Source organism: Danio aesculapii, chromosome 1 (assembly GCF_903798145.1).
Source record: "Danio aesculapii chromosome 1, fDanAes4.1, whole genome shotgun sequence".
Classification (NCBI taxonomy): domain Eukaryota; kingdom Metazoa; phylum Chordata; class Actinopteri; order Cypriniformes; family Danionidae; genus Danio; species Danio aesculapii.
Genome location: NC_079435.1, coordinates 26,052,887 through 26,197,065, shown reverse-complemented (window position 1 = coordinate 26,197,065; position 144,179 = coordinate 26,052,887). Strand labels below are relative to the sequence as shown.

Sequence of the window (144,179 nt, the reverse complement as noted above, 5' to 3'; positions counted from 1 at the left end):
TTATATATTATTATATAATATACTCTATACTCCTGGTGATAGGGGTGGTTCTTTTTTCTCAAAAAGTGGACCTTTTTGCAGTTATATGCTTCATTTTCTATTAAATTATGAGATTTAAATACTCCATTTTTGTGACATTTGAGCACTATTTTTTTTGGTTGAGTTAGCTTGCCAGATGGTCATCATAACCAAATTTCCTAAAGATTTAGAATAAAGAAATGTGAAAAAAAAATATTAATTTTAAATTACAATTTTATTACATTTATATATCATTAGAAAAAAATTAGAAATCTGTTGTCTATTGTCATTTAAGCCTATTGTCATTTATTAGACAAATAACAAACTGGCCAGCACATTCAATTTTCCTCAGTCGGAATTTGGCCATTTGAATAAAAAATAATTAAAACATAATAATAATAATAATAATAATAATAATAATAATAATAATAATAATAATAATGTAGAGCTTCACAATTTCCTAGCCTCTCTTGAAAAAATAAAAGTATATTTGAAAATTCATGGATAACAACACCCAAACTAGTATTCCAATTATATATGGTGCTTCACAACTTTTTACCTTTTTATAGGTCTTTTTTTGTTTTGTTTGAAGAACAAGGTAAAAGATTTAGATTAGAATTAGAAAAGTTTCTTGTAAAAAAAAATATGTATTTAAAAATAATACAGTAACGATAGATGACTTATGTTACGTCAGATTGTATGGTTTCCTGCACAGCTTGATTTTGGACTTAGGAAAAATATTTGTTAGCATTGGCCAAAAGTAATTAGCTGAAGTCACACTGAAGCAACGGCCAACAGAGGATTCCGCTTGGTCTTAAAGCCCTTTTAGATAGGTTATTTTTACTATTTATGATGGCGTAACAGTCAAAACAGGATAAATGAGCTCATGTATGGGATAAATTCTGGACCTTTGTCAGTGAGGGTGGGTCTTCCGAACCACCCATACTCCCCCAACCTTCCCTGCCTCCCGGCTACTGGCCTGATATACTATATCTAATACCATATATTATTACCAATGTGAAAATATAACATTTAAAAGTGTATAATTAAAGGGAGGGGTGTAATAAATGAGGCCCTGTCCCATTACTGTAAATTCAATATTGTACACATTTTAAATCTAGAGAGTATTACAATCATCCTACAGATTTGCATAATTTATAGAATAAATTTTATTAACTATCAAGAAGAATCATTAAGTTTGTAGAACACCTGAATATACAGAAGTGCATGGAGATTTTCATGGTGAATATTTCAACTATATGCCCTTTTTTACAAAATGTAAAATACATTTCTGATGTCCATAGAGTGTGTATGTGAAGTTTCAGTCAAATACCCATAGTATCCGGATGCAGCCTTGATTATGCGAGCTGAAACTGCAAGTCTTGGACTTGCAATGCCAAACAAAATGCACTCAATAGAGCTAGTGGCATTACTTTGTGATGGGTAGGGTTAGGGGTAAGGTTAGGTTTGTGCATTAAAAAGCATTTTCAGGCAGCACCAGTTCTGCATCAAGACCCCTCTCCAAAATATCCCACAAATAATGTTTATAACTCTTTGAAACTGCATATTTTAGGCTTTGATCCTAATTGTGCCATTTTGGTGACTGTCGCTTTAAATTCAAATGAGATTTTGCTCCCATGGATACAAATGCCTGTGTCAGCTTTCATTCATTCATTCATTTATTCATTCATTCATTCATTCATTTTATTTTCGACTTAGTCCTTTTATTAATCTGGGGTTGCCACAGTGGAATGAACCGCCAACTTGTCCAGCATATGTTTTACGCAGCGGATGCCCTTCCAGCTGCAACCAATCACTGGCAAACAACCCTATACACTCATTCACAAACATACACTTCAGACAATTTAGCTTACCCAATTCACCTATAGCGCATGTACACAGGGAGAACATGCAAACTCCACACAGAAATGTCAGCTGACCCAGCCAGAGCTCGAACCAGCAACCTTCTTGCTGTGAGGCGATTGTGCTACCCACTGTGCCACCGTGTTTTCCCTGTGTCAGCAATGGGGCAGATTTTTAAAAGACTAACGTCCTATGCTAATAACAGAGAGATTGTCACTGATGGGCGGGGCTTTCCCCCTCTGATGTACAAAAGAAGAACGTCAAATTGTCCAAAATAAAAAATTTAATTAATATTTTTAACAAATAGAAACATTTGTGATTACTACCAATATAAATTTTCTATAATAATACAATATAAAATAATCAATCTAAATAGATAGAGAGAGATGCACTAACAAACTATTTCATATTACAAATGAGGAGAAATGTTGTTCATTTATCAAGAATCCATTACCTTTTACATTTTTGAAGGCACCATGGAACTCTCACAGATTGTGGAGGGTTTTACTGTCCTCCTCATCAATTCCAAATTGTAGTTTTTAAATGATTTGATCAGAGTCCGCATATCAGAGTTTAAGTAAACACACTAGCATTCTTAGCAAGCTAAAGTAGACCTAATAATCTTCTGCGCATCCACTGGCACAGAAATATATCCCTTCCTTATCCTAAAATGTGTGTTTTCGATTGTAATTTTTGGGTTTCTAAAGCCACTGGATGTAATGAGCTAAACTAGAAACATGCGAAGAAAATTTGTTTACAGTTTGGAGAAGCAATGAGGTCGACCGCATCATATTAGAGGTGATGTTTCTCCAGCTCAAACCCTTACACTTACTTATGCTGAGTAAACAAATATATTTTCACAAAAAGTCTACCAGAAGTGAACTGTAGTGAATGTTGGTTTGGCAGTGCAGGCTAGCGTGAGAGACCTTTTTTCTGTTAAACAAACATCTAATCAGAGCCAGCACTGCGATTCACAAGGTTGACATTATCAGTTTTTATATATATATATTTTTTTTTCTTTTGTTTTCTTTAAGGGATCATTTATATTGTTTTCAGCTACATAATAGATTCAAACTTTGGTTGAAGTCCTGATTTTGTTGAAGTCCACCCCTGAATTGCCTCCTCTATATGCTGTCAAACCTTAGGGTGGTGTGTGCATGCGTGTGTTTTCGCTTCTTTTGTCCCTGCCCACTGACTGGTGGTCTATTTCACCTGGAGCTGCCCAGCTGTTCTGGCTAGTACAGGAACAGCAGTGCAGTTCCCTGAACACTGCAGCTTTGTCCTGATCTACTGGCCAGCAGACATGTGAGAAGAGGGAGTGATGAGGAAAGGATGGTGAGCAGCCAGATGTGTTAGTCCAGCCAAGGGCACATTTCATTCTTGTTAACACACATCTTAAAACCTCTACTACCATCCAGACCCACACCCATTACAAGGTTCAGCAAATATTTGATGACAAGGTCAAAACTGTTTGAGTCAGAACTAACAAAAAAGGTACGTTTATTGCCTTTTAAAAATTGATAATGGTTGCTTGAATGAAGATTTACTGCAGGTCCTGTTTCCACCTTGCTTTGACATAATACAACATAGTGAATACCTTGTTTTGGTATGCTTTCTTTCTAAAAGCCACCTTGATTTCAAAATGACGTCAAAAACATGTCAAAAATGCTAATTGACACACTAAAATGTGATTCCTTGGATTAGCTGTTTTTAAGTTAAGTGGTTGTAAACAATTTATTTGGGCTGAATTTAAACAAACAAATTAAGTTCAACATTACCTAATTTAATTTGTTTGTTTAAAATCAACACATATAAATTGTTTTCATCAACTTTTGCAGGAATCTTTTTTTTTTTCAGACAAAACAACATCAAATTAACATGACTGACATGTTTTTTTATGGGTTTTTAGATGCTAATCCTAGATGTCAATTTGATGTTTTGACCATTGTAGGAATACAAAATCCAGAGTAAAGTTTTCATTTGGAACTGAAGCTTTTAGATGAACAACACATTTCTTATATTATGGCACTACTATTTGTGTCATTATTTTGGTGGTTGGGCGACGCGTTGGTGCCGTGGGTAGCACGATCGCCTCACAACAAGAAGGTTGCTGGTTCAAGCCTTGGCTGGGTCAGTTGGCATTTCTGTGTGGACAGATGAATTGGGTAAGCTAAAATTGGCCATGGTGTATGTGTGTGATTGAGTGTGTATAGGTGTTTCCCAGTGATGGGTAGCAGCTGGAAGGGCATCGGCTGCGTAAAAAACATATGCTGGATAAGTTAGCGGTTCATTCCGCTGTGGCGACCCCAGATTAATAAAGAGACTAAGCCAAAAAAGAAAAAGAGTGAATGAATTTTGGTGGTCAAAAGGGCATCAATATGTAGATGTCAAATGGACTTGCATTTTTCATTCAATATGATTTTTTTTTACATAAAAGTGCTGTTTAAATGGATTCTACCTTATTAGAAAAGAAAATTTGATTAAATGGATTTTCAACTACCTATGAAAGTGGTCAAGATGGACAATTGCAAAATGTATTGAGTCTTCTTACACCAGAATTAAGCATTGTCCACTTGTGTTAAGACTGACAAAACTAACCTCAAAGCGATAGTTCAGCTAAAAATGAAAATTTACCAGCCTGATCTCACGAGGAAATGTAACTACAGTATTTTAGATTTTCTCTGTTAAGTGGCTAATTCAGTTGTATGAAAATGTACGATTTTTAAAAGGAGGCATGGCACCCAACCCCACCCCTAAACCCAAACTGTCACTGGGGGATGAGGAAATCGCACCAAGTTGTACAAATGAGATTGTACAAATTCATATGAATTAGCCACTAAATCAAAAAGTTCCAAACTGTTGTGAGATTGTTGAAATGGACACATTATTTACCACGCTCAGGAGGTTTCTTTTGTGTTAACAAAAGAAACAAACTCAAGCTGGTTACAAACACACTATGCAGCCTGTTTACCAAAAAGCCTAAATGGTGTTACACATCCTCATGTTCTACTCTACAATGCCAACTGCCAACCATTAAGGTTTTTTTTTTTTTACTATTTAGGTAAGAATAAAACTGTCCGTTATTCACTTTAGTCAACACTTTTCCCTATAAGACATTTTCCCTATATATATATATATATATATATATATATATATATATATATATATATATATATATATATATATATATATATATATATATATGACATTATCATTTTGAGCTGTAAAGTTTCAGCTCAAAATACCCATCAGATACTTTATTATATAATAATGTAGCTGTTTTCGTATTTAAGACACATAAGATTCAGACTACTAAGTTTCAGGCTGATAAAAATGTCAATAAAAGTCACTTTGTTAAACTGTAGATTTAAGCCTAAATGGTGTTACACATCCTCATGTTCTACTCTACAATGCCAACTGCCAACCATTAAGTGTTTTTTTTTGTCCCTTATTCACTTTAGTCAACACTTTTCCCTATAAGACATTTTCCCTATATATATATAAAAAAAATAATATATATATATTATTTATATATATATATATATATATATATATATATATATATATATATATATATATATATATATATATATATATATATATATATATACTACTACAGACTACTAAGTTTCAGGCTACTAAAAATGTCAATAAAAGTCACTTTGTTAAACTGCAGATTTAAAATTTCAACATCAAAATTTGTCAGAGCATAGAATAAGTTCTCATCATGCATTTCAAAAATGTAAATAAACATAAAACATTCGTAAATGACAAAATACAGGAAAATTTTCATTTCACTTTTACTGGAGCTGGGCTATTAAAGAAAATGTATTAATTCGACTTAGTCTCTATTTTAGAGGTTGCCACAGCAGAATGAACTGCCAACTATTCCAGCATATGTTTTACTCAGCGGATGCCCTTCCAGCCAAATGCCAGTACTTGGAAACACTCATACACACTCATTCAAGCACACACACACAATGGCCAATTTCATTCATTCGTTCATTTTCCTTCAGTTTAGTCCCTTTATTCATCAGAGGTTGCCACAGTGAAATGAACAGCCAACTTGTCCAGTTTATGTTTTACGCAGCAGAGGCCCTTCCAGCCACAACCCAGTATTGGGAAACACCCATACACTACGGCTAATTTAGTTTATCCAATTCACCTGTAGCACAGGTCTTTGGACTGTGGGGAAAACCAGAGCACCCAGAGGAAACCCACGCGAACACTGGGAGAACATGCAAACACACACAGAAATGCCAACTGACCCAGCTGGAACCCGAAACAGCGACCTTCTTGCTGTGAGGTGCAGTGCTAATCACTGAGCCAGCCAATTAGCTTAGAAACCTGCTATTATCAAACTGTAGATGCACCCATATCTAATAGCATGCATTTAGCAGTGTGCTTATTGGCACATGCGCACTTGAAAGATTCAACCTGTTCCAGTGCACACGCTATTTCTCTTCAAAGGTTTCCCTTCCTATGATTGATAAAAATGTCTTTATACTCTTTTAAAACAACAGTTGCTCAAATCTTTTGATTTCCACACACATGCACATATTAAAGCATACCCGAATATACTTTAACCTTAAATCCAACATTGATTATAACTGATTTGTCTTTATATATGGTGCTAACAGACACTCAGTGTGAATTCCATATAAAAATGATCAACTTTATTATATTTAAATCAAATGTTACTGTAGGTTTTAGATTGGTATTTAATTCTTTTAAGCATACCATATTATACACTATTACAATGTGTTGATTGCTGTTGCCAATAAATCAGACCACATACAATAGGTTTTGAAACAGAGCTATGGTGATACTTGTACGGTATTAGCAAGCGCAGCTAATTAGCTTGTCCTAGCCATCAGCTTTCAGTGCAATAACTTCAAATCTCTATTGAACATTGTACTGTAGAAGTGGTAGGGTCATTATGTGTGTGTGCATGTATGTATGTGTGAAAATGTGTGTTACCAGCAAGACCAAAGGAGGGTGACAGAGTGAGAGGTTGCTATGGTGATGCCTCGTGTTGTCAGAGGGGTGCGAACAAAATGATGTGTCAGATGGAGAAGAGTTCACATACATGCCAACCGATCAACTTCCAATACCTCTAAGAAGAAAAACACTTTGATAACGTTTGAAATCTCGCTCTTGTGATTCTCCATACAGGCAGTGAGGGACTTTGATGGGACTAGGTTGAGTCCGGTGAGGCAGAAGCATTCAGGTTGGGATGAAGCAGCGGAAGGCAGTCGGCAGTCTGCTCATCATAGCGTCGCGAGGGCAGTTCTGCAGAGATGTCAGTGGTTGAGTTGAGGAATTGTATAGCATGGGCTGCATGTCAGAGTGCATACTGTATGAGTCATTGAAGCTTCGCTGTTGTCAGTTGGTGAATGGTCAATGCATATAATGAGGGCCCAATGGAACAATGAGTCAGTATGCTAATGAAGCAAAACTGTAGCTCCAAGTCAAGAGTTCAGCGTAAGATTTAAAAAAAAAAAAACATAAATTACTCTCTCGCCGATTAATCCAAACCTAAATGATAAAATTTTTTTACTGTTAGTGGTGCTTTTAAGCTTTATTATTAAAGTAGTACATGTGAGTTGTCCATTGAAAATGGTCACCCAAACCATAATAAGGTGTTCACTAATAATATTTCCCTACAATAGACTGTTAATTGATTACAGTGAATAAGTCGTTAGCTATGTTTCCATCCAAAGATGCAAATTAGACATGCAGAAAACAATATAACACAAACTATTTGTGAAAAAAGAAAATTATGCATTAAGTCAGTGTTGCTTCACATGTCCAAGACTGTGATAAAAGGTTAAAAAACTCCAGTCCACAATTACTTTTTATATTAAAAATATACATTTTGTGTGGGTTTTTTAACCAAATCAGTGACATCATTTATGAATTTGTCAATTAAATAGTTAAAATCCTGTAATTTTTAAAGACATTGAGTAGTTTTGATCAGAACTGAGGTTGATTAACATATTTATGCAAAAAAAAAAATTGAAAAAAATATTTATCTGATGCATTTTTACAGCAGTTTATTTAATGGATGTTTTACTGGACATAACAAAAGGGTAGTAAATTTGCCCAGAGTCTATTGTTGAGTTTTCAAAAATTCTAAGCATTTTCTCAAAATATGTGTAAAAATACGATTTGTCACTAAAATCTGTCTGCTAGCTGAAACACAGAAAAAGTTATGGCCAAATTAATACTTAAAATCAGCCCACAGTAAATAAACAAGGGTTAAATGTGCATAAAAGTAGGTGGTTGGAAACAGCTATTGAGTTAATCTCAAAAACTATTTAGGTGTGATTAATGAATTAAATAATTCTACTAAATTTGGGCAGTGGACCTAATGATTTACTAAAAAAAAATTACTAAATCTGTCAATTACTAAATTACATTTGGTTTCTTTCTTTGGTTTCTGAATCATATTCACCGCTTTTATGAACATTCTATGGAAGCTTGAAAGCTATGTTCATATGAAGTGCTGCAGAAATGAGTTTTAAAACCTGAAAATGGCTTAGCATCATTATTATTTTATTTGGTGCAATTGCTAATGGATTTTTAAATAGTTTTTATGATGTTTCTCTACAGTGGACTGGTCATCGCTGCTGTCAAGTCAGTGAGTTGAACTTAACCCTAACCCATTAAAGTGATTCTTGAATTAATCAATCCAAATTTTGGGGACTGGATCAAATTCGTCAATGAGAAGATATGACGTTCATGATTTTAACATTGCTAACAATTACAAAATTAGGTTTGGATTTACATACAAGCCATCATACGGCTTCAGATAAATCACACAAGAAAGTTACATGTGAACTTCACATGAACTTCTCATGTGCAAACATGTTAAATATGTGGAACATGTGAAATACATAAACATAGAACAAATGTGAAGACTTGGTTTCTAACACAAAGCATATCTAACACACATGGCTTGAAAAGACACTCACTGGCCACTTTATTAGGTACACTTTACTTGTACTAGTTGGATCCTTTTGCCTTCAGAACTGCCTTAATTCTCTGTGGCTTAGATTCAAGGTTCTGGAAATATTCATCAGAGATTTTGGTCCAAATTGACATAATAGCCTCACGTAGTTGCTTCCCATTTGTGAGCTGCACTTCCATGATGCACCACATCCCAAAAGTGCTCTATTGGATTGAGATTTGGTGACCATTGATGCCATTTGAGTACAGTGAACTCGTCATGTTCAAGAAATCAGTCTGAGATGATTCACGCTTTAAGGCATGGTGTGTTATCCTGCTGGAAGTTGCCATCATAAGATGGGTACACTGTGGTCATAAATGGAGACATGGTCAGCAACAATACTCAGGTAGGCTGTGGCGTTGACACAGTGCTCAATTGGTACTAATGGGCCCATAGTGTGCCAAGGAAATCTCCCCCACACCATTACACCACCAGCCTGAACCATTAATACAAGGCAAAATGGATCCATACTTTCATGTTGTTGATGCCAAAAATCTGACACCTACCATCCAAATGTTGCAGCAGAAATGGAGACTCATCAGACCAGTCAACATTTTTTTCAATCTTCTATTGTCCAATTTTGGTGAGCTTGTGTGAGTTGTAGCCTTAGTTTGCTGTTTTTAGCTGACAGTAGTGGCACCCAGTGTGGTCTTCTGCTGCTGTAGCCCATCTGCCTCAAGGTTGTATGTGTTGTGCATTCAGAGATGCTCTTCTGCATACCTTGGTTGCAACAAGTGGTTATTTGAGTTACTGTTGCCTTTCTACCAGCTCAAACCAGTCTGGCTATCAACCTGACCTCTGGCATCAACAAGGCATATGCGTTCACAGAACTGCTGCTTACTGGATTTTTCTCTTTTTCTGACCATTGGTTGTGTGTGAAAATCCCAGTAGATCAGCAGTTTCTGAAATACTCAGACCAGCCTGTCTGGCACCAGCCATCATGCCACGTTCAAAGTCACTTAAATCACCTTTCTTCCCCATTATGATGCTTGGTTTGAACAGCAGCAGATGGTCTTGATCATACCTACATGCCTAAATGTATTCAGTTGCTGCCATTTGATTGGCTGATGTGTAATTCAAATTCGTGAAGGTGACATTTGTGAAACTTACTTTTGAATCTTAAATCTCAGTTCCTAGTTTATTTATTTATTTATTTATTTATTTATTTATTTATTTATTTATTTATTTATTTATTTTTAAGTCACAAAAATACATTGAACACGAGAACCATACCAAATTTAAGTCGGGTTTGTGAATAAATCAGTTAAAATAGTTTTGAAATCATGGATCACTTGGGTCACTGAAAACAATGATTGCATAGTTCATTATTTTTACAATAATCATATTGGACTTGTTTTCCACTCAAAACTATTATTTTATGTGATTTTAACAGGTGAAGCTCTTGTGAACTGTGGTTGTTTTGACTTAATTTGGTACATATCCATGTATCACATTTATGAAAATACTACATTATGACTGGATCAAATGAATCAATGGATCAATTTCTGCAGTATTAAAACCTGAAAGTTGGTAAAATGTTAATGATGACAAAATATTGGCCACCAAAATGGCATGAGCAATTACAAATGCTCATTTTTAGTGATTTAATTGTTAGCGGTCTGATAATATAATAAATTATCAGGCAATAAATTATGGATCATTTCTCTCGATTGAGCCACTTCAGATCCTTGCTGGTCAGACAGTAAAAGTCAGTATGCCAAATAGATTGTTTGATTGGTAGAAAATTCTGTCATCATTTTCTCACCTTTTTAGACCTTTTTGAGTTTATTCCTTCAGTTGAACACAAAGGAAGACATACTGAAGAAAAACTATAATATTTTACCCTATAGATGTCATTGACTGGCTTATTTTCCAACATTCTTCAGAATATCTTGGGGGTTTTTTTTCCAACAAAAGAAAGAAATTCATAACCATTTCATGATTTGTTTTTGTTTGTTTGTTTCAGATCTCTTCAAAGTCACCTGACCATGATGTGGTTTGTTTATATTTTAAGTTTAGCCTTTATTTAAATGATTGTAAGTTTCAAATTTGATAAAACTTTGTGATCAGCAGCACTTTTTTCTGTTATAAACCAAAAGACTGCAATTTGGAACCAGGGTGGCCTAGAAAACAAAACAAAACAAAAAAATCTGCCATCCTTCCATCACAATTACAAGTGCATGGAAAGCTCAACTAATACACACTTCAAAATTCTTCTCTTTGCGTTCCATGGAAGAAAGTCGGTCATTGCAGGTTTAAAGCATATGAGGAGTGAGCAAATGTTGACAGAATTTCCATTTTTGGCTGAACTATTCCTTTAAGGGTTAAGTGGCTTTGAGAGGGAAAGTGTGTTGAGGAAGGCTGAGGTTGAATTGAGAGGGAGCGCGAGGATGAGAGTGTTTGTTGTAAGTTGGGGAAAGAGGAAAGAGACCGAGAGAGATGTAGGTTGGTCTGAGCGAATGTGTGTGTGTGCGCTGGAATGCTGAGGTTGGAGTCTGTGCTCATGTTTCCCTCTGGCTTTGAAAATCAGGGAGCCCTGAGCCCATTAGGAGACAGACTCAGAGTTAAGCCAGGGCCTCCAGACCTTGCCAACCACCCTTCTTTCTCCCTCTCTCTCTCTCTATCGCTCTCGCCCCCTCTCTTTTGTCGTCCTACTGAGGCACTCACTTCAAAATAACCTCTTATTTATGCTCTCTCTCACTCATCCTTTACTTCTTCGCAGACACTCTATCATTTTCACTTCTTTGTCACATTGTTGGCTTCTCTCGCCCTTTTAGTCTCTTCCCCCCTCCTGTCCTCCCCTTTTAGTCTTCTTCTTTCTCTCTAGTCCTCATTTGTATCCTCAACTTGTCCCTAAGTCCAACTTTTGAAAACATTCCGTTATGAATTTTATCGGCGCAAGTTCTGTTGATCACAAGACGTTTCCCGTAAGGTTGTTTCCTGTGATGCAATGCAACAGGCATCACGGCCCGGTGCCATATGGGTCTAGTTTGTGTGCACCCCTAGTAAATGAGTCAGACAAATGTTTATAGTCGTATTCACATTCTGTACTGATGTTTAAAGAGGTAGTTCACCAAAAATGCTGTCATTGTTTCCTCCCCTTCACATCGATTCGAACGTAAATGGCTTTTTCGTCTAACAGAGAAGAATACTTCATTTTTCCCCCTCTCCAATTTCAAGAATAAACAGTTAAACATCCTTCAGAATTGTCCTATTTAGCATTCCATAGTAGATGGAGAGAAATGCAGGTTTGGAATGACCTAAGGGTGAGTAATTGATGACAGAACTGCCATTTTTGGAGAAATTACAGCATCGCTATTTAAGGATTAGGTCACCAAAAATGAAAACTCCATCATCGCTGACTCATCTACACATCATTCCAAGATTAAGACTTTTTCTTCTGGAAAAATATTTAAAAAAAAATTTCTGTCCCCTCACTGAAAGTAAACCTAATGATCAAACCATATTATCCATTTGTATAAAGCTCTTTAAGTCTTTGAAAGATCACTTTGTATGATGACATGGTAGAATATAAACATATAAAATATATGAAAACTTTGGCTTTAATTCACATAAATATGTGTGATGACCAGTGATTATATGTGAAATGAGGCCTACGTTCAGTGCCTGAAAAGCCTAACATCTGCTCATCTTACACCTTAAAGTGATTGTGTCTCTTTGACCTTGCTAGACTAGACCATGTGTTTTCAAACTGGGGTATGGGACCTTTAGGGGGTCCCAAGGGATGCATAATTTAAATATTAAATTAACAAAAGCTTTAAAAATAAATGATCAAACATTCTAAGATAAATATATATAATATATAACACATATTTATTATATATACACTGTAAAAGTCAAAAAGTTATGGTAACTTAAACCATTTGAGGAAACTAATTGCGACAAACCATTTAAGTTCAAAAACTAATCCTAATGAATACTGTGAACTTAATCCATTTCACTAATTGAAGCAACTTGAGCACAGTAAATCCCAATAAATGCAGAAAACTCAAACCAACTGAGTACTGTAAAACCTAATAATGCAACTGAAACCGTTTGAAGAATCCAATTGCAACAAACCATTTAAGTTAAAAACTAATCTATATGAGTACTGTGAACTTACTCCATTTAATTTGAAGGAATGAGGTATTTAAATAACTCATTACCTTCAACACTGAGTTCAAAACTACTTTCAAATGAATTAACTTTCATTAAAATTTGAGTTAACTACACATTTAATTTAATAAAGTTGATGGGTTTTTCAGCGTATACATAAATATACAGTATAACACATAAAAGAAACATGATAAAAATAATTTAATGATGTGAAATAAGAAAAAAATATGATTCAAATAAATAGATTATGCTACACTTGAGTGCTTTAATAAAACATTTAAATAAATACATCAATAACTATATTAAAACAGAAAATATGACTGATAATTTCAGTTAAATATGTCATTTAATATGATTTCACAGTATTAATTTGTAAGTTTATTCAAGTATTTAAAACGTATGCCCATAGGTTTTACTGTATCAGAATGTTAGATAACAAACTGATTATATGATCACATTCACAATTCTCCAGACACAAGATCTTATATGTCTTGTATGTCCTCTCTGTTTCTGTTTAACAGAGAGAAGATTTTTTCAACACATTTCTAAACATAATAGATTTAATAACTAATTTATAATAACTGATTTATTTTATCTTTGCCATGATGACAGAAAATAATATTTTACTAGATAATTTTCAGGACACTTCTATACAGCTTAAAGTGACATTTAAAGGCTTAACTAGGTTAGGGTAATTAGGCAAGTTATTGTATAACGATGGTTTGTTTTGTAGACTGTCAAAAAATATATAGCTTAAAGGGGCTAATAATTTTGACCCTAAAATGGCTTTTAAATAATTAAAAACTACTTTTATTCTAGTTGAAATAAAACAAATAAGACTTTCTACAGAAGACAAAATATTATCAGACATACTGTGAAAATTTCCTTGCTCTGTCATAGATTATTTGGTAAATATTTAAAAAAGAAAAAAGAAATTCAAAGGGGGGCTAATAATTCTGACTAAAACTGTAGGAAGGACAATCAAAGCTATGTGCTTGTCACTCTTTTCTATATTTACTGTTACTTTATATGTCATTCCTTCACCTTCGTGACATGTTTTGCTGCCATAATACTGTATAAAGCAAAGGGACTACGCTGAAAAGAAAATGAATGAATGAATACTGTATAAAGCATGCAAGATCAGGTTGGTAAAGTTTGCTCGCTCTCACTGACTTTTGTGGCTTTCCAATCCAAAAGCAAGCAGCCAAAGCAAGATTTGTAAATATAAAAAAAAATAAGAGAGATTCCGACTTGATCAGAAATAAAATAATCAAAAACAGTATTTTGTCCAATACTCCCAATGTTCAAGTCTCCTAATCTTTGAATTTTACAAAAAGTGTGTTACTTACAAACCATTGTTATTAAATTATTTAGTATTTAAAAAGGGCATTTATACCCTATAAACAGCAGCAAATTGGCGGGTAAAAAAGTAGTGAACACGTTAACATTTAAAAAAAAAATTGCTGAAGGTACTCATTTATTCATTCATTTTCCATCGGCTTAGTCTCTATTTTAGAAGTCACCACAACGGAATGAACCGCCAACTATTCCAGCATATGTTTTACGCAGCAGATGCCCTTCCAGCCACAACCCAGTATTGGGAAACACCCATACACACTTCACACTCATGCGGCCAATTTAATTAATACAATTCACCTATAGCGCATGTCTTTGGACTGTAGGGGAAACCGGAACACCCAGATGAAACCCAGGTGAACACGGGGAGAACATGCAAACTCGATACAAAAATGCCAACATGCCCAGCTGGGATTCAAAACAGCGACCTTCTTGCTGTGAGGCAACAGTGCTAACCACTTAGCCACCGTGCTGCCCTCCTGAATAGTAACAACTAAAATAACCCATACATAGAAGGAAAGCAAAAGTAATTTGTATAGAAATTAAGTTATGTGTAATCAAATGAAATGACACAATGAAAATGTACTGAACAAATGAAGGAGGGGAGGTTTAAACAGGCATGGAATGCCCAGACAGCAGCTGAAATCTCTTAGTAGTTAGACAGGAAATCTGCCCATTGTCAAACTGCACACAGAAATGCCAACCGGCCCAGTTGGGTCTCGAACCAGCAACCTTCTTACTGTGAAGCAACAGTGCTAACCACTGAGCTACCGTGCTGCCCTCCTGAATAGTAACAACTAAAATGACCTATACGTAGAAAGAAAGCAAAACTACTTTGTATAGAAATTAAGTTATGTGTAATCAAATGAAATGACATAAGGAAAAATGTATTGAACACATGAAGGAAGGGAGGTTTATAAAGGCATGGAAAGCCCAGACAGCAGCTGAAATTTCAGTCTTAACACCAATATTACCAGATGATGAAGATTCCAAGCAAGGATATTGGTTTCAAATAAGAAAATAAAGCTGGTTGAATAGACTTGAATCCAATAGAAAATAAGAACTAACAATAAGATTTCATGGAAGGGATTCACAGAACCGTCAAGTGTTTTTTAAGAAGGCAAAATATGGACGACAAACAGGCATTAGAGACACTAAATGGCATGGGAGATGATGAATCTGATGATATATTGATATATCAGAGGTGAGCGATGCATCCTGGGTAGACTTAGTATCACTGTACACAAAATTCTAGATTTTGGATGAACTTTCTTCAGGCTTCCTGACAATCTAAGTGCCATTCCAGCATATGAAACACACAGTGCGACCATGAAATCGATTCCTCGTCTAGTTTAACACGGACTGATCTAGACGAAAGACCCTTGAAATGTGAACACGGTTGTAAAACAAACTATTTTTCCTCTGAATCATGACATGTTGGGCTCTCTCTCTCTCTCTTTCTCTCTCTCATTCTCCTTTCCTTTCACTCTCTTTTTCCACAGGCCAGTCAGCAGCTCCCCCTCCTTATTGACTTCTCTCCACTACATGTTCTCATCGTCCGAGCATTCCCTCCACCACGCCGAAAAGCTGTCTCTCATTTTCCCACTGCGCTCTGGTCGGCACTGGGGGCTGTAAGAGGGGGGCCGGTGGGGAGCAGACCCCAAACGACGTGGCAGAGTGTGTGCGTCTTTGTACCGACCAGCATAACCACACACACCCTATGAGGACGGTCAAATGAATAGGACGGGATTGGTTCAAGCACATTTCCCATAAATGATTTCTGTCCACTACGGTCTCTGGAATGAATTACCAGGGCTGGCAGTAATTCATCAACAGCTACATCAGTTTAGAGAGGAATTTCACTGATACCAACCATGCAATTTCAATAACCATCGGCAGGGTTACAGGGGGATAAACTAACAGACAGACAAGGAAGGAATGGGGAGAAAGGCCGTTCCATATACACACAGGATAAAGTCATACGATTATGATGGTGTATGTGTTTCTGCTTGTATACTTGTGTGGGTCAGACACATTGAACACAACAGGAAAATGGAGGCTGTGGGAAGGAAGTATTTTCCTGTAACACACATTTACATGCACACACACATTCCGACATTCACACACATATAAACTCCCGGCCCCCTGCAGACTGTGTGGGGGGTGGTCAGTAGGGTTGATTTTGGCAGTGAGAGTCTGAAGGAGTCATGCAGCACTGAGAAATACATTATCTAGGGTTTAAAAAAAATGCACCAGACTTTAGTCTGTGGGGTGGGGGGGTGTACATGTATATTGATGGCAAAACCACAATGAAAGTTTAAAGTGAACATACTGTAATACTGAAGAGAACAAGATGTCCAAGGTTATGCTTCTCAGTTTTATAGATTAAAAAAAATCTATGTCTGAATCATGGCATTGAGGTGTATTGAAGGAAGCTGTAACCAATGACTTCCATGGTTTTTGTTTTTCTGATATATTATCAGTAGTGTAAAGTAACACATTACAAATACTCAAATTACTGTAATTGTGTAGTTTTTCTTCGAAATTATAATTTACTAAGTAGTTTTGAAAATGTGTACTTTTACTTTCCCTTGAGTACATTTTTAGTTGGTACTTTTACTCCAGTACTTTAACCTGCAGTCACAACTTTATTTTTTCTTGTCTGTGGGGTTTAGCAAAACCCATCCAATCAAATGGCACATAGAAGGTAAATCATATCATGATGAACTAACTCAAGATGTACGCTTTATAATTGCAGCAAACTGTTTGGAAGCATTAAAAGTGTCCTAGAAGATGTCCAAAATCTTTACACACATTGACCCAGAGAATGTCACTGATAAGATGATAACGGATGTTAACTGTATAATGGCCTTAAACACCCAGCAGGCACAAGACGTCAACATGACGTTATTGACATTGTACCTCAACATCGTGGGGACATTGCTTTTTGTTTGGAAATGAAATCGGGTTGACATCAGAACCCAACGTCAGGCCAACATCAATGTCCAACATCCAACCTAAAATCAACCAAATATCAGTGTCTAATGTTGTTACAGCTTGACATTGTGTGGATGTTACCAATATGACATCTATCAGATGTTGGATTTTGGTTGCCATACTCACGAATAAATGTCAGTATTTGACAGTAATATGATGTTGGTTTAAGATGTTGGCTCGACATTTATTTTGGTCCCTTTCCAACACAACCTAAAATCAACCAAATATCAACATCTTTTGTCATCGTTATTGGACATCAAGATAACGTTGTCCTTAGATGCTGGCTAGACATTGAATTTTGGTCACCCGACATCACGACTTAAATCAAACCTAATATTAACGTCTTATGACGTTGTGTGCCTGCTGGGCAATAACTAAATGCACTACAGAATGTTACGTTTACACAAATCCACAAGTTACATGTAAATGCATTAGCTTTTGTATAGCATATTAATCTACTATTTTACTCATGTCTTGAGTAAAATTTACAAAAGATACTTTTACTCTACTTGCACTGCATTTTTAAGCAAGCAATGGTACTTTTACTTAAGTATGATTTTTCTGTACTTTTTCCACCACTGTATATTATAAGGGACATTCTACCAGAAATGTACATTATCTGCCCCTATAATGAAAACATAAATACAGTGAAGAAAACGTATTCCATCCCAAAAAAAGTTCTAAAATGGACTGATGATTGATTTCTTTGAGTTGTTCTGTAAAGGAATATGTAGTTCATTTGGTTCCCAGATTTTTTTCTTTATTAAAAACACTTTACAAACGTACAAATCCTGTCATTGTCCTTGTCTTCAGTCCAACTGAACCGACAGTTCTAAAAACAGATAAAAACAGTTATTTAGAAAAAAATACTAATAGCAAAGTTAAAGTTGTTATCATTCACATTGGTTGATTAAAAACATGAAATTATAAATAAATTCTACAAATAAATACTAGAAATATATAATAGAAATAATTTTTTTTATTTTATTTTTTTGCAATAATAACAATGCATTACAACAAATACAGATAGAGAACTAAATATAATAGAAATAAATGTACAATTGTCCCCATGTTTCTGTCAGTCACATTTGCATTGAATTGAACACAAAATGTGTGTAATACACCTTTAAGGCTATGTCTCTGAAGTGACATAATTTGATGGAGAAGCTGAAAGTGATCAAGGATGCATTCTGTGATTGAATTGTATGAGTTTAGGCTTGTTTTTGTAAGATTTTTTTGAGTATGACAAGCTTAAAGGTAGGCCTTGTCACTTTTTTTGTGAAAATCTATGTTTCTGGTAGAATGTCCCATAAATATTCAGTTTTTCAATGGTTAACGGATTTCAGCTTTCTTCAAAATATCTTATTTTGTGTTTGTTCAACAGAATAAAGTTTTGGAATAACTTGAGGTTGAGTAAATAGGCAGCACATCTTTAGTTTGGGGTAAATGGTGCACTTTAGTGAGGGTTAAACAGCTTGATTTAATTGAACTAATCAAGATTTTACAAATTTTTTGAGGCATCAAGGTTTTGGTGGAATAGATTTTCAAATGGGGAACAGAAGTCTCGAAGGTTTCATTAAAAGCGAAGATGAATGAAACCCAAAAATCTACATGTACTGTACAGTATATGGATGGAAAAACTCACAATGAAACCTTAAAGTGAACATATATTGGAAGACTGTGAGGAACCCGATGTTCAAGTTTCTGCTTCTTGGTTTTATAGATTTATTTTGTCTGAACTGAGGCATTGAGGTGTATTGAAGAAAGCTGTAACCAATGACTTCCATGGTATTAGTTTATTTCTGATGTATTATAAATATTCAGTTTTTAAATGGTTACCGGATTTACCGAATCACCTGAGGTTGAGTAAATAGGGAGCACATTTTCGGTTTTGGGTAAGTGGTGCATTTTAGTGAGAGTTAAACAGCTTGATTTGGTTGAATTAATCAAGTTTTTACCAACTTTTTGAGGCATCAAGGGAGTCTCGAACAAAAGTCTCGAAGGTTTCATTAAAAGCATTTTGATTTTGTGTTTTGAAGATGAATGTAACCCAAAGGTCTACATGTAAAATGGAAAAACCCATAATGAATCCTTAAAGTAAACATATACAGTAAGACTGTGGGGAACAAGATGTTCAAGGTTATGCTTCTTGGTTTTATAGGTTTTCTTTTTGTCTGAATTGAGGCATTGAGGTGTATTGAAGGAAGCTGTCACCAATGACTTCCATGGTATTTGTTTTTTTCTGATATATTATAATTATGAAGAGTGTAGATGCAGAAACCTCTAAATGCCATCTGCAATTTTCCTCTAAAATGAGTATTTTTATCAAGCTCCTGTGTGTATGTTCAGTAATATCCTTCTTATGGCAAAGAATAATTCCCTTTCCTGGTCTTTAAAGTAAAATATCTCAACATAAACAAAGGAGGCTGAGAAAAATGCCCATTTTCGATTTAAATTTCAGACGGCACTTAGAGGTTTTTGCTACTGAACTCTTCATATTCATTTTTTTCAATGGTTACAGGATTTCAGCTTTCTTCAAAATATCTTATTTTGTGTTTGTTCAACAGATTAAAGGTTTGAAATCACTTGAGGTTGAGTAAATAGGGAGCACATCTTCAGTTTGGGGTAAATTGAGCATTTTAGTAAGGCTTAAACAGCTTGATTCGATTGAATTAATCAAGTTTTTACTTATTGAGGTAGAAGGTTTTGGTGGAATGGATTTTTTAAAAGTTTTAAGTCACGAAGGTTTCATTAAAAGTATTTTGAAGATGAATGAAACCCAAAGGTCTATATGTACTGTATATGGATGAAACCTTAAAGTAAACATATACAGTAAGACTGTGGGGAACAAGATGTTCAAGGTTATGCTTCTCAGTTTTAAGGTAAACCAAAGTTCAGACTGAATCTTAGGCATTAAGAGCTATTGATTTTGCTATGGGCGACTTGATTCATGAATCACATTAATGTCACAATTTGTTAGATTTGAAAATGTCAATATTACACACAGTGTCCAGTGCAATTAGTTACCAATAATGCAGGACAACATGTGCACGTTGTTTGTTTTTGTGAGCGTTGGTGGTAAAATAGATAAGTGTCAACCTGGGGGGTTTGAGCTTCAGAAACAAACAGCATGTTGAGGACACTGAGGGAAAATTTCAACAAATCATTCTATTCAGAGACCCGTTTCTTCATCTGTCTCTGATTTAGCTCACCAATGATTTTACAATTATTGTCATTGTTTAATCTGTGTTGCTGTTGTTGTTGATACCTAAGTGCAACATTTTCTTTGAAAATAAAATCCCCAAATTTGAATATTCTTGGGACCACTATCCAAAAAGATTTTTATACAAATCTAAAATATTGAAAATATGAATAATACTTTCTATATTATAGATAGATGGACGGACGGACGGACAAACAGATAGATAGATAGATAGATAGATAGATAGATAGATAGATAGATAGATAGATAGATAGATAGATAGATAGATAGATAGATAGATAGATAGATAGATAGATAGATAGATAGATAGATAGATAGACAGATTTTTATATTAATTTCTATTTATTTATTATACATTTATTATAATTATATTCGTTTTAAACTCTTATTTTTCTCTCACAGTCTGGTCCAGCGTACTTGATTTAATATTCCTGGGCCCTTCAGCTGAAACAATATAAAAGTTTGTTTAGGTATGCGTGAGTGCATGTGCGCATGTGTGTGTGTGTGTGTGCGTCTTTGTGTATTGGTTGTCAGGTTCATTTCATGCCAACTACTTTACTGTCATGCTTTACAGCAAGGTCTGAACCAGTCAATGTCAAGCTATGTCATAATTACCACCATTTCAAGATGACAAGACATCATGTTTTATTCTGAGCTGTCCGTGTTCCCAGACTAGAAAATGTACTTTTATATGGGAACACTATTAACACCTAAATGAATCTGCAATGATCTCCCTCAAAAACAAAAAGAGCATCCTCGTTGAACTCTTAATTACAATTTACACATTTTACTTTAATTAATTTTAATTAAGTCATGACATAAAAATCCCTAAATACACACTGCACATCACTTTTGTGTTTTTGGATCAAGTGCAGTTCAGTAAATCTGATTTTTAAGAGTTACTGTGACTCATGGTTTGTCTTCAAAGACCACACAGGCCCTTTTTACACCTAGTGTAAAATGAATTTTAGATTAATTTAAGATGCATTTCAGTATATACCATGTATTTGAGGATTTCAATCCATCTGTTGTTTATTTTCAACCACTTTTATGATTTCTTTGTGGCCTTTTTCTGATGTTCCAATTTAATATTGTGAAATAAGTTCACATAATTTACACAAAAATGTACAATTAGACAAGAGGAAACAATATGCAGAGCAGCAGTTTTTGTTTATTCTTTAAATACTGCAAAATGAAGCAGTCACTCTGGATTTGTGTAGGAAACTGGGCTGATAAGAAGACGTGCTTTTTAAGTTTTTCTCAGAATTGAGACAGCTTAACCCACATCTGGCTGGTGCACTTTAATAACACATCCTGTGAGGCAGTCTTTAGTGAACTCTCAGAAATAAACTATTACTGGGGCGGAACCTTTTCAAAGGGTACACGTTTGAACCTATCGGCCCCAAAGTGGTCCCTTAAAGGTACATATTACAGTAGTACCTACAGTGTACATACCTAAACTACAAAGGTGATACCGCCCCAGTGACAGCCTTTGTACATTCTTTTTCTAAGAATGTGGCTGTTTGAACATAATCATTCATTTTCTTTTCGGCTTAGTCTCTTTATTAATCAGAGGTCGCCACAGCGGAATGAATCGCCAACTTATCCAGCATTTGTTTTACGCAGCGGATGCTCTTCTAGCCGCAACCCATTACTGGGAAACACCCATACACTCTTGCATTCATACACATACACTATGGACAATTTAGTTTATTCAATTCACCTATAGCGAATATCTTTGGACTGTGGGGGAAACCCACAGAATAAAAGAAATCTGTGGCCCAGAATTGGGTCAGTTCTGGTTCATTTGGATGGATTCTGGCTGATATGTGGTATTGCTATGGTTTTTTTGTGGTCCAGATCTGACAAACAGGAGCGGACCGCCCAAGTGCTCTCATTCCATTCAGTAAGTGGTCCTGATTTAAGTGTCTGGTGTGGGCCGTATCTGGGCCAGAATAAAAGCAAACTGTGGCCCAGAATAAGCTCAGTTTTGGTTCATTTGGTTGAATTCTGGCTGATATGTGGTATTGCTATGGTTTTTTTGTGATCCAGATCTGAAAAACAGGAGCGGACCGCCCAAGTGTTCAGTATGTGGGCCGGATGTAAGTGTCTGGTGTGGGCTGGATTTGAGAATTTTTCTAGCTGGGATTTTTTTTTCATTTGGGTAATCATCTACACTACCAAAGCAATCAGATCTAATGTATTTTTGACTTACTCTGGAAGTGGTAGAAAGCTCTTTTGTGTTCAGATACACTGTAAAAAGTATGACCTAGATCTAACTTATAAAAAGTGAGGCAAGTGGCTGCATCGGACGTTTTAGATTGAATCAATTTCCAGCCTTTTTTAAGTATATTAAACACTAAAACATTGCTTAAAACAAATGCAACAAAATTAAGCTGAGCCAACTAATATTTCTAAAATTACTCAAGTCAGATAAACTTACTTTTTTTGTTAAACCTAACTCATTTATACATTGCTATATGTTGCCTGTACTTATTTTAATTGGGTATCAAGAACTTTAGGATCTAAATCAAATTAACCAAAACAAAATCCAAGTGTAAACAGAGCCATAGTTACTGATTAAGATCATCTCCTCTAATCAATTTTAATGATCTCAGGTATTCACACCTTAGCTATAGGCTGTTAGGGCATTTTCTTCTTTACTATATTTGTGTATCCGAGGTGAAGGCAGGTGTAAGAGCAGTCAGGCGTACACTTGCCTTGGGCTTCACATTAGCGTCATGCTCCACTGGCTTTTCTAGCAACCTGGCTAGCGCTTCACCCACACAGCAACTGCCAACTTCTCTTTTAATTTATATCTCGATTTTAATAATATACCAAAAAGTAATTTCAAACAATTCCCTCAGAGTGACTCGACTGTCAAAGCTTCAATGAATTAACACTAAGACAAGAAGACAAATTTATTTTTATAAGCCATCGTGCAAGCCTCTGCAGAAGCTCAGTAATCCAAGACAATAATTAAAGATGTCTGATATTCTCTACACTGCTCTTTTCATATCACTTAGCAAACACAAACCCTTGCAAATCCATTTCAAGCGCCGGAAAAGACCATGCCAAAGTCAACACTCCAATCATCTCTCTTGATGCAGTTTGACTGATGTAAAATGAACAATTCAACGCCTGCACCAACAGCAGATAATGTCCTGTCAGTCTAGCCACATGCCAATCACCTTTCAGAAAAACAGCATTGCTGTCAGATTGTATGATAGATGACTATTCCACGTCTGCTGAAACCACTAAACTTCCATTAAACATTTGTGTTTTCTTTATAAATTGCAATGGCAGAAAAGCAGCTAAACAGATGCCAAATGCAGTTTGCCCGTTTCTACTAGTGGTTTAACGGATCACAAAACTTGTGGTTCAGATCCCATTTCAGTTTTTGAGCATCTTTTCTTAAACATTGCGCTTGATTTAAAGTGAGGCATGTCCGCACTTTAATATCTCATTCATCTTAGTAAAAACTGACACTTCTGATGGACATAACGTACACAAAAAAATTGCATATATAATGTATATCAGAATGAAAGTGTCTACTTCTGATCTGTCGACTCATGTTTTAATATTATATTTACGTCAAAATACGAATATATTTGTCTTTCACGCTGTCATTGTTAAATTGCAAATAAGTTAAAAAAAGAATCATTTATATGCCGAAATGTGGTTCACAAAGGGAACACAGATCGCTTCCAATTATTTAAAGGTCCCCTGAAGTGCCTTGGAATGCACAGCTATGTTTGATGTATGACATAAATTAAACTGAAACATGAGGAGATTCGGTAGTCCATGCACAATGACATTTTCATTTATATTACAGCTTTGTCAGTCAGAACAACAATGCATGTGTGTGCACACATACACTGGGGCTTGCCATGGTAGGTATACTCATTGCAATTTTGGCTGTCAATTATGAAACTTTTTTTTTACTTCTGGTCACTTGGAATGCCTTTAGAGCTTCTCCTTTCTGCCTGCCTTTACAGAAGGCAGTGGTTCAAACAAATGTCATATGATACCTTCTGTAAAATTTAGCTCCTCATTCTCGTCATCATCAGGCATCTGAAAACATTCTGCATTAGAGAGTTCCCACTGTGATTTCAGAATTTCAGAAACCAAGCGGATGTGCGTCACAATAGGGGACAAAAGGACAAACTTAATGGCCGATCACACCAAAGCACAACGCAATCGTTTTGCGCACTGCTTATGCACCCTGTGCATCTTGCGTTTTAACCGCCTGCTGTGCATCAAGTTTTTGCCGTTGCATGCTGTGTGCTCGCAGTTGAAAAAAGTTGATTCCAAGCGTAAAATCGCATTACATCAGTCGTGTCTTTTTAATTCTCCAATCAACTGAAAGCAGAGGCTGGGTTTACATTGAGGTGACGGCAGTGTTTGTGTTGTCAAGATGACAACGGAGACTTTTGAACATAGAGAAGTTACTGTTTTGAGTTATCTGAGCTGTATGACTTCACATATCTTGACTATCACAATATTATTAAATAAAAATTATACCAATATCAACAGCAGCCCTCGTGCACAATACCCAGCTGATTCAGTCTTGGCCTAGAGACATAAAAAGCGCACCACACTTTTTTTCTTGTCAACAAAAACTGCAAGCGTGTTTTCACAACTCTAGTTTAAAAAAAGGTGGGAGTGTTGAGTGGCGAAAGAGGGAAGGGTTTGCATGAAAAGGGGAGTTTCAGTATATACACATGCTGATTTTCACAGCAGCAACACAAACACAGACGCAATGGAGATAGACACTGACTATGTTTACATGGACATCAGTAATCAAATTATTTGCCCTAATCTGAATAAGCCTTGATCAAGATGAATAATGTGTTTACATGAGTTGCTTTTTGAATGTTCCTGTCATGTCCCGTTTTACATGTTATAACACTAGTTCGATTAACGTCATCGCATCACCACGCTATTCACATTTCCTCTGGGGTTTCATGTAACTTCAGGTGTTTCATTCTTAATTTGTCAACTTTAACTGCAGTTTGGCACTTTCATTTTCATTCAGGAACATGTCATGCATGCCCTCGTAACAAACAAGATATTGGATGCAAGGAACTGCTGGAAGAGTGTAGTTTTAATGGAATTTGATACAGTACGCTGAATAGGAGAAATAAAAAGCCCTTTGCATTTTTCGATAGATGCAGAGACTCGGTAAGTGCAGAGAATAGCGTCAAAAACAGCCGAGTGTATAGAGACTATCCTGTCACAAAATGCGTCGAAAAACCTACACGACGGTAATAGTTTGATTAAGGTGTTTACATGTTTACATTCGGAGAGCAGCACTTACAGTCTAGACTTTCAGTCTAGAATTTTGTAGTGATATTAACGTACCGTAAACTTAGTAAGTAAATAATTTTAACTAAGGAATGTCTTTAAAAAACGAAACAGTACTGCTGATGATACTAAATAACTTTGCATCTGAATAAACATAAACAAAGAACATTGATCACACACTTACCAAATCTGTAGAGACAGGACAATCAACACCAACTGGAACTGCGTCCTTTTTAAAATCCAGATCCAGATTTCACCATTTCCAGATGTGAAAAGCTCTCTGGAAAAAATGTTCCTTACAAACATATTTTTGTCGCATATTAGCAGACCACTGTAATCCACACATGTGGATCCTCTCTCATCACTTGAAATGGAAACAAAACTTTCATTGCGGCACATTTATAAACACAACACTGACGACCCATGTCTCCAAACAATTCTTCTTCTTCTTCTTCTTCTTCTTCTTCTTCTTCGTAACAGTCTTCGAAGCTATATCATGCATATTAATGAAGTTGTATCACATTCACATTAGAACGTGCTGATTGGTTCGAACCAAGTCAAAGACGTCACTTTGTACCGGCCGGTACAGACATCCAGTCTCCACGCTGGAATTTACACAATGATCACATGGCTGTGACACAGCTTCAAAATTTCTTTTCAAACCGGAAGAACGAATTTGCTAGAAATAACGCAAAAACAACCAATTTTCACTTTTTAGTAAAATATATGCCTCCTAATAGTGTTTTAGCAACGTGGGACATATATATGACTAGCAACATCTCAAAAAATGTGTTTTGGTGTTTCGTGACCCTTTATTTAACATATTTAAACTAACACCAAAACAAAGTTGCGTTTTGATTTAAGGGGTACTTTAACTACTAGTTTCTACACCCTTTTATATTTATTTTTGATTTTAACAGTTCACTTGTTAAAGTTTACCTGTAAATGGCCAATTCCACATTAGGCTCAACTTCCTGTTCACTTTAACTAAGCCAACCGAATAGTAAGAATGTAAAGAATGCTTTTCCCAGCTTTGAGAGACAGTATGGCAGTGAGAGGGGGTGGAAGGAGAGAGAAAACTAGAGAGAGTCCTCCACCTCCTCTCACACCTCCACAAAAGCACAGGACCGACACAAGGTGGGAGAGCAGGTCGCTATGGCAACTGACGAGTGGCCTCCAAGGAGAGTCACACACATCCCCCAGACTTCCTCAATTAGCTGCACACACACACATATGTTAGGGAGGGCTACAGTTCTTGCTCTGAATGGACATTTTGGTTGCTCATTAACACAGGGTGAAAGCTGTTTATTTCTGGATTGTTTCAAACATACTTCCCTACATTTATTGCAGCTTTTAATCTTCTTTATTCAGTGTATTTCACTGTATATTTTTGTCTTTGCAGTCTCCTCATACAGTACATCAGAGGTCACTCCTGCATCCCCTATGGGAATAGTGACCACATAGCATTTCCACAGGCAGGTCATTGGCATGCTGGTGCATTGTTACCTCTGGCTGTGGTGGTTTAGTGAGCTGGATGATTTTTGCCATGTAAGCAGCAGAGCTTGAGGAGCACAGAATAATGGTCCTAGCTGGGTTCAGTGCTATTCAGGGCATTCCCTCATCATTAAGATGCTTTTAGATGTCCCGAGTTATGAACGAGCAACCACTGAGCAATAAAAATCAATGTGAGGTGGTGTATTTACTTTTGGTCATTCCCAGAGGAACGTTTTATCGCTCAGAGGTAGGTATTACATTGCTTAGGAGGCTTAATGTAGATTGTTTTATGTTTTAAGGTGATTTCAGCTTTGGTTCAGATGTCTCTCCTAATGAATTACTCTTAAAAATAAGAAGTATACATTATGTATTTGATTCTACAGGATAATTAAAGCCCAGAATTAGTATTACCTGTGAGTTCAGAAATTGTCTATGGATTTAACCCCATGCAAATCGGTCATGTCTGTTATTTGTAAAGTAAAAATTGCCCTGCACCTGATCTACCATATTTTACCAAACACAATGTCCTGTGATTATATTAGTCCAGTGCGAATTGGGACCGTCTGTGATTTGGCCAGGGTTTGTTCAGTTTGTTTCTTGTGCCCCTTTTATCCATCTTTCACAAAGAATGGAGGCTATTTTGGAGAGTTTTGGTTGGATTGTGAGTGCAGGGTCATATCAGTATACATCATACAGCTATACAATTTGAAGAAAGTGAAAGCGAAAAACCATCAGAAGAGCAAAAACAAACAAACAAAAAAAATACTAGATATAGATGTGTAGCATCCACGATTGAAATCAGAATTAATATACCGGCTTTGATTTTTTTTTCTATTTTAAATATTACCCAAATGATGTTTAACAGAGCAAAGAAATTTTCACAGTATGTCTGATAATATTTTTTCTTTTGGAGAAATTTCAGCTGGAACAAAAGCAGGTTTTCATTTTTTTGTCAAACTTATTAGCCCCATTAAGCTATATATTTTTTTGATAGTATACAGAACAAACCACTGTTATACAATAACTTGTCTAATTACCCTAACCTGCCAAGTTAACCTAATTAACCTAGTTAAGCCTTTAAATGTCACTTTAAGCTGTATAGAAGTGTCTTGAAAAATATCTAGTAAAATATTATTTACTGTCATCATGACAAAGATAAAAGAAATCAGTTATTAGAAATGTGTTATTAAAACTATTATGTTTAGAAATGTGCTGAAAAAAGCTTCTCTCTCTCCGTTAAACAGAAATTAGGGAAAAAATAAACAGGGAGGCTAATAATTCAGAGGGTTTAATAATTCTGACTTCTACTGGACACCAGCAATCAAAAAGAAACATTCTTCTGTTTAAGATATTTGTTGCATTTAATTTTAATTAATTATTCTTTCAATCGTTCAATCTTTCATTCATTCATACCATCTAAGTGGACCATAGAGTGCCTTGACAACATATCTGTGAGATAAAACAGAAAATTTGAATAAAACCACCTTAGCTTATCCAGTGCAAATGCTCCATGCACATGGAATTCAGATCACACAAGGTCCCCTGATAATATTATCCCATGGGAAAAGCAACAACAAAAAAAGTGTATAAATTCAATAGTGTATTTAAAAACATATGTGAATAAATGTTGCTTCTTTTAACAATATTAGACAGATGTTATATTATTTTATAAATGTTCAATATCTCAATGAAAATTAATTTTCTTCATGTTTCATCAGTTACAATAGTTTCATCTCTACTTCTTTAAGCGACAGCGACATCCATATAAAGGTCTTCATGGTAAGAAAGTTTTATATTTCACAGTCAGAAGTTTTATTACTCCTTTGAGTCTTGATTGTGGATGTTGTATGAGCTCACCCTCCGGCCTTAAGTACAAATGAAATACATTACTTGCAAGAGCTGCTCAGAACACCACTGATGCTTATTATTTATATGCTACATTACCGGATGTGTATTAATTTTGACATACTATGGTTATAACCAATATTAGTGTTTCATGACATCCTAATTAATGTGTTAGCGTTTGTAAAAGCTTCTTTGCAGAACCAAAAAAGGCTTATTCTGTAGTTCTGTCATGAAAACTCTTAGACAGATTTTGAATGGAAATTAATATGTATATACAGTGCTCAGCATATATAAGTACACCCCTCACATATCTATCTTTTAAATTCATATTTTTTAATAGGAAGCCATACAATATTATATTTATGCATATACATTAGATTAGTCAGTACTGATGACAAATCTAACAAAATAACTTACGATAACGGTTTAAAAACTAGTACACCCAAGTTTATATGTTATAGAAAAATATTAAATAAAAATTTGAAAAGAGGAAAAAAAAAAGGAAAAAATTAGTTGAAATTTTGTAGCGCAGTGAGTAGCACCTTCGCCTCACAGCAACAAGGATTTGGTTCGAGCCCCGGCTGGGTCAGTTGGTATTTCTGTGTAGAGTTTGCATGTTCTCCCCGTGTTCGCGTGGGTTTCCTCCGGGTGCTCCTGTTTCCCTACAAGTCCGAAAACATGTGTTATAGGTGAATTGGATTGGCTAAATTGTCCGTAGTGTATGTGTGTGAATGAGTGTGTATGGATGTTTCTCAGTGATGGGTTGCAGCTGGAAGGGCATCCTCTGCTTAAAACATAAGTTGGCGGTTCATTCAGCTGTAGCGACCCAAGATTAATAAAGGGACTAAGCTGAAAAGAAAATGAATGAATGAATGAATGCTTGAATTTAATTGTATTATCTTTCAATTTCTAAATATATTTGGTGACTAAAATATTATTTTAATAAATATATCTGTTTAATTAATCTGTTTTGTTTAAATGCACCAAAATACATTGATATTGATAAAAATATTCATTTTCAAAATGGGATGTACTCCATTATGCTGAGCACTGTAGCAATGTTGTTGTGTTTGGTCTTGGCGGCATAGGCTTGCTATGCTGCTGCTGCTTTGATTCTTGGCGCAGAGCAAGTACAGAGACTTGATACTGCCAGTATATTCATAAACATGTAGTCTGAGAATATAGCATAATGCTGCAGCAAACATAACAGGTGGAGCTGGGGTGGAGGGGGGATCTAAAACATGCTGCACATTGCTAGAACAAACAACACTGATGCTGGATCTGAAATTGCATACTACTCGTGTAGGTACCACATTTGAGTTTTAATTTACTACACAACCATTAGCAAAGTACATTCTAAAAAGTATGAATGGAATTCAAACGTACTACATGCGCAATTTATCAAATTACCTACCAGCGTCAGTCATGCCAAGTTCAGACTGCACGATTTTCAAACTAGTTGCTTCACAGATGTTTTCACACTGCATGACTATCTGGACTAGTGTTCCGTCGCTGCTGTGTTTACGCTACAAGAAGGATCGGCGACCGGGTGTTTCACATTGCATGACTTTACACTAGGAAGAATCGCCCACAACTTTATCTCGGTCCACAAACTACATCTCACAAACAAAACACACGTGAGAAGTGACATGGAAACAACGCAAGGTCACATATTTTGCTATTAACTTCCATTAGTTTTTCCTCCATTACTTGGGTCCAAATAGGCTGAAAAGAAGCCCTAACTTCTCCCTTAACCTCCTACTGGCCTGCAGATGCCCATACTAATGGATGCTGCTCTCTCATTGGCTGCAGGTAATTGCTAATGTTACTTTCAATCAAAACACATTTCACATGGCATGATTTGAATCACTGACAGGTCCATATATTTAGCCTGCCAAATATCTTACGGGTGTTGGCGGCTCATCTGTGATTCTCTTAGATCGTGTCTTTGATAGTTCACACTGTGTGATTGTTACTCATGTGAATGAGCACCAATTTGCCTGTCATTTCAGGCATTTATTAGCGATTTCTCAAAACCTATCGGCGAGTCAAAATCAGGGCTAAAATCATGCAGTCTGAACTTGACATTAAATCGCTTAACTCACATTCATGAATTCTCTAGTGTGGCATCATGGGATAGCATAGCGTCCATTGGATGTGCACTATAGAATCTCGCCAGAAGTACTAAGTCATTTGGGTACTTCTCGTACAGCTGCACGATTCTGGCTAAAATGAGAATCACAATTTTTTTTGCTTAAAATAAAGATAAAATAAGTAGGCTATTTTTAATATTAATTCTCAAACGTATGGTAAGATAAACAATAATAATATTAGGCCTATCTGTAGGTCTACTGTTGGTTAAAATGCAAAATTTTGTGTAGACTTGGAATGGTGGATTTGAACAGACTTCAAATTAGTCCTGGTTGTTAATGCACAGTAAAGTGATGACATCAGAATACAACTATTCATAATTATAAAGTTGTATAATTATGTTTGAGATGTATGGTTGCATTCTGTCATTGACAACATTATTAGACCATTTTTTCACTTATAAAAACAGACATTTGTCATGATCAGATTCCCTCTTGCATTACATTTAACATTATATAAGCTACAGTAGTTATACTGACACTGTTACATGTTTATTCTCATGTACAACACTCTGGGTTGTCGTAATCATAACTTTAAAATGCGATATGATCATTTAAATTATGTGCACGCTTTCGCTTTTACTTTCATTGCCATGTGCGCTCATGTGCCAAAAAAAAAAAAAACACACATGCAAATCATACTTCCCACGCAGGTCCCAAGCAATCGTTTTGTGTAACAAACTGAACGTTATTTTAGCACTTTATTACCTGTTATTCACAGACTATGCAGGTTCTGTTCACTAAATTAGATGCAGGCACGCGCATCCAAATTTTTGGGTAAATTATACCTAATATTTACAGTAAGTGACTCTATCAACACCATTTGGAGGTTCCACATTGCTGAGCAATGTATATAAAACAATGTGAAGACTTGTGCGCCTTTATGTTTCTCTGCTGGCTGAAAATATAATTGGCTGAATCATAGAAATGCTGGATTAAGATTGTGTGGGGTCGAATAGAGATCGCAATCTTTTTTTGATTAATCATGCAGCCCTGACTTCTAGCTTACTATTTTTGAATATACTTAACTCAGATACTGTGTTTCACACTATATAGTATGTGTGACGTGTGTGACGCAATCTCAACTGAAACATGATGAGAGGGCGGGACATAGAGTAGCTTCTCCCCTTTAAAACAAAAACAGTTTATAGGATTTTGCTCTACCAGTGAGAGTGGTTGAGCTCAAGTGCATCAAATGAAAAGCAAATGAGAAACATCCTGAAAGGGGTGGGACATGACAGATACTGTAGAGCATTTGATTGGTGAATATTTGATGAGAAACTAAAGTATAAGGTGACTTTGGATGTTTACATCAATTTTATATCTTTAAACACAAACTTTGGCACTCTTTTGGAGCACACTAGATTATATATTTGCTTAAAATAGCAATACTCTCACTAACATCTAAAAAATATATATTTTAATTTTACAAGACCTTTAAAGTTGATGTCAAAACTTACCTTTTTGGTTGAGGCGCACAAAAAGTCTCTGATGATTAGATATGTATCTACTACCACAGCAAAACTCAACTGACATGTAAACACATAGTTAAACACCCACAACATTTTTATAGTCTGGCACGTTGTCTCTCGTATGCTCATACAGTAACTTAACAGACGCTTACACACACACGCGCGCACACACTTGTCCTCCGCCTGGCAGCCCGAGGGTCCACCCCCTCTCTTCATTCAGCTGGTCACGTGACCCGAGCTCTGTGAGTAGAACAGCACCGTGTGAGCTATCCATTCATTTCCTCCTGAGAAACACACGGCGGAGGAGGGAACACAGAGACAGAGAGAGAGAGAGACACACACACACACACACACACACACACGGAGAGAGAGAGAGAGAAGGGGGTCACATCAAAAAAGTGCGACATAGGAAAACAAGACAGAAAATAGCAGGGAGACAGAGGGACGCTGTAAGGATAGTAGTCCTCGCTCACAATTACTGAGCTTAATAAACAAGGTCAGTACTGTCATTTTGTTTAAAGTTTGTCATTTTTAAGACTGTTAGTTTGTTAGACAGTTGACCTGTCAGCTGTCATTTAAGTACCTGTTAGAAATGTCACTGTAAATAAGAGCATAATGAGAAACAATTTCAATTTAATGAGTAGGGTTTCAATACAAATTATATGTATGGTCAGTAATATTTCTCAATTTTATTATTATATCTATATAGAAGGTGTATAAACTTACTTTTAAAATTTATTACTATATATATATATATATATATATATATATATATATATATATATATATATATATATATATATATATATATATATATGAAATCAATTAGTGCATTATTAAACATTTTATAGAATGTATTAACAGTTTTGCTGTCTTGTGTTTGATTTTTACTGCATGCTCTTTCTTACATCATACTGTATAAAGGCTGCACAGGCAGTTATAGCTTTAGAAACACTTTAGAATCTGCACATTTATGAATGCTATATGATTGTGTTTATTTTTTTCTTTGTACTTATGAAAGACTTCAGAATTGCAGTCACTTCCTTTTTTTCTGTCTGCTTCACACTTCTGTAAACAGTAGGAGCTACTTCAAAATGCTTTTGACACAACAATATATGATAAATGCAGTATTGTAGAAGAACAGTACAGCTTTGTTGAGGATCAGTAAGGAACTAGAGCTGTTGCATCTGTTGGTGTGATTTGGCACGGATGATTTCGTCTCTGTCCGTCTGCCAGTGGTTTCTTTCTCAAGTATGTGAAATTAAATTGTTAACCAAGTCAATCAACTTTGAAAGCTCTACGAAAAAAATTAGACATCGTTTAAGCAAACCACAGCAGTAATTGAGTTAAAAACAATTTAAGCATCTATAAATATACAGCATCCTCTGCACCGCAGAACAGAAACCGCACCTGAGAGTTCCTCTAGAGTGTCTGTCGCGTCTGCACCGGATAAGCTTTGTGTTGTGTTGCAGTTACAGTGAGGAAGTTCGGGGGTCACTGATTGTGTGTTTTTGGATGCATTTCTTCACCTAAGTTGTCAAAATAAATAAGCAAACTATTCACAGTGGTGTCTGAGTGACCCAAGAGCCAGCTGGGGCTCTGGCAGGTTCACCCCTCAGGATGGCTGTTGTTGTAGATGGGCTTTATGAACACAAAGTGGGCGAGAGAGAAAGAGAGAGAGAGCTGCTGAAGGGTGGATGTGTGGGCTTTGTGCAAACAGGACCTGAATCAATAGATTGAGTGGGCGTGTGAATCAGGTGTAGAAATATATTTTGATGTAGGTCTTAGTGGTAAGAAAGTTTCATATTTCACAGTCAGAAGTTCTATTACTCATTTGAGTCTTGATTGTGGCTGTTCTGTGTATAAATGGCATCGGGTATAAATGACACAATTTACATGGAAGAGTTATAAAAATTTCAGCGATGGATTGGATGGTACAGGTTGGTTCCTTGCCTATAGTAAAAACACATAAGAGGATAGACATTTTTAGATCAATACTGTACTTAAAAGTCATCTAAGTCACAGAGCCTAAGACACTGGCTATTTAGATGTGTTTACTATTAGTATGACTAAATCCTCAGTTGTAATTAGTGAAAATTCATGATCTTTTTGATCTTTATGATTCATGAGTTTAATTTAAATCATTACTCACTCAGTTACTCAGTCAGTCACTTTTCCTTCATCTTATTTTCTTCTTTCACCAAAGTGAAATGAACTGTCTATAAACATAAACATTTTAGTGAAATTAACAATTACATTGTACTGAAAAAAGTATTTTATGTATTAAAAACAGTAATTAAGTAACAATTTTAATTTAATTTTAATGAAAATAAATAAATGTATTTTTAATCATAATCTAAATTTATATAGTTCAATGCAGATTTGAAGGTTTTTTGTATTTATTAATTAATTATTTAATATACACAAATAAATATATGTCAAATTTACACACGACCGCTGAAAATAACTAAACTGACCTTATGGCTCGTTTCCACTGAGTGGAACAGTACGGTACGGGTCACCTTTATGAGGCTTGCGTTTCCACTGCCAAAAGGGTAAGAATGGTAGAAAGAAAGTTTAAGTCGACGCCATTCTCGCTCAAGGAAATGTCAAAGTAAAGCTGTAGCGGTCGTTCATACTGTATATCATATGAGAATCACTTCTCACAGAACAGTGGCTTTATACTATAGGTGGGCATAGATACATTTTTTTATGTAGATTAATCTCAAAATCAATCTAGATTAATCTAGATTAAAATGGCTCATTTGAATTTTGCCGGAGGCATTCCGAATATGTGTGCTACCCAAATAATAAATCTCTGAGAATGGGTTTCTCAAGCCAGGTGGCGCATTAGACTAGGGGCTCATCTCCTGTTTCCAAAATGCTTCACAAACTGCTTGAGAAACTGATCTACTATGATAATTGGTGATGAAAATAAATTATGTTCAATAAGTTGTACTTGTGTTTACTAACTGTTTATTCAGTTAAACATGAATTTTGAACTGTAGGCCTACATAAGCTCAAAACAGCAATTTCATACTTGCTTTTGATGTACGTACATACAGAAAATGCTGCTTCTCAATGCCAAGTTCACAGAGCCCTCATCTCTATCTTTAATCTTCACCAGCACATGTAACTTCTTGTTAGAAACTCATTCCGTCATTCCGAGTTCATAATAGTCTAAAAGGCGATGATAATAGTTAAACATGGCAGTTTGTTCATGTTTTATCATCATTTAGGTTTCTTTAAAAATGTATTTGCTTCTTTGTTTTTTCCAGCTTCTCCTTAGTTTTTTCCGCACTTCACTCTCGCATTTGTCCATTTCTGAAAGGATTGGATTTCAGAAGCACTTCAATAATCACATGCAAGTTATTATCATCAGCTCAGGAAATTTGTTATTTGAAATATAGATCCGCGGCAAGCTCTCTGGAGAAAGTGAAACGGTTTCTTTGTTTTTCATTCTCCTGGCTTGTTGCAGAAGCGAGTGACGTATCTCTGTAAACCAATAGAGTCCAGTTGAGCATCTAGCTCTGCCTTTTGGTACAATTTTGTTGTGCTAGGTACCCTTTGCAAAGTGCACCCAAAAAGTGGTATGGTACAGTTAAAAGCGTACCATACTGAACCGTACCTTACCGTACCACTCAGTGGAAACGGGCTATTACATTAAACAAACAAGCAACGTTTTTATGGTTGTTTGTTTGTTTTTGTTTTGAAAAAGCAGGTGTCACAGTTTTGCATCTTATTTATCCCTAAACTGTGCGTATTATTACAGAAAATGTGCATATTATTACCTAAATTTTGCATAGTAATCCCTTTAAAAAAAGGCATCGCTCTTGTGACAGCTGATATTTGTTTTATAATGTATACTATACCGTAATATATTATGGCATGTCAGTGAAAGAACATTTACATTTCTAAGCTCAGTTAACAGCTCTGATATTTTGTCACACACACTTTTTTTTACATCCACCAGCTGTCTTTACATACATTTCTCAAGCCAAGTAATGCACAGTTTTAAAGCAAGATGTTCCAAGATACAAATGTCCAGCTGCATTGCTTCAAAGTGGATTTGCTCCTCACAGAGACAAATTTTCTGTTCCAAACTGAGTACTTTGTGATTCCCATTCTACAGCAAGACAGACGTTGTTATATTTATTTGCTTTTAGACAGGGGCAGTTTTAGTGATTTTGGGGCCCTAAACAATTCCAGCCAAGGGGCCCAAAAGTTCTAAAATGCACCTTTTGAACTTTCATTTTTTTAATTATTATTTAGCTGTTTTCTTTTATCATTCGATCTTATTTTCTACATTTTACTGCAAAATAATAACATGTAAATCTCCTTGTAAACTTTTGAAATTATTAGTTTTCTGAAGATGAATTCACAACATAATAATTGAACTATTTCGTTTTTTAAACTAAATCTTTACTGATTTGACTGCTGAACTGGTCCATGATTGAAAGTGGGGAACACAATTGTGCAGATGTAATTATTACATTGAAACTAACACTTTTAGACCCTCACCATACAAAATATGATAGAAAACAATGTTATATATAATTTATAGTATCATTTATACTTCTAGATATTTACAGTATTTGGGGGACCTCAGAGTTTTTAGGGCCCTAAGCGGACGCTTACCTTGCTTATTGGTTAAATCCACCTCTGCTTTTAGATTATATTTTGATAGTCTAAACATTCTGTTGTCTAAGTAACTTTACTACTAAATGTCAACTAACTCTCGTTAGAATATCAGTAGAGCATTAGAAAACTTGTAGTTTAAGGTTAGGCTTGACAGTCAAAATAGATGCTTAGAGTCAGTAAATGTCTGTTGAACAAAGTGTTAGCAGTTATTGAGCATACAATCTACTACTTTAATGAGTGCTAGTTGACCTATTGAAAAATCTACATGCAGGTGTTTATATGACATTGCTTTTCCAAAAAATAAAATAAATAAAAAATATATTTATGCATTTTGACCATTAATTTACAAGATATCTGTGATTGTTTTTAAAGTGCACAATTTTGAAAACAATACCAATATGATATTCATGTAAAATACAATAGTGCAATATATATATATATATATATATATATATATATATATATATATATATATATATATATATATATATATATATATATATATATATATATATATATTTATTTATTTATTTATTTATTTATTTATTTATTTTTTTTTATTATTATTTATTTATTTATTTATTTTTAAATGGTGGTGTAATACCCATACATAGTGTGTTCAGTCTTGAGGTACTGTATGTGCTGGCAGAACAACAATGACAGACTACAGTACTGTGTTAATGTTGCTCAGGATAATGACTGACATTGCCATTGTTTTGTCAATGCTGTTGTCTGAGTGCAAATGAAAAAGTTTCTCAGTGTTTGCAATATTTGCACATTGTATTCAATAAAGCAAAATGAATCACATACTGCATTCACACCAAACACAAAAGGATTGATCACCAATCGCAACTTGGTGGCTCTGATGTTAACATGCATTTTTTTGCAGCAGCCTGGCACTTATCCTGATCTTTTTTTTTCTTTCCCATTTGTATTTTACCTCATCTACTGCAATATACAATAGTAAATGACAATAAAAGTAAAACTACACCAGAAACACAAACTATCCTTCATGATTACTACTTTAACAAATTATTAAGCTTCCGATTGAATCTGATTTTCTCTGCAGTTCCATACATAATCAATTGTGGCTGATGTTTTTGTAGTAACTGTGACTTTAATCTGAACATTCTCTGTTCTCTGAAACCAAAGATAACAAACACTTGAAAGCCACTTATAATCTTCACTATGCTGTGCATAATTGTTCGTGTCTGGTGTGAACATCTTATGAGGAAACATAACTATTTTGCATATTGTCTGAGAATTGGCTAATTCATACAAATCCATTTCTAAAAAAGGAATTTTTAAAAAAAGGCTTGCTCTCAAAGCCTATCTCTACGGGGTGTATTTTTTTGTAGTCCCCAAATTTGTCCCCAAAAATGATTTGCATTGAACTCTCATATTACATTCAGAGATGTTGTTTATGTACACACAGCTACATTACTTATCAACTAAAGTTTAAAATATGATATCGTAGTGGACCACCCCTACGAAATTTTGGAGCTACTTTTCCAAAGAACATTTTAAATGTTCGCGCACATTTGGTCTCTCTCGCGAGCACACTTGGCTTCTCATGCGTGCACCCGGTCTCTCTCGCACACACACTTGGTGTACATTGTGCGCATTCTGTCTCTGCTTTCGATTGACTTTTGCTCAGTCTGGCACCTCATACAAGATGTGTCTTCTTTACGGTGATTGGTTGGCATCCACCTATCCCACAATGCATCGCTGCTGTAAACAGGAAGATGTGGCCAAGACTGCAGCCAACATTATTTAACTTACCAAGTAACAGACAAACGTATCATATTGTAACAATAACAGAGTTACTAAATTTAAAAAGTAATGCGTTACAGTATTAGTTACTGTCAAAAGTAATTCTGTAACAGTAACACATAATAGGAATGCGCTATTGCCCAACACGGCATATTAGCCACTAAATCAAAATGTTACAAATTGCTGTGATTGCTTTGGATTACATATAGAGATTCAAGAATGTCATCACATCATAGATTTGCACCATTTAATCAAGTTGAGTATTAAATGGACTTTAAACAAAACAAAGTAAAAACTAAATCCCTAATCTATACTATATATTCAAAGTCTGGCCTTGGGAGCCAAAACAGCTAATGGAAATGTATCTTGAGATGAGCTCAGCCATTTACACTCTAACCGATTTCTATTCAACTGCAACTCTTCCTGGCATAGAAACCCAGATGCTCGCACGCAGATATGCACTAACACACACACCTACACACATGTGCACACAAAACAGAAATCGGAGGAACTAAATCTCCTTTGTGAGTCACCAGCCTGCAAAGAGCGAAGTGGCAGGGTGGTTCCTGTACAGTACGGGAAACAGCAGATCTCCCCAGTGACCGCCTGGCCCATTAAAAACTGAGCTCCACGACCAGAGCCTGTAGCGGATGCACTTCCTGCGAACACTTTGACTCAACTTTGACCTCTGACCCCACAACACCTCCTGGTGGGGCCTGACCTCCAAGTGCAAGAGGAAGAGGGAGAGTTTCATGTGGGATCTGTTCCTGGTTAGAGATCTGTCAGAGTCAGACAGTTCCCTTCAGCTCCACTGCTGCTGTCAGGGTGAATTATTTTGGAGGAGCAAAAACCTGTTCTTCTTCTGGACCTCTTTACATCTTCCTCTTGCACTCTGTTCTGCCTCTTCTCTGGATTTCACCTGCAGTTGTCCGTTCTTGTCAGCTTTCTCCACTTTTCCCAACATGTTCTCCAACTTGCACAACTGTATAGGTTATTTGTCACTTTCTTAAAATATGACCCATTCTTAAAATAGCGTCCCTACCACCAGTAAGACATCATGCATTGTGCGCTATTGTCACCGGTCAAATTTGTGAAATATGTATCTCAGCAGTTATTTCACTAGTTTGGCAATACTTCGTTTTCCTTTCTTTTTCTAACTGAAATAAGGAAGGGCCAGCCGATTAAAGTTGTAGTCACACTAGATTTTTTTTCCTATAGCCTTCTATTCATATGCATGCGAATGCGTCAGACTGGAAACACAAGCTTGTGCGACAAGTTTCGCAGTTCGCTGCATTGCAAAGTTCAAGCTTTGTGAACTCTGACCTGCGAGATTGCATAGTGTGACTGTGTAAGACCAATTAATGATTAAAACCTGACCTCTCTGGACAGAATTGTAAAACATGAACCAATCGCTCTCTTTTTTAAACGTCTAATCATCTTGTTTAATCCCGCCCCTTTTTGCTGCACCGTACAGCAAAATTTCACATACTCAAACTTTAGTATGACTGCAGCATAAATCAGTCAATATGCAACATTTGCAAAAAAAATGTCTTTTGTTTGGCTAATAACAATAAATAAATGAAGTGTATTTATAAACCAATTCCGAGAGGATCACGTGCTTATGATTGACCACAGCCGGTCCCGCATTAACTAATCATGATCCTCCAATTAAAAGATTCCTAAGTCACTCTAAATAACCACAGTCTTCATTCCACAACCATCTTCGTCTGGAAGAAACCCTCCTTCCTCCCCTTCTCCTCCCCATTTCACCTAGATGGGGCAGCAAGGTGACCCAGTGGTTAACACTGTTGCCCCACAGCAAGAACACCACCGGCTCTGGTCCTCGCCAGGCCGGTTGGCATTTATGTACGGATTTTGCATGTTCTCCCTGTGTCCACGTGGGTTTCCCTCGGGTTCCCCGGTTTCCTCCCACTGTCCAAAGACATGCGTCATATGTAAACCGACTAAGCCAAATGGGCACCATAGTCTAGCTCCCAGCATCAGTATTTTTCCTTCTTAAAGTAGTACATCTTAATCCACATCAGCAGAGGAGTTTTTGAGATTTACCTGTGCTCAATCTCCCCTCTCACCCTGCTAACGGGAGGGAGCCCTGGGCTCGAGGATCCCTTGAGCTCAGGACCCTCTCCCAGGACAGCATGCCAAACAAGCTTATTATAAATCATCAGCTAAGTGTGAATTCTTGAAAAATGTTTTAAAACATGCCTCGCTATCATTTAAAATATGTCATGCATAATAACATGACACCATGCTGTATTTGTAGACCAAACTTAATTTATATTTACGTTTTCAACAGATACTTTTATTTACATGTGAGGGACATATGCAAACACACACACCAGAGCAGTGGGCTGCCGGGGGAGCAGTTGGGGGTTTGGTGCCTTGCTCAAGGGAATCACATCAACCATGGTATCGAGGCTGGAAGAGAGTGCTGGATATTCACTCTCCTCTCCTTCAATCCCTGCCGGTTCCAGAACTTGAACCTGCTATACTTTGGATCTCAAGTCCAATTCTCTAACCATTAGGCCACAGCTGCCCAATGTTTTTGAAACCACAAGGACATTTGTCCACTGGATCTTAAGTTCAACGTCTTAACCATGCGAGGCTTGTTGGTGGTGATACCACAAATTGCACTATTGAACCATCAAGGGTCACTGCAAGAGAAATTTCCTCACCGCAACCGTCCTACAGTACATGTAGCTCCATAAGTCGAGGGTTGTGTTATAGTACCACAACAATCATGGGTTTAATCCCAGAGAACAAATTCATTGCAGTGGTAAAAAGTGTGCCTTGAACAAACTGTTAATCATGTTCCTAACCTCTGCCAAATGTATAAATTTAAATATCCGTTTTGTGAATCTGAAATAGAAAAACAGTGGCTAAGGGATTGTCTAAAACAGGGGCCCACGGGACAGTTGGCCCATGGTAATCTTTAATTTGGCCCGCCATGCCTTTTGTGAAGTGAGAATGATAGGGATGGTTTAGAGATTGTCATTTCAAATCTAAATCTTTTGTTTGTTTGGTTTATTGTTAAAAGCTGACTGAAATTAAATGTTTTAATTAAATGTTGTAAATGAATCAGATTTAGATTAAGGTTGCTTTCACACTTGGTTCAGTTGCCTGGATCATACCCAAGTTTGATTGTCCCGCCTTACCTCCTTCTTAGTTGGTTTGCGTCACACTGTCTTTTTTCCTTCTGAACCTCAGTGCGCTTGCGTCATTAAGCTGCTGTTGTGTGATGGCTGTTGCCAGGTGACGGACACGAAAGCAATGCGACAAAATGGAAAGACGTCCGCACGTTGCACGTCGTTCTGCTTTTACTGAATCTTTTGGTTTTAGACATACAGAAAACGACTCGCGTCCATCTGCCACAAAAATATTTAGAAATGTTCAAAACATAACGCAATGTCTGCAGAAGCTGTTTTTGGAGAAGACAAGCAGACAACATCACTGCGCTTGCCCTGGCTCAGTCCCGATTGTCACCAAGGTACAGTACGTGATACACAGATACACACACACACACACACAAATGAGCCTTATGTATACGATAGTTTGTTGTACTGTTAGCGGTTCACTTCCGTTATTTGGTACGATTGCATTCATACCAGAAGTGAACCGGATCAGATTTCGTGTGTACAGTACCCCAGACCACCTCTTTCTGACGGACTCGGGTAAGGTTCGTGGGTGCGCACTCGAGTTCGGAAGACATGTTCCCACTAGCTAAACATACCGTACTCTGACGTTAAACGAACCTGGGTGCAAACCAAAATGGCTACTGTAAAAGCAATCTCGATGTACATACTGTCACCCAACAAATAGATGACAAATCAAGACAAAAGCAGATTCAGCTTGACTTGTGTATTCAGCATTAAACTTTACTGTTATAAATGTGATTTGTTTATGCTAGTTATCATTTTAAATGTCATACTGCATTGGTTAATATGATTTAAAATAATGTTTTCTAATATATTAGGAACTTATTACTTATTAAATTAGCAACTTTTATAAAAGATAGTTTGGTATATTTATCATCGGCTCTTGATGATATTTGGTTTTTAGCCCTTTATACAAAAAAGGTTTGGGCATCCCTGGTCTAAAACAATTCACACGCTGCATTTAAACGATCCTGCATTTTGATTGGTTACAGCAGTTATATGTATTTTACAAAACATGCAACATGAGGGAGCTTAACTTTAAAACATAACAGCCTATTTGGTATTTTTTTTAGATGAGGAAACTCACTTTTCCACCAACTTTAGTTGCAGCTGTGAGTTTTCCAGCTTCACCGAGGGTAGAGAATGAAAAACAATTCTTACCCAGCCCTGTGTGAGCATTCACTGCTGGAAAACAAACACAGCTGCCTTGCTCATTATGAGCAGGGGCATCATAACACTCAGGAAAGAACTAGAGCTAATATCGTTCAAAGGGCTAAAAATGCCTTGTTGAGTATGTAAAAAGAAAAACGAGGGCTTGGTGGTTATCGTCCGTTTTGGAAGGGCTGCGTAATCTCTAGCGATCACATCCTTTCCTGTCCTCCCTCTCCTCCTTCTGCTTCCCTTCTCTCTTCGCTTCTTTTCTGTAAGTTTACTCTTTGTATGATGTGCAGTCTCTGGGTGGTTAGCGGTCACGCTAGTTAGCATGCTTGGTTACTGGCACTCACGCTGTGCTTTAGGGGTTGAGTCTTTTCTGGCAGTGCACTAGAAGAGGCTCAGGCTTTCCCACAATGCTGAGGACAGCTGGGGAGGGCTATCTCTGCCCCATGAGTCCTCACAGCCTAATGGGAATGAGGGCAGATCTCTTCCAGCTGTGAAACAGACAAGACTTTCAAACACCTTAGTGGGTGGTTATTTGGACTGGTTGACATACTGTATTATGAAAGTAATCAATTTGCTGAATATTGTTAAGAGTGTGATGTTTTATTTGACTGAGAAATTCTCTTTAAAAGTTTGTTTTGTAATAGCTGAGGCATTTGTACAATGGGGGATGTGTTAATGTGAAATTGATTCACAATCAGGAGGAAAAAAATCGATGTAAAAACAGTGTTGTGAGATATTTACTTTCATCTCTGAGATATAAACTCACAACTGTGAAATGTAATCCTAGAATAGAGATGTAAACTTGGAATTGCAGGATATAAACTCAGAATTCCAAGATATAAATCCAAAATTGACTGATATGAACTCAGAATTGCAAGATGCAAACTTGGACCTTTGATTATATAAACTCGGTAGTATTATCTGCAAACTGGCAATTGTGAGATATAAACTCAGCTGATATAACTTGCAATTAAATGATATGAACTCTTTAAAGTGAGACATAAAGTCTCAAGATATTATTGCAAGATACAAACAAAAGCTACAATTGTAAGGAAAATTAATCACAAATTTAAGAAAACTAAATGCCTCATATTTGTGAAATATTAATGCAATCAAATGCAAGTTTTTAACTTAATTTGTAAGATTATAATCTAATCTACAGAGTTAAAACTGTTAAAAATGTCAGTTTTGAGAAGAAATGTCCTAATTGTGAGACATATCTCACAATTGTGACTCAAAAAAGTTTGTGTATTCAGTGGCAAAAATGCAAAAATGTATAGACCCAATTAGCTTTTAGTAGTTAAATTATCTACACTAAAAATGTAAATAAAGTGTTTTTTTTTATTTACCTGGAAAAAGTAAAAATAAATGTAATGCTAAACTATGTAAAGTATACTTAAATCAGAGAAACTTTAGGAGATATCTAGCTAGACTGATAGAGCATTGCTTTATTGTAGTGCAAGAAACATGGGTTTAAACCCAGGGTACATGCATTGTTAAAATGTGTTCTGTGGCCTCATGCCTATGACTGAATCACATACAGTATATTGCACTGCTACTGCTTATTCTTAATTTCTACAATAAAATGTGTTATGTCACAGGAGTTGCATTGGGTTTTATTTGATTAGGCCATGGGCACAAGGCCACAATTCACATTTAACAATGCATGTTTTCTCTGGATTTGAACCCATGTTTCTTGCACTACAGATTTAGTATGGCAATTAATATGCATTTGGAAAAGTTGAAGTGTTTGGTCTTGGTGGCATTGATCTGCTATGCTGCTCCTTCTTTGATTAATAGCGCAAAGTGTATACCAAGACTTGAAATAAACATGTTAATATTTTTCCCCTCACTGAGCCTTAGGCCTGGGATACTTTATTGAATGGCTTAATGCTATTGTACTACAGTAGTGAACATTTGAAGTGGTGTTGAGCAATAGTTTTTGGACATCTTTGATGAAAGGTTTTAATCTACTTCAACTGTTGACTACTGTAGACAATGTGTGCCTTGGCTACTTTGCCAAATGGCTTAACACTTGTGTACTAGACGTTTATCTTTGCTATTTTGCCAAATGGCTTAACACTACACTATAAAAAAATCACGGTGCTGAAAAAAAAAAACGTAAAATTACAACCGTTAAATTACAGAAATTTACCATAAAATAATGGATGTTAAATTAAAGAAATGTTCTTAAATTGAAGTAAAGTAAAGTAAATTAAGTAAATTTCTGTTATTTAACGGCTGTTATTTTAAAGTAAATTTCTGTAATTTATAGGCAGTAATTTTATGTTGTTGTTTTTTCAACAAAACGTAATTTTTTTTTTTTTTTTACAGTGTAGTGTAGTGTACTAGACTATGTGTGTCTTGACTACTTTGCCTGCCTAATGACTTAACATCAGTGTACTAGACTATGTGTACCTGGCCTTCCAAATAGCTTAAGGCTAGTGTATTAAACTATGTGCGCCTTGGATACTTTTGCCGACAGGCATATATCTCTGAATTAGATTATGTATGGCTGGGCTACCTTGCTGAATGACATAACGATAACTGCTTATGATTATGTGTACCTGGGCAACTGGATCAGCACTAATACTCCACAATATGTGTCCTTGTTACAAAAGAAATCACATTACATACTGATATAATGAAAAAAATTTATGAAAAATTTACTGATAATGTCATTGCCGTACTCTTGTAGATAATTCCAAGCACAATGTTATCATAAAAAAAAACTCTCAATTCCTAATTCACTAACATGTAATTAAAATCAAGATAGAAAACTAAACAAAAAAGTATGACACCCATAAATAACCCTAATGAAGCACAATTTAAATTGAATTTGTTGCTTCTGAACATTTTTTTGGACACACCATTGCTAATGTTTAAATACACAAAAGTTGTATATATAGAGCTTTATTTATTTACACTTTTTACCACTGCAATGAATTTGTTCTCTGGGATTAAACCCATGATTGTTGTGGTACTATAACACAACCCTCCACTTATGGAGCTACATGTACTGTAGGAGATTTATGAATGCTCACTTTAAAACAATAATCAGACCAACCACACATAGAAAGTAAAAGATTACCTTCAATCATCGTTAATGTTGTTTTTAAAGGTTATGCAAATAACACGCTGCAGATTGCTAGCACAATGAACACTGAGGTATTGAAATGTTGAGGAGTTTTACATCAAATTTGTATATATGTATGTATTTGAACATAGAGTGGGTAAAAGGGTATTGAATCCATCACCATTTTTCTCAGAAACATATTTCTAAAGGTGCTGTTTACTCAACATTTTCAACAAATGTCAGTAACAAACAAATAATAATGCATGGAAAAAGACACAATTAATTAGTTTAGAAATTAAGTTATGTGTAATACAGTTAAATGACATTGAGGAAAACCACTGAACACATGAAGATAGAAAGGTGTAAATGGGCATGGAAAGCCCAGACAGCAACTGAAATCTCTCATTATTTATTAAACCACGGTGGACATTTCAGTAAGACAATTATTCCAAATACAGCCAAGGAAACTCTCGATTGGTTTCAAAAAACTAAATAAAACCAGAATGGTCCATCCATTCAGCGTACTTGAATCCAATACAAAAAAAGAACTAAAGATCAGAGTTCACAGATTAGACTCAAAGAATGTCAAGATTTTTAGACTCTGTTGAAGTCACATCTGAGCAATACATGCAACTCAATACATTCAATCCATTCTCTATACAAGAGGCATCTTGAAGCTGTCATTACCAAAAATGCCTTTTATAAAAAGTATTATGTTCAGTTCTTTATCATTGTGTAATTCCATTGTTTAGTTTTATCTGTATGTTAGAAGTGTTTGGGTTTTTCTCAAAATCTGGGGCAATTTTATGTCAACAGCTCCTTCAGAAGTATATTTATCAGGAAAAATCATGACGTCTTCAATTCTAAATTTATGTTGTATACAATTGAAGTCAGAATTACTAGCCCCCCAGTTTATTTTTTTCCCCAATTTCTGTTTAACGGAGTGAAGATTTTTTTCAACACATTTCTAAACATAATAGTTTTAATAATTTGATTTGTTTCATTTATTTAATGATTTATTTTATCTTTGCCATGATGACAGTAAATAATATTTTACTAGATACTTTTCAAGACACTTCTATACAGCTTAAAGTGATATTTAAAGGCTTAACTACGTTAATTAGGTTAACTAGGCAGGTTATGGTAATTAGGCAAGTTATCTGTAGACTATCGAAAAAAATATAGATTAAAGGGGCTAATAATTTTGACCTTAAAATGTATTTTACAAAATTAAAAACTGCTTTTTTTTCCAGATGAAATAAAAGAAATAACACTTTCTCCAGAAGAAAAAGTATTATCAGACATACTGTGAAAATTTCCTTGCTCTGTTAAACATCATTTGTGAAATATTTTAAAAAGAAGAAAACAAAATTCTAAGGGGGGCTAATAATTCTGACTTCAACTGTATGTGCAGATTGATAAAGAGTAGACTAAATATAATATCATAATACGTCAATATTAAGATATCTTTATTGGCTATTATAGCTCTTCTGCCCAGCCCTAGCAGGAAAATGGGACACAGAAACCAAACTGAAAATGTTTGTCCTCTCTCATCAGTTTTCTTACAATTTCAGATGCAATTATAAATGCAAAGGCAGCAAGATGTAATGCAGTACAAAAGTGCAAAGCAGACTGCTCAGCTGAGCACATTTGTTGTTCTCAATAATTATTATTTAAATCAGACAATCTAAAAATGTGGCTCTTTGAGTCTGCCTCTTATGATGGAAAACAGGAAGCCCACTGTGAGTCACTCAATGATAAGTTGGACTCCAAGTCAACTGACCTGCATTTGAGAATGTTAAAAGCATTCGATGGTTGCCCCAAATTTTCAGAGCACTCATTCTCAAGGAGCACATTTTTTCATCAACTCTTCATGGTCGACGCCACACATTGCACAATATTGCCTAATAACACGGCCTTCAGATATTGCGCAACCTGGTGTGTGCCAGACCTCTGATAATAAACAGTTTGACGGCATGTGGTTCAATAGTTCAAGTCAAATTACACACATCTGTCTCACCCTGTCCAGTGGAACAGCAGAGAGAGAACTTCAGATGTTTCTGGCCCGCTGTCTTCATGGAAGAAAGCACAGCAAACCAGTCCAAGCTGTGACCGAGATGCCATTTGTCATCTTTTTGACCTGATCTGGGAACAGGCTCACTCTCTAAGGTCTTGATCTTCTCCAGTCTGAAACTGATCTTGAACCTGTAATAATACATGCGCCACCACACACTGTGCAATGTGAAAATAGCAGATGAAGAAGAAAAAAATTACAGACAGGAAGAAAAGGAAATAATGTAGACTGCATCTCGAGGTTTAGTTGAGTTGTTTTCGAAACAGGAAAACAGTTTTGACACTTTCGCTCTTCATAGCTCATTGGTTTGCAAAAAAAGAAAAAAAAAGTAATACAAGAAAAATAAATGAACGATTCAAGAACATACAGACTACAAACAAGTCAAATTATCTGCCAGTGCTGGAAGATAATTATACCTGCAAGATTTCAATTTAATTCCTGTTTATTTCTATAGCGCTTTTTAAATTTAGATTGTGTCAAAGCAGCTTAACATAGAAGTTCTGGTAAATGGAAACTGTTAGTCCAGTTTTCAGAATTTAAGTTCAGTTTAGTTCAGTTCTGTGTGGTTTAAATTTCACTGCCGAAAGTCCAAACACTGAAGAGAAAATCCATCGATACACAGCTCCACAAGTCCCAAACCAAGCAAGCCAGTGGTGACAGTAGCGAGGAACAAACTTCACCAATTGACGAAAGTGAAGGGGAAAAAACCTCGAGAGAAACCAGGCTCAGTTGGTCATGACCATTTCTCCTCTGGCCAAACTTCCTGTGCGGAGCTGCAGTCTAGGTGCCGGAGGCTGGAGAACACTTGAAAGAGTTCTTGAAATACATAAACTTGATTAGGCTTTAATAAAGAAATGGTATTAAAATAAGTATTATAACACTTATTTCCAATCAGTGTATAGTAGTCAACATTTAAATTGGATCAAAAAAGATTTTAAAATCGTCCTGAGACAAGAATGGGTGTTGATCCAGCCAATTCGAATGTTATCACTCGATTGAATGGGCATTATCAGTGGTTATCAGCTGATAGATATGGGCCAGTACGGGTCTTCTGCTGTTATCATCCATCCACATGGTTAATCAGCTATAGATCACAATAGCTGATATAGAAGTTAACGAGAATTATTTATATTATATTTCCCATTAATTGTATAAATGTCTACCTCAACCCTAAACCCAACCTTCACAGTAATGTAAAAACAGATCTGAATCTGGAGTCTTCTTTATTATTATAGCTGATTAACCACGAGAATTATTTATATTACTTATTAAATTCCCCATTAATTGCATTTAATAACGTCTACCCCTACCCTAACCTTAAACCTAACCTTCACAGTAATGTAAAAACAGATCTGGATCTGGAGTCTTCTCTATTATTATAGCTGATTAACCATGTGAATTATTTATATTACTTATTAAATTCCCCATTAATTGCATTTAATAACGTCTACCCCTACCCCAACCTTAAACCTAACCTTCACAGTAATGTAAAAAAAGATTTGGATCTGGAGTCTTCTCTATTAGTATAGCTGATTAACCATGAGAATTATTTATTTTATTTATCATTTCCCATTAATTGTATTTAGGCTACGTTCACACTGCAAGACTCTGAGGTAAAGTTAATCCTTAAAATGAAAGTACCCCCTCCCTTGCACACAGATCCCCTATCCATAACACCCCCAATCGTTAACCAGATTGGTTAACAAGCACCAGTTTTGCTTTCAATTTTTTTTTCTCAATGAAATTTAAGTAATTGCCCTGTGTGCCATTCTACTATGCTGCTGAGGAGTAGATGATGTTTGCAGCACCGAATGATGACGCATGTCACTCAAAGATTATGTAAAAGTCACATGAACACTTATATGACCGTTAAGCACTCGCATTGCAAAACATCAGATCTGCGTTTGATTTAATACTACATATGAAAGTGGCACTTAATCTGAATTAAAAAGATCATATTTCATGCTGTTTGAGCTGTTCACACTGTCAAGACAAAAACAGGTGTAAGTCACATGTGGGCAAAAAAATCTGATTCAGGCCACATTTGCCTGCAGTGTGAACGTAGCCTTATTAACGTCTACCCCTACCCCAACCCTAAACCCAACACATCACAGTAATGTAAAAACAGATCTGGATCTGGAGTCTTCTCTATTAGTATAGCTGATTAACCATGTGGACAGATGATAACAGCCTTCTGAGCCTACCATATCTATTAGCTGATAACCACTGATAAGGCCCATTCAATCGAGTGATAACATTCAAAGCGGGTGGTTGATTATATATTTAGGAAACTTTGACAGTTTTTTTCCACCTTAAATGTTTACTACTATATTTAGACTAGTTATCTTAAAACTACTGTAGCTTGGTAATAGTTTTTTAAACGGTTTAATTTACTTATTATGTGTGAATAGGTTTTAAAACTAGTTACTAAACAGGAGAGTTCCTCTTCATTTTAAAATTGTCTTTGTACGTTCTGTATTAAAATGTGCCAAAGCATTTAATCTGATGACAAGATTACTGAATTTATTAGGATCACACATACATGCAGAATGTCCCCAATTTTTAATTCAAAACAGACTTGACACTTGATTACTTGTTGATTCTCAAAACAAGGAAGCTTACTGCAACAAAACGTAAAGGAATGTATTATGTTCCAAGTATAAGTGTGATTTTTTTTTTTTAAATGGGTAAATCTAATGAGTATCTGTTATGCCCCTTTTTATGAGATTTAAATAAGTCTCTGGTGTCCCTAGTGTGTGTTTGTGAAGTTTCACCTCAAAATTTTCCTTTAAAAACTTCTTTGAAACTTCCCCATTTAGACTCCAATTCTAATTGTGCCATTTTTTTGGTGACGGTCGCTTTAAATTCAAATAAGATTGTGTCTCCAGATCTCTTTTGAAAAGAGGGCTGAGCTACAAATGCCTATGTGTCAGCATAGTGGCAGATTCAAACACAAGACTGATGTCCTATGCAAATGAGGTAGAGATCATCACTAATTGGCAGGACCTGAGTGATTATAAACACATTTTACCATTAGAAGCAGGTTATATTCACACACTGTTTCCACATATTTGTGTTTAAAGTTATTTTTGCATAATAGGGCCCATTTTAAACAAGTTATTACAGCTAAAATAAGTCTTAAAAATACTTAAATTATGTATCTAATTGTAATAAAGTAACATGTGCAGGTACAATACCTAACTTTAGGCTTTACAAACTAAAATAATAATAATAATCTTAACACAGTCACAATAAATTTACAATCTGATCTTGCATGGTATTGTATTCTTAAAAGAAGATCAATCTGAATTTTTGTTTAGAATAGATTGTATCTCTTGACTAGATAAAGAGTTTTTGCAGTGTACTTTGTTAATCTACTTCAAATCCAAAAGGACAATTGTTGGATCAATTTGGTGTTCCATGTACGTGATAAATGACCATAGACATTTGACAGACTTTCCATTCGCAGACACAAAGACTTGACCTGCTGTCACCTGTATGGCAAGAGGCGAGTAGGTCCCACATGAGGTTAGTAAATACTAACCTATGCGCTTCTAGCAATGACAGATTTAAACAGAGGGGTTCCAGACTCTGCTCAAATCAATTGCAGATGTTTAAGTGAGCGTGTTCACTCCTGGTTCACTCTCTGAAGGCAAGTGGAAAATGCAGAAGCACTGATTTTCTGAACTAAATTTGAGGAATCTGCAGGAGACTTTCGGTAGTGTTTATTTTTTTAAACGCTGTGAAGAGCAGATGAATCTTCACACAAGGCATTGATTGTAAAGCTGAGAAAGAAGGCCATTTCACCCATGAAGAGCATTCAAGGATTTCATACATCAACATCTTGTCTGGAATGTTTATTATTGTAGTCTTAATGCCAGAATCTCTATACAACTACTGATGATAGATCTCCACTAGGTGTGTTAAATGGGCGGCCAAGAGGTCAGTTAGTTTGATCAAGAGTCCTTGGATGATCACTGACTCTGTGAACTCTCCAGCATCCATTTGTTGTAGTGTTTCATCAAAGCTTTTGGGCCACTTTTGACTTTCATTTAAGATTTTATAACTTTTTCATGTTCTTTGCTGTTGTACAGTTTTAAGTTAAAAAAATGTCAGCTTACGTCAATGAATCTGACTTGAAATATCAGGTTAAATTTTGTGAAACTTAAAAAGCTGAAATCTGATTAACCTATTAAAATAAGCTTTAATTTAATGTGGGTCTTTAGTAAATCCTGACAGTAGTGTTTTTAACTGACAAAAGAGGGTTTGGCCTGTGTGAACCCGTTGGTAATTATAGCCCTAAATAGATCAGAAATTAATATACAGTATAATTAATAAAACTGAAAATCAAAGAAATGAGTTTGAGTTTAAAATTGCTTTTTATTAACATGGCTTTTTTTTTTATAATTTGGATTGGATAACCATACAAAGACCTTCAAATGGCCTCAGAATTTATTTTTTAAAAAGTAATATAATATTTGTCTTGCCAGACAAATTAATTTTAAGATAATAAACAGGTGTGATTTTAATAAATTTCTTGACATGGTAAAATATTTTGATAACACATTAGTGTTGGGAAAACATTCAGAAATAACTTTTTTTGCCTCAAATTATTGATTAGTTGCTTTTTAATTATTAAAGTTAGTATGGTTAGGTGTGATTTAATAAAGGGATGTAAAATATAGTTAAGCAGAATAAGGCATGAAGGTGTTTTATAAGTACTAATAAAAAAGCCAGTATGTATAATAATAAGCAACTAGTTAAAGAACCCCTATTATGCATTTAAAAAGTCATATTTTGGTTTTGTGGGTCTTCAGCAACAGGCTGATATGCATGCAAGGTCAAAAAACACTTTCATTGTCTTATGATATGCATTTATTTTTACCTAATTATCCCAACAACTCCCATATGATTCGTTTAGCATTTAATTTTTCCCAAACCAAATGCTAATGCGATGCTAATCTGCTCTGATTGGGCCAATGACCCAGTTTGTTGTGATTGGACGATTGTGTTCTGAACGAGGCAGAGAGTATCGCCCACCTTGATTTATCAACAATTTTAAAGTAGTCAGAGTGCAGAGTGTATGTGTGAGCCCATTGCAGGACTGTATTAAAGCAATGCAGTTTAATACCAGCATATTGCTCTATTCTTAACCATGACACATTCAGTATTAATCCACACACTGGCAAAAGCTGAACTATTTTGAAACTTGACCGCCGCACGTGTGTAGGAACAGCTGATGGTGGCCATAGCAACTACAAATGGCAGAGGATCACAAGCTCCATAAAAAGAAAACAGCATGTGCCACATTTTTAATGGGTTTTAAATGTGATCTAAGAATATAAAGAGTTAACCAGATACACTACAAGCCACGTGGAGTGGTTACAAGGAATGAAACACAATTAAATACACATTTTGCAAGCTAGAGAAAACAAGGAGGCAACCATTTTAACTGCACTTACCTACCCTTGTGAAATGGAGGAAGGAACTGATCCATGAACTGTGTACTGTAAAATTCCTGTCAAGCTCGAACAAAGTCCCATACATCAATAGTCTTTTCTGATTATTTCTTTAACAAACTGCCAACGAATGCCCCGTTGTAAGCATGTAGATTGCTGAAGCACTCGTCAGAAAAATGACAGGAACACAGCACAAGGCTGGGGCTATATTGCTGAGGTATTTTTGCAAAAATAAACTTCAACCACTGACTCTTCACTACCTCATCTTTGGGTAGGGAAAAAAACACTAACTTTCCCTCACACTTCAGAGCAGAGCATCTTTGCGACATGATTCAACCAGGATCTGCTACCGTGTTTGTAGTCAGTGGTTTTAGTTTTCCCAGGTCTGTGCGTGCTACAAATAGGTGGGGCTTGAGTTCCATACCGATGCGGCTAAAGATTCATTACACTGACAATTCATTTAAACAATTCTGAGTTGACTCTTTTATAGATTAATCAATAGTTTTAAACATGGTGCACTTTCAGATTTAAACCTTAGCTGGATATTTCACTTCACTTTGAGCTGTGCTACACACTGCATGGAAGGTCATTTTCAAAAACCCATAATAGGGGCTCTTTAAAATTGAGAATTGTTCCACATACTAAATTGGCACCAAGTCCAATTATGGACTAATTTTCTCTGGCTGTTCATTATTTGCTTAGAACATTTTACTTAGTTAATATTTAACTTATTTTTTGAATTTCCAGTTATTATTTACTCCATCAATGGAAAAAATTGAATCTGAGTTTTTGAACAATTATATGAGTTATATGAATATAACCGTTAGTGGTTATCTTATTTGTTCTCAGAACAAACTGTGATATCGAAAAAATCATTTTATATGAATGATTCAGTCAGTGACTTAGTACTGTTTTCCACAACCCAAGCTCATTCTGAAAACCTACCGCTATATACATTTCTGGAGATCCCCAAATACGTTACAGGAGCTACGTTTTATTTATTTATTTTTTTTGCAGTTTTTGTTTTCACAAATCCCTCAGAGGCCGCTGTGTATGCTTTTCAGATATCAAATTTTTCTTGTGAGTGCCGCTGTCGACTGACTGTCTACTGACTGAATGACTGACTGACTGACTGACTGACCGATCAACTGACCAACCCTTCTTCCCAAAATTTAAACAATAGTGTTTTTAAAAGCACCAATTCATCCTCCCACGCAATTCCATAAACCCATCCGACAGTTTTCAAAAGCAATCCAGAAAAAGCCCTCACCTGATTTTTACCACGTTTTCAGATTTTACCATGTTCTTACCCTGTTATTTACTTTTTTATTTATTTTTTTTTTTTACTTCTGTTTTTGTCTTACTTGCTTTCTGGAACTGTACTTCGCCAGACTCAAACCCTGTTATCGTGATCAACTCCTCTCTGCATCTCAAGTCTGTCGACATATATGGCAAGCTAACTGGGCAAACTAGTTACAGTGGCAAAGCCGTCCATTTGGAAGTAAGCGGTCAGCTGGTAAGCATGAAAAGGAACAACGGCATACCGCCCCGTAGCATTCATTTTAAAGATGAAATGCAGCCATACGTAGCTCTGGCTACATAATTCGCGATCTCCAGAAGTGTATTTATGACTACGTTTTCAGAATGAGCCTGTGTTGGTTTTTCAGCCAACAGTATGTATGTAAAGTGTTTGTATGTATGTATCTTTCAAAACTTAGCACTTTTTGAGACCCACTAATGATTTAGTCGATCTCCTCAGAACAGAGACACTAATAGGTACAAAAAAGAACACTCTTACAGGCACCAAAAATGAGAGGCCATTATTTATGAGGCTACTTATTGGAATGACATGTTCAGATGAAACTGTTCAGAGATGTGCTGAACAAGAAGAGTCAGTTCAGAAGACTGCAATGTTTACATTAGTGGCCGCAACTGTTCCTGGCTTTGTCTTACTGCAAGGGTCTGGCCAATTAATTCTATAAACGCTGCTGTGCGTTCATAGTTGACTCAAATAATGTAACAGCACACCTCTCCAGCAATTCCTCACACTAGCACACACACACTCTTCTTCTTTTCTCTCTCTCTCTCTCACTTTTTCTCTCTTGGAGGTTTGACAATGTCCTGGCTCTATCCGACAGAAGTTGTCCTGCCAAGGAAAATGAGCTCTGTTGAAATGGAAAGTCTGAAGTCACTCAGGGCTTTTTGGCAAAAGACAATTACGCAAAGCAGGAGAATCCAGAAGAAGTCTGCATCTTGGGGATGGATCCAGAGCAGTGTCTTTGGATCTGCTCAATTTTTCAGCACATAGTTACTGAGATCAATTTAAAAAAGGAGAGGTCTGATCTTGGAGCTGTATCCCAGAGCTTTATGAGTACAGACCCAGATGTGTGTCTGTTATCTGTACAGGGGAGGAAGGAGAGAAGGGAAGAGTGGAGATGAGGGAGATGTTTGTACAGGGGATGTTCTGGGTGAGGTTTGAGCTTGGTTATCAGTATAGCCTGGCAGTGGGCAGGAAGCTGCTCTGACCCAAGGTCACATTCTGATGAAACTTGCCAACTTCCCTACAAAAATGTTGAGTCACCACTTTCTCTCTCAGTGAATTGTACCAAGGATGATTTTTGTTCGACTTTATCTGATTTGACAGCATTCTCAAAAAAGACATTGTGTCTAATCTTGGTCGACTATGATGTTAGTGTGTTGGTACAGTACACGCATAGGCCAAGACTTCAATAGCATACTAGTGTTAGCAGTGTATTAGCAGATTGTTAAGTTAGGTATAGTTTTATTGATAGGATTAAGCTGACATGTATCTGTGAAGTTACAGTACTTCTAGTTAACAGAATATCTGCTGGGGTCCATCCCAAAAAAAAGTGGTAGCTTATGCAAAGCAAACAGTCTTCTAATACTATAATGACTGCTAGTTTGGCATGTAGTTGCAGACTTACGTGTAGTTATCGGAATGTCTAAAGTGGACTCGAAATGAAGTGTTACCACGCATGGATTGATTGGTCTTACCTTATTTAAGTTGGATGTAGCTGGTCTGGTTTAATCAACTTTTATCTGGTTTGGTCTGGTTTTATTAACTGTTATCTGGTTTGGTCTGGTTTTATCAACTGTTATCTGGTTTGGTCTGGTTTTATCAACTGTTATATGGTTTGGTCTGGTTTTATCAACTGTTATCTGATTTGGTCTGGTTTTATCAACTTTTTTCTGGTTTTATCAACTTATATCTGGTTTAGTTTGGTTTTATCAACTTTTCTGGTTTGATCTGGTTTTATCAACTGTTATCTGGTTTGGTCTGGTTATATCAACTGTTATATAGTTTTGTTTTGTTTTATCAACTTTTATCTGGTTTGGTTTGGTTTTATCAACTTTTATCTGGTTTGGTCTGGTTTTATCAACTTTTATCTGGTTTGGTTTTGTTTTATCAACTTTTATCTGGTTTGGTTTTGTTTTATTAACTTTTATCTGGTTTGGTCTGGTTTTATCAACTTTTATCTGGTTTGGTCTGGTTTTATCAACTTTTATCTGGTTTGGTCTGGTTTTATCAATTTTTATCTGGTTTGGTCTGGTTTTTATAAACTTGTATTGACCAACTAAAAAAGTGCACAAGACCCTTTAAAAATCAGCCTTGTGAAAAATCTAGGCTTGCAGTCCAAATGAGTTCACACTGGGTAATTTTTACATTTATCCGATTTCACACTGAATGACTATCTGGGGTTGAATTCAGTTGCTGCTTGTTCATATTGCACAATGGATCGGCAACAGGAGGTTACAGTTTGCATGAATCTACTACAGAAAGAATCACCAATAACTCTTTGTCCCACAAATAAGAAATGGTGTTTAAAAAGTTATAAATAAGAAGCCATCAGCCTTTTGATTTATTTATTTATTCATTGTTGTTGTTGTTGGATTGCGATCCTGGGGTGATTCCTTTAGTTTAGCAACACAGCAGTTGTGTCAGTTTAGAGCAAATCTTCTGACATCTGACCTGGAGGATGCACTGGTTAAACTGAACTGTCTTTGAAACTGAACTGACTGAACTCTGAAGACAGCGTTTAATTCAAAAATGGTGGCTTTTTCGGATCACAGTTGAGAATACTAACTACTCAAGGCCGCTATGGATATACTGATGCCACTTTGCACTGCATAGTTGCGCAAAAAGACCTTTTTTGCACTCATGTACATTAAAAATGAATACAGGTTGCGACTGATTGCAGACAATGATCTCCGAGTGGTGCTCTTCAAAATTAAACAAAGAATGAACTTGCTGTACTCCACGCATTGTGCCCACCCATCTCATTAGGTGATGTTAATGTTGGAATAAAATAATATATTTGTTTGTTACACTGTTGTGTTCTATTTTGTTGTCAATATGCTTGTGTTTGGATATGCGTATTGTCGTGGGTGTGTTGTTTTGTACAACAATTGTATATTTATAGCCACCTTCAAGGATAGTAGGGTCACAAGTCACTGGAGTTTTTGGGGTTTGTTTTGGCTTTGGCAAAGCATTCTGAGACAGAAATGTCCTCTAGATGTGCAGCATAATGTTGGTGCTTACCTTTTGGAAAAGCCTTTGTCGCAAGAGTGACACAATAAAAAGTGTCTTTGTAGGCAGCTCATTAGAACAACTGGAAATCTATATCCATTTAATGAGAATTCATCTCAGAATTCAGACCAGGATAATAATCTTCATGAACAGTGTGTAATGGAAACAGGTGGTAGTCAGCACGAGTCACATGTGCACCATCACTTTAAAGTATTGACACTTTGCTTGCAGAACAGCCACTGGCACTGCACCCTCTACCTCCATCTTCCTCTGAAGGTCTACATTCCCTCCAGGAGCCTCTGATTAGTGAGTGAGTGCGGCCTTGGGACTATCGCAGAGAGGCAATAAGTCCCTATAAAGAACCTTTTATTTCAATGTTCCATGCTGATGACAAGACTTTAGATTCACTAGTGTCATTCAAACAATAACTAAAAACCATCTCGGACTTGAATCCCCATCCCTGTGGACAAACCCCCACTTCTCTCCCTCACCTCACCACACAACAACCGTTATCATGGTGGGTGTGCCTCAGTGAGTGGGTTTGTCAAACCACCTGTAGAAAACGTTCATCTCTCTGACACTTTAACCCACATTTGCACCAGATATGTTCTTACAATCACTACAATGTGCATTTATAAAGTATGCTACACACAGGTGACTGGGCTTGACATTATTGGAATGTCTAAAGTAGACTCGAAATAAAGTGTTACCACACATGGATTGATTGGTCTTATCTTATTTAAGATGCAGGTTGTTGGTCAGGTTTTATAAAATTTTATCTGTTTTGGTCTGCTTTTGTCAACTTATATCTGGTTTGGTCAACTGGCTATGAAACCTGACCAGTCATGTCTGTTTGACCAACCAAAAAGTGTGCAAGAACCTTCTAAAATCCAGGCTTGCAGTCCAACGGAATTCACACTGCACAATTTTCAAATTTGTCGGATCACAGTTGTTGGATTACAGTCATTCAAACAACAAATAATAACCCATCTCGGACTTGAACCCCTGGACACAACCCCCTCGTCTCTCCCCCACCTCACCACACATCAACCATTATCACTTGTGAATGTTCCTCACGTGAGTGGGTTTAACAAACCACCTGTAGAAAACAAACTCTTTCATCTCTCTGACACTTTAGCCGACTCTTGCATCAGTGTTTCTCATTTGCACCGGATATGTTCTTACAAACACTACAATGTGCATTTATAAAGTATGCTACACACAGGTGAGTGGGCTTGACATTATTGGAATGTCTAAAGTAGACTCGAAATAAAGTGTTACCACACATAGATTGATTGGTCTTATCTTATTTAAGATGGATGTAGTTGGTCAGGTTTTATCAACTTTTATCTGGTTTGGTCTGCTTTAGTCAACTTAAATCTGGTTTGGTCAACTGGCTATGAGACCTGACCAGTCATGTCCACTTGATCAACCAAAAAAGTGTGCAAGAACCTTTTAAAATCCAGGCTTGCAGTCCAACCAATTTTAGACTGCACATTTTCCAATTTGTCGGATGACAGTTGTCAGATGACAGTCATTCAAACAACAATTAAAAACCCATCTCGGGCTTGAACCCCTGTGGACAAATCCCCCCCCCCACCTCACCACACAACGACCATATTAATTGTAAATGTTCCTCACATAGGTGAGTGGGTTTGACAAACCACCTGTAGAAAACAAACTTTTTCATCTCTCTTACACTTTTGCCGACACTTGCATCAGTGTTGCACATTTGCACTGGATATGTTCTTACAATCACTACAATGTGCTTTTATGGAGTGTGCTACACACAGGTGAGTGGGCTTAACAAACCGCACTTCTCTTGACAAACTCTTCTCTCTCCCCACTCCCCACTCCTAACTCTAGCACTTAATTTTCTGAGCTCAAACAGTTCTTTTATATAATTAGCACGTCTTGTGTATGTTGCCTCTTGTTGAATCACTGAATGCTTTCTAAATTGTAAGTTGCTTTAGACAAAAGCGTCTGCTAAATGACTAAATGTAAATGTAAGTAGAGAATCTCACTCATAAGCAGTTGTCTTCAATTTGATGCTTTTAAATTGGGTTTGGACATTCGCTTTATTAAAAAAACAAGGTATACATGAATACAAGGCACACATTTGAAAGCATGGATTTTAAGTGGGCACAGCTCTTCAGACCCCACCCGTTTCCTCCAACATCCTGTGTGCCAGGGATTACAGTCATTCACACACACACAGAGAGAGAGAGAGAGAGAGAGGGGTAAACTAACCAGGTCAACAGAAGCCAAAACAGTCAGCAGTTTCCAGTCTCTAATGAATCTGCAAGCACTGCAGTAGCAGGAAGAAATCAGGTGATTTCCAGATATAATCCACCTTCTCTATTTATCAGTGCAGTGGAGTTATGAGACAGGACTAACCTCATGACCTCCAATAACCAAGGGAGCATTCAGACTTATGCAACACTTCCGAATAGACTTTTATGCAAGTTTCTGAGGGCACAGTTGCCAAGGTTTCAGTTCTTTAGTGCTAGTTTTGATGAAAAGTCATAAAGTAAGAAAGAAAGTGGGATCAGAACAATTACATGTGATTAAGGTCAATGACCAATAAGCTAATAAGAGTATACCTGATAAAGTACAGCTTGTTTTATTTGCAAATATGTTTGTGTTTGTTTCATACAGTATATTATATTTTAAGAGATGTTTTACGAATGCACCACTGATCAAAAGCTTTTTTATAGCATATATCATGAAATATTAAATTTATTAAGATGTTTGGAGTCTAAACATGTTGTTTTAGTGTTCAAACTGACCGTACTTTGTCATAATTATTATGTTGGCCAAATAAAGCCATGATTTACATGATTTAATCAAGACTAAAATTTAAAAAAATAAAGCGACTCTAACTCATTCTAGAGCTTTTGAAGCCTGACCTGACCTTTTTGAAGCCTGACCTGTCTGTCAGATAGTTATTTGACTGCATAAAAGTGTCTCTAGTCTACACCAAAGTTTCTCTTGACAAGCTAATATTTAAAGAAACTTGAGGTTTACAAGAGTCCTTTCTTACTATTTACTTTTACTTCTTTTTTTCCTGCATATTTGCTGCACCATTTTTCAAATATTAATAATATTATGAAAAAGTCATAGTAAAATTAAGAGAACATGTCGAATCATTTTATGTTTTTTTTAAAATTGATATTATTTTATTTTAATGCAACCCTTTTCCGGATTATTGTTTGGAAAGTTATATCGTCCTGCCATTATGAACTCAAAAATAACAAAATAAAAATTATTTTAGAATTTAAAAACCTCATTGAAGAGAATAAAATGAATATCAAGTAACTGACCTATTAATTTGCAGGAGATTATTCAATTTATTATGGCAGTGCAGCAGCAGGGAATCAGTAGTATTTGTTAGAGTGATTCTAGTGGATGTAACAGCTTGTCCATTTGAATTCTAGTCATTTGTGCAAGTGTAAACGGTTCACACCTCCCATTTTCCTGCTGTCTGGAATTTGGAAACTATTTGTTGCAGTTAGAACATTTCATTCATTTACTATTAGCATGGTTTCAGTTTTTGGTCCCATTTTATTTTACATGGATTAAACTATTATGTGCTTACATTTAAATTAAGCAATAGGTATATTATATACATACATAGTTTTACATTATACTTAAATATAAAAAAACATATGCATGGAATTACATATAATTCAATCATTTATTTTTCTTCGGCTTAGTCCCTTTATTTATCAGGGGTTGCCACAGCTGAATGAACAGCCAACTTATCCAGCATATGCTTTACACAGCGGATGCCCTTCCAGCTGCAACCCAGCACTGGAAAACACTCATAAACTCTTGCATTCACACACATACACTACGGCCTATTTAGTGTAATCAATTCTACTATAGCGCATGTCTATAGACTGTGGGGGAAAATAGAAACCCACGCAAACATATGCAAGAATATGCAATGTGGTCAAATCTGAAAAGGTGGTAAAAATCAGGGGGCTTTTCTTTCTCTGGATTGCTTTTCAAAACACTGCGGTTGGATTTACAGAAGGGGGTGGGTGGGTCAATTGGTGCTTTTTGCTGGCAGCTAGCTCTCTGCAACTATCACATGGTCGCCCACTGAAGCTAAGCAGGGCTGCGCCCGGTCAGTACCTGGATGGGAGACCACATTGGAAAGCTAGGTTGCTGCTGGATGTGGTGTTAGTGAGGCCAACAGGGGGCGCTCAACCTGCAGTCTGTGTGGGTCCTAACGCCCCAGTATATTGATGGAGATATACTGCTCAGTGAGTGCTGTCTTTCAGATGAGACGTTAAAGCAAGGTCCTGACTTTCTGTGGTCGTTAAAAAATTTGCCCACTGGCCATTGTCCATCATGGCCTCCTAACCATCCCCATATCATAATTGGCTTCATCACTCTTTCTCCTCTCCACCAATCAGCTGGTGTGTGGTGTGCTGTCTGGCGCAATATGGCTGCCGCCGCGTCATCCAGGGGAATACTGCACACTGGTGGTGGATGAGGAGATTCTCCCCATTATGTAAAGCGCTTTGAGTGTCCAGAAAAGCACGATTTAAATGTAAGGAATAATTTTTATTCTTATTATTATATTATTCAAAATACTTTTGGTTTTGTTTAGAGAAGGGGTAGGGTGAGGGGATCAGATGGTTGGTCAGTCAGTCAGTCAACTACTCTTACGTGAGAAGAGCAGGTGTGTATGGCACTCGCGAGAGAAATTCGAGATCTGAAAATGCGTACATATCGGCCTCTGGTGGATTCGTAAAAACAAAAACTGCATGTTTTGCTCTCTCCAGAAATGTATATAGAGCTACGTTTTCAGAATGAGCCTGGTTTGGAATAGAACCAACCGCTTGACATCAGACACAGCAATATTCCAAGATGGCAACACCCTTGTGCTAAAGCTATTGTAAAACATTCCTTTTTCTTCAAAATGGTTACATGAATCGAATTTGTAATATATATTTTCATTACAGTGGAAATCGATTTACAAAATAATGTAAACTTGACTCACTGCTTCACTTCCAATTCTAATTCCTTCATGGTGTCCCAACACAAATCGATTGCAATGTATGGAGGATGAGGGAGCTCTCAGATTTCATCCAAAATATCTTCATTTTGTGAACAAACTTCAAGGACATGCACTGCAAAAAAATGCTTTTCTTAGATTTATTTTTAATTAATTTTAATTATTTTAGATTCTTCTTTCTAGTCCAAATATCTAAAAATTCTTATATCAAGAAGCATTTTTTAGGCAAGCAAAACATATTGTCTTGTTTACAGAAATAATATGCCAATATCAAGTGTTTTCCCCTAAAACAAGCAAAATAATCTTGTTTTTCCTTTTGACATCAGATTATTTTGCTTAGCCCATTGGCAGATTATTTAGCTTGTTTTAAGGAAAAACTCACTTAATTTTGGCAAATTATTTCTTAAAACAAGACAATAAACGATGCTTGTCTAGAAAATGATTCTTCATTTAAGAATGTTTTATATATTTGGACTAGAAACAAGACAAAAATATTAAGAAAATCTTTTTTGCAGTGTGAGGATGTGTAGTTATTGACAGAATTAGCATTTTATGAGAATATATCCCTTTAATTTAAAGAAAATGTATTTTTTATTTATTTATTGACAACTTGTCCAAGGGCTTCCGCTGCGTAAAACATGTGCTGGATAAGTTGGCGGTTCATAACGCTGTGGCGACCCCAGATTAATAAAGGGACTAAGCCGAAAAGAAAATAAATGAATGAAGGAATTTTGTCCATCAAAAAGTGTAAATTCTACTGTATAATCCTCCCTTCTTTACTAAAAGTACATATGTTTAATGACATCCTAACTGAATATGACACATGGGCAATGCCAATGCAGTTATGTATCAGAACATTCCACACTGAGTCATGGATGGCTTGCCAGATGTCATAATTCAAGATTGTTGATTTAAAAGGATCTAAAACAAGACTCACTGGCAAAATACGAGTCAGTTGTTGTCAAGTTGACATGCTCACAAAGGGAGATGTGAACATAACTTTCTGAATGATAAGAAACAAATGATTTTTCGAAAGTCTATGCATCTGATCTTCATAAGCACGACTATAAAATTCTTCACTTAGTAGTAATAGTAAACACTTCTCAGAATGATATATTAATTCTTATTAAACCATCTGGCGTGCTCTCTGACATGTGTTTATTGTTATCCTCGCACAGTCTATCTATTGGACTGACATGAAGCATAACTCCTATATGATCTGTAAGACTAATCCAAGGCTGAAAGATTTTTACTATGTCGTGTCATCACAGATATACAAATAAAATACATTAAATAACATTTTCTTTCTTCCATCCCTCACAGGAGCAGCGCTATCAGTATGTTGATGCTGGATGGGATGCCAGCCCTGCAAGTTAAAATCAATCCTGCAGAGTCACAGAGACGGGTAAGAGGTCAAACATATGCCACACAGGTGTTGTCTTTTAAAACTCAAGATGGTATTTGATAATCAATATCAGTTATACAGTCTGGAACAGTGAGAAGGCAAGCGAAGGAATGATGCAATCTGTACATTACACAAAGCCTCAAAAGAATTATTTTTTAATTCATTAAAGGATCAAATGTAATTTATTCTTATATAATTTGATATGTAAATAAGCCTACATTGAGTACAGCTAATTATGGTGGAATGCAAATGCTTATTTCCTCTCTAGCTTAGATTGTGTGTCCTCACAGCAATTACAAACAATAATAGGCTGCTTGATTCAGCTTAATTATTATGATTGTGTAAACACTGCCACGATAAGCTTATTCACTCATGCAAGGCTGAAAAATAAACGTGGTTATGGTTTTGTGTTTACACTGTAAAAGAATCCTGGTTGCATTAAATGTTAAAGCTGAATCAAATTAACCTTATCAGTCCATTGAACTTATATTATGTCAAACTGACTTAAAACAGCTTGCGTAACTAATTAAATTAAGTTAGAACATGATTAACTTAGTTTAATACGTTACAATGAACCAAAAACATATGCTCTCATCTAATTGATCCAATACAATCTCACGGCAATTCGTAACTTTTTTGATTTAGTGGCTAATTCGTATGAATTCGTACAATCAAATTTGTACAATTTAGTACGATTTGCTCATCGCCCAATGACGGATGAGTTTAGGGGTGGGGTTGAGTGCCACGCCTTTTTTTAAATCGTACATTTTCATACGACTGAACCCGTAGCCACTAAGCTGACAAAATTTAAAATACTTACGTTTTCTGGTGAGATCAGGCTGAATTGATCATGTCATTCTTACAGTGTAGGAATTAATAAGAGCATGCAAGCTGCAGAGAGATACAAAGGAGTGTTTGTTGATCTTAGTTTAAATGTTGCTTTTATATGGCTCAGATGCATGCAGATGAGCTAAACAATCAAATGAATGCCATGAATACTAAAAAAAGAAATTAATAAAATTAGCAGTTCTGAATCAGTCATTGTTTTTTCAGCTTCACATCCTTCCATTCCTGTTAGGCTTAAGTATTTTTTAATTAAAACCTGAGATGTTTCTGTTCTCCCCAAAAAAAGTTTGGGTTGAAGAAAGTCCAGGTAAATCTGGAAGTCTTGTGAAAAAAAAATATGATCACTTTACTTTATATAATGAATAGCTTTATACAGTTAAAGTCAGAGTTATTAGCCCCCTTGTTTATTTTTTCCCCAAATCTCTGTTTAGCGGAGATATTTTTTCTAACATATTCCTAAACATAATAGTTTTAATAACTCATCTCTAATAACTGATTTGTTTTATCTTTGCCATGATGACAGTAAATAATATTTGACTAGATATTTTTCAAGACATTTCTATACAGCTTAAAGTGACTTTTAAAGGCTTAACTAGGTTAATTAGGTTAACTAGGCAGGTTAGGGTAATTAGGCAAGTTATTGTGGCCATTAAAAAAAAATTAGCTTAAAGGGGCTAATAAGTTTGACCTTGAAATGGTTCTTAAAAATTAAAAACTGCTTTTATTCTAGCCGAAATAAAACAAGAATATAATCAGACATACTGTGAAAATTTCCTTGCTCTGTTAAACATCATTTGGGAAATATTTATAAAACAAAAAAAATTCAAAGGTGGGCTAATAATTCTGACTTTAACTGTATATAAACACATACAAAAAGCACATCATGTGGTAAATGTAACAAAAGGTTTATGGGTTTGGAACAAAATAAAGGCAAGTGTAAATCATACAAGAATGATTTTTTGGCTCAATTTTTCCTATATTGATCCACCCAAAATAGGTTTAATTATCCTTACGCAAAATGCCTGTGAGGGCCTTAACTATTGCAAAAGCAATCTTTGTTTAAATTGAGATTTATACTTAACATAAAAGGTGAATAAAGCTTTCACCTTGATGTATAACTTATTACAGAGATGCCCAAACTAGGGCCTGCCATCCCATCTGAGAAGAGAGGGAGAATGATGAGGATGGTTTTGAGAATGTCAATTTATATTTAATGCTGCCCTTTTTGCTTGTTTGTTTTATTGTTAAACGCTAACTGACATTAAATGTTTCAATTAAATAGTGTAAATTAAATCACCTGACAATGCATAGACTTTTGTAAGCAAATCAAGTCAAAGACAGATTCTGCTTGACATGTGCATACAGCATTGAACTTCACTGTGTTTTAAATGCGACTGTTTGCTTTATTGCAAAAAGTTATCATTTAAACAGTTATACTGCATTAGTTAATACGATTGAAAATGATATGTTCTGTTTATTTAGAAATATTATGAAATAAATTAGGAAATTACCCATGGCAACTTTAATGTTATATAGTTTGGTATATTTACCTTCGGCCTACGGCTCTTGATGATATTTGGTTTTTGGCTCTTTATACGAAAAAGTTTGGGCACCCCTGGCTTATTAGTATAGGATAGGCTGATCTGGAATCTGAGGATTCAAAATTAGCTAATTATTGTGAAAATTGCCTTTTGACATTTGTGTTTATTAATTCACAATACTAATCAAAAACTGAGTTTTGATACATTTATAGTAGCAAAATTAAAAATATATATTTTTTCATCCTCCTTATTTAATGTTCTTATATTTTTTGCCATAAATGAAAAAATATATAATTTTGAATTTAATTCAGTTCAATATTTGTTTGTTTTTTTGGCTATTGTCAAAAATATATCAGTGCAACGTAAGAAACTATTTATTGATTGATTGATTGATTTGACAGAATTTGTATATTCATTCATTCATTCATTCATTCGTTTTCCTTCGGCTTAGTCCCTTTATTCATCGGGGTCACCACAGTGGAATGAACTGCCAACTTATCCAGCATATGTTTTACAAAGCGGATGCCCTTCTAGCTGCAACCCATCACTTGGAAACATCAATACACACTCATTCACACATACACTATGGACAATTTAGCTTATTCAATTCACCTACCGCATGTCTATGGACTGGGGGAAACCTGAGCTCCCGTAAGAAACCCACGCCAACACGGGGAGAACATGCAAACTCCTCACAGAAATGCCAACTTGCCCAGCTGGTACTCGAACCAGCGACCTTCTTACTGTAAGGTGACAGTGCGAACCACTAAGCCACTGTGTCACCCTAGAATTTGTATATTCTTTACTGAAAAATATTCTTTACTGAAATGTTTCTCCTTTTAAAAAAAGTATAGTTGTTTAGGTCCTCTTTGGGGGCTTAGAGAGGGCTGACAGTTCCCCCTCTTGTGGATTGCATGTCTAGTGGTTTAGATTAAGGTGTCCCATGCTTGGAGTCTTCAGGGTGCCTGCCAGATTTTCAGGCCTAACCAAATAAACATACACACGTGCTTTCCCCTCTCCCCGAGACCTAAAGCTCTCTCTCCATTCTAAAGCATGCAGTTAAACCCCCACACACACATAATATTTTGCACCATGTTTTACCCGTTTTAACAGTTGTCGTGTCGTGGATGGGGTCGAGTGCAGGATGTGCGTGGGCCACGTATAACTTAGCTTTGAAGTGTGCTAAATCAACAGGCAGCGCAGACGCTGAAACGTGCTTCTTGTTTGAGTGGGCTCCAAGCCAAGCCCCTTTTCTTGGAAAAACATCGCTCCCCCATTAAAGCCGTCCTCACCAGAAGCTATTCGGATTTGGAAAATTAGCCATAATGACTGGTAGCCCCCCATACGAGGGGCTGGATGTGGGCCGCGCAGGAGGGGAGGGATAGAGAGGTGGGAAAGGTGAAGCAGGAGTCGGGAGAGAGAGAAACAGGGTAGAGATGAAGTTTCAAAACATGTTCCATTTCGGTTGAACGGCCTCCAACTCAACCACAGTAAAAAGAGAGGAGGGGAAATTTTTGGGCTAGAAATAATGCTGCCAGCAGACCACTTTTTGTCCATGGTTTCATTGAGTCTGAGTGAGTGCTTCTGACATGTTTGACTGGAATGTTTTGTCGATTTACTGATGATTACTTTTATTTTGGGATAACTGCTGAGTCAGTAAATGTCTCAAAGACCGCTTTCCGCTTTTCTTTTTTTTCTCTGCACCTTTTGTGATGTGTTTTGTTCTCATTTAATAGACAAATACTCTCAAATTATACTTGTGGATTCAGCATATCAATAACCCCCCTCAATATGCTGTTATTTCACTTACTATTTCCCCAGTCATTTAAAGCAGTGGTTCCCAAAGTGGGGGTCGGGATGATTGTGGGCTCTATTTTAAAGGTCTAGGCGCAAAGTCTAAAGTGCATGGCGCAAAAGCATTAAGAGTGTGTCCGAATCCACTTTTGCTATTTTAAAGACGGAAAAATATGCTCCGCGCCGCAGCGCATGATCTGAAACGGTTGTGCTTATTCTCTTAATGAGTTATTGGTGTGTTTTGAGAATAAAACAGTCTCGTCTCCCATTCCCTTTAAGATTTAGTTGCATCGCATTTGATATTTACATGGCGGACTTTGTAAGTGGAAAAACTGAATGCTTCACTAGCGAGAAAACAGTTAAACAGACCATCTGCAGCGCGAGGATAAAGAACGAGCCTCCTCCAATCGGCCTTTACTTTCACTTTCACTTTTTCGTGGATAAGGAAACGGTGTTGTACGCACAGACATCCATTAGCCTACATATTTAATTTAGTTTGTTAAGCGCAAAGATTTGTTTCAAAACTTTTTCTAAATTCAGTTCTAATTTCCAGCTAAGGAATAAATGAACAATAATAACGAAGTGTGGTCAACTGAGTTATATCCAAAGACACGTCCTATGCCCCATATGGTCTAAAACCTGACAGATGAGCAAATCTAAGCATGTTTTTAATAAAACAAATATAAATATGCATATAATAAATAATACTACTAATAATAGCATTATACAAAAGCAAGTTCTCATGAATAAACTGAAAAAGCCCCCCAAAATCAAGAAGGCAATGAGGCAGTGGTTTTTATATTTATGTAGAAATAATAATTTTTGTAATATTTTATTCCTTTAACTCTTTTTCATTTGTAAAGATATTTGTATATTGCGGTACATCCCGCGTGCCTTAAGCAATGTTTAGGCGAGGTGCACAACTAATGCACTCTACGCTGGACTTTAGAACTGATTTCAGCTGGTCTATTAAACAGTTTATAAAATAGCAACGCACCAATAATGCGCCTTCACACACCTCTTTTCTAGACAGAAACACCCAAGAGTCCAAAGTGGTGCTAATGGATTTGGTATTTAAACAATGTGGCAAATGGGAAAATGGGAAGATTAAGGTTGTGTTGGTCTGAAAATAGCAACACGTCTTGCGCCTTATTGCACCGGGTGTATGATAGGGCCCTGTGTGTTTACATTAGATTAACAACACAGCAATAGCGTCAGCTGCAGCAGATTGATTTTATAGCACCAGGTTAAACTTTCGGACACTTTGATGGCAATCAAATACATTAAAAATAAATACAGGCCACAACTGAACATTGAGAATGATCTCTGATTGGCGCTCTCCAGAATTAAACCAAGAAAAGACTGGTGCTGAAACCCCTGTCTTTTTAGTTGAGGTTAATATTAATTAAACAAATTAATAAATGACTATAAAAGTGATATGGTTGTTAGACTGTTGCACATTTTGGTGTTGTCAATATCCTCGTGTTTATATAGGCCTATTGTTGTGTGCACAACATTGATATATTTATAACCACCTCTGAGGAATTTGGGGGTCGCGAGTCACGGGCATTGTATTTTGGGGGGTGCGGGCTGAAAAGTTTGGAAACCCCTGATTTAAAGCATTGTACATTAAGTATGATCTTTCATTCTACACTGAAAAAAATTATGTCTGCAAAACCGTTGCAAACTATTTATTTGTGTTGAATTTAAACAAACAAATTAAATGTAATAATATGTAACTTAATTTGTTTGTTTAAATTCAACCCAAATTAATTGTTTACAACCACTTAACGTAAAAAAATTTAGTAAATTCAAGGAATCATCTTTGAATAATTTTTTTCAGTGTAGTCAGGACAGAATTATAGCTGTCGGTCACATTCAGTATCATTTGGGATCAGTAAAATTAAAGATCTCATTTATGCGTGAGACACCTCTCACTCATTATAAAAAGAAAACAATCTAAGATATCAAGCACACATGATGTAAGTGCATATACTGTAAAATGAAGCACAATCGTTTTTTTTTTCTGTTTGAACATGCATTATATGAATGTGAATCCTGCTCAAATATGGTGTATTGTAAAAAGTTCTAAATTAAATAACAACATATTAATTAACAACATTCAAAACATGCTTACTACATCATATATTCTGACAGGAGGACTTGTCATTCTTGGTACACTGTATTAGTGACTTTACTTACAAAAGTGACAAAAAAAAACATATTGCCTGAACATTAAAGGGCACCTATGAGGAAAATCATCTTTTGGAAGCTGTTTGAACAGAACTGTGTGCAGGAATAGTGTGTCCACAGTCATATTGGAGTGATAGAAACACAATAAGTCTCTTTTTTTAATTTAATTTCCTTTTAAAATGAGATCTAAATCTCTGCAATTCTGAGGCCCACCACAATGTGATGTAGGCGTGCGGTTTTTGCCGCCCAACGAATTGATTGACAGCCGTGTATTAACATATCTCCATAGTAATGCATATAATCATATCAAGAAGACAGGATGCGCGCAAAGCAACTGGGATTAAAAGATCTGTTCAGCTCGCTGGGATCAGCAGCACCTCAAGAGTGAGTTTTATAAGTTTAAAACGATTTTAAATCAGTGCATGTTTGTAATAAAGACAGTAAAATCGCTACAGTACAATTATAAAAGAAGACACTTCAATCCTGGTTTGTGGACGTTAAATCGGGTCTATTTTGTACATTAACATAACGGATATCCTTACAGCAGTGCATATTAATGTGTATCTTGTCACATTTGCTGTGCAAAAGCAGTGCAAAGCTAAACGTGTGTGTGTGCATGTTTGCATGCGCGTTAACTTTATAATGACATTGTGTGTCACTCATAGTTGCAGAAAGGCTTAAATTAACTCGCAACAAATACATCAAATAACCATTGGGAAAGTTCTTACTGTAGTAAGGGAGATCTGCCTCATTCTTGTCTCTCACTGTACTGTTTATCTATGTGAGACGCAGCAGGTGAAGGCTACACCCATCAGAGCGATCTCTGTGGCTCTGAAACGCATGTAGGAATGGTGGGTGGAAAAACATAGCTCATTTGCATTAAAGGCCAGAAATTTTCATATGGCACTTAGAGGTTTTTGCATCTGTTTTTGCATCTGAATCTAAATTCAAATAAATGAATGGTACAAAAACAGAATGAATGGGACCGATGTCCCCGCGCAAATAAATAAATCTGTCATAATTTTCTCACCCTCATGTGTTCTGTATTCTGCAATTGCCTCTCTGGCTATACCACTAACTGTACTCTCTCTCAAAAAAAAAAAAAACTTAGACTTTACACACCTGAAACTTGCCTACAGCACTTATTCACTGCTGCTTTTATAGTTGTGTAAATTGCTTCCTTGTCCTCATTTGTAAGTCGCTTTGGATAAAAGCGTCTGCTAAATGTAAATGTAAATGTATTCTGCAGAAGTCAGAAAGTCATGCATGGTACAAATGACGCGATGTTGTATAGGTTTTCTATTACTTTAAGACTATAAATATCCCAGGGCTGCACGGTGGAGCAGTGGGTACCACATTTGCCTCACAGCAAGAAGGTCGCTGGTTCGAGCCTCGGCTGGGTCAGTTTGCATTTCTGTGTGAAGTTTGCATGTTCTCCCTGTGTTTGCGTGGGTTTCCTCCGGGTGCTCCAGTTTCCCCCACAGTCCAAAGACATGCACTATAGGTGAATTGGGTAGGCTAAATTGTCCATAGTGAATGTGTGTGAATGAGTGTGTATGGATGTTTCCCAGTGATGGGTTGCAGCTGGAAGAGCATCCGCTGCATAAAACATATGCTGGATAAGTTGGCAGTTCATTCCACTGTATCGACCCCAGATTAATAGAGCAGCTAAGCCGAAAAGAAAATGAATGAATGAATATAAATATCCCTCACTAAAACTGGTCAGCAATTTTTTCTGAAACCCTACAACAGGCCTTCTCAAAGTCGGGACTCTGATTCAATTCAATCTGGACCCAATTCCATTTCGTATTGCTAGACCCCATGCGTAAAGGATTCAAATTGTAGATTTCCTTCATTGATAAATGCATAAACCTTGTAAAGCAACTGTTTAGTTGTTTGTATTTTTTATTTTTTTTTAATCTGGACCGAAATAAAATCAAAGGCAAAATATTACAAATTTTCCTGTGTGACTCTGTTGACATCCAGTGATCATACAAGGCTTCATGTGATCGAGCGGGCTAATCGCACACACACCTGCTTTAATGCACCGCAGCTAATCGATCATTTGAATGGATGAAGATGTCTGTTTTGATTAAGAGAATCGACAGTTCAAAGTTGAATGCACAGATAAGTTATGCGTTTATTTTGCCAAATCTGCTTGATTTGTAATGAGAAAATTGGAGTTGTAAAGAGTGGAAATGTGAAAAGCCACTATGAAACGAAACATCAACATTTTGAACAGCAGATATTAGGACCGCAAAACTACAACACCTAAAGTTTTCACCTTTTGTATTTTTCTCTTTTTTTTGGACTGGGGTCTGGATGCAGACCTGGTGCAGTTGAACTGCATGCAGTGCCCACACCTAACACCCCTCACAGTGGCGTCACTAGCTCCATTGAGTGCATTGTGTCTGACATTGCATCTCTGAGATATGCAATCTCAGCTTGCATTCTCATGGCTGAATCCATATACTATTGGGCCTACCTTTTGTTGTGTTTTGTACAAAAATGCACTTATATTAGTGGTTTTGCCACATTTACATTGTATTTAATATGTTTTTAATTGCAAAAGCCACTTTTTTTTAAAGAAAAATAAATAGTATTGACTTGTGATGCATGTCATGGAAGTTTATTAAAAGCTAAGTTATGTAATATGAATTGTTCCAAACCTTTGACTTTAATAAAAATTCAGATTTGGACTAGGCATGGGCCGGTATAAGATTCTGACGGTATGATAACCTTGGATAAAAATATCACGGTTTCACAGTATTGTAATTACTGCTCAAAAATTTATCATTTTTAAATGTCTGGGTAAAAAACTTAAACTTTTTCCCCTTTGAATTACAATATATTTTATTTTTAGAAACATTTATAATATTTTGGAACAGTAAACATGTCCGGCTAAATTATTCAAATGAATTATTGACGTCTGATCTTCATTAGTTTAAGAAACACAAATTTCTTTACAATTTAAAACAGCATCTTTAGATATTTTTTTCTGCTGGAAAAACTGTTGTCCTAAAAAACAAAAAAAATGTAAATAAAAAATCTTACACATACGAGCGGTATAGCAGAAAATTCTGGCGATTTTAAAACCTATACCGCGGTATACCTTGAAAACGGTTATCATCCCATGCCTAGTTTGGACCTTTTAATGTAGACATTGGGAACCTTTGCCCAACAATGTGATTCATCAATTGAAAAACATTTAACAGTTGATTAATTTGGTTCTTCCTCTTTCCTCTCAGTCTCCTGTGATCCATGACTACGCAGAGATGGGTGTGCTGGTGTTGAACCGCAGATTTCGGACACAGCCGGATGACAGACGATTCATGTCTGACCCCTTCCAGACGCAAACCGAGCCCGTGGATCTGTCCACCAACAAAGCCAGAACCTCCCCGTCACTTTCAGCATCGTCATCTTTATCCTCATCTCCCTCGTCTTCTTCATCATCGATACGATTTTGTCCACGCTCTCCCCCCTCCAGCAAGTCTCTGCCATCTTCATCCCCGTCATCATTATCCATGCCTTCATCCTCCTCCACATCGGTCATAACCCCAGTTCCCCGTTTGAAGATGTCTCCGTCCTGCTCTGTCCCGGTGGTGTCATCTCTCCCATCCAGGGGTCTCAGGGGGCAGTCGTTTTTGCACATACCCCAGCTGATGCCTCCGTGTTCCAGTCCGGTCCATGTCCATCCTCGCCGGGTGCCGGTGGTGGTTCAGCCAATGCCGCTGGTCTACCCTGGGGTGGGTTCGCTGGGCAGCAGCAGACTCATGATGCCACTGCTGGAGGAAAACAGGATGCACAGGAAAGGTGAGACAAAAGTCTATATGTGACCCTGGACTTAAAAAGCAGTCTTAAATTTTATGATTATATCACAGGCAATTGACAAAAATTCATTGACTTTACTTTCTTGCCAAAAAATCATTAGAATATTAAATAAAGATCATGTTCCATAGATATTTAGCAAATTTCCTACTGTAAATATATCACAATTGATTTGTAATATGCATTGGTAAGAGCTTAATTTGTGGAAATTTAAAGGCAAATTTTCTCAATATTTAGATTTTCTTCAGATTCTACAGTATATTTTTAAATAGTTGTATCTTGACTAGTGTTGGGTAAGTTACCTTAAGAAGGTAATATACTTCTGATTGCATCATTAAATTGTATTTACATTACTTTTATGATTACAGTAATGTTTGAAATATAACTCGGGCCAGACAGAATCTGCGGATATTTTTTGCTGTTTCTGCTGAGAATTTAGAAAAAAATCTGCAGATTTATGCGGAATGATTTTAGGAGTATCATAACTAAAAAACTCTATATATGAAATCAACAAATAATACATTTTTAACTTTTATTTAATGTTTGCAATGCAAATCCAATTAGATCCAAGTATTTGGTAAACAAAGCACATCTCTCATATAATATCTTTACTAAAAGACAGAAAATGTTACTTTACAAACTGTATTGTAAATAAATCATTTATGAACATTTTAATAGGATTATTATTATATCACAATAATATTAGTGAAATAAACGTAAAAACTGAATAAATATAAATTTACACTCATTTACATAATTAAAAACATAGCCTCAATGATGGGCTAAAAATCTGCGGATTTCTGCATGCACAGATTCCGTGTGGGCCTAAATATAACTTAATTATTGAAGTAGTTCAATTACTTGACTGGATAAAAAAAAACATATCAAATATATATAAATCTTCATGTCTGAGGTGCTTTTTTCAGTTTATTCATGACAATTTGCATTTGTATAATGATATTATTATTAGCATATTTATAGTTTTATTTATTATATATTTATATTTCTTTTAATAAAAACAAGTTTAGATTTGTCCACCTGTCGGGTTTTGGAGACGTATGGATCACCACTGTATATGGGGAATAGTACATGTGTTTGGGTATAACCACACTTCATTATTATTGTTCATTAATTCGTTTGCTGGAAATTAAAACTGAATTTAGAAATTTTTTAAACAAATCTTTGCGCTTAACAAACTAAATTTATTATGTAGGCTAATGGATGTCTTCACTGGAGTGAGTACAACATAGATTTCTTATCCACGAAAGTAAAGGAGTAAAGTAAATAGTAAAAATAAAGTAAAGAGAAAGTAAAGAGGCCGAATGGAGGAGGCTCATTCATTATCCTCCTACAGACGCTCTATTAAACTGTTTTCTCAGTAAGCGTTCATTTTGTCCATTCAGTTTTTCATTCATTCATTCATTTTCTTTTCAGCTTAGTCCGTTTATTAATCCGGGGTCGCCATAGCGGAATGAACCGCTAACTTATTCAGCATATGTTTGCACCGCGACGTAAACTGTATTTTTCCATCCATAAAATAGCAAAAGTGGATTCAGACATGCCCTTAATGCTTTTGTGCCATGCTCTTTAGACTTTGTGCCTAGATCATTAATATAGAGCCCATTAGGTTATGTAACAGTTCTCACCATTTACTTCTGGCTTATTACCTGCCTATTATTATACTAAGTTAGGCAGCTAATTCGTAGCTTATTGTGCTAAAAGTCTTAGTTAATGGTTTGTTGTTGAATTGTACATTAAGATAAAGTGTGACTCATTTTTGATGTGACCTGTTTGTTAAGTCAGATTTCCCCTTATAACCATACATCCAAAATGAATTAATTTATGTGCATCCTCAAACAAGTCGACTTGATATCATTTGTTTGACAGACCATTTAGTAATCACTGCCATAAGGTCACTTGAAAGTAACAAGGCCACAACCACTGCAGCAAATCCCATCCTCCTGCAAAGCTCTTCCTCCATCTTTTTTTCTGTAGGTGTTTAAAAGCCTCTCTGCGAGTTTCCGTGTTGCTGGCAGGGTCAGTGACAGAACCCAGAGCTGGCTGTGTGTTAGACAGCCTCAGCTCTTATGAAGTGCTGCTCCATTGTGCTCGCCTCTTTCTATTCCTCAAAACAGCCAGTCTCTACATCCCCGCAGGAAGTACATGCTACGGCAGAAATTCTGCTCAGCTAAAAGAGGGCACCTGGGTTTATTAGGGACAAAAGCATTCAGCGGAAACACAATAGCAACTGCGATAGGGGCATATTTGGAGGGACACAAAACCGGAGGGATATATAGTAGACGATTGAATATAAAAAATGATTTGAGTGACGTTCTAAATTTAACTCCAGTTTGATTATGAGGTATTTCATCAGACATTCATGTCTCCAACATACAAACTCGTCCTCAAAAGCCTTTTTTATGTCAAGGAAAGCTTGCCTTTGGGCAACATATCTGTTTTTAATGGGCTAGGAAGGCTTTCTATTCATTCTTTCTTTCTTGTTTTCCTCTGGGGGGAGGCACAGATAGAGGTTGGAGAATGTCCAATGTCATATAACTCTCTCTTATGTCCTGTATTAGTGTCTCGGATCTCTCTCTCTGCCATAGACCGACCAATCAGAGAAGAGCATTTATCAGTATCAGAAGAACACTGTGTGTGCAAACAAGCAGGTTGACACATAATTAGGCCTGTGCCGTTCACACTTTGATGATCCAATTTTGGTTCATTAAAACGGTTGAAGATTGGCGCACGGAGAGCAGCCCCCTGTCTTGAGGGTCCGTGCCCTTACGCTCTGCAGTCTCTCATGAAGTATCCATGGCAACAAGATGGGACATGGAATGACACGAATACAACGGAGACCTTTGAAATTGCTATTATGACCAAACAAAGCAAAACAACCCAATACAAACATGCCCGGCTTTCTTATTACTGGAACAGAGTGAACTGTATTCTGGTATTTGAGCTGTGGTGGAGTTCACCCAAAAACACTGAAAATTCTGCCTTCATTTATCATGTTCGTGTGGTTCCGAATGGCAAAGTGTGGGGCATTAGTTCTTGAGGTTGTCAAAACTGAATGTTGAAATGTAAAATCTACATAGTTTACACAGCGAATGGTTTACTTCTTAATATTTACTTGTTTTATATTTGGAATTAAATAAACATTAAAGGAATAGCAAAATGGTTCATTTCCAGTATGAATGGGCACCATTGACCTGCATTTACCAATCTATTTTACCCCTTCTATAGAAGTCAACATTGACCACCAATGTTTCATATACCAACATTTTTCAAAATATCTTCTTTTGTGTTCAACTGAAGAAAATAACTCATACACGTTTGGAACAAGTGAACTTTTATTTGTTTTGTTTTAATTAAGTATGTAGGTTTCAAAGATTTTGTGCAATAATAAAGTCAAAAAAGTATATTTATTCCAGTGGAGTAAATATATTTAACAATAATAATCATGTTAATTGAATACACTACGAGAGTGTGTTATTTACTCTATTTCTTCTAGTTTTTAAGATTAAACTAAAATTGCATGTTAATTTGCATGTTAATTTTTTTTAGGTATTCCATGCAACTTTAATTTTGTTTATAATTATTATATTATTATTATTAACGCAGATAAATAACTTTTTTGAACTTGTAGGTTAATCCAACATTTATAACAATTGCAGAGAGATTGCCTCCCGCGTCATTCAAATCACATGTATGAAAGTGTATTCATATATCATGTATTTTCCCTGTAAAATATAATGACTTCGGAAGGAAAAAATTGTGGTGGGATCTAAATGCTTTCTTAGGTTATTAATTATTGGTGTTTTCTGTCACTGCTTGTTTAGCCTGCGTTAATGCATTCAGTGTAAAGCTGCACAATTAAAAATTTAAAGATCGGGATCTCAATTCAAACTCAAGCAACATGAATGATAAATGATAATGATTTGCATGTTTATTAATCCTTAGAAGCGCGGCATTCAAATCTGTGTTTGATCGACAGAGATTTAGTTTTTACACTTTTTTCAGTTAATAACATTTAAATAACACAAAAGTACTGGGACAACAGTTTATACTGTAGTTCAGATATAAACACTGATGTTTATGGTAAAGATTAAAATCACTATTTAATGGAACTTGATGCTGGTGAATGTTGTAGCAATTACATTGTGTAACCAATGGGACAAACAACCATCAAAATTATGTCTCTGAATAGGTTTTCAAAAATGATCCACCTATAATGAAACTAAGTTTTATGTATGAATTGTTGAATCATTAATTGAAAATAAATATGATATGTTGTACAAGATGTTAGATTTCTATATTTAGCATTATCAGCAACAGTAGCAAAAATAATTTTTCGTCTTGAATATTTTCCTTTTTTACAGCTGGTTCTGTCTTAATTTTTATTTTTTATTAAAATTGCAGGTTCTAAGTTCTGTTTGATATATATATATATATATATATATATATATATATATATATATATATATATATATATATATATATATATATATATATAATTATGAATGGCATATATACACTAAAATATAAGATGGCAAAAATATATATTATTAAATAAATTATTAATTTAAATTTATAAATAAATAAATAAAAATAAATAAATAAATGTTCTTAGATTTATCTTAGATTTATATTTTGGTGTATACTTGTTGTTTTAATGAACAAAAACAACTTTAATCTGCTTATTTTTCAGTAACAACACTAAAGTCATCTAAATTAAAGCAATATGTGTATATTTATTTTTGTGTATTTTGTATACACACAAAAAATGCATTGCTCAAATACTTTTATATGCACTTTAATGTTTTTTCACTATATGCAAATAAGGAATATGTATCCTTGTATATGCATTATTAAAATACAAAAAAAATTGTTTTATGGCATATGTATTTGAAAGAGGGTGAGTAAATGAATGGGAAAATTAATTTTTTAAAGATATTCCTTGCTGTGTATCAAGCTATTATTAGAACAATAAACATAGTGCCATTAGTTTACAATTACACATTTGTCAGTGCTATGGCTATGCTCATGGCATCAAGGTAAAGAGCCAGTATGACTGATTCATTTCCCATTAAACAGCAGCATCCACAACTTTCTTGACAAATATTATTCAATGACTTCAAAGACAAATGATTTACAAACTATGAATCAAATACAGAAAACTGACACTGGGATGTATTTTGACAATATTTTGTTCAAACAGTGCACACATGTTGTAAAACAACTGCCACTTCTTTTGGTTTTAATTCAGTGATGCACCGAATGGCAGATGGACTTTCACCACGACGATCTCTGAGTGACAGCGAGGATGACGACTTGCCCAACGTGACCTTGGAGAGTGTGAATGAAACAGGATCCACCGCCCTGACCATCGCCCGTGCTGTCCAAGAGTAAAGAAACTTTCATCATTCATCTCCAATATTTATAATCCATCTACAACTAACCTATGTCTATCTATTACTGTGATCTATGATTATTTATGGCCCTGCCTGCAATAACATGGTCCAGTGGGATTTTAAAAGATGTAAGATTTAAGATATAATAATAATAATAATAATTATTATTATTATTATTATTATTATTATTATTATTATTATTATTATTATTATTGCTGTTAATATTATTATTATTATTATTATTTTTTTTTTATATTTTTTATATAAAAAATATATTTATTTTTATATATTTTATATATTAAAAGTAGCATCTCAAGACACTTTACAGACATATAAACTGTGCAGCAGTAAAAGATACATACAAAGATGAATGCAAAGAAAAAATATAATAATAAAAACAATTAAAAACACATAATAATAGATGTACAAATCAAATAAATGCTACCCCAAAAAAGTAAGTTTACATTTATATTTACATTTAGTGTGAGGGATCTTTTTTAACTGAGAACTGGAAAAACTGCAAAAATATGGTGTTAAAGGGATAGTTCACACAATAATTTACATTTCCTCTCCATTTCCTCACACTCAAGTGGTCCTAAACTTTAATAAACGTCTATGGATGTCAGTGGCTTTTTTTTTTTTTGTATCTTTGTGTTTGACAGATGAAAGAAATTCAAGTGAAGGATGAGTAAATGATTTTAATAGATATTTGGGTAAAATGTCCCTTTAAGTCCATAGGAAATATATATAGTAGATATAAAGATATATAGTAGTCAACATTTAAAGTACAATTTAAAAAAACTGAGAATTGTTCTAAGACAAGAACTGGTGTTGTTCAATAGTTTAAGGACAACTTTAATAAAAGGTTTTGATCCTCTTCAAATGTTGACTGCTTTATTCCACGTGACATAAATAAGGGTCAAAATGAGTCTCCTTTATACATTCATATACTCTAAATATGCTTGGTCAAATATGGACAAAATCAGCTGTTTGGTTTAGAATTTTGATGTAAAATAATTTACAACCCATTGGTTGAGTTTGTCTATATTTGACCCAAATTTGTCTATATTTGACCCAAAAGTTGAAACAATTCAGCATTTTTAGAGTGTAGGTAATGATACACAAGGTAAAATATCTTAAGAGGTTATCTTAAAATATCTAAAATATCTTAAAGGTTTATGTGACCCCCTTTACACATTCTGCAGTTAAGTGTTAGTGAGTTTAAAACCTAGCAAACCAACATACATTTTCTTATTTATAAAAAAAAGTCACCATATTATCGGTGCAAGAAAGCAAACCGTAGGCAATGCTGTCTAATTGTGTCTGGAAAAGACAAAGGTATCAGTAATAATTAAAGAAAGGTGTGTGTGAGTGAGTGACTTGATCTGTTGGTTCTTTATTCAATAAGAATTCAGTGATACATGCAGTGGTTGTTTATTCTGTTTATTTGCAGTGAATACAAAATTTTCAACAAATTTCTAAACATAATAGTTTTAATAACTCATTTCTAATAACTGATTTATTTTATCTTTGCCATGATGACAGTAAATAATATTTTACTAGATATTTTTCAAGACACTTCTATACAGCTTAAAGTGACATTTAAAGGCTTAACTAGGTTTATTAGGTTAACTATGCAGGTTAGAGTAATTAGGCAAGTTATTGTATAAGAGTGGTTTGTTTTGCAGACTACCGAAAAAATATATCGCTTAAAGGGGCTAATAATTTTGACCTTAAAATGTTTTTTATAAAATTAAAAGCTGCTTTTATTCTAGCCAAAATGAAGCAAATAAGACTTTCTTCAGAAGATAAAATATTATCTGACATACTGTGAAAATTCCCTTGCTCTGTAAAACATCATTTGGACAATAATTCAATGGGGGCTAATAATTCTGACTCCAACTGTATATATATTGAGTCATGTACACATATATTATTCATGTTTATATCATCAACCATTTAGAGTATTAAACATTTTAAGTTCAGTTAGAGTGAATTCAAACAAAATGAAGTCCAAACAACTAAATACTGTAGCTACTCAAATGGTTTGATATTGCTTGTGGAATTAGAGGTAAATTAACCCAAAAACAGAATTAATTCATTCATAACTCAATTGGTTATGAGCTATGAATCGGAGTTCTGCTTAATATAATCAGTTACCAAAACTCTTTTTCCTCAAGTCAAAGTAACTTTTTTTAAATTATAAGTTAAACTAACTCATTTCATTTAGGGATTTTCACAGTAGGTTTTATAGTGTATTATTACTATTATTATCAGATTTTTTTGAGCTTTTTAAAGAAATAATTTCTCAAAAAATAAAACATTTTACCATTTACTAACCCTCATATTGTTCCCAAGCTTGTTTCTTTTTTTACTTTTGAAGACAACAGTTATTTTAAAGAATCTTGATACAAATGATGGCAACCACTGACTTCTGTGATTAAAAACTGTTCAAACTGTTTATGCTCAACAGAGGTCCTTGACTTTCAGTTTACAGGGTTTCATTGATCCTTCCACATTTATTAAGTTTGTAGCAAGTTTTAACACAAATTGGCAGATTAAAAAAATTAATTAAAATATGAAAATAGTTACTAGATCTTACAAGATAAATTTAAAGATTTACATAAACATTTATAGTACGTCCTCATATAGAAAGGTGTAGGTGTTTACATTCTTGCATTTGGCAAATGCCTATCCAAAGAGATTTACAGCATATTCAGGAAAAGCATTTTGCCAGTATGTGCGTTTCCTAAAAAGCCAAACGCATGACCTTGTTAAACTAGTTGATGTTCAGGAAGTGCTCTCGGTCTCAGAGGGAGTGTGTGCTTCAGGTTGAATGTGTTGTGGACACAGGTGTAGGAGTCATACAGGTTTATGTATCCTCTGACCCGTGATCAGCTAGCAAATAATGAATGGACTTTATTCTTACTTTCGTTGTTTTATTCCGCTTATAAAACTGATCATCAGACAGTGATGCTGGCCTGCACGTCCCCACCATTGGAAAGCCCCTCTGGTCTTCTCCGTTGGGAAACATACAAACAAAAGACGGAACATTAATGACTGTGCTGAGTTTAGTCTGATGGCAGCTGCAGTTTCCCTCTGCTTCTCTCTTGTTGACAAGTCTAGTCTAGCATTGATTCATACTTTAAAACACAATATAAATGGTGTTCCTCTGACCTCGGACGAAAAAATTCCAAGCTGTACGCGAGCACATGATGGAATGTGGAAAAATATGATGGTGTTTTTAAAAATGTAGATATTGTTAAAGGAAGGAGAAGATATCTAGGATGTTTTCTTTCTGTCTTTTCCTCTTTGGGCCCCACGAAAGTCAGTGAGCCAAAAGCTACAGGTGCCCATGAATGATCCCCCCCTCCTCCTCCTGACTACATATAAACATGTACGTGCACACACACATTTACACTCTTCATTCCTGCTACCCAAAAGAAACAGGAAGTGTCTCTGTGGGGGGTGAAAATGTCTGCCACTCAGAAAAGAATTCCTGTGCAAAGTAGGCCTTCCTTTATCCAATTTAAGATAATACTTTATAAAGCCAGATTTCAGTGAGGTATTAAGTATCATTTTACCTCAATCAACCCTTAATGCTCTCTTTAAATCTTAAACGAGTAATAACGTAAATGTAGCTTTGTAAAATAGGCTATAGTTTCTGCACTTTTAGCGCCACCACATGGAACAGATTTGCCAAACTCTTGCTCAACCTGCTACTAGTCGATCTCATACTGTAAGTCTCCAAACTCAGGCTACTGGTTCAGCTATTGTTGCTATTCTATATCGTGCTGATTGGAATAGTCAAACTTATCCTATCCTTTAGCCTAACCCTGGATGAACGTGATACATTTTGATATTTGTTGGATTAGCCAAGCTAACGTTAAACTCTAACCTAGCTTTCTTAGTGTATAAACACCAGTTTCGCCTGTTCAATAGAATAAAAAAAATTAATCAATAGAAAAAAGCTACAGAAATACACCCTTCGCTTGTGTGAAAAGCTCTTAAAGGGACAGTAACCCACAGAAATGTAAATATTTATGTTTTGAAGAAAGCTAAAAACTTGTAACCATTGATTTCCATTGTATAAATGAAAGAATACCATATAAATATCATAAGCAGGGGCGGATTTAACCAATAAGTGAAGTAAGCAGCCGCTTACCGCTTCAGGAAATTTGGGGCCCCCAATAACTGGCTAGAAGTATAAATTATACACAACATCGTTTTCTATCATATTTTGTATGGTGAAGGTCTAATAAATAAAATTTTAACGTAATTATATCTTACACCCCAATCACTGAGCAGTGCAGTCAAGCAGTCAAGTCAGGTAAAGATTTAGTTTAAAAACAATTTATTATTTTCGATTTATTCTTTTTTGTTGCTGTTGTGAAATCATTTAAGAAAACAAATCATTTAAAATGTAGAGGTTTCATTAAGATAAAACATGAAAAATGAGATTCAGTGATATAAGAAAAAAAACTGCAATATATATTTATATATTTTATTTTATTTTTTAATGCACAAAGGGTGCATTTTAGGACTGTTGGGCCCCATGGCTGGAACTGTTTAGGGCCCCAAAATCACTAAATCCACCCCTGCATATAAGTCAATGGTTTCTCGGGTTACCAGCTTTTTTCAAAATATCTTCTTTTGTGTTTGATAGAAGAAAATCAACTACACTGAAACAAATGATGTCTGCTAAATTGTTGCAAACAATTTATTTGTGTTTAATTTAAACAAACAAATTAAATTAAAGAAAACTTTAACTTAATTTGTTTGTTTAAATTCAACCCAAATAAATTGTTTACAACCACTTAACATAAAAAATGAGTAAATCCAAGGAATCATTTTTATTTTTTTTTTCAGTGTATGTTTTAAACCAGTAAAGTGTGAATAAATAATGCGTTTTAATTTTTGAGTGAACAAACACTTTCAAACTTTACACTTTCAAACTTTTCAGGGAATTTCAACTAAAAATATAACTGATAATAAATTAGCTGAAAAAGAAGAATTAATTAAACATCGAAAACAAAAGACCCGATTTTCCTGTGTAGATCGTCTGACTTGGCAGTTCTTTGATTTTATTAATATTATAATAGCTCCATCTTGTGGCCATATAAAGAAGCATACATTTATTTTGTTTGGTGTGATTTCATTCAAACACCTTTTCATTTCTAAGATGAGAGTAGTTATATTTGAGGGACACTATTTTATTTGAGAAAAGTAATGTATTTTGCATGTCATCCTGAATTATATACTATTGTTTTAACATGATGTTTATACATGAACATTTTGCATAAAGTATCGTTGAACAATGTTCTTTACAGCATTTCTTTACTTTTTTATTTAATACAAATAGGGTATTCATTCGTATGCAAGCCAGTTTACAGTATATTGTTTTGATGCTGGTTTAAGCTGGTTTTTGCTTGTCCCTTGCTAGTTCTTTAGCATCAAAACCCTCATAACAATATCAGCATATTCTTTCTCCTAATGGTTTATCTGAGTAAGATGACTTTTTAAATTGTTATCTATATAACCAAAGCTTTCGATTCAAGCTTGTAGGCCTACGTTTAATTCTTGGAGTCAAAGCATATGTGCAGAACAGGCTTTTTCATCATTTTTGATAGTTTGTTGATATATTAATAGTTGATAGATAGTTGATAGTTTCTATGTTGATAGTTTAGAGACATTATGAATTTATATTTTCATAAGAAATAAGCTTTATATGGTTAGTTGCTTTTAATAATTGTACCAATCATGTGCTTTGATTCCAGTTCCCTGTTGCCGTTCAGTATTGAGAGTCTGCGGAGGCCCAGGCCTTCAGAATCACCAGACTCAAAGAGGAGACGCATTCACAGGTGTGAGTTTGAGGGCTGCAATAAGGTTTACACCAAAAGCTCTCACCTTAAAGCTCACAGACGCACACACACAGGTGAGCCAGACTACAATTACTTCATTCTATACATTCAAATCCTTCTTATCATTTTATGGAAAGCCATTTTAACATTTAGTCTGTAAAACATAGTTTTAAATTTTCATGTTATTTTTTAGATACTAAGTAAATAAATCTAATGAATGAGTACTAGTAGTCTATACAGTATAATGTACAAGTACCTAAATAATAAGCACTAGTAGCTAAGGTATAAGTTCTTGTGGATTTTTATAATTGTAGGTAAATTTGACATTTTACAAAATTAAGGAAAAAACTCTTTATAAACAACGATTCTGTCCAATTATATTTTTAAAAGCATATTCAGTTTTAATAATTTGGTGCTTGCCAAACATTTTTTTTTCAGAGAAAAACAGATTCCTTTAGAGTATTGTTTGTCAACTCTGTTAAAGACAAATTGGGTAATTTGTAGATATAAAAATAGGAAGAAATCATAGGAAGAAAAATATTTTTTTTTTCTATAAGATAAACAGTCCTTACCTTTCAACACTTTAAACAAAGATGAAATTTCGCCCGTGGATACACAAAGAGAGAGAAACACAAGCTCTCTTAACCTCACACATACATGACTGTCAATTCACATACTGTGACAGATTTGACAGTAACAGAACTGACAATTTTACTTCTTTTTAGCCAAAAATGTCCACTTGCTAGCATATATATATATATATATATATATATATATATATATATATATATACTACCTGACAAAAGTCTTGTCATTGATCCCAGTTATAAGAGCAACAAATAATGACTTGACTTCTAGTTGATCATTTGAAAAAGTGGCAGAAGGTAGAATGTTCCGATGAATCGTCTGTTGAACTGCATCCCAGTCTTCACAAATACTCCAGAAGACCTAGTGGAACTCACATAGACACAAGATTCTTACAGAAATCAGTCAAGTTTGGTGAAGAAAAAAATATGGTTTTGGGGTTATACATTCCTTTCATTATGGGGGTGTATGAGAGATCTGCAGAGTGGATGGCAACATCAACATCCTGAGGTATCAAGACATTTGTGCTGCCCATTAAATTACAAACCAGAGGAGAGGGCAAATTCTTCCGCAGAATAGCACTCCTTCTCATACTTAAGGCTCCACATCAAAGTTCCTGAAAACAAAAAAGGTCAATGTGCTCCAGGATTGGCCAGCCCAGTCACAAGACATGAACATTATTGAGCATGTCTGGGGTAAGATGAAGGAGGAGGCATTGAAGATGAATCCAAAGAATCTTGATGAACTCTGAGAGTCCTGCAAGAACGCTTTTTTTGCCATTCCAGATGACTTTATTAATAAGTTACTTGAGTCACTGCAGAGATGTATGAATGCAGTCCTTCAATATCGACATACACGATATTAGTTATTTTTTCAACATGACTATTCTCTATACTGTACATTATTTCTGTGACAAGTGACAGTGACAAAAGTGACAAGACTTTTGTCTAAGCAAAGTCAAACCTTACTGTCCTAAAATTAATTAAATTAAGTTTAGTAAATAAAATTTTGTAAATAAAAATTTAATTAAATAATTAAAAATCAAGGCATGATCATATTTTATTTTTGTAAAATAAGCGTAATCTAGAGGCCTTTGCCTTTCATATAAGCCACTTCTGATACCAAATCATCAACTAGAATTCAAGTTATTATTTGCTGTTCCTAAAACTTGGATAGGCGACAAGACTTTGTCAGGCATTGTATACATACATGTATATACAGTTTGCAAAATAACTGTGTGTATTTATTTATTTTTTTTAAGATATCTTATCAGCTAGGAAAAGCGGCATGATGTGTGACATAATTCCACCAGTTTAAAGGCATTGTATGGTTACATAATTTATTAACAGACTCATTTTTGTTGAATAAAATTTAAATGTAAAAATTAATGTTGTCAAATTAGGAAAACTAGTTGGAACTTTTATAAATACAAAAAAGGCAAAACTAACCAAAATAAAAGTAAAACAAAGTATTTTGAATACACAATGACAGGCCTACATGATAGAAAAAATACACTAATTCAGACATGAAGAAACCATGATTTTTGGCAATATAAAACACCTTTTTAAAGAAAATGTTGTTATGGCATGTACTGTAACATCTTGCGATCTGTAAAACACGTGACAAATTTGATAAATAATTAAACATGTAACCCGTTTTTACCTGTATTTCAGAAATACTCTTGTACTTAAACGTAAATACTAATAGCATGAAAATAGATATTAAACGTAATCTTAAATGTTTTGGATGGTCTCTTCCTGTCGCACAACACGTTGTCTCTTTTATTGACATTTCACTGGTTTTCTCCTCATCTCTCAGGTGAAAAGCCATATAAGTGCACGTGGGATAACTGCACATGGAAGTTCGCTCGCTCTGACGAACTGACGCGACATTACCGCAAACACACCGGCGTCAAACCGTTCAAATGCAGCGACTGTGACCGCAGTTTCTCCCGTTCGGACCACCTTGCCCTCCACCGCCGCAGACACGCTCCACAAACATGCCTAGTGTGAAAAAAAAACCACACTCGACGGACAAAACAAGCAGAAAGAGCGGGTCTCTCTCTGCCAGTGCCGCATGCAGAAGCTCTGGAAATATTCCCCGCACAACAATAATGAGGTGAAAGGTATGGTCAGTTCGTGGATTTGGATAGATATGTATCTTGAGATTCGTCAGCATTTATTTGCCTTTCCTTCATACGGTTTATTGTTCTGCACTTTTAGGTGAGGTTTATTCGTAAAGGTGGGAGCCTTGAGTCTTTAATAATGAACTATTAAAAGCCATGTGCTGTAAATGTGTTTGTTATACAGGTTTCCTTCAGGTTTACTCATGGAAGCCTAATGGAATTGAAGGCTTTTCTTTTTACAACAGTCTCAAAAATATGTAGAAATCATGTTGTACTTATTTTTTCTCGTTTGAAAAGCATCGCAGAGGAGCCTAAATATTTTCCGTGCAAGCTTCGGTTATGCGTTTAGCAAAAAAAAGTCACTTTGAAAAACAAAAAACAAACAAAATACAGTTTGCAGGGTATTAAAGGCATGGCTGTAAGTGTGTAGAATTTAGTACATAGGCCTACAACAATATCAAAACCCACATATAAGGACAATAAAACAAACATGACAGTATTTACTGCAAGTTCACAGCTTTGCATGGGCTCCTCCAGTTATCACTTTATTATGAATTTTAAAATAGTTTTTTATGTATAACTAAATGTGAGAAGACGTACGTAACATTTAAACTTTCCCTGCATCATTTGTGCACAAAACTAGTGTAGCAGATGTCTGTATATTTTATAGTCTTTACCATGTGGTATATATATATTTTTTGTTTGTTTGTTTGTATTGTATGTCATATATTTGTTCTTTATTCCAAGTTTGCACCCCTCTGTCCATTAATATGTGATGCCAAAATCTATAGTATTTTACAGGGAACCCGATGACTAAAAATCATGAGTGTAAATGATCGTCAAATGGGCATTCCTTTTATTATTATTATTATTATTAATTTCTTTTACAATGATGTATCTGTAAATGATGTTATGGTAAACATTTCAGTTTTATATGGATTCAACTGTGAATTTATACATAAATACAGTATATGTTAGAAACAAGGCATGAATAAAAGCACCGATTTGTATGTTCAGAAAAGACTTGTGTAAATTTAAATCATGCAAAAACATGATGTAAGACATTTTAAGATGTTAGATCACACTCTTCACGCCAGATAAATAGATCTAGTCCCAGACGCCAGATCCTGTCAGAAAATGTTTCTTTGGGTATCCAGACAACAAGCCAGCGGATTCGCCAATAGCCAAACCAACCTCTTATCCAGCACCATGATGTGGACGCACTGGGTGCTGCTTTTCCACATGTCATTGTTTATGAATAGATTACACCAAAAAGAACATGATTAATCTTGACAAACTATACATCAGTCTAAAGCAACAACAAAGCAGCCAATGCAGTTGTATTTAATGGGAAGCTTATAAAGAATGTATTTGCTAAATATGTGTAAGTTGTACAGAAAACGCATGTTAGATATGGACATCGTAATAACAAGACACACACGCATTCATTGCTTTACAACATGGTTTATTTTGAAAGGTAAGAGTCCAGAACAACATCCTATCGAACACATATAGTCCACCGACACAATAGTGTTGAATTATGGATGGTTATTCGTTTGTTCATGTCATGGTGTCTTCTTCCGGAGACCTGTTGTTTACATTGTTTGCCATGTTACTTAAATGCAAAAATGGCGTCATTGTAGTAAAAAGCAAGTCGCTGTCATAGCTCACATATTGTTACAAATAAAATGAGACCACAAACTGAATAAAAAGTCAAAGTTATAGTTACTAAAATCTAAACAAAGCAGTCCAGTGTGTTGACGCTCTGCATATGCTGTCTGTCAGTCACTGCTACAGTATCTATCAGTCACAGTAGTTATTTCCTAGTTTGACCAGTATTCAACTAAATAACAGCCTTCTTTCAATATAGGAGTTGACTGAGAAAGCTACAGAGGAGCAGAAGCAGGAGATGAAGGAAGAGCAGAGTTTATTGAATAATCTTTTGTATGATTCAATGCTTAGACTTCATCTGACCAGGATAAACCCAACAAATTATACCACAAGCTACAGCAATGGAAAATTACTGCTTCACAACATTGTCCAGAGACAATACAGACCTTGAAATGGAGAAATTATTTTATCTCTTCTTCATGAAAATAAGTGTCGCTTAAGTCCACACAGTTATAAGATTTTAACAACATAGAAAAATGAAGTAATAACTATAGGAAAATATTAATAATAAAATATAAAAACATAACCAAATGACAAGTAATAATTAACAATATTAATTAAAGCATTAATAAATGATCAATAAAATTATATAATGATAATTATATAAATGATTTAATGATCATATAATTAAATAAAATAATTAAATGAAGAATAAATGAATATAAACAAATGAAAATAAAACACAACACAAATAAACGGTTGTTTTCTTGAAACAACACACACATACACGTTCTTTATTTGTTTTCATGTGTAGTAGTTTATGCCGTATTGCAACTAGATTGCCACTGCTGGCAAGTTGAAGTGCACTCACAGCTCAAGAGAAGTACCTGTGTCTAATAAATAAATGGCGTTCTGGTTGGCGTTCTGATTTCCAACTTTTTTCACAGAACGTCAGTTGTGATGACTTTAGTGGTATTACTTCTACTACTACTACTTAAAATGATAATTTGTACATTTTAGAAGTATCAGGATATTAGTGGACTGGGTTACTACAACCCATCCTTTCATGTAAATCGTGATTTTTTTTTAGCAGGCTATAATTAACATCCCAATCATTTAATGAATAATTGTGCAGGTTATACATTCAATTCCCTAATGCAGGCTAAACAACCAAAAGAAGTAATAGGTATGTGATGATAACCGTTTTCAAGGTATACCGCGGTTTGGAAAACCGGGCCATGCCTAATTGCAACTAGATGGCCACAGCAGGCAGGTAAGTGTGCTCACAGCTTAAGAGAAGTACCTGTGTTATTTCCAACTTTTTGTGACAGAACGTCAGTTGTGATGACTTTAGTAGTATTACTACCAAGGGCGGATTTAACCAATAAGTGAGGTAAGCGGCCGCTTACCACCCTAGGAAATCAGGGGGCCCCAATGTATATCTAAACGTATGAATTATGCCTATAAATGTATAATATTGTTTTCTGCCATATTTTGTATGATGAGAGTTACAAATGCAATTTTAACATAATAAAATATTAATTAATATACAATCAAATATAATAATATTACATTAATGCAATGTTATGTAGTGATAATAATAATATTACAAAATAAAATATCCATCATGGATGGAGCAATCCAGCAGTCAAATTTAATAAAATTCATATATTTATTATTTTCAGTTGTAAATTCATTTTAAGAAAACAAATCATTTAAAAATGTAGAGATTGCATTAATTAAAATGCTGAAAAGAAGATTGAGTGATATAAAAAACAGCAATATAAATAAAAAATAAATAAAAGTAGAAAGGGTGCATTTCAGGACTTGGGCCCTATGGCTGGAATTGCTTTGGGCCCCAAAATCTCTAAATCTGCCCGATTACTACTTATACTGCCACTTAAAATATAATTTGTCCATTTTAAAAGTAGTATTAAAGAATCAGTGTATTAGTGGACTGGGTTACTACAACCCATCATTTTATTGAGTTTATAACACATGTAAATCATGATTATTAAGCAAGCTATAATTAACATCCCAATCATTGAATGGATGGATGGATGGATGGATGGAAGAACAGACAGACAGACAGACAGACAGACAGATAGATAGATAGATAGATAGATAGATAGATAGATAGATAGATAGATAGATAGATAGATAGATAGATAGATAGATAGATAGATAGATAGATAGATAGATAGATAGATAGATAGATAGATAGATAGATAGATTCAGTTCATTCAGGAATGAACTAGAGTGGTGAAATTCATACTACTTATTCTCAATTAGACCCTCCTTCAATCTGAAAGAACTCAGCCAAATGTGACCATTCCTTTAGTAAAAAAAACTAAATTTTAGGTTTAAAAAAAGTATTTTTTGTAATGTTCTGAAAATTTCTTATACTGTATTTTTAATATTATAACATTTTAATGAATGTTGCAACTGTCCCTCTGGTCTGTTCAAGTTTAAATTCTACATATATTATCATATGTACCAGATGTACACATATTGTGGGTTGGTGTCCAATAGATGTGGGTTTCCACAAAAAAAGGAAATGCAAAAAGTGTTGCAACTGCTCTCCCTCTATTATTTTACACTCTGGTAATCTGTAATAAAATAAAATTCCTATTTAGTGCAATTGTTACATATAATGCATAATATGTGCAGTATTTACACGTGTAAATGTGCTTCTTAAAACTCACCACAGGGGTGCAGCAGTTTACCAGCGTTAAAAAAAAAGTCTCACTATCCTCTGTTCAAACAGCTGTTTAGTCCTTTAACTGGACACTAGCGCGCAGGTCAGTTCACGACACGTAGTTTAACCTTTAACCCACCTTTACCCTACTCTTGAACGAAATGAAAACAAATGTCATCTATTCCCAAGGGTGTTGTCAGCGTTCGTTAAGTAATTAGGAAATACCTTTGGTTTCTGTGGTAACTGCGCAGGTGCGTCGGTTCAATCAATGAGTGTCTTTATATTTCCTTTTCTTGACCTCCACATATTTGGATATTGGCACTGAGTATTTAATGATTCAGAAGTGTTCTAGATTTTATCTGCGTGTCGGGTCGCATCGTATGATACACATTTCTAATCAGTGCTCCTTTTGTAAATGTCCTCAACGATTAGTTTTACTGTAAATAAATTAAAGACAACAGGGGAAAACGGAGCAACCCAGTACTGGGAAGCACACACACACACACACACACACACACACACACACACACACACACTCATACACCAAGGGCAATTTAGTTTATTCAATTCACTTATACTGCATGTATTTAGACTGTGGGGAAAACCAGAACACCCTGAGGAAACCCACGTGAACACGGATAATATAATAACAATTTTGTAAATAAACAATGGAATAATACAGTTATTTTAGAATGAAAGAGTTAAATTCCAAATATACATATATCAGCAAAAAATCTACAACATTCTCTATTCTACTGTACCTATATGATAGATTTGAAAATTTAATGTACACTGTAAAAAAAAATGCAGGGTTCCGCACAATTTATTCATGTTGTCCCAACAAATTGATTAAGTTAGCTTCACACACTTAAGTTGACTGGACATTAACAATTACGTTTTTCCAAAAAATATGAAAAAAAAATGTTTCAGCTCATTTAAAGTACAAGCAGCAGAAATAAGTGTTTTGAGTGTACTACATGAAAATACCTTTTCAGAATTAGTAGAATTAATGGGTTAATTTTGCATAGTATAGATAATAGTGTGTAGTATCTTTGTTCATGAACATACCTTTGTGTTTATTTGTCTGTGGTTCGTTTGACCTTTTAATGTTGATCTAAGATCAGTTTCACAGGTTTACCTGCATGATTAATGACATTCCTGCTGGCTTTCCTGCTATGTAACTTCATGTACATGCTAATCCATTCATAGTGTATTTTGTAGATAAAAAATAAAAATACATATTTGTTATTATTTACAGAATATAAATAACCCTAAATAACTTCATTCTGCCAGTACATAATTTTATTTGCTACAGTGTTCAGCATAATTGAGTACACCCTGATTTGAAAATGATTATTTGTATCCTTTTCTCAATGGCAGTGAATATTTTGGTGCATAATAAACAAATACAAGTAGTCATCAAACAGATTTAGAAATTGAAAGATAATACAAATAAATTCAAGCTAAATATTGCAAAAAAAAAGAAAAAGAAATTACAACCTACAAAATTTCATTTCATTTTTTTTTCTTCTCTTGATTTTTTCTCTTTTTTAAATCTGTATTTAATATTTTTCTATAACATATAAATTTGGCTGTACTAGTTTTTAGACTGTAATTGTAAGTTGTTTTGTTAGATAAGCCCCAGATTTGGTTTCAGTACTGACTAATTTAATGTATATGCACAAATATAATATTGTATGGCTTCCTAATAAAAACATGAATGAATGAGGGGTGTAAACTGAATGAGGCCTGTGCACTGTACATATTTTTTTATAATTCGTTTTTTTAGAGTATAAGCATACAAATCTAAACAAATGAATGAGTAACAGCACCTGTATGCATAATAAATTCAGCAAAATGACTGCCGCTTCAAAAAGCTGAAGTGATCAAAGGCCAGAGTCACACTTCCACAACCACACGGAAGAGAAGCGAATGAACACACTGAGTGTGTTTGTGTTAGTTGGAAATAGATCCTGCATGTCTCAATCAGTCATCTCCCTCTGATCTGAGAGGATGAGAAACACCTTATGAAAATATTGTTTATCTGACAGTAAAAACAGCAGTGAGGCTTGTTGTTCCCCTTTCCTCTGCCTCATAATCCAAACAAAAGAATCTCTGTCATAACACAACTGCTGAGCGCTCTTCAAAACAAACAGAGGGAGAGAGATTCAGCATGAATGTGTATGGGTAAAAAGAGAGAGAAATGACAGGCAGGATGTTCGTATTTTAGTTGGCACAAGCTCTGCTCACTTGTCTCACTTTTGCTTTCTTTTTTTCCTGCTTTAACCCATTCATGCATGAATTATTGAATCACAACGTACTGTTTTTAATTGGGTTTTTACTTTTAAGAAGAATTCCATGCCATTAAACCTCTGTTGATATTTTTTCTTTTTTTAAATATCATATTTTGATGGACATTACACGTCTATTCACTCAACCATGTATTAGTGGTATAAAAAATCAAATGGTCTGTAAAAAGACTAGTTGGCTGAATACACATAATAACTTAAAATAACAACAGAGACTCAGAGTTGAGATTTGCCAAATTGTATTTTAAATAAAATAAATATGCATGCACTGCACACACACATACATGCGTACATGAACCCTGTCCTTTGCTATTTTCCTGCACTTTAACCCTTTAACTACCCCACCAAGAAAAAAAATGTTTGGATTGCATTTGGAATGCATTTTTTCTTAACACATCCCATCATTTCTAAAATATCAGCCTTTAACAAACTGTTGATATGTCGGTTTAAAATAAAACATTTTTTAATAATAAATCATCTTAATTTTTTGAAGTATTCCATAAAATATTTCAGATTCTCATTTAACATGTTTTCTTGTTTTTTTTTTTTTTTTTTTTTTTTTTTTGTTTGTTTGTTTGTTTGTTTGTTTGTTTGTTTGTTTGTTTGTTTGTTTGTTTGTTTGTTTGTTTGTTTGTTTGTTTTTTTACAATAAAACCAAAATCAAGTGTGGTAGTGGAACAGGATTATGTTTGATTTTATTTATTTTATTTATTTATATTTTGTAAACCAGAAATGCTGTGCGTAAGCCATTATTTAAAACAGTCATTCTTTAAATGACTTCAACAGTCATTATTTAAAACAGTAAAAACATGGTCAACCGTTTGGATCAGTCAAAGGGTTGATATGACCTAATAAATATATAGAGTCTGGAAGCACTGAAATAGCTTCAATTCTATTTGTAACATATTATTTAGCTTTTAAAATATTTTTGTACACATCGGCTTTTCTGATAATAACAACAACAAAAAAAACCTGAGGTACACAAAAAATCACATTTGGTGTTTGTTCAAACTGAAACAACACAATTATTGGGTTATTTTTGTGACAACATAATTGTTTTATGTTCAATCCACTTAAATTTGCAAAAATTAACTTAATACCTTATTGTCCCAACACAAAATTGTGTGGAACCCAATATTTTTTACAGTGTACTTTTGAGGTAAACATCTGAGGTACATCTGATGAAATTTCATCATTTGAATATACTGTATGATTCCACATCTCAAACAACATGTACGCTCACCGGCCACTTTATTAGGTTCACCTTACTAGTACCAGGTTGGACCCCCTTTTGCCTTCAGAACTGCCTTAATCCTTCGTGGCATAGATTCAACAAGATACTGGAAATATTCCTTAGAGATTTCGGTCCTTATTGACATGATATCATCACGCAGTAACTGTAGATTTGTTGGCTACACATCCATGATGCGAATCTCCCGTTCCACCACATCCCAAATGGGCTCTATTGGATTGAAAACTGGTGACTGTGGAGGCCATTTGAGTACATTGAACTTGTTGTCATGTTCAAGAAACTAGTCTGAGATGATTCACGCTTTATGACATGGCGTGTTATCCTGCTGGAAGTAGCCATCAGAAGATGGGTACACTGTGGTCATAAAGAGTTGGACATGGTCAGCTATAATACTCAGGCTGTGACACGATGCTCAATTGGTACTAATGGGCCCAAAGTGTGCCAAGAAAATATCCCCCACATCATTATATGTCCACCACCAGCCTGTCAATGAGAAATCGAGACTCATCCGACCAGGCAACGTTAATCCAATCTTCTATTGTCCAATTTTGCTGAGCCTGTGCAAATTGTAGCCTCAGTTTGCTGTTCGTTTCTGACAGGAGTGGCATCTGGTGTGGTCTTCTGCTGCTGTAGCCCATCCGCCTCAAGGTTGGACATGTTGTGCATTCAGAGATGCTCTTGTGCAAACCTCGGTTGTAACGAGTGATTATTTGAGTTACTGTTGCCTTTCTATCAGCTTAACCAGTCTGGCCATTCTCCTCTGACCTCATCAAGGCATTTGCACCCACAGAACTGCCACTCACTGGATATTTTCTCTTTTTTTGGACCATTCTATCTAAACCCTAGAGATGGTTGCGTGTGAAAATCCCAGTAGATCAGCTGTTTCTGAAATACTCAGACCAGCCTGTCTGGCATCAACAACCATGCCATGTTCAAAGTCACTTAAATCACCTTTCTTCCCCATTCTGATGCTCGGTTGGAACTGCAGCAGATCGTCTTGACCATGTCTTCATGCCTAAACGCATTGAGTTGCTGTCATGTGATTGGCTGATTAGAAATTTGCGTTAAAGAGCAGTTGGACAGGTACTGTATACCTAATAAAGTGACCGGTGATTGTACAAGAATAACATTACGTTATAGGCAATTCTTTGGGAGTTAGGGTGATTTTACAATAATTGAAATTTAAAATCATTGACATGCATGAAGTTTAGGCTCATAAAAAAATGAATAAAAACTCAAATTCCGGCTTATAACCTTTGAAGACATTGTCAGTGGCTACAAAAGCTTGTGCACCAGTGATCAAAAGGCACTTTTACGTAAGTCACATAAAAAAAAGTCAAATAAGACGCGCAGAAGCAAAACGCACGAGGTTCAATGAAGCGATTGCAGGTTTGAGCATGAATCAGATGTCCGTACAAATCTGCGGTGCAAAGCTACAGGTTTCACAACAGACCGCAGGGCATCAGGAGAGTGCCAAATGAATTAAAAAAAAACGTGATTGCAGTATACTTGTACTGCAGGCTGCCAGACTCCACAAAGTCTCTGTCATGCTGTAGTCACAATTATACTGGTGCCATTACAGAAAAATTACACCCAGAGGTTCAAAGGCTAAACTGATAATTGTAAAGGTGTGCTTTTTATAACCACCCTATGAGTCACGCTTTTTTACGCACAATACTGCTGCATGAACCAACTTGAACGTTTAATCGAGAGAGAGAGAGAGAGAGAGAGAGAGAGAGAGAGAGTAAATGTTTGGCAATGTTTGCATGGTGCCTCAAAGAATGTTTTTGAACTTGAAGAAATATCATATTCTGAAGTTTTATGTCCTGTCAAAAGCCTTTAGATCCTTATTAAACACAATAGTCTGATATGCTGAACTGCTATTTATAATTGTTTCACTTTTTGACAACGTAATGGCTTCTTTATATGAATATGTATATTTTCGGTCATTTGAACAATCTGCTCAGTGTAATCCAGAGTACATTATCAGATTACAAAAATTCTTTAGTTATAAAATGATAGTAAATTATGTATAGTTACTAAATCTTCCCAGTTTTCTCTGTCTTCAATTTTCTTTTCTAAAAACATACTGTCATACAATTTAATTGTGAATATTGACAATATGGAAATGTATACTGTTAGAACATTTTTAATTAATGCTTCTAAATTTGGGGCAAATTTTCATTATTATGCTATGTAATAGATATATTTTATGCAAGATATGAAATAAGGCTGATATAACTAACAAAAATATATAAAAAAAAAAAAAGGAAAACGTTGCTGCTTTCATTTGAATTACTATTAGTTCATCTAATGAAGGCATTACTAATACACAGATTTTACAATGAGCATGGGGAATTTATATAGTGGGTGACATGTCAAAAGGACTATTACCGCAGTGGCACTAAGGAATTAGGAACGTGTTTTTATGTGTAAAAGCAGTTTGCAACTATGCCACCAGGGTCCACAAAGGGACGGGATGCGAACCTGATGCGAACGGACAGAAATAGACAGTAGCAGTAAATACCCTGCTACTTTTAAATGAAGATGAAATAATGAAACAAAGCATTAAAATTTCTTCATTAATCATTAAAAACTGTCTTTATTATAATTGTAAACTTGTTAAGCGCAATGAGGATTCATTATTAAAATAAAAGTACAAACACACTTACAAATAAATAATAGTAAATAAAGTAAAGCAGTGTTTTAGCCAAAATATAGTGAGATTAACAGCGTTTGTTATTTTAAAGTAATGGGACTAAGACAGTATATAAATAAGCTTTTTCATTTACGTTTTCATTTACATTTTTCGTTGTTAATTACATTTTACTTTCTCATTTTATGTCTTAATTATTGTACATAAATAATAAATCAATAATTAAATAGGCCTAAATAAAAAAAAAATTTAAACGCATTACCGAAACAGAGAAACGGTCCAGCACATGGTGTAGTAGTTTGATATTTGAGTTATTGGTAACAGTTTACAATGAGGGTATTGTATTCTTTAGTTATTTGATTATTTATAACATAAACACAGAATGAACGAAACATTTGTTAATGTTAGTTAATGAAAATAAAGTTGTTCATGTTAACTCACATGAACTCTTACATGAATTAGTTCATATTTTACTCACCCTTTACTTGTTTTAAATTTTTATGCAGGCCCGTAGGGGGGGGTCAGGTGGTTCAACAGACCCACACCCCTTCTGACAAAGTCCAGAATTTGGCTCCTATATAAAATTACTTGTCCCATGATGGGTGATAATAAATTGGCATTAAAAAAAAAAAAAGTATTTTTTTCATATTACTAAAGTTCTAAATAAACATTTTTGTAAACAAAAAATGGCTTGATAAGCACTTTGACAAAAATGTAGAAAGTATTTTTGTTGCATCAAAAAGTGTGGTAATGATAACCATCCAACAAACTAATCCAGCACAAATTGGTGCTTAAAATGTCACTAAAAGGCAGTATTTGAACTTCATAATTTAAGGCGAATAACTACAAAAAGGTCCAAAAGAACCACCCCTTTTAATAGGCTGGCTACGTGCCTGTTATTTCTTGTTTTTTTCTTTTCTTTTGAACACACTTTAAAGCTGGAAACCTGTAACAATTAACTGCCTATTTGTTTTTCCTGCTATGGAATTCAGTGTTAATCCTGCAATCTTCAAAATAAATTTTTTGGGGTTCCTTTAACAAGAATGAATTTTGATTTTAATAACGCATACTATAAATACAACGCAAACTATAAATACTGTACATGTGCTGTTCAAATATTATTAGTCGATGTTAGTAAATACATTAACTAATGAAACCTTATTTTAAAGTGTGAGCAAGTAACTGAACCCATTACTACAGGTTAATGGTCACATACACAAACTTTTTTGTTTGTTTGTTGTTTTTTATTGGGGGGGGGGGGTGTGTTCAAACGTTTTTTTAATTTAATATTTTTAAAAATTTGATTACATTTTTGAGAAAGTGCCTTTGACGGTGAGGGGGAGAAGGACATCGACATAGCCTTGCAAAACTTTTTACAGTAATCTCATTTTGCATGCTATTTTAATCAAATGTGAAATATAAACTCAAGAAATTCTTGGCTTTCAAGTCATATTTTTTCTAGGACGTTACATTAATGTTTTCTTGTGTTTCTATATGGAAAACAAATACTGAACACAATTAAAAAAAATTTCATAGCTTCAAAATGTATAACTTTTAATATTTTTTAACATGTAACTTCACAATTTGTGTTTGTAGCTTACTGGAGTCAGGAACTGTTACTATTTAATGTTAGGTAGGTGTAAATCCCCAAAATTGAGTGCTGGCTAGCAGGTTTTAAAATGGGTAATCAAGATTACAGTACTGACTACAAATGTAAAAAGACCCTCGTAATTAGTGAGAAACTAACATTTTGTAAGCACTGTGAATGTAATTAAACCAATGTAAATTACTTTGTAACTACCTATTAATTTACCGAAATGTAAAATAGTCATATTTTCCCATTAAACTAGGTTGAAAACGTGTACAATACCTTACAGTGAGCCACAATGAAATGACACAATGAATTCTTAACTATTGTGTCACAAAATAAATATAGGCTATATATATTTTTGTCTATGGCATTCAGCAAACCCTGTAAATGACGCCTGAAAACCACACAGTAAAATGTAGGATGAAACCATTAAATGGCCAGTAACAGTATTCTGTGACATAATGTTCCAGAGGTTAACCGCCGTGCAGCTAAACAAATGCAGTCACGTAATCATTTATTTCCCATTTACTCCCATTACAGGCAGCACTGAGACTGCATTTCTAATACAACTAATTGACCGTCGGGGAGGGGAGTTCTGGTAAATATCTGGTAACTCCTCTTCGTGTCAGGAACGAGATTGAGAAGTCAAATTTGTTGGATGAAGCCGTGGTTATATACCCTTTTAAAGTCGTGTTGGACCTGGAGAGATTTTTGGAAAACCGCAAGTGTAATGATCCACAAATGGTCGCGACAAGGTGAGGAAATGAGGGAGGCCGTTGTGTCTGGATGGTTCTGTGGATGATTGACGGCTGGGTTTTCTTCTCTTTTTTTTCTGTCTTTTTTCCCCTCAGTTTCCTTATTGAGTCATCAGTGTTCTCAAGGAAGTGAGGGAATCCCTGTGAACTTGCCCAGGACAGAAGGTGTTTGTCTACAGAGAGATGCCACAGATCTCTGCCTGCTTTCCTATGAGTGTGTGTTTCATCCACGTTGACTCATCCACCTCCACCAAACACACTGCCTTTTCCAGATTAGCCAGTCATTCCATGCAGTTTAAGTTAACCTACATATTTTTGTTACATTTATGGCATCCAAAAAATTATTTTGGTTAATACTCTGGTAACATTTTACAATAAGATTGTATTAGTTAATGGTAATGTATTTACTAATGTCAACAAACAATGAACAATACATTAAAACAGTATTTTTTAAACTTTGTTCAGGTAGTTAAGAGCAATACAGTTGTTCATTGTTAGTTCGTGTTAACTCACGGTGCATTAACTAATGTTAACAAGCCTGAATTTGGATTTGAATAATTCATTAGTATATGTTCTATGATTAATAAGTGCTGTAAAAGTATAGTTCATTCTAAGTTCCCCTTCGGGAGGGAAGCTTCAATGCTATGTGGAAACTTCCGCTATGGGGATTTCGTCAGAATCCAATGAAATGCCAATGAGTTGGCTACTTACAATCAATTTGGAATAAAAGTGCAGCACGTGCCAAGCTGAGGCATCCTTTTCGCTTTAGATCCTTTCATGAAGCTACTGAGAGAGTCGATGAGGGTTTCTCCAGCTGTTCTACAGAGAGAGAGAGAGAACGAGAGCGGTCTCCCGGTCCAGAGTGTGACACGCAGCGGCAGACGGTCGAGCTGGGTTTCTCCCTTGCCTGGCGTTCTTTGGGTCCAGTCCTCCAGAGCGGTTTGTATTGTTGCAAATTTCTTAAAAGAGCAGCATGGTCATGTAGCATGTCTTTTTCAAGATGTCACTCCGACTGTGTGTTTCTGGATGCAGTGGTTTCCTGTCCCTGGATAATGGGTACAAGCACTGCGTTTCATGTCTGGGGGTCCAGCATGTTAATGCAGTGCTCACGGGCTCACGGGTCACTGCGATGGCATGTCTGTTGCGCAATTAAGATCGCGGCTAGCTCTTGTAAAAGGGCGAACTGCCCCAGTTGTCCGACTATGCTTTTCGGTTAACTAAGTCCACTGCGTGTGCGCTGGGAAGGACGATGGCCACATTAGTGGTCCAGGAGCGCCACCTATGGCTAAACCTGGCAGATATTGCAGATATTGACAAAGTTCGCTTTCTTGACTCGCCCATATCCCATGCTGGCCTGTCCGGCAACACCGTCGGTGAATTCACCCAGAAGTTCAGGGCGGTGAAAGCAGTTGGATGCGATGGGCAATGTCATCTATCAGTGGTATCATAAGTCCGCTCCGCCCGCCGAGCCATCCACATCCACTGCTCCTCGCTGAGGACGCCCACCTACGAGAGCTGCCCCGTCCCCACCTGCGCCTCCGGCAAAGCGGCCGCGCCGAGCACCTCGAAACAGGGTAGACCCCCCACCTCCCCCTCCCTGCCCCCCAAGAAGCTTGGGTGCAAGGTGAGAGATGTCTTACTTGCAGCTCTTCTGTGGGACCCCAGCGCTCCCCAAATTAGCACTCCCTCTCTACGCTACCCCACTGCTGGTAAGTCAGTGATTGTAGCGTTGAAGCCATTAGCAGGAGCTCTGCCTGCCTAGTTAGCGCGGACCAGCCCCTCGCGGTGGCTCATACACATGATCAGACTCAGCTATGCGATTCAATTCGCGAAAGGGCCTCCCAAGTTCACGGGTGTTTATTTCACGAGGGTCAGCCCCCTGTCCGTCCCTGTCTTGCGAGAAGAGATTGCTGTTCTCCTGGTGAAGGATTCAATCGAGCCGGGTTTTACAGCCCAAACTTCATCGTACACAAAAAGAGCGGTGGGTTACAGCCAATCCTAGATCTGCGTATTTTGAACTGCTGTCTTCACAGGCTGCCATTCAGAATGCATATGCAGAAGCGCATCTTCCGATGCGTTCATCCTCAGGATTGGTTTGCAGCAATAGACCTAAATGACACTTACTTTCATGTCTCCATTCTTCCCCGCCACCATCAGTTTCTGCGATTTGTGTTCAAAGGTCGAGCCTGGCAGTACTTCGGGCTTTCTCTGTCTCCACTGGTTTTTACCAAGCTCGCCTGAGGGTACCCTAGTGGCTCTCGGGCATCTGCATACTCAATTATCTTGACGACTGGCTGATTTTAGCTCATCCGCGGAAGCAATTGATTATGCACAGGGCAATAATCAATAAGGGTTACCTCGACTTATTGGGGTTTCAGGAGAAAAGAAAAAAACTCGCCCCGTGCAGAGAATCTCTTTTCTCGGGTTGGAGCTGGACTCGGTCACCATGACAGCGCGACTGTCTGGAGAGCGCGCCCAGCTAATACTGAACTGTCTGAGAGGGTTCGACAGGAAAATAGTGGTCCCCCTAAAATCTTTTCAGAAGCTCCTGGGGTATATGACATCCGCAGCTGCGTCACGCCACTCGGATTACTCCATATGAGACCACTTCAGCACTGGCTTCACGATTAAGTCCCCATGGTGTGCGGGCACACACTAAGTGACTGAGTGACGGTAGCGTATATCCACCGTATGAGGGTATGCGCCCTCGCCGCATGTCTCAGCTCGCTTGCCATCTGCTCCTCTGGAGTCACACGTGGCTGAAATCGCTGCACACCATTCATATTCCGGGCGAGCTTAACCGTGCAGCCAATGCGCTCTCACGGCAGCCTTATGTCCAGGAGAGTGGAAACTCCACCCCAAGTCTGTCAAGCTGATATGGGCGCGCTTCGGGGAAGCCCAGGTCGACCTGTTTGCTTCTCTTGAGAACCCTCGTTGCCAGTGTTTTTTTTCCCGCACCGAGGGCTCACTCGGCACGGATGCACTGGCCCACAGCTGGCCTCGGGGTATGCGCAAACATACATTTCCCCCAGTGAGCCTGCTTGCGCAGTTACTGTGCAAGGTCAGGGAGGACAAGGAGCAGGTCTTGTTAGTTGCGCCTCTCTGGCCCAACCGGACCTGGATATCAGAACTCTCCCTCCTTGGGACAAACCTCCTCTCTCAGGGACAGCGCACCATCTGGCACCCACACCCAGATCTTTGGAACCTCCACTTGTGGTCCTTAGATGCAGCGAGGAAGACTTAGGTAACCTAATGATGGCAGTGGTTAATACCATCACTCAGGCTAGAGCACCCTCTATGAGGTGCGCCTATGCCCTGAAGTGGAGTCTATTCACTGAGTGGTGCGCTTTTCACAGAGAAGACCCCCGAACTTGCCAGATCAGCGTTGTGATTTCATTCCTTCAGGATAGGCTGGAGCACAAGCTGTCGCCCTCCACACTGAAGATTTACGTGGCTGCTATCTCCACTTACCATGGCTGGCAGCACAGTGGGAAGGCATGACCTCATCATCCGGTTCCTCAGAGGCGCTAGGCGATTAAATCCACCCCGCCCCCCTCTCATGCCCTCTTGGGATCTTGCCCAACGCGAAGAACCTTTCAAACCACTCGACTAAGTATCTTTAAGATTTCTGTCCCTGAAGACAGCTCTGCTGGTCGCGTTGGCATCGATTAAGAGGGTTGGGGACCTAGAGGCATTTTCGGTCAGTGACTTGTGCCTGGAATTCGGGCCGGCCTACTCTCAGGTTGTCCTGAGACCCCAGCCTGGATATGTGCCCAAGGTTCCTACCACACCGTTTAAGGACCAGTTAGTGAGCCTGCAAGCGCTGCCCACGGAGTCAGACCCAGCCCGTTCATTACTGTGTCCTGTTCGTGCTTTGCGAGTTTATATGGACCGCACTCAGAGTTTTAGGTCATCAGAGCAGCTCTTCGTCTGTTATGGTGGTCAGTAGAAGGGAAGTGCCATATCAAAACAGAGGTTGCCCCACTGGATAGTGGATGCCATCTCCCTCGCTTACCAAAGCCAGGGCGAGCTGTGTCTTCCAGCAGTTCGAGCGCAATTCATTCTGAGCATCCCATTCTCTTCAGCGCGTGCACGCGGCGCCTCTCTAACAGACATCTGTAGAGCTGCAGGCTGGGTGACACCTTATACATTTGCAAGGTTTTATAATCTGCGAGTGGAGCCGGTTTCCACAAGGGTGTTAGGAAACCTTGGTGATTGAGGAAACATTCGGTGAAGATGTTGTTACACTCTTGCTGCGCCTTTTCTCTACCACAGAGATACGTGTGTTTTCTCGCTTGGCAAACCCTGCAGAGAATACTCCAAGGTCCCCAGGATCTGACTCAGTGGAGGAGTCAGGTGTTGGCCTGTTACGTTGTTGGCATGCCCGCTGGTCAGCCAGTGTTCTGGGTATAGGTGCCCGCTATGTATGATCTCCATTGGCGATCCCATATGCTTACTCAGCCACTATGTAGTCCCCCCTCCCAGGTGGACCTGTGTCTTCCCTCACCGCTAACCATCTTTTCTCATATGTGTACTCCCCTTCTCAGGGCTAGTCCATATGTCTTCTTGCCACCAGGTTTCCCCACTTGGGCAGCAGGTGGCCTCCGCAGCGTCCTCCCTATCGTGACTGCACACTTTCCCAACGTACTAAGGTACCCCTCGTTCCCCGAGAGGGCGAACAGAAACACTATGTTCTTTTGCCACAATGATTGCCCCTTAGTGTTGGGCGTGAAAGTCTCTTCAGCTAGAAAAGGATGCTCAGCTTGGTACGCACTGCGCTTTTATTCCAAATTGATTGTAAGTAGCGACAGCTGTGCATGCTGACGCTGCCAACTCATTGGCTTTTCATTGGCCCATTTGTATACTCTTTCAGATGATTGGATTCTGACAAAATCCCCGTAGTGGAAGTTTTTACATAGCATTTCCGTTCCCCCCCTCGGGGAATGAGGGTTACTTTAGTAACTGGAGCGTTCATGTTATAATACAATAACATTAAGTGGTATTGTAATGTGTGACCAAAGTCAAAAATGGAAGCATTTTGCTTTGATGGTCCCTTTTTTTTTTACCTTCTCTTGACTTTAAGTAACTTTTCAACTACACGTCAGCTAGCGTTTATTATACATACTCACAGGCCACTTTATTAGGTACACCTTACTAGTACCCGGATAGACTCTCTTTTACATTCAGAAATGCCTTTATCCTTCGTGGCATAGATTCAACCAGGTACTGGAAATATTCCTCAGAGGTTTTGATTTCAATTACATGATAGCATCACGCAGTTACTGCAGATTTGTCGGCTGCACATCCATGATGCAAATCTCCCGTTCCACCACATCCCAAAGGTGCACTATTGGATTGAGATCTGGTGACTGTGGAAGCCATTTGAGTACAGTGAACTCATTGTCATGTTCAAGAAACCTGTCTAAGATAATTCGCGCTTTGCCTTTCTAAAGAGCTCGAACCAATCTGGCCATTCTCCTCTGACCTCTGGCATCAACAAGGCATTTGCACCCACAGAACTGCTGGTCACTTGATACTTTCTCTTTTTCTGACCATTTTCTGTAAACCCTAGAGATGATTGTGCATGAAAATCCCAGTAGATCAGCAGTTTCTGAAATACTCAGACCAACCGGTCTGGCACCAACAAACATGCCACTTTCAAAGTCACTTAAATCACCTTTCTTCCCTATTCTGATGCTCGGTTTGAACTGCAGCAGATCGTCTTCACCATGTCTACATGCCTAAATGCATTGAGTTGCTGCTATGTGATTGGCTGATTAGAAATTTGCATTAACAAGCAGTTGGACAGGGGTACCTATTAAAGTGGCCAGTGAGTGTATATCTGCTAGCTCTCTGTTTTGACTTTACCTTAATAGACATTTATTTTGCAAAGACGAGTAACTTCACATAAACATATCAACTTATTTTACTAACCCTAACATAACAGTCTACTGTAGGTGGACAAATATACTGAAAACTCCTACTTATTTACAAGTAATATTATTTTGCTAAAATAATTCTCAAGTGAAAGTGCTGGGGTAAAAAATTGTGTCAAAGCCGCTTAACATAGAAGTTCTAGTAAACTCCTTTGTCACCGTGGTCTTTTAGGAATCAGTCTCATGCTCTCCACTCATCCATGACCACCACAGCATCAGCTCAGGATACAGCCTAGTCCTGGATTATACCTTGGCATAATTTCTTCACAGATCTGGGATTGCATCAATGGCGCTGCATAATCTCTGGGAGCTTCGGGATGAGTATAACCATAACCATGCAATCAAATTAAACTCTAGGTCTGTGTTGAAATGATTCACTTAAATCAAATCAAACTTTTAATCAAATAAGCAAATAAATAATAAATTGGCTACAGGAATGCCACTTGACTATAAAAAATCTTAATAAACATAGTAATAAATTGCACTTTTTATAATTTATTTAATTTAGGCACGTGAAATTAACAGACTTACATCCATGCTAATAACTGACTACATATTGTGTTATTATTTCTAATTATTATTATTATTATTATTATTATTATTATTATTATTGTTGTTGTTGTTGACTTTACAATTCTTACAAATAGCACAGTTAATTGATTCCTCCCCATACAAATATGAAATTATTTCTGTAAAAATGCACCTTATATATATATATATATATATATATATATATATATATATATATATATATATATATATATATATATATATATATATATATATATATATTACATTATATTTTTTACAATATATTTCATATATTTTTCTTGTGGAGGCTAATTAAAATAATTATTCTAAACAGAGGACTGGTGGAGAAAACGTACATAAACTTGTTATTTTATGTCATTTTGTCTAAAAGATTTATAATTTGGGGGTATGTGGTTCCGTTATAATGGTTTCTGGAACAGATGACCAGCATTAACAGAATCTTAAAATTTTAGAAAAATATATATATATATATGTATATTTAACACAATACAAATCACAATATATTTTTCACTGTATCTCTGATGAATGTAACTGTGGTGAACATTATACTTCTGTTGCATTCATTCTTAAGTTTCTTTCTATCCTGCAAAGACATTTTTATTAGAGAATTACTTTTGTAACATTTGTCGCTAGCAGTGAAGTGTTACTTTTGAGCCCTCCTGTGAATCTTAAAATCCAGTACAACATGTAGCTATCGTTTACCGTGAGGCATAATGCCCATGCATGTGGACAGATATGGCTGAAGATATGGCAGATATGCCAGTTCAGCTGTGATGGCCCATACAGACATTCTAGGATGTCTGGGAATCGTGACATTTAGCCTGATTAAACCAGTGATCCTGATGGAAGTGATTGAGGAACATCTGCACACGTTCTTCTGTGGTATGAGCTAAAAAGCTTCAGAAAGCTTCCCACTCAGGTCAGTGAGTCAGTGCGTGTGTGTGTGCATGTGTGTATGTACGTGTGAGGGTGGGAGGTAAAGGTTTAGGGGTCGGTAGCTAAATTCTGTTTGGTGTTTTTTATGCTATTGTGTCAAAGCTCCCTAATGTAACATTAGAAAAGGGAGTTGAGAATGCTGTTTTCCATCAACACTGAAGAGAATGTGAACAGTGAAAACAGCACAGCTGTGTGCAAAGGGGAGCGAAAGAGATTTGGAGAAATGCACAGCCGCCTGATCCATCAAGTAGACAAGCAGACTAGGGGCAAATTCCAATGCAAGTGAACATCCTTTAACATTACGGAGTTGCTTCAACTCAAATTAAGGGGACATTTTGACAAACCTAACCACTGGGTTAACAAGGAACAAGGTTATTGAGCAAGGAGCCATATATGGTAACTTCATTGACATTGATTACAATATGTGCATTTTTAGTGCTACTTTTTGTTAAGTCATAAAAGTTTAAAAGTCCCATAATAACCCCCAGAATATCTGCAGGGTTTTTTCCAATGAATATTGAGTGCTCTATATGAGGATTAAAGTTGGGTTATAAAATTGTATTTAAAATTCAACCCAGTCTGTCCATAATTTCCCCAAGTTTGAGTTAAAATAATACCCAGCATTTTGTGTCTGCGTTATTCTTTTGAAGTGAGTATTTGAAAGAGTGTAGGGCATCACTTTAAAACCAAGCAGTGATAATAATTAAATGAAACTCTTGGGGTCATTTCATTGAGATATTTAAAAAGTAGGGGTGCGAATTACAGGTTAAATCACCATTCGATATTATCACGTGATTTTTTTTCAATTAAACTTAAAGATGCTGATGTGCATAGAGCAGTGACTGAAAAGGGCACATCTCTAAATTAGGCATAGCAGCAACAGCTCAACTTCCCTACAGGCACAGGATGTCATATTGACGTTGCACCCCAACGTCGTGGGGACGTCAGATTTTGTTTGGAAATAAAAACCGGGTTGATGTCAGAACCCAACATCACGCCGACGTCAGTGTCTAATGTCCAACCTAAAACCAGCCAAATAGCAACATCTAATCATGTTACACCTTGACGTTATGTGGACGTTACCACTATGATTTCTATCAGACGTTGGATTAGCTGCATTTGTTGATCTGGCAACAGACTTTTTACTCTGTGGACCATGAAATTCTACTGGATAGACTAAGATATATTGGACCATATGAGAGCTGTCTGGTCTGGTTCAGGAACTACTGTTCTGGTCGTCTACAATCAGTAAGGGTGAAGTGGCTTCTGTCAGATCCCCTGCTGCTTCAGAAAGGTCTCCCACAAGGTAGCATATTGGGGCTTACACTTTTTAACATTTATATTAATGATATTGCTTCTGCTGCAGGTGATTCTTGCATACATCCAGGCCCAGATTGGCTAATCGAGAGGACTGGGAGAATTCCCGGTGGGCCGGTCTATTTTTTGGCCGCGAGGGCCGGTGTCCCTAGCTGCTTACACTCTCAGCAGTCGCACTTTTTTCATTTATTTATTTATTTGACCATAGCCTCACTCTTTTTATTCATTATTTTGCTGCAGCTCCGCTCTTTTTATTTATTTTCTCGCAGCCCCGTGAGCAAAATGCAGCCTGGAGGTTAATGATGATGTAACTATCATTCTACCAAATTAATATGAATGAATATTACACCTGCTTAATAAAAATCAGATGATTCACTACATTAATAAATCTGACATAATATGATCAGAAATCTAAAAGGGGGACAAAAAGATTAAGCCATCAGTAGAAAGTAATTGTTGTCCAGTGGTCAGCATGTTGTGTTACGATGCAGCTGACCAGCGCTTGAGCCTCACCTGAGTAATTTATTTTTTGTTTTCTTCTTGACTTTTAGTGTTAAGACATATATTACTGTTTGGGTTACTTATGTAGGTGTACATATTTTATTTTTTGTGTGACCACAGTTACAAAGGACTGGATATCTATAAAGAATTTTGCACAGAATATATTTTCAGATATTGCAGGAAAGGACATTGTGATGTTTTAATGAATAGTGTTGGAGATTTAGCTAACCTTTAATGTTCTCATATTTATGAAAAACATTTGAAGGTCTAAAACTGAAACTGGATTGGAAATGACCTTATTTTAATATAGTCAGTCGTAAACTGAGGTGGGCCGGTTTAAGGCCTAAAACTCCAGGGCTGAAAAGGAGTCCCACCCCGGCCCTGCATACATCTATTTTCTGATAATACCATCATTTATACGTCTAGTTCTAGCACATGCAAGCGATCTAGCGAACTGAAAGCGGGTCTGTGAGGGAGAAACTAGTGGAAGATAGGGGAGAGCTGGATGTCTGAAACACACAAATACCTGGTCCAGCTTGAACAGAAGAAGGTATCCATATGCCTGAGATCCGCCATTGCTATGTGTACTGCAGTCAAAGCTGTAAACTGCTGCAGTCAGTGTAAGGCTGATTAATTAGTTCAGATCTTTTGTACGTTTAGATAAATATCGATACTTGGTGCCAGAGTACCGATAGTGGCTGTTTCTCAATTCCAAGAAAGCATGGAATGAACTTGTGTTCTTTTGAAGACTGGTCTTGATAGGTCACATCGGAAGAACGAACTCGGGACCGCGAGAACAGAGAATGTTCATGTTTACTTTCACCGTCTCATTTAGGGAAACTCCTGAGGTAATTAAGTGATATCTCTGAACTTTAATAATAAATCTATATAAAATGCTGCACTTACCACCTCCAGTCGCAATGACTTCTGGGACTTCTAGAGCGAGTTCGGTGCTCAAGTCTGCATTGGTGCGTCCTCGATTTCGCAATCTCCAGAAATGTATATAATGAGCTTTAGTTGTTTATGTCAATTCTCGTTATTAACAAACCATTAATTAACTCAATAAATTACTAATTATTTGCTTATTGATGGGTTTAGTGTCTGATTAGGGATGTGGAATAAGATGATACTGATAATAATAGTTCATATCTTAAAAAAAGGCAGGTAATAACTAGTAGTTAACAGCCTGAATTGACCTCAAAATGTTACCGAAAGTTTTGCTAACTTAAAAAAAAGTCTTTGTTTACTGAAATATTTTGAGTCATGTTTTACAGAGCTTTGAATATTCCCTTGAGTTTATAAAGAGATCTACATGTTTACTTCATTTGGAATGGCCCTACAAATGGCATCCTATTACCCAAGTATTTTTCGAGGGTGCAAAAAAAGTCACTTGGAATTTGCTCTGGATGTGTGTGCGCGTAAGTGCTCATCCACGTGTTTATCGTGTGTGTGCGTGCGTGCGTGCGTGCGCATTAAAAATGAGAGCTTCCAAGAGCATGAGAAAATGTGAGCGGTCAGTTCATATTAGGAAACCCCCTGGAGAAGAGTGAGGGGGAAGAAGTCGCTCTGAAAGTTTAGGAATGACTGTCCGCCTGCGCACCAATTGCCTCGCCACCTCCGAGACATATATGCATACCATAAACTAACAGAAAAGATATGTCTTGGGACTTTGAAAGTCAAACAGGGCTTTATTACATCTCCACCACCCACATACGACCAGATTGCTGGAGTTCCGGTTGGGTTAAAAGAACATTAGATTATAAATAAATATATAGTAATGGAAAACACATTGTTTATGTTCATTCAAACTGCTGTCAAAACTTGATTGGTTTAGTGTTAAATTCAGCTTCATCTTCATATTTTCATACACTCATTCATGCTTAGAAGGTCTTAATTTAGGAATAAAATGTTTTAGAAATGTTAAATGTTATTTTCTTCATCATTTTTAATCTTTTATTTGAACATCTGTATCATTTCATTATATTATGTACTTATGTCATAATATCTGTTCATGAATTTAATAGGCTACGTGTTTTTCATTCGTATCTCATATTTTAAGTGATATATAATCTATTAAAAATTATATATTATGTTTATGTCTAGCATGTTTTTCAATAAATACCTTTTCTTTTGTTGTGATTGAAAATCAGTACCCCACGAAATATTGATTTCTTCATTTTATATATATATATATATACACACACACATACATATAGTGGCACCTAAAATTTGGGCCAGATGTTGAAATTTGAAATGTGGGCCATGTAACTTTGGTCTGTCTTATTAGACAGTCTTAGGTGGGTTTGAGAAAAAGCACGCCCATAGTGTGCCTAAAGCGCAATGCTTCATGGGTTTATCAATTTCATTGCAATCATGACACACCAACTTATGTGGCCCAGTTCAGGCCCAGTTATGAGTTATTAACTTGGCAGAGACTTGACCCAGATATGGTCCATGTTTGGCCCTTGTCTGGAAGCCAGACTTGGTCCAGTCATGTACCGTAATTCACTGCGGCATGTGGGCCAAGCAAAACATCTATTGTGCAAAACAAAAATACTCTTAATTTCTATTTTAAATTGGAAAGAATAAAAATTGTGTTTTACTTAAATACATTTAACATGTTTAACTATAAATCATATATCCAGGTTCAAATAGTTTCTTAGCTACAGTATATCAAACTGTAAAAAAAGTAAATAAATCAATCATTATACAGTGATGATTCTTTCATGATTCTTTGACTATAGAAACTTGAAACATTTGTTACACTCAGAAAATAATCTTAAACGTTTAATTATATTAAATAATAAACATTTTAATAAAACAAACCTTTGAAGGATGGAGAAATTATTCTGAAAGTTCAGTTTTGCCATCACAATATGTCAAAATATCTATTTAAAATGTATCATATTTTATAATGGGTATTATATATTGCAATACTACAGTATATCACAAAATAAACTGTTTCTCATGTTTATTCACACCTCACAACATTATCTCTTCATCTTAATCTACACTTAACAGTAATTTACTTTCGAATTGCACACACCCACAAAGACAACTAGCAAATTCTTTTAAATACGAGCTCCACCTGGTCTGTTTCATCTGAAGTTGAAGAATCTGAAGGATTTTCTCTGCTGTCCTGTGGCAGATTCACTGACATCAACCAGTGTCCATCTAATAACAAGACACATCTAACCTGTTTCTCTGAGGCCAGAGACACCTGTGGTGTTTATTTTCTGTAAACAAAGGAGAGGACAAAACACAGAGAACATGATTGTGGAATTATACAAATGCTTAAACTTTTATCAATAAGGAATCAGTATCTTTCTCCTTAGCTCTGTGTGTGTATGTGCTTGCATGCGTGTGTGTGTCTGCCTTATTCTGGTAATTCAAAACGTTTAAAAATCATACATAATGGGGTATTTTGACCTTCAAAATTTGCCACAGATTTTGTGTGAGTGTTGGGTTTAGGGGTAAGAGTAGGCAGTGTTGGGGGGGAAAGTTACTTTTGAAAGTAATGCATTACAATATTGAGTTACTTCCTAAAAAAGTAACTAGTTGTGTTACTTTTTATGGTAAGTAATAAACGTTATGTTACTTTTGAGTTACTTTAGCATTACTTTTTATTTCCTGGCTGAGGCTTGATCTCTTTCAGAACTTGTTTTTTTTTCTTTCTTTAAAAAAAAAGAGCTCTACAATTAACAACACACTGTGAAACCTACATTTACCTATGAAAAAAACACAAAAAACTATATTTTAGGATAATGTTGCCTGAGAACTTCCTGAGCCCAGAGCTATATATGCCGTATATTCAGATTATTGAAAGTTTAAAGCAATGTTTTTGCTGCTTTTGTATTCTATGTCTTAAGTAAAATCACTGTCCATTAAGACAATCCCCTTTTCCTTTTCTTCAATGCGATTAAAATAATGAACACATTATCTCACTGACTACATGATTCATTGCGACTACTTTCATTAATTCTTGCATTAAAATTCTGCAATTATTTTTTAAAAGCTTATAATTAAACAAAAATAACTCGCAATACATTATCAAAAAAGTAACTCAAATATTTTTACTTATTTTATTAAAGTAACGTGTTACTTTACTTGTTACTTAAAAAAGTAACATTATTACGTAACTTGCATTACTTGTAATGCATTACCCCCAAACCTGGGAGTAGGGTAAGGTCTTATAATAAGTGTTTTTTACAGTGTAAAATATATTTTGCCCATGGAGCGTCCTCATGTACCATATATACAAGCGTACTATATAAGTGGTTTATTGTATTATCACTTTGGTATTACACAGTTAAAGTGTCCTCATAATTAAAAACACAGAAAAATCATACTTAATGGGGTGTTTTGACATTGTAATTCTTTTACAAGCTTCCTGTTAGTGTTGGGCTAAGGCCATATAACGAGCAGTTTTTACAGCATAAAATACATTTTTGCTTGGAGTGTCCTACTAAACCCCACATTTTCAAGTGTGTTTGTTTGTGTGTGTACTTGTACGTTGTGTGTGTGTTGCCTAGTATCACATTGTGGTGATCATATGTCTCCAGAAGTATAGTAATACCAGTTATATTTTACCTTAAAGGGCTATGAAACCCCTCCTGTGTTAGCATGGTGTTTTTGCACCTCTAGTTTGAAAAAGTCAGTAAAGTGGGTGAGTCCTTTGTCGAGTGGCAAAACAGGGAAGGGTTTGCATGAAAGGTGGAGTTTCAGTACATGCACATGCTGATTTTCACAGAGGCAACTCAAATGCAGACGCAGAGGAGATAGTGACTACGTTTACATGGACACCCGTAATCAAATTATTTGCCTTAATCTGAATTAGACAATAATATGATTAAGGTGTTTACATGAGTTACTTTTTGAATGTTGCTTTCATGGTCCCGTTCTACATGTCAGCACATAATTTGATTAACATCATTGCTTCACCGTGCTGTCCACATTTCCTCTGGAGTTTCATGTTTCATTCTTAATTTGTCGACTTTAACTGCAGTTTGGCACTTTCACTTTCATTCAGGTACATGTCATGCATGCCCCCGTGACAAACGCGATATTGGATGCGAAGAACTGCTGGAAGAGTGTAGTTTTAATGATATTTGATACTGCATGCCGAATGGGAGAAAAAAACCTCCACATTTTTCATTGGATGCAGAGACTCAGTAGGTGCAGAGAATAGCGTCAAACAGCCGTGTGTGTATAGACTGTCCTGTCACAAAATGCGGTGAAAATCATAGGCAGCGAACATCCTACACGGCAGTAATAGTTTGATTAGGATGATTACATATTCTCATTCGGAGAGCAGCATTTACATCGGATCTTCCAGTCCATAATATTGTAGTGATATTACTGTAAACTTAGTAACTAGATCATTTTGACTAAGGTATGTCTTTAAAACTGAAAGAGTGCTGCTGGCAATACTAAATAACTTTCCCATCTGAATAAACATTAGAATATTATACATAACAAAGAACACTGATCACAAATTTACCAAATCACATAGGGCAATCAACACCAACTGTAACCACATCTTTTTTTTAAAGGAGACAAGTGTCAAATCCAGATTTCACCATTTCAGATGCGAAAAGCTCTCGGGTCAAAATGTTCTTTACAAACATATTTTTGTTGCATGTTAGCAGACCACTGTAATCCACACATGTGAGACGTGTGAGTCGACAGCTGTGCTCTCATCATGGCAAATCTGTGAATAAGGGAAAATTTGGAACTGAGTCTATCTCATGAATTAATGCTGAAAACTCAAAGACGTCACTTTGTACCCGCCGGTACAGACATCCAGTCTATACACTGGAATTTACACAATGATCTCATCGCCGTGACACAGCTTCAAAATTTCTTTTTAAACCGGAAGATCAAATTTACTCAAAACAACGCAAAAACAACCAATTTTCACTTTTTAGTGAAATATATGTGTCCTAAAATTGTTTTTAGCAACATGAGACATATATATGACTGTCAAACTTTAAGAAAGGTCAAAGAAAAATAATAAAAGAACTTAATTGGTTTGACATCAAATTACAAATCCTCATAATTTAGAAACATTAAGAAAACATGCTGCAAATCCTCACAATGCAAACAAATTAAGAAAATGTGCTGCATTTTCCCACAGCACATGCAAATAGCACTGAACACAACAGAAATGTTTCAAGGGGACACAAAAACGTGACGGACCTGGCTGGGATTTGCTTATTGTGTCATGACTATTGTTCAGTGAAGTTGTAAGTGATCTTTGAAAGGTGAGTTTTGTTTTTTTAAAGGTGAGTTTTTTGGGGTTTTTTTAGACGATTCCCTTGTCCTTTTTATATTAGCCTAAATAACCCCAACCGGGCGGCATGGTGACTCATTGGTTAGCACTGTCACCTCACAGCAACTGGTTGAGTTCTTGCTGGGTCAGTTGGCATTTCTGTGTGGAGTTTGCATGTTCTTCCCGTGTTGGTGTGGGTTTCATCTAGGTGCTCCGGTTTCCCCTACAGTCCAAAGACATGCGGTATAGGTGAATTGAATAAACGAAACTGTCCGTGGTGTATGTGTGTGAATGAGTGTGTATGGATGTTTCCCAATACTGGATTGTGGCTGGTCAGGCACTCGCTACGTAAAACATATGCTGGAATAATTGGTGGTTCATCTCGCTTTGGCGACCTCTAAAATAGAGATCAAGCTGAAGGAAAATTATTGAATAACCACAACATAAATACCTGGGTCCATCACATTTTTGGGTCCCCGTATTTTTTTTCCTCCCCATGGGTAAAACTGCTCATACATCATGACGAATGAAGTATTTTAGAAAGGCAAAAGTGCAGAATGTTTTCTGAGAGAATTGGATTCAGGGATAGGCTTGGGGTATGGGGACAGAGTATACAGCATGTACAGTACAGTATAAAAATCAATATGTCCATGGGAAATTGTGTGTGTTTTATAGCAGGTGTGTGTCGCTAGCCAACAGGGATGGCGCTCATCTTACACAGAGAGTGAATGAAAACATTATGAGAACCCATTAGCTTCAATTATCTGTTGTCGTAGAGGCTTGGGCTGCTGCCAATCATCATAAGGATTATCCATTAATAGAGCTCAGCTATTCACGATAATAAACCTTTTTGTTTTTTAAAGCAAGGAGGATGGACTGAGTGAACTTCTGCTGGGCTTTTATGAGTCTGGTCAAGTATGACACATCTTGACAAGTTTATTCTTATTTGCGTGACATTTGCTTGCTATTTGCTTGTCTATTGTGCATGATTGTGCATTTTAGATTGTGTGTCATTCCACCCTTTTTCAAAGCATGTTAATAATACCTTAAGACAGCTCGTTGACACTTTACTGTATACATGGGTGGGGGATGTGACCAAACATAATCAAATCATGAATTATTCGTCATGTTTGTAAAAGTATTTTGCAAGATACCGTGAGAAACAAGAACACGCAGGCCCTGATAGCCTAATAGTCTATATGAGTATTAAAGACAAGTAAACAATTGGAACAAAGAAGCAAAGGACAAGCAGTTTAACAAACAAATAGAACAATGAAACAGAACAGGACAAACTGTTTTCAGTTTTTTTAAGTAAATCCATTTAGCAGTATTCAAACACTAAGTACTACACTGTCAAAAATGGCCGTGATTTCAAGGTAAAAACTGTAAAAATGCTACAGAAAAAAATCCATAACCTGGTTAACGGTTTGTTTAATTAATATATACGGCGAATAACCGTAAATTGACTTTTCCAGAATTCCCTGTATGGCACATCAGTTTTTATGCTTTTTGTTGACATTACTATGGATCTTTTTAGTTGTTTCCCCATCAGTTATGTACATTAGAGATTTATGTTACATCTAATGTTGATAAACAATGTTTATTTCATGACTTTAATTTCATTCGTGTAACCATACTGGTGTTTAGTAGCTGCGTGAATGACTCTGAGCACCTTCTATACGTTGATACACTTTTCTACTTGTGGGAAAAGTTGTTTGTGATGAGCGTTGGTTCATTATGTATCTTTTTCATCTCCACCTGCAAATGGCTGTGTCAACTTGTCTATCTGTGTAACAAAAGATGTGTAAATGTTGGTAAATCAAAATACAGATATATTACATCTGTAAATTAATGAAATATGATAGTTTACTGTAAAAATGAGAAATTACTTTTATGGTTTATACCGTATTTTAACGGTAAAATACTGCTAGCCACAGCTGCCGTTTTTTACCGTAAATTTTACGGATTTATTTTTTACAGTGCACAGAATTTATATATTTTGATTAATGGTATATTTATTCATTTAGCAGACACTTTTATCCACAGCGACTTACAAATGAGGATAAAAAAATTCAATCCAATCACCACAGAGCAGCAATATATAGAGGCTATGATAAGCTAGATAAGCAGTCATATATAAAATATTGAACACATATTTTATTGTTTAACAAATTTAGGAGTTCATGTAAATACTTTGAACACATTTAGATAAATGTAAAATTTAACACTAAAATTGTAGAGATTTTCACCTGTGACAGGTTGTCTTATTTCTTTAGTATGTGAAATCTCAGAGTTTTTTAGGAACTCAGAAACAAAACAATGTCTTAAAGTCTTGAAAACTAATAGATTTTTTACTAAGTGATAACAATTCCAAGATGACAAATATGTCTGAAGCAGTCAAAAGTGGCACCTACATCTATGACCAAAATACTACCAAAATATTTTTGATCGATTGACTGTTCATTCCTTTCATGGACTGTTCAAATAGTGTCAGAGACTTAAGGCTACACTGTGAGTTTTAAAAGGTTTAGCTTAAATGTGCAATATGAATCAGATGTGTTCATAAATGATTGCAGGTATTTTCTAAAATGGGTGGCTTGATAAAAGTATTCCATTACAAGTCCTCTGAAGTATACCATAGCTCATCCCTTTTAAAAATCCTAAAGGTTTCATTTATTCCACAGCTTTAAAGCTTAACAAAGCTGAATTTGTCAGCTAATGACATCTACAGTGTTAACGTTTCCTCTTCTAATATTCTCAATATCATTTTAAAGTCTGGATAAACTCAAAATATCCAATGTTTAGTCTAAAAGTGAACAATTAATCAGTAAAGGTTAATTTAAGAAGAAAAATAAAATATAGAAGTAAAGAAGACAAAGTGGCGCTAATTTGGGGATTCTGTAACTCAATTGTTTATGTAATGAGACTGTTAACTGGTTGGCAGTGCCAAATAATCTGAAAATGTCTGTGCTTCCTGAAAAGCAATGCAAACAGATGTCCATCCTGCCAGTTCTTCTTTGATGATGTCAGTTTGACGGCTTGGGTGAAATATAGAGACATCCCCCTCTGACCATTAGTTTGCTGCCAGTGAAAGACAAGAGGAAGTGCATAAAAATTAAAACCCTGCCCACCTACTCAGTATACTATATGTAACTTTGGCAACAAAAGCTATACCTGAAAAACTATGGGCACATGTTCCAACTGTTTTAAATGCAAAGTGTGGTCTACCAAATGATGATTTGATTTAGTTAAAGTGCCTAAAACTTTGAACAGTACTGTCGCTTTGCAGTTAGGTTTTTTCTTGAAGCATCTTAAAGATGTTGCCGGAAGTTCTTCAGGATTTAATTTTTGTCTCAGTTTGATCTGTTTAATGACAGACTGGATGATGATCAGATCAGATCTCTGTGTGGAGCACTGGCTGTTGGCAGACAATAATCTCACTGTAGAATTATAATTTTTTTGACTGATTTCTGTGAGAATATTGGGTCCATGTGGGTTCCAATAGGTCTTCTGCAGTATTTGTGATGATTGGGATGCAGTTCAACAGATGAAGTCAAGTTATAATTTGTTTCTACTGTATTTTACAAACATAAATGGAATATTAAACTGCCACAATCACAGTTCTTTTTTTAAAAATTGTGTATGCCTTCGAGTTCGATCCCAACACAAAACTATCCGATCGCTCAAAACATCACATAGCATGTGATGCTACAGTAAATGCTTTAATTGTAACAAATTAGACATGGGAAAACAGAAATTGCAGGCCTGTCAATCACGTAGACGAAAGCAGAACGCTTCTTTGATGTAGTTTCAAAGGAATAGAAAAAAACATCTAACAAAGAGTTATTAAACCTTAGTTATAAAGCTGAATGCAGATTTGGCACAAACTAATCTAATATCTGAATGGCCTGCATTAATCATGTGTGTGAGTGCGGCAGGTAAGAGTGGGCTGTTTACAGAAGGAGGAGGTCTGCCGTTCTTCTGTTTTACATTTGATAAGTGGCCATTGAGAAAATCCGTCAGGTTTGTGGCATATGTGTGTGTGACAGTGGATAGTAAATCAATAAATGCTCTCATTCATGTCTTGATTTTTTGTAGCTGTGTTAGCTGGTGATGCTTTTTCTTTCTTAAGAACACTCAAGAGGGTCTTCACCTTAGTTTTATATTTACATAAACATTAACCAATGAAATGGTGACTTATTACAGTGTACTTTGAGCAAAAACCTATAGAAATCAAGGCAGGCTGCATGGCTGAGTAATCATTAATGGAGTTTTGAATGAAAAATGATGTCACCCACAATCTTAACAAACTGCAAAACATATAAAAAGGTGTAATAAATTTTGGCAATCAGCCATTATAATGGTTAAGCTGTTACACCATTTTATAGGCTTTGGGGTATTTTTATAAACAGAGAAACAGTCTGGAATGCAGAGAAACAGTAAAGCATTCTGTGAGAGGGCTGAAACCAACACATTATAATCAGACATTTTCTTTGCAACCTGTGCCAATTGCACTTGTACAACACACTTTCGTAGGAGACTTTTCTCTTGCATTAATTTCTCCTGCATTTTATTTGACTTTATATTTAATATGTCGACCTGTTTGTGACAGAGGGTCAGTTTTTATGGGTTGCACTTCCAATTTGGAGAACTTCCATTCAACACAACAGAATCACTTTAAATAATAAGGTTGTTACAAGTAATGCGAATAAAACAGTGAAAACTATGTAAGAGGTATGTTTGGCCTTCTGCTTTGTTTTTATTACAGTCATGAAAAAAATGTTACGCTTGGTACTTTAACACGGCATTATTATCACAAGCATATCTGCAGCATATCTTTATATTCACTACAGCATACGATACTGTATGTTCTATGTGTGTTTGTGATAGTGCTGCAGAAGACTTCTGGGGTTATTTTATGGTTTATTGTATTGTAATATTCAATTAGATGAACTGTAAGGAGTATAGTGACTCCTCACTGTACTGTTTTTAAAACCCTTCACTTACTGATTTCAGTATATTTACGCTACTGCCATTATTCAGGCAAAGCATTATTAGACATAGGAAGAAGTGGATATATTCATTCATTTATTCATTTTCTTTTCTGCTTAGTCCCTTAGTCCCCAACTTATCCAGCATATGTTTTACGCAGCACACAGAAATGCTAACTGACCCTGCCGAGGCTCGAACCAGCGACCTTTTTGTTGTGAGGCAACAGCGGCAGCACTACTCACTGTGCCACCCTATATTCATATATTCCTTTGCACAAATTTTCAGATAGTTTCAAAGGAAAAGTGTTTCATTTCAGTTCTTATTTAACTGTACTTGGATTGAAATAATTGAAATAATTAATGCGAAACCTGATTGAATGAATGAATGAATGGATGGATGGATGGATGGATGAATGAATAGATGGATGAATGAATGAACTAATGAAAGATGGATGGATGAATGAATAAATGAACAAACGAACAAACGAATTAACATTTGAATGAATCGATGAATTGATAAATGAATGAATGAACAAATAAACGAACAAAACAAATAAATTTATTAATTAATCATTAATTGAATTAATAAAATATATTTAGAAATATGTAAAATAATGATAAAAAATGCTAAACAAAATACAAATAAAAAATAAAAATGGGAAATTCTAACTTTTCACAAACACTAATAATATATCAACAGCTCTAAAATAACATTGCACTACAGCCATTTGTCATGCAATTTAACATCTGTATGTTTCATCTCAAATAAATATGATAATAAATCAATTAAATAATTAACTAAATTAAAATAGTACACTACCTGACAAAAGTCTTGTCGTCAATCCTAGCTGTAAGAGCAACAAATAATTTGACTTGAAGTTGATCAATTGAAATAGAAGGTAGATTTTTTTCGATGAATCATCTGTTAAACTGCATCATTTTCATCACAAATACTGCAGACGACCTATTGGAACCTGCATAGGCCCAAGATTCTGACAGAAATCAGTCAAGTTTGGTGAAGGGAAAATCATGGTTTGGGGTTTCATTCAGTATAAGGACGTGCAAGAGATCTGCAGAGTGGATGGCAACATCAACAGCCTGAGGTATCTAGACATTTGTGCTGCCCATTACATTACAAACCACAGGAGAGGGCAAACTCTTCAGCAGGATAGCACTCCTTCTCATACTTCAGCCTCCACATCAAAGTTTCTGAAAGCAAACAAGGTTAAGGTGCTCCAGGACTGGTCAGCCCAGTCACCAGAGGTGAAAATTATTGAGCATGTCTGGAGTAAGATGAAGGAGGAGGCATTGAAGATGAATCCAAATAATCTTCATGTCCTGCAAGATCGCTTTCTTTGCCATTCCAGATGACTTTATTAATTTATTCATAAGTTAGGTTATTTTTTAAGTAACTTTATTGAAAGTTATTAGAGTCATTGTAGAGATGTATGGTTGCAGTCTTCCAAGCTCATGGGAGTCATACACAATATTAATTCTTTTTCCACTGCACCATGACTTTATATTCTATACTGTACATTATTTCTGTTAAGTGTCAAGACTTTTGTCTAAGCAAAGTCATACCTTACTGCCCTAATTAAATAATTAAAAGGCATGGTCATATTTTATTTTGGTAAAATAAGCATAATCTAGAGGCCTTTACCTTTCTTATAAGCCACTTCTGATACCAAATGATCAACTAGAAGTCAAGTTATTATTTGTTGTTCCTAAAACTTGTATAGGCGGCAAGACTTTTTGTCAAGTAGTGTATTTATTTATTTGAACCTCACAATTACATCCTTTACAAGACTCCTCCAATGAGTCACAGAGCTGAAATATAAGCTTTCTGCTTTCCCGGATTCTTCATTACTGTGTTACATGCTTATTAGATTAAATGTGAAAGATCCTCTATCACTAGTGGTTCTGAACATTCATTCAGAATTTCTTTTTTGTTGTTGTGTGTTTATTTTTTCTTATGCTAACTCAGAATATATAAATACTCTATTTGGTTCCATCCCCATGTATGACGTAAATGCCCCACTAAGGTAGCGTACTTAATAAACAAAGCATAAAAATGAGCAAATCGTTCACCACAAGTGAATGCACTTCCGCAATGACACAATCAAACAACTAAAGCGCACCCGTGCTAACTACTTTCGTGGCAGCTGTTTTACTGCATCAGCTCATGAGATTGTGTCAACTCACAATGCTTGATGGCTCTCCGACTGCCATTTTGTTTTCCTCACGCTAAGGTGTGAAAGTTCAGAGAGACTGAATCACGAATGCAGAGCCGCAGGCTGCTGAATCACTTTAGGTTTGACACACAGATGCGTACCAGCGTCTAAGCCATCTTCTGGAAGCTTAAGTTTGTCTTCAGCAATGGCAAACAAATGTGGAGATCCGCTATGAGCTAGCCCTCCCCCGCAGGAGCAGCGCTGTTGATGTTTAAGAGGGGAAAGTACCCATTTGAAACCACTGTCCATTAAGGTATTAAGAACATGATTAGAACCATAAGACGGAGCTCCCATGTGTTCGTTCAGTGCTTATTATGTTTCCACAGTGTGTTGGGAACAGGTCCTCCTTTCTGTGTGGGTGGTCTGTAAAGCTACACTGGAAAAATTGCACCAAAAGCAGCATGTTGTTATCGGCCCACGGCCAGAAGCCCAGATGTGACATTAATTGTTTCTAATCTGCTCATTGAGCCCGCCTGTTTTCACACTCAGTAAATATGAGGAGCACTTGTAAGTTAAGCAGTCAAACTTCATATTTGAGTTGCGTAAGGAGAAACAGGAAAATCTGATGTTTGTGGAGTAATTAGAGCAGACGCTTACATGACTTCTGCAGTATTTGAGAACTGCACTGGGATCAGGATTTTTTGTTTTTACTCACCTGTCAGTAGCAAGTAATCTGAGCACAAATTTAATATACAGTTGAAATCAGAATACTGTATATTTTCCCCCCAATTTCTTAGATTTTTTTTTTGTCTTGTTTCTAGACCGAATATCTAAAAATTCTTAAATCTTAAATGTCTTGTTTTAATAAATGATATGCCAATATTAAGTGAGTTTTTCCTTAAAACAAGAAAAATAATCTGCCAATGGGACAAGCAAAAAAATATTATTTCAAAAGAAAACACTTTATTTTTGCTTACCCCGTTGGCAGATTATTTAGCTTGATTTAAAAAAAAAACCCCACTTAATATTGGAGTATTATTTCTGAAAACAAGACATTTTCTGCTTGCCTAAGAGTTTTTCTAAAAAAAGAATTTTTCGATATATGGACTAGAAACAAGACCAAAAATCTTAGTAAGAAAAGCATTTTTTTTTTGCAGTGAAACAGAAAGAATGTTTTTAACACATTTCTAAACATAATAGTTTTAATAACTCATTTCTAATAACTGATTTATTTAATCTTTGCCATGATGACAGTAAAAAAAATTTACTGGACATTTCTCAAAAGTACTAGTATTCAGCTTAAAGTGACATTTAAATACTTAATTAGGTTAACTAGGGAGGTTAGGGTAATTAGATAAGTTATTGTATAACGTTGGTTTGTTCTGTAGACAAATCGGGGGAAAAAATGCTTAAAGAGGCTAATAATTTTGACCTTAAAATGTTTTTTAAAAACTTAAAATCTGCTTTTATTCTAGCCAAAATAAAACAAGTAAGACTTCCTCCAGAAGAAAAAAAAGTTATAGGAAATGCTGAGAGAAATTCCTTACTCTGTTAAACATCATTTAGGAAATATTATTCTTTAATATAATTCTTTTTTTTTACTTGTAAACGTATCTTTTGAGCTCTTGAAGACTTTACAAAACTTTTGTGTTTGAAAATGTTTTATCTAATGTCACTTGTTTTACTTCATACTTGTTTACATTTTGATTCAAAGTGCCTTAAAAATAAGGAGTATCAAAGAAAGTGAATAAAATTATTTTGTTATTTGTCACTTGAGTCTTCAGTGAAACTGCTTTTGTTACAGAAATGTCCCAATATACCGTGTACCATTTGGAATTTATTATGTCTCTAAAATTCCATGTCACCACAAAGTTGTAAAGAAAGCTTCAGAAAAGCTTTTGAGGGGAAATGTAACTATGGACAACAAAACTAGTATAGGTGTCAAATTTCGGAAATTGAGATGCAAAGCAAACAGAAGATCCAGCACACCATTAATACTTGCTCAAAATGTATTAAATGTTGTAACTTTTCTATCTACTGACTTTCATCAGACAGTAAAAAGTGTTTGCTATTCGCACATTTTAGCATGGTGATTTTCTCCTACAAACCTATCATTTTCTGTCATTTGAACTGATTGAAATTGAGATGTAAACATAATCTAATAGCTGACCAAATTTGTTTTTCATTGATGTATACTTTAACACAATAGAACAATATTTGACAAAGATTCTTTAAAAGAAATCCAAATACTGATAAAATAAAGTTTAAAGGCTAAACTTGAAATACCTATGGTTGGAATTTCACAAAATACCAAACTTGAAAACATGGAATTTGGGGATTTACTCACTATTCTAACCATTTTTGGCATTAAATAAAAATCTATCATTTTGACCCATACAATTTGTTTTAAACAATTGTCAAAAAAAATTGTGCAACATAAAACTGGTTTCATGGTCCAGGGTCACAAATGCATTTGATTACAGTATGTGTTCATAATAAAGTTACCAGCTAACTAGTACATTTTATTTACTCTCTTAAGCCAGTTTCACACGTTTCTTTTTGGCGAGTGTTATGATTATCCTCCTTTTATTGCTGCTGGGATGATGTGTTTTCGTAGGCCAGAACCCAGAAGAAAGTTTGCATTTTAGAAAAAAAGGTTTGTGTATTTCCTCTAACTGAAATCAGTGGGGTTTTATTTAGTCATGTTAGAGGCTTGAAATAAATCTGTTGTGAACACAAAATCAGGATTTTCACACTATATAAAATGCATCAAAATACTTTTTTGTTTGTGCGGAAAATATTTACAAGCCTTGAATAAGCTAACAATTGACTAAATCGTAATATAGAGTCTGTAAAAGACATTAAACTCCATCATGCGAAACTCACTAGTCCATCAACAGCCTCATTATATTGTGTTCTTGCAGAATTTTTGTGAAAATGTATTTATTCTTTAAATAAAAGCTGAAGGATTTTAGAAGTTTAATGGTGGTGATGTGGTGTTTTTCTTGTATATGGTGGATTTGGAATTTAAAAAATTTTAATTTGTTAAGATTATCATAGTGAAAAACCATGTAAGAATCATAAACATCGTCATGGTCACATGACTTATCTACTTTATTCATTAAAAGTCAAAAGTCAACCAAAGTGAAGCAAATTTTCACACATGTTCTACAAAACAGCAACACATTACTGTACTCATTCATTTGTCAGAATTATCTTATGCTGTTTTTTTAAAGTGCACTTATGTGCTTTTATAAAGTTTAGAAGAAACTTTAACTGAATTCAGCCAAAGACTTTGTGTCCAGGAAACTCCTTTATACATTTTAAGAGGCTGCAGCCTTAGTATTAGACATTTAACCCAAGCATCCAGCTGCATGATTACTGCTGGAGGGAAGAGGGAAAAGTTGAGTGATATGTGGACTGCTGTAAATCACACTGCAATTTCTGTCCAAAAACTGACACCTTAAGTGCTTGAATTTTATTGGGTTACAAAAAGGCCTATTAAATTGACACTTTTGCTTACTTTCCCAATCCAAACAACTGCAAAATAATGGGTTCATTCAACCAAAAATGAAAATTCTGTTATTAATTACTTACCCTCATGTCATTCCAACCCCCTGAGACCTGCGCTCATCTTCAGGACACAAATGAAGATGTTTTAGATGAAATCCAAGAGCTCTCTCATACACCATAAACAGCAATGGTCAGAAGATCCTGAAGAGTTCAGAAAACGAACCACTAACATTGTTAAAACCTTCCAAGTGGTTCAACAAACAGTATGAAAATTTTATCACGATTATAGTGAACAAATTTATCAATTCATTTCAACTCAATTCATCTTGATTTCTGCAGCGCTTTTACAATGTAGATTGTGTCAAAGCAGCTTAACATAGAAGTTCTAGTAAATTGAAAATGTGTCAGTCCCGTTTTTAATGTTTTCATTTTTCATTGTTAAAATTATCTAAATAAATATTTTGAATCTGAAAATGAACAATCAACACATAAAAATGGCAGTTTTATGCCATTTTGTGGCAAGCACCATAAACAAGGTTCTGTGGCTTTTGGATTTGTTTACTAATGGTTATTTTGCGATTTATACAATTTTCTGGCTGATATTGTGATTTGATTTGCGATTTTAGTGAAGCTGCAGCGCAGTATTCTCAATAATACACAGCACACATTTTAAGTTAAAGGAATGCAGCATACTTTAACTGTATATATAAGTAAACACTTACAGGCCACTTTATTAGGTACACCTTACTAGTACCGGGTTGGACCCCCTTTTGCCTTCAGAACTGCCTTAATCCTTTGTGACACAGATTCAACAAGGTACTGGAAATCATTACACCGCCACCACCAGCCTGAAGCATTGATACAAGGCAGGATGGATCCATGCTTGTTAACACCAAATTCTGACCCTACCTTCTAAATGTCGTAGCAGAAATCGAGACTCGTCAGATCAGGCAACGTTTTTCCAATTTTTTATTGTTTTTTGTATTGTATTTGGTGAGCCTGTGCTAACTGTAGCCTCAGTTTCCTGTTCATAGCTTACAGGAGTGGCACCCGGTGTGGTCTTCTGCTGCTGTAGCCCATCCGCCTCAAGGTTTGACTTGTTGTGTGTTCAGAGATGCTCTTCTGCATACCTCGGTTGTAACGAGTGATTATTTGAGTTACTGTTGCCTTTCTATCATCTCGAACCAGTTTGGCCATTCTCCTCTGACCTCTGGCATCAACAAGCCCACAGAACTGCAACTTACTGGATATTTTCTCTTTTTCGGCCCATTCTCTGTAAACCCTAGAGATAATTGTATGTGAAAATTCCAGCAGATCAGCAGTTTCTGAAATACTTAGACCAGCCTGTCTCTCACCAAAAACCATGCCATGCTCAAAGTCACTTAAATCACCTTTCTTCTCGATTCTGATGCTCAGTTTGAACTGCAGCAGATTGTCTTGACCATGTCTACATGCCTAAATGCAGTGAGTTGCTGCCAGGTGATTGGCTGATTAGAATTTGCATTAACAAACAGTTAGACAGGTGTACCTAATAAAGTGGCCGGTGAGTGTTTATTTATTATTTAACATGAATTTACATAACAGCTTATTGTAATATTACAGAATTTACAGTAAGTGTTCAAAATTAAGTTTTAATGATAATAAAAGCTTGAAAGGATAAAAATAACCATCAGATAAAGTACTGTGGTTTACATTGAAACTGGTTATCAAGACAACACACTAACTGTAATCATACAAAGGGAAAATTTGTAGCTTTTTCCATTGACAAAAGTGTGATGATTTATAAAGCACAATGCTCACATAAAAAATACTTAAACCAAACAGCATTTGTATTGGTCAGGATGACAAATAGACATATTGAGTGTTAAAACAGATTATGATTTTAGCAGGTCACCATCACCTTTTATCCTTCCATTCACATCATACAGTATCTGTGAGAAATAAATCAGTTTCCATCATCTTTGGCTATTCTGTTTGTTTACAGCAAAGGGAGGCTCATTTGTATTGATCTGGCTGGGACAGGTTATGAGAAAGTGCAGCTTATGATGTTTTGAGGGCAGAAAGTAAAGAAAGACAGAGAAAAAAACTAGGGGCCCTATGCATTAGAGAAATAATGTCCTCCCTAGGGGTTTCAAACCTCCATGTAGGCTACGGAAAGGGGAGGCAGGAGAGGAAGAAAGAGCAAGAGGACTTGTAGGAGTAACAATTCTCAGGAGGAACCTTGAAGAACCTCCTGATTGGGTCCAGTGGAGCTTCCATTGTTTGCCTGCCTTTGACATCTGAAGTTCATTATGTCCAGAGGCTGAGGTTTGTCCGAGGAATCAAACTAAGAACATGTGTAGATGAGAGGCAGAAATTCCCCTTGTCTTGAAAAGCAATGAAAGCATTTATTTTCCTTTGTGGTGTTTCCTGATCTCATATCAAAAGCTGTATTGTTTCTTTGCTCACAGGGGTCCCCAACGTTTTGGCAGCTTGTAATTCGGTTGCACCCCAAGAAACCGCTGATGCCTCTGAAAGCAAACAGTGCCTTCACCCAGTGTCTGTGCATGCTGATTTGGAACATAACAGATCATTTTTTATTTCACAGTGGTTGAGATTGGTTAAACAGTTTGACAGAAGTGAAATAGGATGTTTTTAGTAGTCAAAGTGGATTGTGGACAGGATCTGTTGGCCTGTCAGCAGAGAAATAATCACTTCCTTCAGAAACACCAACTATTAACATAGAAATCAAATTCTAAGATAAAGTTACTCACTCACTTTCCTTCCCTCTTTTTATTCCCTGTTTTATTGAGCTCCCCAGCGGAATGAAGCGTCGATTACTCTGGTAATTGTTTTTTCACAAATATTCCAGCCACAACCCAGCACTGACAGTACAACCCTCAGTGCTGAGAAACACCCACACACCCTCACACACTATGGTTAATTTTGATTAACCAATTCACCTATACTACATGTCTTTGTGTATATATGAGGCAAACCAGAGCAGCGGGAGGAAATCCACACAATCAAGCAAACTCCACACAGAAAGGCCTTCTGGCCCAGGATTTGAACCAGCAAACTTCTTACTGTGAGACAATCATGCTAACCACTTAGCTACCGCGTCGCCCAAATCAACTTACTTTTTAACAAATGTTTTATGGTGCATTAATGCCATCTGAAGTTTTACAATCTTTGAACAACTACCAGCTAGGCTTCTGACAGTATCAGATTTTGCTGTTGTGGTTTTATTGCAACATATGGTATTGTCATGATATTGAAAATGCAAAAAAAAAGTTACTTTATCAGGTACAATAACAAATAAACAAATGTTTCAACCAAATTAAATGGCAAAAAAACACTTTTTTCATTCAATAATTTTCTTTTCGACTTAGTCCCTTTATTAATCTGGGGTCACCACAGCGGAATGAACCACCAACTTATTCAGCATATGTTTTACGCAACGGATGCCCTTCCAGCTGCAACCCATCAGTGGGAAACATCCATACACTCATTCACACACACACACACTACTGACAATTTAGCTTTCCCAATTCACCTATAGCGCATGTCTTTTGGACTTGCTGGGGAAACCGGAGCACCAGGAGGAAACCCACGCAAACACAGGGAGAACATGCAAACTCCACACAGAAATGCCAACTGACCCAGCCGGGGTCTTGCTGTGAGGCGATTGTGCTACCCACTGTGCCACCATGTTGCCCCAAAACTCTTTTTAGTAGAAGTTAATTAATGAATTAAAATCAGCAGTGAGAAAAACAGATTTATGGCATTTACAATTTATGACAGTTACAGTGTTAATATTAGTTTAAAAATACATAAAATGATTAATAATAATAATAATAATAATAATATAGCGCCTTTAAAACTTAACTCTTAAAGCGCTTCACACAAAAAAAGATACAGAAATAAAACAGTTTAGAATAACAGTAAAATTGAATCATTCAAGATAAAACATTCAAAATTGATGAAACATTCAAATATCTAGAATCATAAAACAATACAAACCATAAACGCACACTTCATCAATAGGCAAGTGTAAAGTAGTGAGTTTTCAATTACAACGCACAACAATTTTAACATATTATTAAGCATTAACTCAGAAATTAACAATGCAAACACAATGTGTACATTTTTAAAAAGCACTCTAACGTTAATCAATCACTGTCTGTGGCCATGATATCAATAATGTGCATGTTTATTATCACAATATATTGAATTATTGAACATACACTCACCGGCTACTTTATTAGGTACCCCTTATTAGTACCGGGTTGGACCCCCTTTTGCCTTCAAAAATGACTTAATCCTTCAGGGCACAGATTCAACAAGGTACTGAAAATATTCCTCAGAGATTTTTGTCTATATTGACATGAAAGCATCACGCAGTTGCTGCAGATTTGTCGGCTGCACATCCATGATGTGAATCTCCCGTCCCACCACATCCCAAAGCTGCTCTATTGGATTGAGGTCTGGTGACTGTGGAGGCCATTTGAGTACAGTGAACTAATTATCATGTTCAAGAAAGCAGTCTGAGATGATTCACGCTTTATGACATGGCGCGTTATCCTGCTGGAAGTAGCCATCAGAAGATGGGTACACTGTGGTCACGAAGGGATGGATATGGTCAGCAATAATACTCAGGTAGGCTGTGGCACGATGCTCAATTGGTTCTAATGTGCCCAAGGTGTGCCAAGAAAATATTCCCCACACCATTATACCACCAACACCAGCGTGAACCGTTGATACAAGGCAGGAGGAATCAATGCTTTCATGTTCATGTCACCCTACCACGCGAATGTTGCAGTAGAAATCGAGATTTATTAGACTTGTCAAAATTTTTCCAATATTCTATTGTCCACTTTTGGTGAACCTGTGTGAATTGTAGTCTCAGTTTCCAGCTCTTAGCTGACAGGAGTGGCACCCAGTGTGGTCTTCTGCTGCTGTAGCCCATCTCCCTCAAGGCTGGACGTGTTTTGTGTTCAGAGATGCTCTTCTGCATACCTCGGTTGTAACGAGTGTTTTTTTGAGTTACTGTTGCATTTCGATCAGCTTGAACCAGTCTGGCCAATCTCCTCTGACCTCTGGCATCAACAATGCATTTGTGCCCACAGAACACACTGGATATTTTCTCTTTTTTAGACCATTCTCTGTAAAGCCTAGAGATATTTGTCCGTGAAAATCCCAGTAGATCAGCAGTTTCTGAAATACTCAGACCAGCCCGTCTGGCACCAACAACCATGCCACATTTAAAGTCACTTAAATCACCTTTCTTCCCCATTCTTATGCTCAGTTTGAACTGCAGCAGATCATCCTGACCATGTCTACATTGCCGGTGAGTGTATACTATATGGCTGTGGTCTACACACAGCCAAAGAAACAATTTCGAAAGGGACAATTCCATCATCATTTACTAACTCTCATGTCACCAAAACAGTTGCAGAACAAAATATATTCTTTAATACTTTAAATTTCAATTAGCTTTTATTGTATGGACAACATTTTAAAATCTAATCAACTATCACTTGCATGTTTTATGTTTTAGTGGGCAAGATCTAAATGTGTTTCACTGGATACTGAAGCATAACACTGAGGTATTGTGTTATCGTCACTCTTATTCTTAAAGTTTGTTGACATAAAAAGGAATTCCCATTAATTTTCTTTTTCAGAGCTTGAGGGTTTGTTTGACTTGTGAAAATTGTTGCTTTACGATGTCAGCCATCAGATAAGGGACATTCAAACTTTGTGGCAAGGGTTCAAGTGATCTTTGAAACATAGTTTCTGCTTTGATGATAGTTTTATCTTTACTTCTTTGTAGTATTTTTTTCTTGGACCTTAGAAACATCAACAAATAGAAATTGGTCAACTACTTTATAGTGTCTCTAAAGGGAGTGAACAGGAACCCCAGCCTAGGTATCCACCAATGTAAACTACTAAACGTAGATTATCTGCTTTGAGGAAGGTTGATTAATTTATTTTCTGTCTATTTTAATTCGAGCAGCAGGAAATTATTGGACACACATCATGATAGTTTTGTAAATCAAGGAATCCTGGAGATTTCAACAACAATAAATAAGTGTGCAATATAGATTCACTTTGAGATAAGCATTAAAAATTATGAAGATGATTTTATTAGAATTCATTTCAATCAGTAGACAAAAAATGACAACAAATTTAGAAATATAATCTACAAAATAAAGTTTAAGTGAAATATAAAAATCCAAAATAAAATGAAAATAGTCACACAGCCAAAATCCAGAGCAACGTGATGCCCTCCTTTTCCAAAAAAAAGGCAACAAAATAAATCAAAATAATATTTACAATAAAATGTCATGATAGTATTTACATTAAGGCATTTCAATTAAGCAAAATTTGTCAAATTCCACTTCACAAAGCCAATGCAATAAATACATCGATTTTACAAGAAAGAACCAGGTAATATTTAAACCCTCTTTTAAACTTATGAAAGGCAGTCGGATTTCAGTGATGGTAACCTTAACCGTACGTTTTATTGTCTGTTTTTTTATGATCAAGAAGTTTCAGTGTGTGCTGCTGATAAAAACAAACACGAAAAGGCACTTTAAGATGAAATGTGTTCCAAAGGCATTACTTCAAAAGAACAGTCACCGTGGTCTCGTACATTCATATGAGCTTATGCATCAACGACAGTAGGAAAACAAATGTTCGGCATGCTTCTGTGTATAAAGGAGACTGTACAAATCACACAGCGGTCTAAAGCCCTTTTCCACTTCTCATTGCTTTTTCTATACCATTGTTTAATAATTCATTGAATAATTGCTGTTCAGTAGCAGCACATTATCATCCAAAGCTATAAATACTTCAGAAACTAAAAAGAGGGAATCGCAGTAGAGGCTGTGTACTTGAAACCCCGGTATGAGCAGTAACTATTCCAGTGATATATATTAAAAGTATCTATCATACATAGATATTCAGCTTTTCCAGTCTAATTCAAGTGCAAAGTAAAATAGGAGTCGTGTCTTATGCTGGGTTCAGATTATACAATATTTTTGTCTGGTTTGATGGTCACTTTATCAGATGTGGACAAAAAAAAACCCCCAACATGTCAGTTTAACTCCTTTGGCTCTACTTGCCCTGCTTCGAGCAAAATTCGAAACGTCTTGGGAGACATGGGAGGTGAACTATAATAACACTCACCCCCTAAACCCCACTTGCATCCAGGTCACGGCACCGATTTTTAATATTCAGAATTGAAACTGGATTTTTGAAATGGGAGACACGCAGATTAACAAGGATGTTTAAGACTTCAGCTGCTAGCACCAGTTGCCAGTGTGCCTCTTAAAAAGGGAATACTCGCAGTTTCTTCTAGCCGTCACACTCATCCTCATAAAACCTTACTCCCAGCTGGGTCACAACACCCTGGGTCACACAATCTTGCTCTTGATTCACCACACTCTGAGCACTATTTGAATTGCAGGTCTTAACTTTTGGCGCACTAAGAAGAGATTACACTGAGCCGGGAGTAATGTGTATCCTCAGCTCCTAGCCATTAAAAAAACAATGCAGTGTCAATGGGGGATATTACGAGACTATAACTTAAAAGGGTAATAAAGCCTGATAAATGGTTAAACTCATCTGGGTCACAGCACCAATGTAACCCCTCTAGCTTTACTCACTGCATTCGGGGCAGGATTCAAACAGACATTTTTAGGACGCGAAGTGAACGCACTAACAGCGACGTTAAAAAGGTGTATCAGTTGCTAGTACAACACTTGAGAAAGTAGTGAGTTTTGTACTTTGTACTTACACTTTTGTAAGTCATTAAAATCATTTAGCAGACCTACAATTGTACAACTTACAATAAGCAACCTAATTTGGTTCCTCTCACTCAGGGTTGATCGAGATGCGAACCAGCATGGCACGCTGTAGGTGGTAAACACACTAACAAGAATATAAACCTACTGGAGGGGTTGCATTGGTGCCATGACCCGGATGAGTTTAACCAATTATCAGGCTTAACCTCAAATGCTTGCCTTATCCAGCAGGCACAGAACGTCAACATGACGTCAGACTGTAGGACGTTACATTTTGATTAAAAATGAAAATTGGGTTGATGTCAGAACCCAACGAACGACTGACGTCAATGTCCAACATCGGACCGACATTGCATTTTGGTTACTTTCCAACATAACGTAAAAAAAAAATATATATATATATATATATCAACGTCTGATGATGTTACAGCTTGATGTTGTGTGGACATTACCACTATGATGTCTATCAGATGTTGGATTTTGGTCGCCATACCTGACAAAAAATTGTCAGTATTTGACGTCAATATGACGTTGGTTTAAGATGTTGGCTCTACGTTAGGTTTTGGGCACTTTCCAACACAAATTAAAATCAACAAAATATCAATGTCATTTCACGTCGATGTTGGACATCAAAATAACATTGACGACCTAAATCTAACCTTATATTATTGTCTAATGATGTTGTGTGTCTGATGTTGTGTGTCTGCTGGGTTAAAGGGACTCTGGTAAAGATATATCCTTTGCATCATGAAAAGCTGTATATAGAGGACATATCCATACCAAAGTCGCTTTAAGGCAGGTATTTTTACTCAGTGGCCATCTTTGAAATGCCTCTTGGGCATATAAGTGCCTATATCTTTAAATGGGGAAACATCAGACTATAGATAACTCTTTGCCAAGCTTATGACTAAATTTAATATTTGGAATCACTCATTAAACTGAACACCAAATAACTTGGTTGCTAACCATAATCATACTCTGAATAATGTTGCGCTCGATCATGCTGGCCTTCTGAAGTAATTTCTAACTTATTCCTGATGATAAATTTGACATATACACTGATGTTCTCCTCCCAAAAAACAGCAACCAATTTGTTTACAAGTTAGTGGGCTTTCAATGATTACTGCCATGTGATTTGCGTTTAAATGGCGGAGGCGAGAATTTATAAGGTGAGATCAGACAGACTGTACTTCACTTTCGTTTAGATTACAAAACCAGAAAACATTTGGTTTATTTAAAAGTAGAGATTTCAAGCTTTATGTAGATATATTTATCATCATTGCGAAGCAAGTATTTGCTGAGATTTGTAAAACCACACATCTGGAGCTCTCCCTCCTATGGAGAATTGTCAGTCAACAGCAATCGATTATTGGCTCCTTTACTAGAAGGCAGGACTTCCTTCACTACAGTGGCCAAATTGACTGTTACCTTTTTCCCCATTCAAAACTATAAAACACTATAAAGACACTTCTTGCGTACTCTATAGTGTTTATCTATACACTATTGATCAAATACAAAAATGCTAGTCTTCCCGAAGCGTTCCAGACAGTGTCAATTGTTGTCCACTGGACACACTATCAATTTTTTTCCATTGGACACCCATTTTTGTAAACGAATCACCACAACTTCAAACAGATCATGCCAAAATCAGGCTGATATTGTGTAGTCTGAACCCAGCATTAGTGCTTTGCAGATGTACAATTCCTGTGTGTTAGTTCCATTTCTTGTTCCAATCAGAGGATGAAAGTCTCAAACACAAGACAGCTTATTTGTCTTATTTATCAAGAAAGCCAAAATGAGATGAGGGTCTTAACGGAAAGTTCACGTATATAGAGAGAAAAAGGGGCATTACGATATCCAAAGGAAAGAAACTGGATTTCATAGTAATATCAAAAGTTTGTCAGTTTATAGTCGACACTCTCGACAGGTCAGAGAGAGAGAAGATTACCCTAAGTGTTATAAGGTTCGTCGTGGTGTACAGAAAGAAATAAGTCGATCACTTCAAGTGCATAATAATAAGTATGTGTGTCTGTTGGAGTTAGTGTGTCTAATTCTGATGCCTCTTCATATGCAGGGCGAGATGATCGGAGCGAGAGAAACTGCGGCTGCACACGGCGCACTGGAAGGGTTTGGCTCCGGTATGTTTCCTGAAATGACGCGTCAACTCATCGGATCGAGCGAACCGCCAATCGCAGCCTTCCCACGTGCACCGATACGGCTTCTCACCTGAACACAAAGCACAATGGACACTGGGTTTAGTCATGAATAGAACACAAAAAAAACATGCAGAGAGAAAGAACTGGTTTCTTTTCACTAATATATTAGTAATGCTAAATGAGTAATCTGTGTGGGTAGCATTTCTCTTTCTGTCATGGCTGTGGTAACCATAACAAACATATGCTGAGAGGTGTGGAGCGAGATCATAAACTTCACTTTACTCTATCTCTCAGATTAAAGTATTTCAGTATTTTGGTGGAGGCCGACAAGACTGAACTCATAGTCAGCCACAAATAGCAGCGCAATGTTTGCATTTCTAGAACTTAGGTTTAGCGTGTTTTCGAATGACGACAAGGTTATTACTTTCGCCTGAAATCAAGTCAGCTCCCTAATCCCACATGAGATCAACGTTTAAAAAAAAATTGCAATGTTGCTCGCAGGTAAAACACAAGGTTTGAAATTCAGATTGTTGATAAGTAAAATTTAATTGAAAAAAAATTTAAAAATTATTGTTTATAGTGATTTTTTTTAATTATTGAATTTTTATTATTTTAGTAAAATTATGAATTCCTTTTTTAGTTTATTTTCCTGTTATTTATATATTTTATTTTTAGTTTTTTTTAGATTTATTTTTATTTATATTATTTATTTTTATTTTTAGTTGTAATTAGTCTGGTTTTAAGCTAAATTAAATAGCAAAAATTGCAAATAATTTATTGGCAGCTGGCTGAAATATATTATATTATATTATATTATATTATATTATATTATATTATATTATATTATATTATATTATATTATATTATATTATTTTATTTTATGTTATATTATATTATATTATATTATATTATATTATATTAAATTATATAATATTATATAATATTATATTATATTATATTATATTATATTATATTATATTATATTATATTATATTATATTATATTATATTATATTATATTATTTTATGTTATATTATATTATATTGTATTATATTATATTATATTATATTATATTATATTATATTATATTATATTATTTTATTTTATGTTATATTATATTATATTATATTATATTATATTATATTATATTATATTATATTATATTATATTATATTATATTATATTATATTATATTATATTATATTATATTATTAAAACTTTAAAAGGACAATTTCCTCAAAAATGAAAAGTTTGTGATCAATTATTCATGCTCAAGTTGTTACAATTATGATTTTATGTGTGTGATCTTTATTCTATGAAACACAAACCTGATATTTTAAAAAATGAACTATTTTTGTCCATAGAATGACCTTCAATGGAATACAAAACAACTTTATATTGACTTTAATTCAATGAGCAACATCAACAACATGTGTTACTTGTAACAAAAAATGATTAAACACATTTGAATTGAATTTCTATTTTTGAGTGAACTTTCCTTTTAACGCAATGATAATGTGCATTGTAAGTGCTTTAAGCAATTCAATCATTATATGATAACTCAAAATAGCAGTACAAATGATAACAAACAGCAAACAGCTTTCATTCATCTTAGCTACACTGTAAAAATATCTGTTAATTAACATAAGGTTTCTGTATTCTGATTTACAAGTGTTTATTTAATGTTTGTAAATTGCAGTATGGAGCCTTGATCTCTGTCGACTTTTGATGTTGAAAATTTTACTAGTTTAAAAAAATGACTTTTATTGACATTGTAGTAGTTTAAAATGATATAATGCATAGGAAATAATATATATAGAAATAAGTCAATAATATACAACCAACCCAGACAATATATCACTGTAAACTATTAAAAATGTTAATAAAAACCACCTTTTTTAAACTTTTCAAGGTTAAAAGTTGTTGGTAGAAAGATCAAGGTCCCATTATGCATAAATAAAGGGTAAAAATAAAAATATGTATCAAAAAATACAGAAAACTGCTAATTTATGGATATTTTATACAGCGTGCTAGCATTTAGGTTATAGACTATATTCTATGATTATATTCTAAGAGCGATACTGCTAGTTTAGTGGTGCGAGTCTCATACAGTAGGTGTGGTGCTTAAAAACAATTAACTAGCTAAACGTCAGGGCTTGAGCTGTAACGTCTGAGAGGAGAAGCCCTGAACACAAATCCTGTAATGACTTGTTGAGTTAGAACTGTTCTGCCCGAGGCTCTTCTGCTCCTCAACAGACTGGCTGGACTGGGTTTATCTGGACAACATGTTGGGTCATTTATTTATTAATCAGACTTGTTTGAACTAGCAGGATAGTGGAAGATGGTCAATTAAAAAATACGGTTTAATGTTGTTAATAAAATAATATTAATGTTTATAAAACAGAGATAACAACTCAATCGACACTATAATCTACAAATGTTTTGAAAAGAAATGCATATTTCTATTTAGCATTTAACTGATAAAAAGGGACATTTATAATTTGACAAATAAATAAATGATGTTCTTTTAGAAGATAATAATCAGATATTTCAGAAAAAAATACATTTTTATTTATAGTACTAAGGAATGTTACTTGAGCAAATCAGTACAGAAAGATATTCATTATGTAACACTGAAGACAGGAGTAATAATGCTGAAAATTCTACTTTACCATCACATATTTAATATGCATTTTGTAATTTTTTTAAATGGTTATTTTATATTGCAATAATATTTCACAATATTACCATTTGTACTATTTTTATATTCCAGCCTCGACTTTACAGCAGTGTAATTGTTAACAAAACAAAACAAAACGTAAATGAATAAAATGAAACAAATAAATAAAACAAAATGAAAATAAAACAAAAAACAAAACATAAATAAATAAAATTAAATAAATAAAACAAAATGAAAATAAAACAAAAACAAAACATAAATAAATAAAATGAAGCAAAACAAAAAAAAACAAAACATAAAAAAATAAAATAAATGAAACAAAATAAAAAACAAAACAAAAAGAAAACAAAAAAATAAATAATTAAAACAAAATATAAAACAAAACAAAAAACATAAAAAATTAAATAAACAAAATCAAAACAAAACAAAACACATAAATAAATAAAATAAGTTTAAACAAAATACAAAACAAAACAAACTAAATAAATAAAAAAAAAACATAAATAAACCAAATAAATTAAACAAAAACAAACAAACAAACAAAACAAAACAAAACAGATCAAAACAGCCAGTGAGGGTTGAAGTAACATTAATCATAAGCCATGTTTTGGTTTTAATTCCACCTAGTTTTGTTAATAATTAATGCATGTTTTAAGTTATTCAATTATCTTAAACTATTTAATACGCCATATTTGATATATTCCAACAAAAATAACCCTAAACTACAGTAAACAGATATATTGTGTGTCTTATAAGGGATATTAAAGTATGTTGCAATATTTTATAGTGTACTTAATATAGTTTTAGATATTTTGTGTGCATTCATTGTAAGAAATCTTGTGAGCAATTTGTGTGTAGAATCTTTTGCCATGTCTACTAAATGTCATTATGAATATAAAAGTGGCACCTGTGCACTCTTAACTGTAAATCTCTCTTTGACATGTTGTTGATTCAAATACAGCAACTAATAAATCATGCCATGTCAAGTCAAGAGAGTGGGTGTTTTTATCTTATCAAATGAGCCAGTAATTAGGGCACCAAACATAAATGCATACCTGGAAAAATCGAAAATATTGATGACCTGATAAGTACAATCATTTATCAGTTTATTAGGTTGACATACCAAAGGCCGCCTTGTGGAATGTATGAATATTCCCTTGTCAGGGTCAAATGAGGTTTGTTTACTTCAATACAGACACTAAGATTGTATCAACAAATACATTTAGAAGCAACACTAAACAATGTTGCTCTTCTGACAGATATTAAAAGTGTGTTTTTTGAGAGACAGCGCAACACTGAGCAATGTTTTTTCTACTGATATTTTCAAATGTTGCCTAAAGGTCATTGAAATGTTGGACGATATTTGGATATGGAAAAAGGAAGCTGAATAGGCTGTTCCCGCATGATGTATTTGGTCATGGTTTTGCTGCAATCTCATATTAGGAAGCGACGCAGGATAGCTTTCAGGCAGCGTGCAAGAATGAACGCATGTGCATGCCAACAACGCACTTCTGCCCGGCAACATGGCAGTAACGGGCCAAAATAGGAGGCCTGCTTTATCCAGCATAAATAAAAACATTTTTAATTGGGGAACTCTTACCAGTGTGTGTCCTCAAGTGAGCTTTCAGGTGGGACGACTTGGTGTAAACTTTCTTGCAACCTAAAAAAATATAATAATAATAGTAACAGTTAGGGTGAATATTTATAAATCATTCATTATAGAAAGTTGATAGCAAAAATGAACTACAAATTTATAAAACAGTATGATGACAAAGTATTTAAATCTTTTTTAATTAATATTATTGACAAAGGTTTTTTATTTTTTACTTTTAAGATGCAAATATCAAGAGACTGTTGTTAAATCATATAAATAATGAAAGGAAATATACACTACTAACAATTTTTGTAAATTACACAGTATTTAACTGTAAATGTAAACTGTATATTACTGTAGGACAGTTATGCAGTATGTTACTGTATTTTAAACTGGCATTGTGGAAATTACTGCATATTTTACAGTGTATATATATATATATATAGTTAAAATCAGAACTATTAAACCCCTATCGTGTTTTTTTCCCCTTTTTTAAATATTTCCCAAATGATGTTTACAGAGCAAGGAAATTTTCACAGTATGTCTGATAATATTTTTTCTTCTGGAGAAAGTCTTATTTGTTTTATTTTGGCTAGAATAAAAGTAGTTTTTAAAACCATTTTAAGGTCAAAGTTATTAGCCCCTTTAAGCTATTTATTTTTCAATTGTCTACAGAACAAACCATCGTTATACAATAACTTGCCTGATTACCCTATCCTGCCTAGTTAACCAAATTAACCTAGTTAAGCCTTTAAATGTCACTTTAAGTGTCTTAAAAATATCTAGTAAAATATTATTTACTGTCATCATGGAAAAGATAAAATAAGTCAGTTATTAGAAATGAGTTATTAAAACTATTATGTGTAGAAATGTGTTGAAAAAAATCTTCTCTCCATTAAACAGAAATTGGGGAAAAAAATAAACGGGGGGTCTAATAATTCAGGGGGTTTAATAATTCTGATTTCAACTGTATATACAGTATACACACAGTTCTGTATATACAATACAAATACATATAAAAAATACATATACAGCAACATAAACGGTACTGCAAATGTAAATTCAGTATTATTGCTGCAATCGATTTATAGTAAGTTACTGGTGAACTGCTGCCAGTATGTTACTGTAGATTCTACTGGATATTGTTAACAGCGTGTATAATTAAATATTAATCCATTTTGTAATTTAAAAAAAGATTACGTTTGCAAATTTATGCATTTTTTTACATATGTGAAAAATACTGATTAAAAAAACGCACACTTTAATTGAAAAGAATTTTAAACAAAAATGTAATTATGTGTGGCACATACAATGACATGGGTGGTTTGATGTATTTTGTTGAGAGTCTATTGACAAAAAAAGTTGACAAACAATAAAAAAAAAAATTGAAAAACTGACTCAATTAAAACTACAATTATTATACATGTTGCATAAACAGCGTTTAAGCAGTGTTCAATATTTTCAAAGATCAGAAGAAGTGCTAAAATTAAAAAATGCTCAATTAAATGAATCAAAACATTAT

The 144,179-nt window shown here is 35.6% G+C and overlaps 2 protein-coding genes across 2 annotated transcripts in view; one reads left to right on the top strand and one right to left on the bottom strand.

The window, feature by feature from the left end:
* The first annotated feature begins 33,165 nt into the window (after positions 1–33,165).
* Positions 33,166–90,746, top strand: klf12a (Kruppel like factor 12a). Its single transcript, XM_056458036.1, has 6 exons — positions 33,166–33,349; positions 65,112–65,193; positions 74,816–75,380; positions 80,665–80,803; positions 86,587–86,744; positions 89,074–90,746. Exons 2-6 carry the CDS (start codon positions 65,128–65,130, stop codon positions 89,265–89,267), a joined length of 1,122 nt encoding a protein of 373 aa, XP_056314011.1. The 5' UTR covers positions 33,166–33,349; positions 65,112–65,127; the 3' UTR covers positions 89,268–90,746.
* A 43,796-nt stretch (positions 90,747–134,542) lies between these two features.
* The window catches only part of klf5a (Kruppel like factor 5a), a 19,827-nt gene continuing 10,190 nt past the window's right edge, over positions 134,543–144,179 (bottom strand). Inside the window, exons 3-4 of the mRNA XM_056458023.1 lie at positions 142,664–142,723; positions 134,543–138,453 (exon numbers count right to left, since the gene is read on the bottom strand). Coding sequence (XP_056313998.1) covers positions 138,275–138,453; positions 142,664–142,723 — 239 coding nt within the window. The 3' untranslated portion in view covers positions 134,543–138,274. The remainder of the gene's footprint in view (positions 138,454–142,663; positions 142,724–144,179) is intronic.

Bases quoted from the DNA above. Each gene is read 5' to 3' on its own strand.
- klf12a (XM_056458036.1), top strand. From the start codon at position 65,128: ATGTTGATGCTGGATGGGATGCCAGCCCTGCAAGTTAAAATCAATCCT. The intron at 75,381-80,664 runs GTGAGACAAAAG...GTTTTAATTCAG, and splicing joins AAACAGGATGCACAGGAAAG to TGATGCACCGAATGGCAGAT. The intron at 86,745-89,073 runs GTGAGCCAGACT...CTCATCTCTCAG, and splicing joins TCACAGACGCACACACACAG to GTGAAAAGCCATATAAGTGC.